At 43.1% G+C, this 125,518-nt stretch overlaps 1 protein-coding gene and 1 long non-coding RNA gene across 3 annotated transcripts; both read left to right on the top strand.

Annotated features, from left to right (window-relative positions):
* Positions 1–18,641: 18,641 nt before the first annotated feature.
* On the top strand, positions 18,642–24,512 carry LOC133136309 (uncharacterized). 2 transcript variants are annotated; one of them, XR_009709510.1, is made up of 3 exons: positions 18,642–18,699; positions 20,675–20,772; positions 21,048–24,512. It is a non-coding gene; the product is annotated as an uncharacterized LOC133136309 (long non-coding RNA). The 2 variants fall into 2 exon arrangements; XR_009709509.1 differs by lacking the exon at positions 18,642–18,699 and adding an exon at positions 18,721–19,322.
* An 18,472-nt stretch (positions 24,513–42,984) lies between these two features.
* On the top strand, positions 42,985–58,606 carry LOC133139868 (nuclear GTPase SLIP-GC-like). Its single transcript, XM_061259318.1, has 17 exons — positions 42,985–43,099; positions 43,883–43,982; positions 47,241–47,466; positions 50,610–50,819; positions 50,934–51,185; positions 51,302–51,480; positions 51,574–51,613; positions 51,688–51,789; positions 52,249–52,369; positions 53,881–54,014; positions 55,187–55,366; positions 56,366–56,517; positions 56,762–56,900; positions 57,075–57,183; positions 57,272–57,405; positions 57,721–57,811; positions 58,291–58,606. The coding sequence occupies exons 1-17, from the start codon at positions 43,042–43,044 to the stop codon at positions 58,353–58,355; spliced, it is 2,292 nt and encodes a 763-aa protein (XP_061115302.1). The 5' UTR covers positions 42,985–43,041; the 3' UTR covers positions 58,356–58,606.
* Positions 58,607–125,518: the final 66,912 nt, after the last annotated feature.

Below are 125,518 nucleotides of genomic sequence, written 5' to 3'. Positions count from 1 at the left end.
GACTCTAAAAAGTGAATATGAATTGGAGAAATATCTCTTAACTGTCAGAGATAAAAAGCAGAGACAGATCCTGACCAAGTGCAGGCTCAGTGAGCACAGTCTAGCTATAGAGAGGGGCAGACACAGAAAAACCTGGCTCCCAAAAGAAGAGAGACTCTGTGCTCACTGCAGGACAGGTGAGGTAGAGAGACTCTGTGGTCACTGCAGGACAGGTGAGGTAGAGAGACTCTGTGGTCACTGCAGGACAGGTGAGGTAGAGAGACTCTGTGCTCACTGAAGGACAGGTGAGACTCTGTGCTCACGCAGGACAGGTGAGGTAGAGAGACTCTGTGCTCACTGCAGGACAGGTGAGGTAGAGAGACTCTGTGCTCACTGCAGGACAGGTGAGGTAGAGAGACTCTGTGCTCACTGAAGGACAGGTGAGGTAGAGAGACTCTGTGCTCACTGAAGGACAGGTGAGGTAGAGAGACTCTGTGCTCACTGCAGGACAGGTGAGGTAGAGAGACTCTGTGCTCACTGAAGGACAGGTGAGGTAGAGAGACTCTGTGCTCACTGAAGGACAGGTGAGGTAGAGAGACTCTGTGCTCACTGCAGGACAGGTGAGGTAGAGAGACTCACTGCAGGACAGGTGAGGTAGAGAGACTCTGGTCACTGCAGGACAGGTGAGGTAGAGAGACTCTGGTCACTGCAGGACAGGTGAGGTAGAGAGACTCTGGTCACTGCAGGACAGGTGAGGTAGAGAGACTCTGTGCTCAATGCAGGACAGGTGAGGTAGAGAGACTCACTGCAGGACAGGTGAGGTTGAGAGACTCTGTGGTGGAGACAGAGGTGCACTTCCTTCTTCACGGTAAAACATTTGAAAATATAAAGGAAAAATATTTTGACCTATTTAGAAATGCTGTTCCTCAATTCGTGGCACGGATGGTGCAGTGGGTAGCACTGCTGCCTCACAGCAAGGAGGTCCTGGGTTTCGAATCCCCGTCGGCCGGGGCCTCTCTGTGCGGAGTTTGCATGTTCTCCCCGTGTCTGCATGGGTTTCCTGCGGGTACTCCGATTTCCTCCCACAGTCCAAAGACATGCAGGTTAGGCTGATTGGAGAGTCTAAATTGCCTGTAGGTATGAGTGTATGAGTGTATGAGTGTGTGAGTGAATGGTGTGTGTGCCCTGTGATGGACTGGCGACCTGTCCAGGGTGTATTCCTGCCTTTCGCCCAATGTATGCTGGGATAGGCTCCAGCCCCCCTGCAACCCTGTTCAGGATAAGCAGGTTAAGATAATGGATGGATGAATGAATGAATGTTCCTCAATTCGATCAACTGCCTGAAATTAACCAATTGCAATTAGTCCTAGGGGATGGGAAGACTGCAGAAATAGCAGCAAAATATTGGGTTCAGTCACAGCCTGAACACACACACACACACACACACACACAGACAAACACACACACATACACACACACTCACACACACACACACACACACACACACACACACACACACACACACACACATACACACATACACACACAAACACACACACAAACATGTTAAAACTGTTCACAACAATGTTACAGGTTGTTTTTACTGTTTTTGTTGTTGTTTGTACTTTGTACACTGCGAAAAAGCTTTGGCAATACTAAAATTTAAAATGTTTTTGTCATGCCAATAAAGCACCATTGAATTGAATTGAATTGAGAGAGAGAGGGCGAGAGAGGGTGAGAGAGGGGGAGAGAGAGAGGATGAGAGAGAGAGGGACAGAGAAAAATTGCCGAGCTCAGCTTGGCTTGAGTGGTTTAACGGCTACAAGCTGCTGAGGGGTGAAGTCACACCCCTCCCCAGCCTCCGCTTGACCACAAGGGCAGCCAAACTGTGGGAGGTGAAGGGCACTTCATAAAGGAGAGAACAGGAGGTACACCACGCCATAGGGTGGAGACACAATCTGCCTTTCTGTTCAACTCAAGATCGACCTGATTCCACCACACCAGCACACACGCACGTACATCCGTACTCAAACACACACACACACACACACACACATACAGACACACGCACACACACACACAAACATATATATATACACACACACACACACACACACACACACACAAATATATACACACACACAATAGAACATGCAAATACACATACACACACAAACATATATATATATACACACACACACACACACACAAATATATACACACACACAATAGAACATGCAAATACACATACACACACAAACATGCAAACATATATACACACACAAACATACACACACGTTAATATATACACACACACAAACATATATACACACAAGAAGACATGCAAATACACACACAAACATACAAACATATATACACATACACAAAAATATACACACACAAACATACAAACATATATACACACACAAACATAAAACATATACAGACACAAACATACACACGCAAAAACATACAAACATATATACACATAAACATACACATACAAACATCTACACACAAACATATACACACACATACACACACAAACATATACACACAAACATACAAACATATATATACACACACAGACATATATACACAAACATACACTCACAAACATATATCCACATACACACAAACATATACACACATTCACAAACATATATATACAAACACAAACATATACACACACAAACATTCAAACATATATACACACAAACATACAAATATATACACACATACACACATACATATAGACACAAACATACAAACACATACACACAAACATACAAACATATATACACATACACACATACAAACATACAAACATATACAGTATACATACACACAAACATATACACACATACACAAACATATACACACAAAAACATATACACACAAAAATACAACTATATATACACACACAAACATACACACACGAACATATATACACACAAACATATATAAACATACAAACACATACACACAAACATACAAACATATATACACATACACACATACAAACATACAAACATATACAGTATACATACACACAAACATATACACACATACACAAACATATACACACAAAAACATATACACACAAAAATACAACTATATATACACACAAACATACACACACGAAGATATAAACACACAAACATACAAACATATATACACATATACACAAACATATACACACACAAACATACAAACATATATACACACAAAAACATACACACACAAACATACAAACATACACACAAAAATATATACACACAAACATATGAACATATATACACACATACACAAACATATACACACACAAACATACAAACATATACACACACACACGTTGTTTTGCATGGTTCTCACTCTTTCAGTTGATCAGTATGACTCGTTGGGTTATCAGAAGTTATGTAGATGTGTGGTCTGTCAGTATGTATGTCTGTATACATGTGTATGTCTGTGTGTGGATGCATATGTGTCTATGTGAGTGTGTATGTATTTGTATATATATATATATATATATATATATATATATGTATGTATGTATATATGTATGTATGTGATTCTAGATCTGGTGATATGTAATGATTCAGACAGAATTTGCAGTATAGAGGTAATGGAATAACTTGGGACAAGTGATCATTCCACAATCAGTTTTGAGGCAGTTTGCCAAATTAAGAGAGGCTCCTCTGTTAATTCATCCCAAAGGTGATGAAAGTAAGTTGGGAAAACAGTCTCCACGCTGGCCCCCACAGTGTAGGGCAGCCTGTAGCGCAGTGGTTAAGGTACATGACTGGGGTAGCCTGTAGCCTAGTGGTTAAGGTACATGACTGGGGCAGCCTGTAGCCTAGTGGTTAAGGTACATGACAGGGGCAGCCTGTAGCCTAGTGGCTAAGGTACATGACTGGGGCAGCCTGTAGCCTAGTGGCTAAGGTACATGACAGGGGCAGCCTGTAATGTAGTGGCTAAGGTACATGACAGGGACCAGCAAGGTCGGTGGTTCGATCCCTGGCGTAGCAACAATACTATCCGCACAGCCGCTGGGCCCTTGAGCAAGGCCCATAACCCTGCACTGCTCCAGGGCAGGATTGTCTCCTGCTTAATCAAATCAACTGTTCATCGCTCTGGATTTTACAGGTTTGCGAAAAATAATAAAAAATTAGAAAAAACTGTATAAAGGCAGCCTGTAGCTTAGTGGGTAAGGTAAATGACTGGGACCCTCAAGGTCGGTGGTTCTAATCCCGGTGTAGCCACAATAAGATCCTCACAGCCGTTGAGCCGTTGAGCCCTTGAGCAAGGCCCTTAACCCTGCATTGCTCCAGGGGAGGATTGTGTCCTGCTTAGTCTAATCAACTGTAAGTCGCTTTGGATAAAAGCGTCAGCCAAATGACATGTAATGCAATGTAATGTAATGTATAAGATATATATATAAAGGACAGCACTGAGAGTAATAAGGCTGAATGTTGTAATATGCGTGATAAGGTTAGAAATAAGGTTAGCCAACAGGCTATTTGAAGGGCAAATTTCACAAGCTGCAAAATGTAACCCCAAACGCCTCCTTCAGTACTGCAGTGGGAAAAGAAAAGTTAAAGAAGTCAAGGAAAGTTCCCCCTCTCTCTCTCTCTTGCACTGGCACTGGGTTAGGACACACCCCGAAAGGCAGAAAAGCCACGTGACAGAGGTGAGGTAGATAAAACAGGTGAGTCATGTGACACAGGTGAGTTAGGTGACACAGGTGAAGGCAGTGCTCTCTGTGCCTCACTGAACTGCATAGCTCACTACCCCTCCCCTATTTCACACCCCGCCCCCCCTCTCTAAATTTTCCGTCCCCTCCCACGCTGACACTCTGATCTGATGAGACCTGGCCTTCACCCTGCCTGTGTGAAAGAGCACAGCCGCTATTTCTGTCTGCAGCTGACCGCAGTGCAGACACACTCACAACCTCACTCCTCTCTCCCACACACACACACACACACCCTCACTCCTCTCTCCCACACACACACACACACACCCTCACTCCTCTCTCCCACACACACACACACACACCCTCACTCCTCTCTCCCACACACACACACACACACCCTCACTCCTCTCTCCCACACACACACACACACACCCTCACTCCTCTCTCCCACACACACACACACACATACTGAGCCGAGCTGAACCAGGTCCGGTACACACACACTGAGCCAAGCTGAACCAGGCCCAATACACAGACACCAGGCCGAGCTGAACCAGGCCCAATACACACACACACTGAGCCAAGCTGAACCAGGCCCAATACACACACACACACACTGAGCCGAGCTGAACCAGGTCCGGTACACAGACACAGAGCCAAGCTGAACCAGGCCCAATACACAGACACCAGGCCGAGCTGAACCAGGCCCAATACACACACACACTGAGCCAAGCTGAACCAGGCCCAATACACACACACACACACTGAGCCGAGCTGAACCAGGTCCGGTACACAGACACAGAGCCAAGCTGAACCAGGCCCAATACACAGACACCAGGCCGAGCTGAACCAGGCCCAGTACACAGACACCGGGCCGAGCAGAACCAGGCCCAATACACATACTGAGCCGAGCAGAACCAGGCCCAATACACATACTGAGCCGAGCTGAACCAGGCCCAATACACATACTGAGCCGAGCTGAACCAGGCCCAATACACAGACACCGGGCCGAGCTGAACCAGGCCCAATACACATACTGAGCCGAGCTGAACCAGGTCCAGTAAACACACACACCAGGCGAGCTGAACCAGGCGGCAGGCAGTTTTCCGTCTGGTAATGGAAAGCCGCCACAGTGAATCGCGGTCCCCTGCTGGGCCCGACCCCCCGTGACGTTTCCACACGCAGACCGGACGCTCAAACGCAGGCTGCCTGCCACCACCACAGCTGAGCGACTGAGCGTGTGTGGTCACCCGGCAACAGCCCCTTACAATCCGCCACCGGATACTCCGAGAAGCCTTTTGACTACTCGGAAAAAACGCAGTTCTTTTTGCACATTTCTTTTTTTTAATTCGACTCATAAGCAACCACAAGCACCCCGGCTGCTGTGTGTGAAATTGGGGTGATAGTGAGCAGATGTGTGAGAGAGTGTGTGTGTGTGCCTGAGTGTGTGTATGAGTGTGTGTGTGTGTGTGTGTGTGTGCGCGCATGATAGTGTCTATGAGTGTATGGGTGTGTGTGTCTATGTGAAATTGGGGTGATTGTGTGTGTGTGTATGAATGTGCATGAGTGTGTATATAGGTATATGTGTATGTGTGTGTGTGTGTATTAGTGTTTTTGTGTACAGGCCATTCAGCCCAACAATGCTTGTAATTTCCTACCACGAAAGTGTACCTCGTGCTTACTCCTGGCTATCGGAAACAGCTTCCGAAACCCTGTTTCTTCGAAATATGTACTGTCTACGAAACACGCTGCTTACTCACAGTGTGGATTCCTGAATGCAGACTGTGTGAGTACACCGTATGGCACAGGTGTCAAAGTCCAGTCCTGGAGGGCCGTAGTGTCTGCTGGTTTTTGGGGTGTTCTGGGTTCATTCAAGTCTCTGATTGGTTAAAGTATTCACACGCCTTGTTCTCAAGGCCTTGATTGGCCTTAATTGGCAGCTGATTGAAAGGAAACCACAAAAACCTGCAGACACTGCGGCCCCCTGGGGATTCAGTTTGACACCCCTGCCGTATGGGAAGGTTGTTCTTTAGGTAGGTGTTTACTCCATACTGTACTCGTTAGGAGGGCCCAGAGAGAGGAAGAGATGGAGCCATCTCTGGGTCCAATCACACGGCGGGGGGGCTTTCTATTACAAGGGCAACTTCCATTCCACCACTGGAAAATAGGCGAGGGATGTATCACGCAGACTGCAGTATGTTTAGCAGACACAACAGACTTAGAGGACACTGTAGTTTTGCGGCGTGCCCACACTCAGCCAACCCCTTGAAATGTGAATATAATCACTTCATTTAGAGAAACCTTTCTCGTCCAGTTTCAATTCAATTCAATTCACGTATGCAATAGTAAGCAAGTATGCTGTTTCTGACATGGCCTAAGCTTCAAAAAGGGAGAGCCCTAATATACCACTTTAACACTGTGTACCACTATACCCCACACATGCTTAACTATACTATTACTGTAAGTACCTTACCACTATACCACTGTGTACCACTATACCCCACACATGCTTAACTATACTATGACTGTAAGTACTATAACACACATGCTTAACTATACTATGACTGTAAGTACTATACCACTATACCACTGTGTACCACTATACCCCACATGCTTGACTATACTATGACTGTAAGTACTATACCACTATACCACTGTGTACCACTATACCCCACACATGCTTAACTATACTATGACTGTAAGTACTATAACACACATGCTTAACTATACTATGACTGTAAGTACTATACCACTATACCACTGTGTACCACTATACCCCACATGCTTAACTATACTATGACTGTAAGTACTATAACACACATGCTCAACTATACTATGACTGTAAGTACTATACCACTATACCACTGTGTACCACTATACCCCACATGCTTAACTATACTATGACTGTAAGTACTATACCACACATGCTTAACTATACTATGACTGTAAGTACTATACCACTATACCACTGTGTACCACTATACCCCACATGCTTGACTGTAAGGTGCTCAACAGCCAGGAACCAAAATATTATCCCAAAATAAGGAACACTGGAGCCCAAGCTCGGAGGTCAACTCCGTCCATTTTAGCAGGTGCTACCTGAAAGTAACCGTCTCATATCAGTAGACATAATAATAACATGTTACTTCGCTGACACTTTCATCCAACATGACTTACAGTTGAGTAGCCCAAGCCGGGGGCCAATCTCCCCTGGAGCAATATGGAGTTAAGGCCCTTAAGCTTAAGGGCCCAACACAGGGGCATGCACCACCAGCCTTTCCGGGTCCCAGTCATGTACCTTAGCCACCAGGCTACAGGCTGCACTGATCTGGGCCGAATTCTGGACAGTTCCAGCTGGCAGCAATGAAATCAGGTGTAATTACCCTTCAAGTGTTTTTTTACTGCACAACGTTAAATTCAATTCAAACTGAGGCTCATTTGAGAAAATTGAGGTTAAAGTGCTGAATGAACACAGAAAAGCCCCACGGATCCACCTGGCTTTCTCCTTGGGTCTGAGGTCGAATTCTGGGCTCATGCAACTATTTTACTTGTACACATACACACTCACAGAAAAATGTACGCTAAAACACACCTGCACACACACACACACACACACCTGCACACACACACTCATGCACACACACACTCACACACTCATACACACACACACACACACACCTGCACACACACACACACACACTCACACACACACCTGCACACACACACACACACACACACACACACTCATGCACACACACACACAAGCACCTGCACACACGCACACACTCATGCACACACACACACACACACTCATGCACACTCACCTGCACACACACACACACACACTCATGCACACACTCACGCACACACACACACCTGCACACACACACACTCATGCACACACACACACACACCTGCACACACACACACACACACACACTCATGCACACACACTCACACACTCATGCACACACACCTGCACACACACACACTCACACACACACACACACTCATGCACACACACATGCACACACACACACTCATGCACACACACATGCACATGCACACACACACACACATGCACATGCACACACTCATGCACACACACACACACACATGCACACACACATGCATGCACACATGTGCACATAATTGCACACACATCTGCACACACACATACACACACAACACACACACAAGCACATGCACACACACGCACATGCACACACACAGACACACACAAACACACACACACACTTGCACACGCACACACTAACAAACATGCACGAACATGTACACACACACGGACATAAACACGCACACACACACTAACAAACGCGCACACGCTTGTGTGTGCACACAATTGCACACACATCTGCACACACACATACACACACAACACACACACAAGCACATGCACACACATACACGTGCATGCACATGCACACACACAGACACACATGCAGACACACACAAACACACACACTTGCACACGCACTCGCACACACACGTGCACACAGATACACATGGAAACGCACACACTAACAAACATGCACATACATGCACACACACACACACGCACACGCACACTCACAAACGCGCACGCACATGCACACACGCAGACACACACACGGACATAAACACGCACACACACACATAAACACACGTGCACATACACTCACAAACACACATGCACACGCACACACACACACAGGAATATAATGGGCTCCTGTCTCTGCTTCAGACAGGTGAAGAGAAGGGGGGAGAGACAGAGGAGTAGAAAAAGAGGGGAGAAGAAGAGAGGAGGAGAGAGAGGGGAGTCTGGCAGTCTGACAGGACTATTGTCTGCAGATGGGGCTTTGATTACAGCTGGGATAACACAGACACACACACACACACACACATACACACACAACCGCATACAAACACACACACACACACACTCACACAAACACACACACACACACACTCACTCACTCACACACACACACGAACACAAACGCACACACACATTCACTCACTCACACACACACACGAACACAAACGCACACACACATTCACTCGTACGCATTGCACTGCTGCCACACAATTGGCTGATTAGATAATCACATGAATAAGTAGGTGTAATAAAGTAAAAATGTTCCTAATAAAGTGCTCAGTGAGTGTATGTACATGCACACACACACACACACACATTCTCTATCTCATTTACAAAACAAGCATACACTCAAACTCACATCGCAGACATACAGTAGACCAGAGGTCACCAACCCTGGTCCTGGAGAGCTACTGGGTCTGCTGGTTTTTGTTTTCACCTTAAAATCAGCACCTGTTGAGACCCAGGTAACCAGGTGAGGTGAGTTAGCTGTGTAATCATCTGCTCTAATTGATAAAATAAGTGCAGAGCAACAGCGAAAAACCAGCAGACCCAGTAGCTCTCCAGGACCAGGGTTGGTGACCTCTGCAGTAGACCCTAAGTGAAACAAACTTGGACGACTTTATATGCCGTGATGATCAAAATTCTAACTTTCACACAGTCTGACCACAACGTCCTATGAATAACCGTTCATGAATGAAAGGTTGACTCACACACAAAAGCGCATTGGGTAAGCAGAGCCTGCCCTGATTGGCACGCCATGTGACCATAAGCCACCGCTCTCGGTTGATGGGGAGATCCCGGGTGGGAAGTTTAAAATAACACAGCCCGTTAAAAAACAGGTCGCAGACTAATGAATGAATGAATGATAGATACACACATTAAGCATGAGATTAACTTTTCACTCCTTAATGCATTTGTTAACTAATGTACTTATACATGAGCAAACCGCTAGGGCAAACATAGAATTGGGTAACCATTAACAAACATTACCTGCCCTTTTAATTCCAATATGAATAGGCAATAACTAATGTAGTTGTTAACATGAATGAATGCTGTACAAATATATTACCTGTACAGCCGTACAGATTCACTTCTAGTAGTAGTTGGGTTACAACTATATTAGTTCATGCCAATTCATGGGACCTTATTGTAAAGTGTTACCATAAAACATATAGGCTGGTGGCCCTTAACATAACAATTTGACCAAATTTTTTTTCTATATTAGTATCAATGGAGCCAAAGCTCCTCTTTTTAGGGGTGCATGGGCCTCCATGTGTTTTGGGGTCAAAGCAACTGATACTGGTAGATCAAGACTATTTTTTTAATAATTAAAATATATACATTTTGTTACTAAAATATATATTATAATAAGATTCCTGATGCCCTTTGACAGCAGGTGTATAGTGTATGCACTGTATGCATGAGTGTGTAAGTGTATGTGATAGTGTTCGTATGCGTGTACGAGTGGGTTAGTGTGTGTTACATGTTACAACCCCGGCTCAGGGAACATAACAGTGGAAACAGACACAGTTAAAGTGTTTGAAAATAACAAAATTTATTGTAACACACAAACTATGAACTGCTCAAAACAAAATGGTGGCCGTTGAAGCCCCTGCTGCAGCAGAGCCGGCTGCCAAGACAAAGAGAGAGAGCATGTGGAGGAAGGGGAGGAGTTTATATACTCCAGCCTATGGCAGGTGTGGCAGGTTAGTAATCAGTGCAGGGTACACCTCCTGGCTCCACCTGCAGGATGAGACTGGAACCACATACCCCCATACATAACAGTGCGTATGACTGTGAAACTATGAACATGAGTGCGTTTGTGTGTGTTTGATTGTGTTAGTGTGTATGAGTGTGTGTGCACACATATGACTGTGTTAATGTATGGAAAAGAGTGGGTCAGTGTATGAGTGTGTGCGTGTGCATATGAGTGCGTTAGTTTGTGTATGAGTGTGTACGTGTGCATATGAGTGCGTTAGTTTGTATATGAGTGTGTCAGTGTGTACATATACACATACTTACATGCATATACACATACTTACAAGAATGTGAAACTGCGTGGGGGGCAGCCCCCCCCCCTTGTGCACTGTCAGGGGTCATGACCTCTCTGGGACAGAGCACACTGAGATCTCTCGGTCTCTGTGAATTAAGGGCCACCATTGTCATGACGACAGCAGCAGCATTGGGTTCAACCAGATAATAATAATAATAATAATAATAATAATAATAATAATAATAGCTTTATTTATATGGATCGTTAATCACGTCACAATTTCCTTGACGACAGTGTGTTGGAGGACAGGTGACCATGGTGACCCGTTCATTTCGGTCAAACGCAGGAATTTAAAAATTATTATGATGGCGCCCAGTCAATATCAGTTTTCATATAAAGGTTGGACGGTTGACCTGTAACAGAAGAAAATAAAGAAGTAGCAATCCTCTGCCTGCCCTCTGTAGGACTGGGCTGCATCTTCAGTACAAACGTAGCCCAGTTAGCTACCGCTTACACAGCCTACACCTACGCTCAGCAGGTGAAAACACACAGTCACTCACAAACGGCAAAACATATCTTCTGCCCACGGCACAATCTTTCAGTAACAACATGGCATTTTTCACCTTGGTAATGAAGTCGAGGTTTCATTCATGGATGTGATATTTTAGTCAGGATCCAGCTGGCAATCTAGCTACGATACCACCACATCGTAACCACATCATCATTGATTATCCACTCATCTCAGTAAAGACTTTATGTGCAAAAGAGTTAGCTAGGATATAACCAGTTAGGATATACTATAAGTAATCATGGGGCCATATTTATTAGTTGATTTTGTTGTAAAGTACCTCATAGCTCCCTAGTTTGGGCTTTACACTTGGTAAAACTGGTCCTTTGGATTTTTGAGCTCATTGGCTCATGCTAGCTTGAATGTTACATTACATTACATTATTGGCATTTTGCAGACGCTCTTATCCAGAGCGACGTATAGTTGATGAGACTAAGCAGGAGACAATCCTCCCTTGGAGCAATGCGGGGTTAAGGGCCTTGCTCAAGGGCCCAACGGCTGTGCAGATCTTATTGTGGCTACACTGGGATTCAAACCACCGACCTTGCGGGTCCCAGTCATGTACCTTAACCACTACACTACAGGCCACCCAAATGTGAGGAAGTTATAAGATAGAACACATTAAAAGTAAACTTAAACTTTCCAGTGACAAAGTGATCCGAACAAACCTTTTTCTGATGCAAGACCTTGCCTACATATATTGCAAATAAACCGTGCTCTTCTTTCTGTTGAAAACCGGGGAGAGAGGAAGAAAGAGAGATACAGAGAGAGGGGGGAGAGGGGAAGAGACAGAGGAGAGAGAGAGGAGGGGAGAGATGAGGGGGAGGGAGAGAGAGATACAGAGAGAGAGAGAGAGAGAGAGAGAGAGGAGGGCGTGGAACTCAGGTCTCTGGCTGCTGCACACACACTGCCTTCACTCTGACACCCACCACCCCTCCGCCCCTCCGCCCCTCCACCCCTCCGCCCCTCCGCCCCTCCGCCCCTCCGCCCCTTCCTGTCTCGCCCTGAGAGGAAGTATCCGCCCCCCCCCAGAACATCCTCCGAATCCGGCCGCGGCAGACAGAGGGGACCTCAGCACGGCTTTAACATGTTTCCAAGAGCTCGGAGGCAGCCTGTGTGGATTCAGGACGTCCCTTTTGCTCCTTGGTTAGGAGAGTCAACTTGGATTTAGTGTCCTGGAGACCTGGGTTTAAATAGTCTTATCTGTGTTCTGCTGATCTTGCCCGGTGCATTTGAGTCTGTAATGAGGAGCATATGGGCAGGGTTTACACTTTCGGGATTATTTCATTGATTACCATACACCAGGCAAGATTAGTCAAATGAAAAGCATTTGAATCCAAAGTTATTTGCACGAATTGCATCCAGGTTTGTTTCGTGAAGCCGCTCCTCACGTCGCTGGCCTGTGTCAATGCTGCTAGCCCAGTGGGCACCGGCAGTCATATACCTGCGGCTGACACACGCATGTTCTCCTATACCGTGACCGGATCGGTAAGTATTTGCTGAATGAACGTAATGTAATGTCGTGCTATTTAACTCTCCTGCCCTCTCCACACAAAAGGTTCCCTTCAAAACAATTAATTTAGAGTCTAGTTGTTCGACGCTTGGCGCCAAAGTAAAAACAGAAGGAGCTTTTATTGTGGCTGTAATGCCCTCCACTCTAGTTGGAGACCGTCAAGGGACAACGCAATCGGTTACCAAAAAAACATATAGGCTGGCCCTTAACATAACAATGTACATCACGCCCAGGAGCAGGAAAAATTCAACTTTTTCTGGTGTAAGACCTTGCCTACATATATTGCAAATAAACTGTGCTCTTCTTTCTGTTGAGAGGAAGGGAGAAGGAGAGAGATACAGAGAAAGAGAGAGAGATACAGAGAGAGAGAGAGAGAGAGAGAGAGAGGAGGGCGTGGAGCTCAGGTCTCTGGCTGCTGCACACACATTGCCTTCACTCTCCCACCGCCCACCGCCCCTCCTCCCACCGCCCCTCCGCCCCTCCACCCCTCCACCCCTTCCTGCCCTCCACTCTCGTTGGAGACCGTCAAGCGACGACACAATCAGTGCCATCCTGCAGATGAGCGTCACAAGGCCTGGAAACGAGAGACGAGAATAGGGGTTAGCGGTTCTTAAAGACAGGGGTCTTGCATTCAACTGGGATTCTAACCCTGTGGCGCAAATGTAGGCGTTCAAAGCAAAGGGCGAAATCGAGAATGAACCGAACATTTAACGAGCATGTAACAAGGAAATGTTCATTTGAGACATACGACAGGATGTTAGGATGTGAAGCTTGTTTTCAGGGTTGGGTGTTCTTTTGAGACGCCTGTTCGGATAAACAGGCTCGCTGACTGATGGAGGTGTGAAAGTCCTGAACTCTTCTACAGTCTCACAAGCAAATGCTTCTCTGCACACGTCTATGCGCTTCACTTAGAAGAATTATTTTTTAACCACAAACAGAACATGCAAAAATATCTGTAAAAATAACCTCGGGAGTGTGTGCACCTGCAGTGCAGTCCGCACCTACACACAGGTGGCAGGAAATGACACACACTCATAGAGAGAGAGAAAGAAAAACTAGAGCAAGTGAAATCAGACTGCTGTGGTTACAAAAGCTTTTTCTTGATTCCGTGTCTGTGTGTGTGAGCGTGTGTTTGTGTGTGTATGTGTGTGTCTGTGTGTGTGTGTCTGCGTGTAAGTGTGTGTCTATGTGTGTGTGTGAGCGCGTGTGTGTGTGTGAGTGTATGTGTGTGTCTCTGTGTGTGTGTCTGCATGTAAGTGTGTGTGTATGTGTCTGTGTGTGTGTCTCTGTGTGTGTGAGTGTGAGCGTGTGTGAGTGTGTGTGTCTGTGAGCATGTGTTTGTGAGTGCGTATCTGGGTGTGTCTGTGTGAGCATGTGTTTGTATGTGTGTGTGAGCATGTGTTTGTGAGTGTGTGTGTGTGTGCGTCTGTGTGTGTGTCTGTGTGAGCGCGTGTGTCTGTGTGAGCGTGTGTTTGCGAGTGTGTGTCAGTGTGCGAGTGTGTGTGAGTGTGTGTGTCTGTGAACATGTGTTTGTGTGTGTGTGTGTCTGTGTGAGCGTGTGTTTGTGTGTGCGTGTGTGTGAGAATGTGTTTGTGAGTGTGTGTGTGTGTGTTTGTGTGAGCATGTGTTTGTGTCTGTGTGAGTGTGTGTGTCTGTGTGAGCATGTGTTTGTGTGTGTGTGTGTGAGCGTGTGTTTGTGAGTGTGTGTGTGTCTGTGTGTGAACATGTGTTTGTGTGTGTGTGAGCGTGTGTGTGTGAGCGCGTGTGTCTGTGTGTGTTGTGGCACCCCGAAATGCCCTCGGGGTACCACTGGGCCAACCTGGCCCTCATCAAGGGCCTGCCACTGGAGAATACCTGGGATCTCACAGTGTGTCTGTGTGTGAGTGTCTGTGTGCGAGCGCGTGTATCTGTGTGAGTGTGTCTGTGTGTGAGTGTCTGTGTGCGAGCACGTGTATCTGTGTGAGTGTCTGTGTGTGAGTGTCTGTGTGCGAGCACGTGTATCTGTGTGAGTGTGTCTGTGTGTGAGGATGAGTGAGAATGGGTTTCTATGTGTCAGGCACGCGTACATGCGTAATTCAGTGCATGAGACTACTTGTGTGTGTGTGTGTGTATAGTCTGTATGCATGTATGCTTGTGTGCATGTAAGTGTATGTGTGTGAGTTACTGTATGTATGTGTGTGTGTGTGAGTTTGTGTGTGTACGTGTGAGCTTGTGTGTGTGTGAGTGACTGTATGTCTGTGTGAGTGTGTTAGTATACTGTATGTATGTGTGTGAATGTGTGTGAGTGTGTCTGTGAGTGAGTTAGTGAGTGTGAGAGAGTTAATGTATGTGTGTGTGTGTAGTTGTCAAAGATCTGTGCTGATACCCCTGATGAACTAAAATGTAAGTCGCTTTGGATAAAAGTGTCAGCTAAATTATGGGAATGTAATGTAATGTCAACCAGGGGTAGGCAATTCTGGTCCTGGGATGCCAGAGATGTTCCAGGGTTTTGCTCCTTCCAAACCCATAATCAATGAATGTACGTGTCATCACCAAGGGCACTGGAAAGGCAAGTGTCCTAATAAGTCCGGCAAGCCTAAAAACAGTAATCCCTCACTGCATACTAGTCAGCCTATTAAGCCAGTGGGTTTGGCAGCAGCAACATACTGCCCTAACCTGGCTGAAACAAATACCTTCAATTGTAGAGACTAAACAACAAGAGAAAGTTGTACACTATTCACCGTATACCTCTGATGGTTTGGTATCTTTTGCAGGCGCAAGAGTGAAACGACCTATTTGTCACAGCGGGGAGGACAGAGGAACCAGAAGCAGACACAAAATGACAGGTTTACTAGCAAGCAGATGGAGGGGCAGACAGCGTAGTAGCAAACAGGCAAAAAGGTCAAACCAGGGTGTCAGTCCACAGGCAAAAGTACAAAGATAAATCCAATCAGAATAGTCGAAAAAGCAGGCAGGGGTCAAACACAGGAAATCCAAAAAAAAAAACAAGGGCAAGGACTCAGGAACAAGGGCTCAGGAACAAGGGGGCTAGAACTAGGGGAAGGAATAAAGGGCTCAGGACTCAAGAAACAGGACAAGACGAACTAGCAGCGTGCAACTGAAAAGGACAGGTATAAATATACAGGGGAATGAGACAAATTAGGCGGGGCATGGGAGTGAGGGCGGTCTAAAAAATAAACATCAGGTGAGACACATGAAAGGGTAATAGGACAATAACGAGGGGGAAACGAAAACGCGGACTGGATTCACAATGACACACATGTAATACAATACGGCTCCGGACTAGGGAGTAGGCAATTTGCAGAGAATCAGGAGATGCAGAGAAACGGAGAGACAGGTGCAAATACTTCACTGAAACTAAGCAAGTAATCAGTGATAGAATAGGGAGGCGGAGTTACAGAACAGAATTGAAACTGGAGATGCTTTAGTTAGTTAAGTGATTTAAATTATAAATACCCAAAACTAGTGAATGTTAGTTTGACAAACATATTAGTGTGTTAGTATAATTACTACTGTACAATTTCTAAGTTAGTTGAGATTAGTATATTGGTGCTATGTACAAACATGAAATGGAGAGAAAGCAGGAAGTAAGGGGATGCAAGATTGGAAGGAAGGTTGAACCCCGGAACTGCCGTAAACACCCGAATAGTGGGGCACGCAGACAGGGGAGTGACTGGGCTAGTAAACATTCAGACTCAGACATCACAGGGGAAGACGAGTGCAAAGACTAATGAATATAAACAGAACACCAGACATGAATATGAAAAATAATAAATTACAAGAATAATGATAATAACCAATGATAAACTAACAGACAGAAGACACACTATTAACTATATTATTAACATAACACTATTAAAATATTGCATGACACGGGAGCTTCACAGTCCCTAATATCCACAGAGGTTTTACCCTTCTCTGTTTATCCTGAGTGTTATATAACTGTGCCTTTGCATATAGTCAGCCTGGAGTCTGAGTGGGTGTGAGGTAATGTGATGCTTGGTGTCTGCCCTGAGTTACCTGTTGATGGTGTTGTGTTACTACTTGGAAATTATTTGGCTGGATCTCAAAAGTTTGGTGGGTCACAACCTCCGGTGGTTACTTCAGAACCCCTCACATTAGGAACGCCCGATGAAATGGGGGTAAAGTTCCCTGAGGTGTTTGTTTCATCAACATTGCTGATTGAAAGTCGAAATGGTTAGACATATTGTTGTCCACTTCACAGGATATCCTGTCTCTCCTGTGCATCTGTCCACAGATTCACATTCATGTAGCATCAGCTATTCTCTCAAGCAATGCAACGTGCAAAGCATCTTCATGCATGCCTCATCCACGCCTACAGGTTCAGGGTTTGAAGCTCAATTACAGGTTAAACCGGAGATAATAGTGAGGACTGCCTTATTAAATCTTTGATTCAGTGAAGAGAGACATCTCTCTCTGTCACAAACACACTTCTGGGCACTGCCTGACATGCTGATTTGGTGAACAAAATGTGTGGAACTGATCAGGGGAGGAGTGATGGAGGTGATGCACACACACACACACACAAACACACAAACACACACAAACACACACACACAAGCACACACAAGTACACAGACACAGAAACACACACACACATAGACACACACACACACACACACACACACACACACACACACAAGCACACAGACACAGAAACACACACACACATAGACACACACACACACACACAAACACAAACACACAAACACAGTCACTTGCACACACAAACACACACACAAACAAAGAAGAACATAGACACAAACAAACACACAAGCACACAGACACACATGCACAAACACGCAGAAATACACAAGCACACAGACACACACACGCACACATGCAGGTACCCACATAAACAGACACACAGGCACAAACAAGCACACAGACACAGACACAGACACACACGCAGACACACATACACGCACAGCTGGGCGGGGTGTATTGAGAAAAGGAAACTTACTGGACTGAAGTAGACTATTAAAGAGAGAAACCCGGAAGGCTTGAAAAACAAGTGAAGATCAGATGAGCCTGGCTCTTCATTGAAAGACTGGTGAGTCCCTCAATGGTCAAAGATTTACCGCCTATATAATTATCACACTTTATATATCTATTGTTGTTGTAGTGGCTACATGTCGTATGAGGAAATCCTTGTGGTCTCAGTAACTGGTGGTCAGTAACTGGTCATGTGTATAACCTGGAATGTGTATCCCTCACTGCTCTGAGGCTGTTCCTACAGTACCTGGTTCTTTATTAGCATTTTTTTTGGAGAAATTAAATGGCAAAGATGATGAGAATATTTACCTGGAGTGCTGACCACAGAGTATGCTGAACGACACTGAACGTAACACGCCCACCAAAAGGCAGGCTGCAGCTAATACCGAAGAACTAATACTAATACTAATACCAATACCGAAGAACAATTTATTTTTATACTTTTTTTTTTTAACATAGGCCTACCCTATGTAGGAGATAAGGCATCTGCCAAAACATTGTCCTTACCTTTTTTATGTTTTATTTCTAGGTTGTAACTTTGTTTTACTAGTGACCAATGCATTAATCTCTGGTTTTGATTATACATTCTAGACAGAAAAACTAAGGGATTACGGTCGGTGTATATGACAACCGGGACAGAGCTGGATCCAACATACACTTCGAAATGTTGTAACGCCAAAAGTAAGGCCAGTGCTTCCTTCTCTATTGTAGAGTAGTTTAGCTGGGGCTTAGTGAACAGAAACAGATGGGGTGATCAATTCCGCCTGCGTCTTCCTGCAGTAGCACAGCTCCAGCTCCCAAGGCACTCGCGTCTACCTCTAACTTAAACGGTAGCGTGAACTCCGGAGCGGCGAGCACGGGAGTATCCTCCACTGCCAGAACCTGCAGGTTCTTTCTGTATAATATACGCCGTATCCGTCATCTCCTGACGGAGAAAGCCACCCAGCTCCTCGTTCAGGCGCTCGTCATTTCCCGCCTGGATTACTGCAACTCCCTCCTAGCCGGTCTCCCGGCGTGTGCCATCAAGCCCCTCCAGCTGGTCCAGAATGCTGCAGCCCGCCTGATCACCAGTCAGCCCAGGTCGGCTCATGTCACCCCGCTTCTCATTGGCCTCCACTGGCTTCCTATTGCCGCACGCATCCGTTTCAAGGCCCTAGTGTTGGCATTTCAGGCTGCTAAGGGGACTGCCCCACCTTACATACAATGCTTCATCACTCCCTACTCCCCAGCGAGACCACTCCGGTCTGCCAGCTCCTGTCGCCTTATGGTTCCCTCTCTACGTGCACCTGGCGGTCGAGCTGCACGTTCACACCTGTTTTCTGTTCTGGTTCCTCAGTGGCGGAATGACTTGCCTAGCACTGTCAGGACAGCAGAATCCCTCCCCCTATTTCGACGCAGTCTCAAAACACACCTTTTCAAACTCTACCTTAGCCCTCCCTCCTGATTTCCCCCGCCCCTCCTTTCTGATATCCCTATCCTTGTCTAACCCCCCCCCCCCCCCCCAAAAAAAAAATTAAAAAAAATTTGCACTTATGACGACGACTATGTTTAGAACAGCATTCCATGTGTATTTTCCTAGTTCAGGATGTGATGCTTTGACTTGTGGTCGAGCCTATGCACTTGTAAGGCGCTTTGGATTAAAAGCGTCTGCCGAATGACAAAAATGTAAATGTAAATGTAAATGCACAACAAGGCTTTGACGCTTTCAAAGGCATGTTGACAATCTTGTGTCCAAACAAACTGTCTTGCCAAACTGAGCAAACATGTCAGGGGAGCTAAGACTGAAGAAAGATTACGGCAAAAGCTACGGTAGTAGCCAGCCATTCCAATAAACCTACGCAACTCGCGTTTGGTCGCAGGTGCGGGAAAATTGGTAACGGCCATAATCTTTGCGTTTACAGGCCGTACTTTACCCTGACCAACCTGCTTGAGTGATGCGTCCGTTTTCTGAGCGTCAATAAGCTGCTCGCGTGTGACTGGCAGCTTCATCGAAAGCATATCCCTTGACAAGTGTTTCTCCTTCACCTTTTTAGGCGATCTCTCGGGTACCGGGACATCGCTAGCGAACGGAGTGGCTAAGATGGAGTCTGACAAATTCACCTGCTCGCCCCATTTTCGTGCTTGTGCTCGGGTAAGCACACATGCAGGGTAAATGTCAGGGGGACTTTTCGAAACCTCTGGCGTAGCGTGTGTCTCAGGGTTTTTCACAACCTCTAGTACAGGGTACACTTTTCCACCTGCAATATCGTTCCCCATACTGAGGTCTATCCCTGGAACTGGTAGAGAAGAACGCACGGCTACTTTAAAACAGCCAGACATTAAATCCGTGTTAACTTGCACCTTATGCAACACGGAACACTAATAAAACCCATCTCGATTCCTTGAACTATGATGTCCGCCCCACAGGAGGACGTATCTGACAAAGGCAAGATCCTCGCCAGTAAGAAGGACTGGGATGCTCCAGTGTCCCTTAAAATTCGAACTGCCTTTTGGACATTCGGTTCCGCAACCAGAGACACAAATCCTTCAAATACGAATGGCCCGTAGCTAACGCTACCTTCTTCTCTGGCACTGGATACTGGATACTGCTCTATCCAACCTGGTAGGTTTTGGGGTACTGGTATTTTTATTTTTTAATAAATAGAAATCTGCTATTACATGACCCTTCTTGTGGCAGTAAAAACACTCCTGCTCTTCCTTAGAGCGTGCAGGGGGAGATTTAGGGGGTTTAACTGATGGCGCAACCTCAGCCTCAGCAGTTTTCCCACGAGACGTCGCAAACACACCTTTATGTGTGAGGGTAAACTCATCGCCAAAGATTGCCGCCTCATTTAAGGACGTAACCTTTTGCTCATTCAAATATACTACACACCTCTCTGGCGTGCACTTCTTAAATTCGTCCAATAAAATTAATTCTCGGAGTGAATTATAGTCTGTTGATTTGCTAGCAGCACACCATTTATCGAACAGAGTTCCCTTCTCCCTAGCGAACTCAACAAAAGACTGAGTCGAGGTCTTTCGGTAGTCTCTGAATTTCTGCCTATAAGCCTCCGGCACCAACTCATAAGAACCGAGCACCGCAGCCTTAACGACTTCATAATTTAAACTATCGGCAAGCGACAAGGTAGCCACTGCATCCTGCGCTTTACCTGTCAGTTTACACTGGAGCAAGGTGGTCCAAATGTCTTTTGGCCAATTAAGTGCAGTAGCAAGGCGCTCAAAAGTGCTAAAATAGGTATCCACCTCCGTCTCCCGAAAAGGGGGGATAGCTATGTGCCTTCGCACGTCATAGTGCGTAGAAAGTGGCGCGGGCATAACTGAGGCTGGTAACGTAGCAGCTTGCACAGCGGCGTTCTCCAACTCCAATTTACGCATCTTTAACTTAGTCTCCGCCTCAATCTCCAGTGTCCGCATAGCTAATATATGCTCAAACTCAATTCTCTGACCTCTTTCTAGGGCCTCTCTGGCTTCCCGTTTCTCCCTGGCTTCTCGTCCTAGTTGCAGGCGGGATAAACAAATTCTCAACCTCGCCCCAGCCATCGACTCAGACGACGCCGAGACCAGCGAGAGCCCTTCGAACCTCGGCAGAGTTACCGGCTGCGGCGGGGTAATCGGCAACGGCCTCTCCTCCTTCTCCTCCGATCGAAGTCGCAGCACCCTGCTCCAGCTCAGGTTGGACCGCAGGCAGGACAAAGATACCCAGCTCTACTAACTTATCCCGTACCACAGACCGAATATTTTTTTTCAAAGACTGTTTTGTTACCGGGATGCTATAATGCTGTGCAATAAGAATTAATTCTGCCTTACCACACTTGTCAAAACCAGAAACAGAAAGGTTTCTATGAAATGTTTCCACTTCAAACTCCGCGTGCTTGGTTTCAGTGTTCTCCATTCTGAATACACCAGTTTTTGTACAGCCTAAGAAGCCTACTCAATGGCTGGCGATATTTCCATCAAAACGCTCAATGTCCCGGACGAGCCCCCATTTTTGTTACGTTCTCAGGCGTCCAGGGGTAGGAGGGAGTACGCAACAAAATTATAATTAAATAAAATGACCGGGAGGATATATTTGAGAGTTATGGGAGTGAAAATGATCGAACAAACCAGAATTGAGGTGCAATAAAGTGTATTTACAAAAGTACAGTGGAGGTGATATTTACAGATTTAAACAAATATTCACAAGACAAAGACACATTACATTACATTACATTATTGGCATTTGGCAGACGCTCTTATCCAGAGCGACGTACAACAAAGTACATACCCATAACCAGGGATAAATGCGCTGAAAGACCCTAGAGGGAAGTACAATTTCAACTGCTACCTGTACAAGAAAGATAAGGACGAGGGCCAATATTTTTTTATTTTTTTTATTTTTTGAGAACAAACAAACAAACAGAGCAAAAGTGACTAAACTTAACTATCCAAATACTGCTTACCTAGCCAACTAAAAATAGCGATACATAAAGTAAATCACAAAGACAACAATTAAGGTTCACAGGGAGGTAGGGAGGGATGGGGAGAGGTGCTGCTTGAAGAGGTGCGTCTTCAGTTTGTGCTTGAAGGTGGGGAGAGATTCTACAGTTCTGACCTCAACGGGGAGTTCGTTCCACCACCGTGGAGCCAGAACAGACAGTAGTCGTGAGCGTGAGGTGGAGGTTCGGAGAGGGGGAGGTGCCAAGCGGCCTGTGGAGGCTGAACGAAGAGGTCTGGCAGGGGTATGAGGCCAAGGGACCTCGGTGTTGCCAAATGAATGAAATTAACAAAACCAAATAGAGCTAAAAACTGAATACATACTAATTGTTCCCTGAACAAAATAATATCTCTGTACTCTATAATCAAAATTACATAGGTGGCAATCACCCCTTTCCTAAGGTGTCTAAACAATTGTTCACCCTACGTGCAGCAACAGTGTATAGAGGCCTCTGTCTTACCTGCCCCCGGGCCTATACGCGGACAACCACATTCACACGAGTAGGAGAACAGATAAACAACATACATCGACAGGGTTCTCAATCGAATGAGCCGCCAAGCCTAGCATAGCCCACGTGGGGCAGCCAACACACAGCTTATGGAAACAGAGGAGGGACGTGATTGGTGGAGGCGGGACCAGGACAATGATTGACAGCAGGGACAGCGAATGGTAATGGTTGATGGCTTCATCTGCAGAGTTTAAGGGCGGGAAACAGACAGACACACATACGTGGAATGTAACAGACACGCTGCTGAAATGCACTCTTGCTTTCAGTCAAACTCTATGTTCTGAAAGTTATTTTGTTTGCTTGATACATAATTTCAAGAATATTCTGCTGTTGACATATGATTGTTTTATTTCAACTGTTTGCAAATTAAAGTTCGAGTAAAGTTAAAATTAGGAGTACAGAGCAAAAACAATAAAAATGTGTCACTGTCCAAATACTTATGGACTGCACTGAATATAATACTGCGTACATTACAGTTACAGTTGGCAGCGTAAAGCTTTGTGGGAGGGATCGTAGTCCTTGTTATACGGTTGTCTTAGTGATCCTAACTGACTTAAAATCACCTATGCCATACACCGTTGGACAGCGTATACTGTCCTCTGCTGGATGAAATCAAAACAGAGTGAATTGAAAGGTGCTGAAGTGGCTTTTAATACAAGTTGAGTTTTTCTTTTTTCTCGAATGGATAATAAATGTCTTCAATAAGATATTGTCAGTAGAATGGCATTTAATTTTGCTCTTCAGTATATTGAAATATGTCTGTGCATGTTTGCATGAATCCTAGAGTTCATGCTCCCAGATACACTCTTGTCCAATGTGTCACTAGTTGCAGATGAGACTGGGGAGGGGGTGCTTGTAAACTGGCCAAACTATAGTACCAGTCAAAAGTTTGGACACACCTTGCCCTTTTCTGGATTTTTTTATTCATGTTTTATTTCCACTGTTTGTAATCAAGCAATTCATATGTGGTCACAGTGCATATTTTATGAAACCATGTTTTTATATGTTTTGGTTGCACCCACCATGTAGTAATTACAGAATTTCAATGTTTGAGACACTTTCACATAATGTCAAATAAAATAGTATTTAGTTGCATATCCATTGCATAGCATGACTTCCTGATGTCTGTGACCTATCAACATCACCAGAGTCTGGATATCTTGTTCTCAGGTTGTCCTACAAACGATACTATAACTCTTTGCATTTTAATGGATCTCTATGGGAATTGGGAGGTAGGACTAGATTTGGCTGTAAATTATGCTGATACAGTATAGAACACATTTGTTGGCTAAATGGCTTTACGTCATCAAGGGTCTGAGGTATCAAACCAGCCTCAAACAACCCTGCTGCTACTAGATACACAGTAGATACGTCAAGGGTTGTCTCTCCTGAACAACAGGAAAATGAGTCAGGAGAAATGTCCCTTGTAGTATCTACAGCATATCTGGCAGCAGCAGGATGGTTTGAGGCTCATCTGATGTTGAAATATGAGAATCTGCACTTTGACACATATGAATTGCTTGATTACAAACAGTGGAAATAAAACATTGATCAAAAAATCCAGAAAAAGGCAAGGTGTGTCCAAACTTTTGACTGGTACTGTATGTGACAGTGGCACTAAGGACAACTAAGTCAAAAACACAGACACACAGACACACATGCACGCACACACACACACACACACACACACACACACACTCACACACACACTCACACACACACACACACACACACACACACACACGCACAGCTGGGCGGGGTGTATTGAGAAAACGAGACTTACTGAACTGAAGTAGACAATTACAGTTTTTTTTATTTTTACAATCGTTTTCACACTTGTCTCAATACCATGTCCTTTTTTTCCAAAACTCTTCACACAGTGTGCTTTTGAAACACACACCTGAGCACATCAGTTAACCTTTGGTGCAAAATGCTCAATATTCTCTGCATACCAGTATCAGAAGTCTACTGTTGGCCTGGCCCATGCAAAGGCTTCACATGCCCAAACAAACACACACGCAAGCACACACACGCAAGCACACACACGCACACGCGCGCGCGCACACACACACACGCACACGCACACACACGTACACGCACGTACACGCACACGCACAGCTGGGCGTGATGTATTGAGAAACTTACTGAACTGAAGTAGACTATTAAAGAGAGAAACCCGGAAGGCTTGAAAAACAAGTGAAGATCAAATGAGCCTGGCTCTTCATTGAAAGACTGGTGAGTCCCTCAATGGTCAAATATTTGATATTTTAGTTTACAAAAATGTTTTTAAAGCAATTATTTTCGTTCAGTGGGGATGTACCCGACTTAGTCCACCTCTTAGTACAACCACTATCACGTCGCAGTTATATAAAAAAAAACATCAATACTATTAAAAAATGCGTAGCATCAGAGAGAGGGGAATTTCGCGTATTGAGGATAATTACCATTATTAATACAGCATGAAACACAGTTAGGACAACTCCAAACCTCTACACTACAACCTGAGACAAGCTAGCTAGCTTCGGGGTTGGCCGACCTCTCCTCACGATGTCTCGCTTTTCCATCCAGTCCGTCTTGAAAATTGATTGATGTCCGAGACCAAGTCAATTTCTCCTCCTCCTTCGGCCATTGTAGGCGTAAAATATTCAAATTTAAATGTGTGTCGATCGCTACAGACTTGTTTTGCTAGTCGAACTGCTAGTCGCACTTGGCTGTGTGTTTTGCTCTGACCAACCAATCAGAGGACGGAAAAATGCTGAAATCTGATTGGTTAAAGAAACAGTCAATCGCTAATATAGTCTAGATTCCATCGGCCAGCACGACTGATTCTGAAGGCCCTGGGCAGATTAGATTGACATGGCAGCACATAGAGTCTAAAATCTGTTTAGACAAAAATCTAACATCCACATACACGTACTGGGAGCAATGCAGCCAAGAGAAACGCTACAAAATGAAGAGAATAGACTGTTGGGAATAAATTAATACAATTTCATGGAACAAAAATTTGATTTTAGGTTGTAAATGTAGGTCAGTGCTTCTGATAGTGTTCAGAAGCCCTGAACGGCCCACCACTGCATTACATTATCGGCATTTGGCAGACGCTCAAAGCGCAACAAAGTGCACACCCATAACTGAAAGACCCTAGAGGGAAGTACAATTTCAACTGCTAACAGCACAACAAGGATAAGGACTAGGGCCTATTTGATCATCTGAATTATTATAATTTTTTTTTATACCGCGCCACGCAAATATATGAATAAACAGCTTACCTGTTTAGCCAAACAAAACAAGCAAAGGTATCATCCTAGAGGAATAACACAAGTAAAAACAACAGTTAAGGTTTACAGGGAGGTAGGGAGGGGCGGGGAGAGGTACATCTTGAAGAGGTGCATCTTCAGTCTGCGCTCAAAGGTGGTAAGAGATTCTGCTGTTCTGACCTGCACAAGGAATTTGTTCCACCACAGTGGAGTCTTAATTTATGATCATAACCCTGGCATGGGCGGCACGGATGGTGCAGTGGGTAGCACTGCCGCCTCACAGCAAGGAGGTCCTGGGTTCGAATCCCCGTCGGCCGGGGCCTCTCTGTGCGGAGTTTGCATGTTCTCCCCGTGTCTGCGTGGGTTTCCTCCGGGTACTCCGGTTTCCTCCCACAGTCCAAAGACATGCATGTTAGGCTGATTGGAGAGTCTAAAATTGCCCGTAGGTATGAGTGTGTGAGTGAATGGTGTGTGTGCCCTGTGATGGACTGGCGACCCGTCCAGGGTGTATTCCTGCCTTTCGCCCATTGTATGCTGGGATAGGCTCCAGCCCCCCTGCGACCCTGTCCAGGATAAGCGGGTTCAGATAATGGATGGATGGATGGAACCCTGGCATGTACAAACACGCACACACACAAACAAACACATACCCATACACCCATAAACGCAAAGCTGAGCGGGGTGTATTGAGAAAAGGAAACTTACTGAACTGAAATAGACTATTAAAGAGAGAAACATGTTTGGAAGCTTGCAAAACAAGTGAAGATCAGATGAATCTGGCTCTTCATTGAAAGACTGGTGAGTCCCTCAATAGTCAAAGATTTACTGCCTATATAACTATCATTACATTACATTACATGGCATTTAGCAGACGCTCTTATCCAGAGCGACGTACAACAAAGTGCACACAAGAACAAGTGCAAAAGTAGACCTGAGAGGACAGTACAGTTCCGAGTCCTAGTGTAAACATACAGCAAATCAGAACCGTCGAAGAGTACAATCACCTTTCAAACTAGCATACCACAGTTGGCAGCTAGAATACAACAATACAACAGGCAATAAAAACAACAATACCTATACAAGTAACAATATCTATACATAAGTGCCATTACGGTCTAAGGCTAATCATGGTGGTGAGTTAGGGAGGGAAAGGTGTAGCCTGAAGAGATGGGTCTTCAGTCTGCGCTTGAAGGAGGTCAGAGACTCTGCCGTTCTGACATCCACTGGGAGGTCATTCCACCACCGTGGGACCAGGACAGACAGCAGTCGTGAGCGTGAAGTGCAGGTGTGGCGAGGGGGAGGCGCCGGACGGCACGAAGTGGGGTCTTGTTGGTGTATAGGTCTTGATAAGGGATTGAATATATACAGGGGCTGATCCTTTAACTGCCTGGTATGCGAGCGCCAAAGTTTTAACAGGCAGCCAGTGGAGGTTGCTGAGCAGGGGGGTGACATGTGAATGTCTGGGAACATTGAATACCAGATGGGCTGCAGCATTCTGGATCAGTTGTAGGGGTCTGATGGCAGATGCTGGAAGGCCAGCCAGCAGAGAATTGCAATAGTCCAGGCGGGACAGGACCATTTACATACTTTGAATCCAGACTTCAGCGCTATGTAGTTGTGTTATTTAATACGGAGCAATATACTGGAAGTATCGGTCCCCGACACATCCACTTTACCTCCCTATAAGTCTCACTGAGTGTATAATCATATCAATCATCATCCATAAAGTAGAATGTGCCCAGAATAAAAGGGGAATTATTCTGTACTCTGTGTGTGTGTGTGATTTGTTATTTGAACAGTTGTTGAATAGTTAAAAAGTTACTTAAACTTCAGCCTGATTCATTTCTAATGTGGGAAAGCTAGGGCAGACTGAATGTCCCAAGAAAACGCGCTGTCCTGCGACTGACAGTAGGGGGAGACACTCTCCTGGGACTGACAGTAGGGGGAGACACTCTCCTGGGACTGACAGTAGGGGAGACACTCTCCTGGGACTGACAGTAGGGGGAGACACTCACCTGGGACTGACAGTAGGGGAGACACTCTCCTGGGACTGACAGTAGGGGAGACACTCTCCTGGGACTGACAGTAGGGGAGACACTCTCCTGGGACTGACAGTAGGGGGAGACACTCTCCTGGGACTGACAGTAGGGGGAGACACTCTCCTGGGACTGACAGTAGGGGGGAGACACTTTCCTGGGACTGACAGTAGGGGAGACACTCTCCTGGGACTGACAGTAGGAGGGGGCAGGGCATTTTTACAGAAAAAATTAAGCTCATTATTTCCTCCCATCTGGCCCAATACACCACATCCAGCCTCTGCCTTTGGTACCTGTTCCCCCCTGCACAATGCAGGGGCCAGTGCAAAGTCCTCCGGCACAAAGCCTGAGACATGGAGACCTGACCTCTCCTAATAGGGAATATAATTAATCTGTGATCCTGAGCCAACACAAGTCACATCTGGGTACACCCCACAGCACCAAGCACTCATTCACTGAGAAAACATTTTATGTTTTTATGTAAATCCAGACGAGTCAGGTGAATTTCCAAGCGGATAAGTCTGCAAAAATATCATGATAATACTAAATATTAATGAATCTGCTCACTGTGCTTTACATATGTTCACCCCAAAATATAAATGACCCTTTGAGCCTCGTGGAACTTCATCAGACTCCTCCATTTTATGTAGGCCACCTGTCTGGGTTTTTGGATGTCTATTCATTGTTATCGTTCAATAGTCCATTCCAGGTTATAACACATAGGTAGTTTGGGGTAAAACGCCCCCAGCTGCATTTCTCCACAAGACCACCAGATGTCGCCAAATGTTATTTCAACACATTTCCTGGCTACCACTACTCTTGCTCAACGCAACATCTCTTCAAGGTGAAGTTACTGCACCAAAACGATTTTGAAGTAAGTTGATGTTATTTTTAGTCATCCCGAAAAAGTTGTAAACACGATGTAATGAAATTAGAGTTCTTCATTTATTTTTGGTATGTCATTAGGAGAAATAATCCTGCATGTGTGCCCGCATGTGCATGTAGCCCATTTGTGCATGTGTGTGTTTGTGTGTGTATATGCATGTTTGTGGCCATATGCATGTGACTGTGTCACATGAATATCAAATCAGTATCTGACTCCCACTCCTTCCGATAAAACCTTTTGTATTTTCCCCACTTCGACGTAGCTATCCAACCTGAAAAACTGATGGTGCGGGCAACGCTTGATTTTCAAATATATCATTATCAGAGATCGATGCTTCAGTGCAGAAAAGTGAAAACAAACCACTTTATAATATATTTTATATCTGCATTTATTGTTTGATAACAACTTGTTTGTTTGTAATGTGTAATTTCTCAGTAAACAAAACCCGCCTAATGTAAAAAAATATACCCGCCAAAAGCCTTTTCCCCTGTCAGATGGAGACAAAAGACGCCCAGTTCGGCCAATTAACTGGTGCGGATGAATCACAGATTGACAATCAGAATGACTGCTGAGGAATTGGGATTAAATAATGAGTCTATGAGGATCATCTTTGAGGAAAATTTGGACATGCGGAATGTGGGTGCAAAGATGGTGCCCAAGTTGTTCTCCAAGGACCACAAGACCCTCCCTCTCTGAACCGCTGGTGCCACTCAAAGACACCTGCACGGTAAGAGACATTGTCTGCTCCCCGGACACTTCTTTCAGCATGGCAGGGGGTCTCTGTTGTATTTCCCCCAGGTTAGCCAGGAACTTGACCTGACAACATGCTGCAGCTATGTACAATGTCTACTCTTCGTCAAACAATATGTGCCACAACTGGGCAGATTGTTGAAGATTCAGACCTCACAAAGAATTCATAATCTTAGAGAAGTGCACTGTAAAGGGTATTGGCAATTTTGCGAATGAAAGGTAGAGGCGATACACTTATTTAGCACTCTTGTAAAGCATGATTTATTTCCAACATGTCGAATGTGTCCTCTTTGGAACCACATACCCTGTATCACTCTTTCAACATAGCTTGCGTCCAAAATAGCATACAACTGTTAAACTGGTGTGATTCATTAAAATAAAGCAAGGTAAGTCATCTTTTGGCAAGTCATCTTTCACACTATGAAAATAGCTATGGACATAATGCTCTCAAATATGTTTCTTATCTATTAAGTCATGTCTATCAAGACAAGGGTACTGTGATCAGGTATAATGGACCACCTATTCAGCTAAAACATCATTCTGATCAATGAATGTTCTTTCTTTCATTTTTAGTTGAACAAGGCATCATAGAGGTGGATCTGTGGGTGTTTAACAATGGGAAATATTGAAAGACAACAGCAATTACATGAAAACGCATGAATTACATTCAAAAACTAAACTCATTGTCTGAACATGTGTGTGTGCCTGTGTGTGTGAGGAGAGTGAATTTGTGTGTACATCTACACATGTGTGCCTGCATGTGCATGTAGCCTATTTGTGCATGTGTGTGTTTGTGTGTGTATATGCATGTTTGTGGCCATATGCATGTGACTGTGTGTGTGTGTGCATGCTGTGTGTGAGTGTGTGTGTATATGCATGTTTGTGGCCATATGCATGTGACTGTGTGTATGTGTGTGTGCATGCTGGGTGTGAATGTGTGTGAGTGTGTACATTTATTTATAAAGGTGTTGTGTCTATACAATAGGACTATGACATATCCAAGCTTGAATATTTTGAATAATATTTGAATAGGTTTCAATAAGAGGAACCATCAAAATATCTGTTGAAAGTCAATGCAGATGGCTCATTTTATCTAACACATTAAGCTACTGTGTATGTGTGTGCATGCTGTGTGTGAGTTTGTGTGTGTGTGTGTGTGTGGACATTTATTTATAAAGGTGCTATGTCTCCTATTGGACTATGACATATCCAGGCTTGAATCTTTTGAATAATATTTGAATAGGCTTCAATAAGAGGAACCAAAAAGAAAAAACGGCCCTGGTACTTTTCTTTGTTGTGCAGGTAGCAGTTGAAATTGTACTTCCCTCTAGGGGTAAGGCGGAAATGATTAACATCTGGCATTGTCACTCAGTGTGCTGGTCAGCTTGCTGGCTTCCTCTGGCAATATGTGGCTGTAAAGTAATTTAACCCTGGAGCATGCATTGTTAGCCCCCACCTTTTGGCACCCAGGCCTGTGGGAGTGGGGTTCCTGGAGGAGTCTTCCTGGGCCCCCTGGGGAGCCCCCCTTCTCTCACAATCCTTACAGGTTTTGAGCACAGGAATACTGGAGATGGCATAAAGATGTTTCATGATAGGCCATCTTTGTTGTGCAGGTAGCAGTTGAAATTGTACTTCCCTCTAGGGTGTTTTTTTTTCTGCCAAATGCCATTAATGTAACCATCAACATTTCTGCTCAAAGTCAATGCAGAAGGTTTCCCATTTTAAATTAAATGACTCATGCTCAGTTTATCTGACACATTAAGGTAAAATGGGCCAGTAACTAAAAGTGCATTTAATAAAATAAATATTGCTATTTTTCTGAAAGAGGCCATCAAGAAACGGATCATAAAACTGTACTTGTCAATGTGCATTCCTTGCTTATACATTTATCAACCTTATCATTGACAGGGCACTCATCATGTTTTTTTCTCCAAAAGTCTCTGTATCAAACGTTGCCCCGCCATCTTTAGCAATGTTAGACCAAACAAAACAGTTTCTACATGTCAAATACTATTGTGGCAACAGTTAGAGATTATTGACTATTAAATCTTAAAGACACCCCAACCTTATCTGGCCCATTTTAACTGATGGCCAAATGACCTGACTTCACCCTATGTGATGCATTTCTAATTTTGTTTCACTTCGTTTTTCCACTTCTAGTGTTAATGTTGTTTTAGTTTTTCCATGTATTTTGCGTTTATTCTTTTATTTTATTTAACAAAAATGTTTTTAAAGAAATAGTTTTGGTCTTAGTTTCTGTCTTCATTTATGATAATAACCCTGGCATGTACAAACACACACACTCACAAACTACAAATAAGTCTTTCAATCCACATGAGTTATATGGATGATAGGATATATGATACCTTGGGAGTTGGTAACATAATTTGGATAAAAGTGAGATGAACAAAAGACCTACTGCTTAAATGGGTTTTGGGTTTTTATTGGTTTTCAATTTGTGAAGAGGGAGACCCTCTCGGCCACACTGGTGGGGCCGTACACGTTGACAACCCTTAGTGGGGAACCCCCGCGCTCGAAATCAGTGACGAGGATTCGCCCACTCTCCACAATGTTATGTGCTGCGAGAGCGATGTACAACAAAGTGCATACCCATAACCAGGGATAAGTGCGCTGAAGGACCCTAGAGGGAAGTGAAATTTCAATTGCTACCCGTACAACGAAGATAAGGACCAGGGCCTATTTCTTTATTTTTTATTTTTTTTTATTTATTATTATTTTTATTTTTTTTAACAAACAAAGAAGGAAGGAAGGAAGGAAGGAATAAGCTGGTGTACTCACCGCCCTTTGTGGTACCCTGTTGAGGTCTCTGGCGTCTCTCCATGCTTGAGCGAACTTCGGCTCGTTTAGTTGGCTGGTGCCAAAGTGAGTGGGTGCTTTGGCCTCCTCGCTCATCTCACAGGGGCCATCCGAGAAGGCCAGGCGGACTTCTCTCTCTGGGGGTAGGGCGTCCCCAAGCTCTCTCTCAGACGTGGTGATGGATCCACTGGTGGGCGAGGTTCTTGGTCAGGGTTCCCTCTCTGGTGGCGGGGCCTCTACTTCACTGTCCCTGGTCGTCACTGCCCAGACTGGTTGAGGGTTATGACGGGCAGCCCGTCAGACCTATTCGGAGACCGGGGCCCCTCCCAATAGGTCTGAAATAACGGACAGTCTCTTCCCATTAACACTGGCACGGGTAGGTTGGGTACCACCCCTGCTCTCCCCGAGTACGTCCCCCATTGGGTGATTAGGTCCACCCACACCGTGGGGTATTTCCTGGTTTTCCACCATGGTCTCCTCGCCTTAGGTCTGCCCCGGCAATTTGGGTCTGGGCAGGGCGGTGGGTGCGTCACGGATTGTCCCTCCGTGGGTTTCGGCGCGGCCCGGTCGGAGCATTTTCTGTGTGACCTGATGTTTTTCGAGGAGGGCCACTAGGAGTTCTACGGAGGTGGGTCCCACCTGGGCTACGTACCGTTTGGCCTCCGTTGGTAGGGCATGGGTGCATCGGCCCAGCACCACCCTCTCCAACAGGGGTGGCCTCTCTCCCTGAGTGAGCTCTTGGTCAGATGGGTCAGGATGGCGATTTGGGACCGGGCGGGCTGGGAGGCGTCATAGGACCAATTGTGGTATCGCTGGGCTCTTGTGGGTAAGCTGAACCCGTACCGGGCCAGGATGGCTTTCCTCAACTTGAGGTAGTCAGTGGCGTCAGCCATGGCTATGTCCCGGTAGGCCTGTTGGGCCTCCCCCATCAGGAAGGGGGCTAGTATGGCCACCCAGTCCGCCAGTAGTCATTCTTCGCATTGAGCCGTGCGCTCAAACACATGTAGGTACGCCTCAACGTCATCGTCGCCCATGATCTTCGTCAAGACGTCAGCTGCCCGCATTCTCCACCATATGTGGGGTGGGTTCTGAGGTGCAGCGAGCGAGCGAGTCAGCAAATAGCAGAAAGAATTTCTGCTTTTTTATTTTATTTTTATTTTTCATGGGGTATTCATGATAGCACCCCCAGGGCAAGGAGGCCTCCTTCCTCCTTCCCTCTTGGGCCGTTTCAGGGCTGGGGGAAGCACAGAGGTACAGGGTTAGTGCAAAAGGGGCGTTACGAGGCCAAGAGAGCTATCTTCAACAAAAGAAATACTACAAGGGCTAACTACAATATATATATCTATATAAATATATATATATACACACAAACAAAAACCTATTCTAAAATCTATTCAAGCATAAATACAGTGGGTGGCAATCCTATTCTACTAAACCTAGTGTGTTTAAGCAGATGGTATCCTAAGTGCAGGAGTAAAGAGGCCTCCATCTTACCTAAACCCTGGCGTCAGCGTGGTAACAAACTCAAAAACATAATACGTAGACAGACTCGAAGTGACAAACAAAAGACAGGGCAAAACAAACAGGAACGGTAAACAATCAGGAGTCGAAAAACAAACCGGGGCAATAAGCAATTGGAGGGGAAAACACAAGATCCGGTTAACAGATGCCAGGGACAGATACAGTTTAAAGAGCAGGAAGTGAAAAATGATTGGTGGATAGAGGGGAAGTGGAGTCTTCAGACAGGTGGAGGCGGAACCAAAGTAACTATGATGGACAGGCGGTGTAGCAAAGGTGTGATGAATGGTGAACCTGGTGATACACAGGGGAAAGGAAGCACACATACACGAAGGTCGTAACATGCCAATTTAACAAATATGTTATTTAAGTGTTTTGTTGCCAGGTTTAAGCCCTCGTTGTTGCTTGGATACTGTGTTTGCTGAAAGGTATTCAGCATGCCCTCTATTTCAGCACTGCTCAGTGCTGCCTGGTATTCTGCACTGCTGCTCTGGCCCCATCTGCATGTGGGCTCTAAGTTGAACAGTTTTGCTGCATGATGATGATCTTTCAAGGCCCATTCTGTTTTTTTCAGGTATAGAGTTACCCGGCTATGGTCAGAGAGGGGTGTTTGTGGCATGTCGGTAAATGCATTAATATATTCTGGGTCCATGTCTGTAATGGCATAATCAACCACACTGCTACCCAGCACTGAGCTGTATGTGTATCTCCCCAGAGAGTCCCCCCTGGTCCTCCCATTAACAATGTGCAGGCAGTGTGCCAGGCAGTGGGGTACTTGTAGAACAGTACATTGCACCTGACCCTGTTCTCTTCTGGCCCACAATAATCTGACACCAGTATCTCTGGGAAACTCCTCAGGACTTTGTCCTTGTGTTGTTTTTTTGCCTTAGCCGACTGAATATGCTCAGGGTATTGAATTTCAAACACCTCCTGGCTGGGCTGAGAGTTCTGATTGGCTGGCTGGAGCCGAGATTGATACATTTGTTGCAGTCGCTGCTGCTGCTGTTGCTGCAGTTCCAATTTTTCCAACTGTCATTTCAACTGCCACTTTGCTGTCCTCCTTCATGCCTGATTTTAAGCAGCCTTTTAAAGTGTTTTTTTTCTTGAATGAAAAACTTCCTATTTTTTATATTAAAAGATAAATGAGTCAATAAAATTAAAAAGTAAAAATGTTTTCCAGAAGCTTACCTTCACTACCTGTTTCCACTTTTAATCCTCCTGCTGTTTCTTTTTTGACTCTTTTAAAATTGTAACTCTTTTTTATTTTATTTTAGTATTCAGAATGTCTTCATTTTCTTCTCTGATTATTTATAAACATTTATGTACATTTTTTGATCGCAAATCAAACATTTCTCTGTGAAAAACGTTTTTAATTGAAGATTCTTTTTTGGAGCTCCTCTCTCTCTCTCTCTCTCTCTCGCTGGGTTAGGCAGCTCTAGCTGTTCAATGAATAGTAAATGGCATTTATATAATGCCTCTATCCAAACTGCTGTACAATTGATGCTTCTCATTCACCCATTCACACTTACACACCAATGGTGATTGGCTGCCATGCAATGCACCAACAGGCTCGTCAGGAACATTTAGGGGTTAGGTGTCTTGCTCAGGGACACTTCGACACACCCAGGGCGGGATCAATGACTGCTCTTACTGCCTGAGCCAATGTCGACCACACACGGTGTGCTTTGTTAGGGTTGGAGTGAAAAAAAACCTTAGACATTAGACTGGGAGAGTAAGAAAGCACACTCCTACAGGATGTTTGCTGGGTTTGGGAGGTGTACTCCACTCCTGGGAGAAATAGAATATATAAACATACTGTGTCTGGGTGTGTGTGTGTGTGAGAATATGTGTGTGTATGTGTATGTCTGTGTCCGTGTGCATGTGTGTGTGTGTGTGTGTGTGTCTGGGTGTTTGTGTGTGGCCGCTGTTGTAGGAGAGGGAAGAGTTCCCAAGATGCACCACTCCCCCCATCCTCATCCCAGACTCTTTGAAAGCACGTCCTGACTCTTGTTCTGCCACTGCTAAGCTTGCACGAGGCTTTCAATAATGCCACGCCTCCCCCACTAAGAAGCTCAGACTGCCTGCAGGCTGGACGTGTGTGGGTGTGAACTTTCAGTTGGTCTCCGTTGGCATGATAGTAGGTTAGCACGAGCGTGCATACGTGCAGGATGTCTGTCTCATCCGTGAGGCTCTTTATGCACTCAGTGCAATCCTAGTGCCTGGAGTCTGAATCCACAAACGACAACTATTTTCCATTCCTGTTGTAAGATCCAGCTATGACCAGCTTGAAATAACCAGCTGTAAGCGGTTTCAAAACATAGCTTGATCTTGCCAAACCATGTCGAGTATGGAGCTGGTCTGAACTGGTCAACCAGCTACCAGCTGTTTCAAGACCTAGCTTGAGCTGTTTTCTTCAGCAGGGATAATATCCAATTTAAAAATGTATTTACTAAATTAATCTGGGTTAAGCACCTTCCTTAAGGGCACAGCAGCATGGAATCAACCTGGCAACCTCTGCACTACAGGTTCAGCTACACACAGAACGTCCCCACACAAGAACCCAGTTTTCCACTGATCTACCCGGTTAGATAGAGGTGAAATAAACACAATCGCCACCTATGGATGAATGATATGGCTCACTGAAGAGCACTCCCAAATAGCTAAAGGATCTGTGATTTACTGAAAGTGTAGACGACTTTGGGACAGGAAAATTAAGCGCATACATATATTTTGTTAATACAAAGACCCAAACACAATAGACCAGGGATGGAATTGGTCCTGATCAACCAGGTATATATAGATTTTCCGACCGTAAACATGGTTTTACAGGTGAAGGTGTCTCCTGGTTGTAGCTGTCACACGGCAGAAGCTGCTGATGTGTGTTTGCATTGTGTTTGATGTGTGTTTGATCAGTACTTTCACACTAATGAGAGGAAGAAAAGCAAAGCTGAACCAGCATGTACATGAACATTAGAAAGTTAGAGGACAAGGCTGTGAGGTAGAGGATGAGAAATGAAGGAGGGAAGAGGAGTGATGGAGTTTATTGTAATTTCCGATTGTTAGGATCTTGTTAAGTGTTGGGTGTGTGTTATCCTTCTTTTTTACATTGAAAAACTATCCATCCATCCATCCATTATCTTATCCCGCTTATCCTGAACAGGGTCACAGGGGGGCTGGAGCCTATCCCAGCATACATTGGGCGAAAGGCAGGAATACACCCTGGACAGGTCTCACACACTTTCTCTCTCTCTGTGTCTCTCTCACTCTCTCTCTGTCACGTCCGTGCCCCTTTTTATATTTTTCTTTTCTCTGTATTTTCACTCCAGTCCTCCTTTTCCTCCTCTCTTTCCTTATTCCATGTCTCTGCCCTTCACTCCATATTTGGACTTCCTTCCTGTCGTTTGTCAATTGCTCTCACCTGTTCCTCATTTTCTGTTCCCCAGCTCCCACACCTGTTTATTGTTTAGTTCATTTGTTAGTCCATTTAAGCCTGTTTTGTTCTCTTGGGGCTAGTTCGTCAAGTCTGTTCCCCCCTGTTTATGGTTGTGTTGTGTTGTGTTGTGTTGTGTTGTGTTGTGTTGTGTTGTGTTGTGTTGTGTTGTGTTGTGTTGTGTTGTGTATTTATATTCTGTTCTGTTTTGGTTCTGGTTCTGGTTTTGTTTTGTTTTATGACTCCTGCCTGGTATTTTGGACTTTGTTTCTCCGGATTGCGATCTGTCCTGTTTTGGACTGACCACCCGGTGTTTTGACCCCTGCCTGTTATTTGGATTACGCTCTGTCTGCCCCTTTATCTACCGTTGCAATTAAACCTGCTCTTCTTGTTATCCTTCTTGTGGTAAGAGATTCTACTGTTCTGACCTCCGCAGGGAGTTTGTTCCCTGGCATGTAAACACGCACACACACACACACATACACGCACAGCTGGGCGTGATGTATTGAGAAAAGGAAACTTACTGAACTGAAGTAGACTATTAAAGAGAGAAACCCAGAAGGCTTGAAAAACAAGTGAAGATCAGATGAGCCTGGCTCTTCATTGAAAGACTGGTGAGTCCCTCAATGGTCAAAGATTTACCGCCTATATAATTATCACACTTTATATATCTATTGTTGTTGTAGTGGCTACATATGAGGAAATCATTGTGGTCTCACTAACTGGTGGTCAGTAACTGGTCATGTGTATAACCTGGGATGTGTATCCCTCACTGCTCTGAGGCTGTTCATACAGTACCTGGTTCTTTATCTGCACTTCTGGTGGCTCAAGAATTTTTTTTTTTTTGAGAAATGAAATGGCAGAGATGATGAGAAAATTTGCCTGGAATGCTGACCACAGAGTATGCTGAACGACACACTGCTGAAATGCACTCTTTCTTTCAGCCAAACTCTATGTTCTGAATGTTATTTTGTTTGCTTGCTACATAATTTTAAGAATATTTTGCGGTAGACATATGATTGTTTTATTTCAACTGTTTGCAAATTAAAGTTGAAATTAGGAGTACAGAGCAAAAACAACAAAAATGTGTCACTGTCCAAATACTTATGGACTGCGCTGAATATAAAACTGCGTACCTTACAGTTGGCAGCGTAAAGCTTTGTGGGAGGGATCTCAGTCCTTGTTATACGATTGTCTTGGTGATCCTGACTGACTTAAAATCACCTATGCCATACACCGTTGGACAGCGTATACTGTCCTCTGCTGGATGAAATCAAAACAGAGTGGATTGAAAGGTGTTGAAGTGGCTTTAAATACAAGTTGGTTATTACACGTGGCTGATACCTACCCCCCACTTCCTAGCTGAGTTTTTTTTTCTCGAACGGATAATAAATGTCTTCAATAAGATATTGTCAGTAGAATGGCATGGTATGATTACACAAGAATACCTTTTTTTATTTTGCTCTTCAGTGAGCACCGCTGTATTGAAATACCTTTGTGCATGTTTGCATGAATCCTAGATTTCATGCTCCCAGATACACTATTGTCCAATGTGTCACACTAGTTGCAGATGACTGGGCAGGTGCCACTATGTGACAATGGGATGGCCATACCGTTTAACATTTCTTACATTTCAGACCAATATGAGTATGGTTTCACTGAATCTCATTTATTACATGAACTACATTACATGAGACTGACAGACACACTAAATTAATTTTCATAATTCTCAGTTAAGACTGGAAAGACAAATAAAGGTGAGTCACATAATTACTAGCTAGATGTGGAATTAGGATATGCACTTCCATTCATTTGTCAGGCCACTGAAACCTAATTACATCCATTTTAATTACATCCATTTCCCCCCTCAGAGAAACACAGAAGAGACTGCTCCCGGGAAAGCAGACACCAACATGGGCGTTCATGAGTGTAAATCCCAGGGATGCATCTGCTGCAAGCATATATTAAAGGGATCTGATCAATTTCAGAGAGCAGCTACAGGAAAACCATATGAAATCACACAAGACCTGGACTGTAAGACACCAAGTGTCATCTATATCATTCAGTGTAAAGAATGCAAGGTGCAATATGTTGGGAAGACCTCAACCACACTGCAAAGAAGATTCAAAGACCACAGAAGTTCCATCAGAAAACGTGAACATCGGCCAATCCCTGATCATTTCACCAAGAATGGTCATTGTCTTGATGATCTGATTATCTATCCAATTGAGCAGGTCACTGGTTCCAAAAAATTAAGTGAGAGGGAACTGCACTGGATCAGAGAGCTTGACACAGTTGAAAATGGACTAAATCTGGGGCCATATGAATGTGGTAAGTTTCACTCTGCATAATGTTTGATTTTATTATGTGTTATGCTTTTAGTTTAATGTTTTAATGTCCTTTATTGCACTTTATTCAATGTTGTACTCAATTCACTTTTATTTAAATTTCATTGTAAATATTTGATGCGTCTGATGATAAATGCAAATTCAAACATTTCTAAGATGCATTTCTATTGTGTAAGGCCATGGGGGCAATATGGTGGCACCAAAACAGATGCATGTGTCATGATCTGATTTAATTAAATAAATGGCTAGCTTTTATATAGCACCTTTATCCAAAGCGCTGTACACCAACTCACACACCAACGGCGATTGGCTGCCATGCAAGGTACCAACCAGCTCATCAGGAGCACTTGGGGGTTCGGTGTCTTGCTCAGGTACACTTCGACACACCCAGGGTGGGATCGAATCGGCAACCCTCCAACTCCCAGACGACTGCTCTTACTGCCTGAGCCAATGTCGCCCCTATATTAGAATCGGCATTGAGAATTGAGAATTGTTCAAGCTGGCATAACCAGGCCATTTGAGGAACCTTGTGCCCAGGGTGATTTCTTTTAAGGCCTGTTAAGGCACTTTGATTTGTGGTTATGCACTTAATGTATTCTCCAAAGTGTATGAATATAAAATGTTGCACATTATTTCTGCTTCCAATGCAATTCTTAATGTAAAATAGCTTAATGTGCAATGCCACAGCAAAATGTTGTGCCACTAAAGTTTTTGATTGTGCCACCAGAACGTTAGTGGCACCAGCACCACCAGTTGTCTGGAGCCCTGCTATGTGAGAAAAATATACTGTATTCATATGCTTAAAGGAGCACTGTCACCCTTTTTGTCACTAAATGTTTTTAATCACCATTAGTGTAGCCATTTCCTAAATATGGGGCAGAACTTCTCAAAACAAATACGTCCATGTCACGTTTGGCTTGAATCTCCAGCCTGTGTTACCCAGAAGGTAACAGGTGCTCAAACTCCACCCTCGAACACAGAGACTGGTTTATGGACGGCCACCCATCCAGGCGATCACATGACACTCCAATGAAAATACGGTAATGTTAGCATAAAAACATCACGGACCGACCTTGGCTAGCCTGAGTGATATGACGGACAGACGGAGTGCTCCTTTAAGTGGAGGAGGGCTAAAATTATTTGGTTGTCCAGCAAATTGAATGTAGTTACGCATTTCATTGTTGACAAAAATTGTGCTTTACTCTGTAAAACATTCAAGAAGCAGGTACAATCAAAAGTTATTTGTCATATATAAACATGACAATAGTCATGTATAGACTATTCTGCGATTCCAGTGTGAACCAGTGAGTGAGAATATAATTATTCCATTAAGGTTTTATTCTAACAACTGGTATATTCAATAAAGAGGGGTACCTTCACAAATATATGTGTTGTTAAAGGGCCATTCCAGTGTAAGATTTACTTTGAAATCGAAATCAACGCTGATTTAGTTCCCCAATCCCTTTATTATTCATAATTTGCTCACAGTGCATGTGTTGGTAAATTAAATGCTGGCATTCATGCAGTATTTAAAAAAAGAACAAAAATCGGGCAAGACAAATGATGAATTATTACATTTTCATAATACCACCATGCAGACATACTAGAGTAAACTAGCAAGGCACCACACCAGAAAAATGGGGGACTGTTTACACTGAGCAGAACTAACATTATCTAATTTCCTGTAACATAAATAATATATATTTGAAATGTGTTTTTAAATATTTAACCAGTTAGTAGCTCAGCATGAGCATAAAAAAAGCGTGTTGCACTCCTTCGGGGGTATGAGCGGTGTATCTAACACTAACTCTAACTGAATCAGACGGGGTACAATTGCCTACCAAATTGGGAGAAAAATAAAATAAAAAAAATAAAATATATATATATTGTGTGTGAACATACACACACTGAGCTCTTTCTTAGGAAACGGTAACTTAGATAACCACTCTGTACAATTATGGTGAGCAGAAAAGCACCACAGAATACACAACATGTAAAACCTTGCAATGGATGGGCTACAACAGCAAAAGACCACGTTGGGTTCCACTTCTGTCAGCCAAGAATCATCGCTTGAATGCCACAGCCTATTTGAGTATTGTTGCTGACCATGTGCAGTCCTTCATGGCCACAATGTACCCATCTTCTAATGGCTACTTCCAGCATGATAATGCACCATGTCACAAAGTCATCTCAAACTGGTTTCATGAACATGACAATGGGTTCATTGCTCTTCAGTGGCCTTCCCAGTCACTGTCTGGAACATGATACACAGGAGTCATTTTAATACCTCAAGGCCTCACCCACACTTTTCCAGCTCCTCAGAAAGGTAAAAGAAAGCTCCATGGGAATGAAGATGTGAAATCAAAGAAGAGGAAGATGAAAAATAACAGACAGTCTGTGTTTTCATATGAGACAGAAGAACTTCTCTCAACCCGTAAGTGTCTTACCTTCTTCCTTATAATCTACAGCACCTCAGAGTGAACTCAATCATTGGCAGCCTTTACATGTGATATTAGTACAGTACTAATTCTATAAGATTGAAGGGAATAATGCTTTAAAAATAAATGACCATGAACTTAAACTGGATTCAAAAAGCATTTTCATGTCTAAATAGTTTCATTTTCATTAGCTTGTGCTATATTTAAGATTCTTACCTACATGTTAGAAAAGAAATAAAAAAATGTTCCTTTCTTTTGAGCAACAATGTAATGAAATCCTGTTGCAAATGGCATCATTGGCCCATGATATATAACTTTATATTTAACTTCACGATACTGTTGTCAGTATTTCTTTGCATTTTTAACATGATCAGCTACAGGTTTAATAGGGAACTAAAACTTTCCCATAATAAACCTTTAGGTTATAATTTATTTAAATTCTGACAGAAGGAAATTCATACATTAGAGGTCTTGCTTAGGCACACTTCGACACACATTTTGGCAACTCTCCAACTGCTCTTATCTCCTGAGCTAATGTTGCCCTCCTGAAGGGAATCAGCTTCAACACACACTGATATTTTATTCAGCATAATCCAGCCCATTGGCCACCTGTGACGGTAATTTTGAGCTATGTGCTTCTCGCCGCTTGTCTGGAAAATACCAACAGTCAATATCCACACCCATTGCGAACTCATGCGATATGGATTTCTGGAAAATAGGGCCCATTACATGTAAAAGCCAACTGTTTAATGCATTTTGTCACAACTGTATTTTAACAGGTGAAGATGCATTCCAGGTTGGAAAAGATGCCATATCTCAGGTTTACGACAAACTCAAAGGGGTTTCCTGCAGAGAAAACTCATTTCTGGAAGATTTAAAGTACAAAGTTTTTCTTTTATAATTTATAATGTGGAACTCAATGTGATGTCAATGTAAACGCAGGATCAATGAACAGCACTTGTGCACTTGTGCACAACTACTTGTAAAAGCCAGCTGTGCAGTTCTCTGTTTTTTGAAACAAGAATAATAATTTACCTTTTACATTAGAATGTTAAAGAATCTGTGACAAGTGAAAGTTGTTCAGCTGCCAATCCTTCCCAGTGAAGTTGGTCAAATTTCATCTAGGCCTTCAGGTTAAAACCTTTGCCTTTGGTTCAAAAGTTCAAGTTGTCTAGCTGACTAGGATGTACACTCAGTGACCACTTAAGGTAGACCTACACCAGCTTGTTAATGCAAATATATAATTGGCCAATCATGTGGCAGCAACTCAATGCATAAAAGCACGCAGGCATGATCTAGAGTTTACAGAGAATGGTGCAAATTTTTAAAAATAAAAAACCTTATACCTTTTCAATCAATCAAAATGACAGTACTATACTATTGTATTGAGCCCATATTAAAACCATACTAAATGTTCGTAACTTTCTCAATTTTCCAAGATTTGGGTGGAGCTGTCACATCCAATTTGATCCGGGCTGCAAAAATGATCCAAGTGACGTGTCTAACAGTCTAAACAGTTGTACTGGCCTCTGTGAAGTAGTTACTGTTCTACAACGGTGACCATTGCTATAACGATGCTGCCTGCTAGCTAGAATATGTGAAGATGAAGATTCTAAAATGACCTCATCCTTACTTCGGTCAACAAACAGTGGTAGGCAAGTCATTCCACCACTGAGGAACCAGAACAGAAAACGTGAACGTGCAGCTCGACCGCCAGGTGCTCGTAGTGAGGGAACCACAAGGTGACCAGAGCTGGCAGACCGGAGTGGTCTTGCTGGGGAGTAGGGAGTGATTAAGGATTGTATATAGTGTGGGGCAGTCCCCTTAGCAGCCTGAAATGCCCACACTAGGGCCAGAGCTGGAGGGGCTTGATGGCACAAGCTGGGAGACCGGCTAGGAGGGAGTTGCAGTAATCCAGGCGGGAAATGATGAGCGTCTGGACTAGGGGCTGGGTGGCTTTCTCCGTCAGGAGATGACGGATACGCCATCTTCGCATATTCTAGCTACAGTGGGAGCAATAATTATTTGATCCCTTGCTGATTCTGTAGGTTTGACACCTGTGTCAACTCGTTACATCGTTATGTAGCTGTATAAAAGACACCTGTCCACACAATCAATCAGATTCCAACGTTTCCACCATGGCCAAGACAAAGGAGCTGTCTAAGGACATCAGGGACAAATCTCGCCTCGTGGGATATCAATGATCATGAGAAAGGTCAGGGATCAGCCCAGTACTACACAGGAGGAGCTTGTTAATGACCTGAAGGCAGTTGGGCCCACAGTCACGAAGAGAACCATCAGTAACACACTACACTGTGAAGGATTAAAATCCTGCAGCGCGCGCAAGGTTCCTCTGCTGAAGAAGGCACATGTACAGGCCCGTCTGAAGTTTGCCAAAGAACACCTGGATGATCCAGAGGAGGCTTGGGAGAAGGTGATGTGGTCAGATGAGACCAAAATAGAGCTATTTGGCATCAACTCGACTCACCGTGTTTGGAGGAAGAGAAATGCTGAGTACAACCCCAAGAACACCATCCCTGTGAAGCATGGAGGTGGAAACCTTATGCTTTGGGGGTGTTTCTCAGCTAAGGGGACAGGACAACTTCACCGTATCGAGGGGAGGATGAATGGGGCCATGTACCAGGAAATTTTGGGCGACAACTTCCTTCCCTCAGTGAGAGCACTGAAAATGGGTCATGGATGGGTCTTCCAACATGACAATGACCCAAAACATATAGCCAAGGCAACAAAGGAGTGGCTCAAAAAGAAGCATATTAAGGTCCTGGAGTGCCCTAGCCAGTCTCCAGACCTAAAACCCATCGAAAATCTGTGGAGGAGGGAGCTGAAGCTTCGAGTTTCCAAGCGACAGCCTCAGAACCTTAAGGATTTGGAGAGGATCTGCAAAGAGGAGTGGACCAAAATCCCTCCCAAGATCTGTGCAAACCTGGTGAAAAACTACAACAAACTTCTGACCTCTGTGCTTGCCAACAAAGGTTTCTCCACCAAGTATTAAGTCCTATTGTTCTATGGATCAAATACTTATTTCATGTGAAAATATGATATTAAATTCATAAAATGTATATGATGTTGTTGTTGATTATTTTGTGATATTCTGTCTCTCAATGTTAAAATGTACCTATGATTAAAATTCTACACAGTTCCATTCTTTGTAAACCTTTTGCAAACCTACAAAATCAGCAAGGGATCAAATAATTATTGCTCCCACTGTAGCAGGCAGCGTCTGTATAGCAACAGTCGCTGTTGAAGAACAGTAACCAAAAAATCCTTAATTGTTGTCTTTGTGATTTACGTAGTGTTTCGGTATTTTTAGTTGGCTAGGTAAGCAGTATTTGGATAGTTAAGTTTGGTCACTTTTGCTCCGTTTGTTAATTTGTTGTTTTAAAAAAAAAAAATCTTTGTTGTACGGGTAGCAATTGAAATTGTACTTCCCTCTAGGGTTTTTCAGCGCACTTAGCCCTGGTTATGGGTATGCACTTTGTTGTACGTCGCTCTGGATAAGAGCGTCTGCCAAATGCCAATAATGTAATGTAATGTAATGTCACAGAGGCCAGTACAACTGTTTAGAATGTTAGATGCGTTGCCCGGATCAAATTTATTGTGACAGGGCCACTTTATTTGATAGAAGTCAGCTGGGGATTGAAAGGATAAATGACAGATGTCAGAGGACAACAGGCAGACTGTTCTCAGCGGACAAGAAGGTGGCAGTAACTAAAATGACCATGTGTTGCAACAGTGGTATCTAGAAGAGCATGTCTGAACACACAAAATGTCAAACCTTGAAATGAATGGGCTACAGCAGCAGAAGATCCAGTCAAAAAAATGTTTTCTAATAAACACCTAATGAAGTAGTCAGGCTACACTGGGTAAAAACCGGAGCTATATTGGGGTTAACCTGTCTGTAAGTCAGTTTTTGTCAAAATGTCTCTAAACCTGTCTCTCAACCTAGATTAAATTCTGGCTTTTGCTCACTGGGTTAATTTTTAGACATTTTTATTAGGCAGGTGAAGTTACATGTAGTTGTGAAAATGATGCAACTGTTTCTAAAATTCTTCAATACTTTTAGTGAACATAAGTAACTTTCATTGAGCCCAAAGTTATTGTATCTATCCAATGCAGAGAGAAGATCTCAAGTCTAAAAGATTATAACCACAAAGAGAAAATTTACATTGGATTCTTTGGGAAGACGGGAGCAGGAAAGAGCTCATTGATCAACGCAATTGTCGAAGAAAGCCAACTTCTACCTTCAGGAAGCATGCGTGCCTGCACTTCCGTTTTTGTGCATGTACAAGCTAATACTGAATCCAGCAAATACAAAGCTGATATTGAATTCATCAGTGCAGAGGTAAGCAGGTTAACACAAAACAGAAAATTTGCTATAACACAGCAATCCAAATTCGGTTCTGACAGTTACAAGATATAAAGAATTATAACTTCATGTTAATATTGTTAATTCTATTTCATTCCTTCTTAACGTCAGACGACGGCGCTTTAGAGCACGTTCAAATTATCTCTGTCTTTCGCATGCGCAGGTCGAGACCTTACAATACCAGTCACCTGTGATGTGGATGACGTAAGGCAGCCCCCATCAGTACCTGTTGTTATGACTAAGAATCACACACACGGACATTCCTTGTTTTCTTAGTTTTTCCTTTTATTTCGTTTGATTTGGCATATGCTGCTGTGACGTCAGGCAGTGGGACACGCCTCCATTCCACAGGTGATTTAAGTTGGCCTCCTAATTGATGTGGGAGAGGGAAGAAATGCAAAAGAGATTGAGTTTGGATGGTTAAGCCTGCTTAGGGGAAATAGTTTTATGTTGTCGCATGTCAGGAGAGACTCTGTGCGTAGGATGCCACGTTCTCATCCGAGGATTTTTTCTCCGTCTTTTGCATGCACATAACATTGTCAACATAATCCACCTGTCTGTTCTTAAAAATCTTCTCACAAATTGCAGAGAGTGATAAGCAGGTCAACTTTCCTCACTGATGATAGCTAATCTGTTGGTAACCTGGGTTGGAGCAACAGATATTTCTTCCTTCAGAGGCTGCAGAGAAGCTCTAGAATCCACAGCATTCTAACCATAGACTGTCATAGTCCACTTTATTAGCAATAGACCACAGCACCAGATTCTAGTCTAGAGCAGTGTGCTTGTGACTCCCTTCCTGAGCCACAAGATGTGGAGCCCAGTCTCTTCCTCCGACTGCTCCATATGCTGACTGCAGTATCCTGCAGATGTGCTGGCAGTTTACATGGTGCTAAGACACCTCTAGTCAGTCCAAGAGGGCAAGCATGTTCTTGTGTGGACAGACAGCACCGCCACTGTCTATCAGGTCAACCACTATAGGGGAACCAGGTCAGCAGCTTCCAGGTGGTGTAGCAGCTGTACGTCTGGGCCTTTCACCATCTCTTCAGCCCCAGAGCCATGCTCTCACCCGCATGCTCAATTGTGACCACCATTTTCAGTCAATGCAACTGTTATGTAACGTAAATTTCCTGCAATATACATAAAATGTGAAGCACTTGTAAGTTTGAAACTCGATGAGAGTAGCAACCATCTCAACTTTGAGCAATTTGCAGAGAAGTTTCACAAGTGCGAGATTAATGCTAACATTAACATGCTACGTTCAGTGTTAAGAATGAAAACATGTAAAGTAGTTACCTTTCTTCTTGAATGTAATCGCTATCCATAGCAATCGCGACGAGCAGCACAAATGGTTTGTATCAGTCCTATTTGGATGTCGAAGTAGGCTCGCAAACAAGCAACATTTGTAAGGTGATGATGTAAAGTCATGTCATGTCCTGATAGTCGGCGACTGTTGTTGTTGTGCTTGAAGTGGGCGTTGCTCAGAAACAGGAGACATACACAGTGACCTAATGACTTGGCCCTCTAGCCCATGGAAAAGCAAGCCAGTTCTTAGAAGGTGTGAACCCTCACCAGCACCAGCCCAGAACCAGAACTAGGTTTGAATTGGTGGAAATAGCATACCAGAGGCAGTCGAACAAATCTGGCGCTGACATGGCGAGGCCAATGTGGATTTGTTCACCTCAGAGAGGACAACGCATTCCCCCCTGTGGTTCTCCTTCAGGGAAACATCCAGCCCGGTCATGTGTGGCCAGATGGCCTTCTGTATGCATTTCCTCCCATTCCCTCACTTCTTCAGACACTAGACAGGGTTCATCAAAGCAACTACAAGCTTCTGCTGGTGTCTCCCAGCTGGCCAGGAATACGACGGCTTCCTGTGCTGCTCATACTCCTCATTGGGAGCTGTGGCAGGTTCCGAGGAGGGAGGAGAACTACATAGTCGCAAATGGCATCCGGACCCAGATCGCCCGTGACTCTGTGTTTGGCCTCTGAGGGCAGTGGTACACCCATTCATTATATGTGAACAGGTGGAAACTGTTGCAGCATGGTGTGAATCGCATGGTGAAGTCCAGAGTTCTGCTCAGTGCCAGTGATATTGCAGTTTCTGCAGGATGCTTCCAAATCAACCTCTAGAGTAAGGTGTATCGTCCCAAGTGGCTCACACACACACATACTACACACACACATACTAGTCTCTTGCTTCCTGAAGGGGCCAATGGCTGAATCCACCCAGTCTGCTAAGATGCATGCGTTGGAATGCTGATGACTCAGGGATCACGCTGTGGCCGAACCCATCCTTTATTTCCAAATGTTCATCTCCTTTTCACATTAATCAGAGCACTGAGTTGGGGCCTTTCACCCGCCAAGCTCAGGATGGAGAAGGGGTTGGAATGCAAGGGCAACTGTGCCCAGTGCATACGTCAACAGCCAGCCTTCATAGGTCTGAATACCTTTTGTCTGGCATGATGGTCACAGCAAGAGCAGAGCCCTGTCAAAGCAGAGGCTTCCCAAGAGGATTATTGAGGTCCTTGCACATGCCAACATTTTAAAAGGCCTTCCTATATCTGAGAGAATTAGACACCATTCCATCAGGAGTATCTACCTCCTTGAATGGCAGGCCACTGAATGACATATGCGCTGCAGCTACCTGGCCTTCACCATGTTCTTTTCCTGTTTCTATAGGGTCAACATAGCTGCTCACCATGCAGTCATGAGCGTTTCTATAGGGTCCACATAGCTGTTCACCATGCAGTCATGAGCGTTTCTATAGGGTCAACATAGCTACTCACCATGCAGTCATGAGATGGATACGTTTCCTTGTGACTATGTTGGTATGAGTCATCCAAATGTGCTTTAAAGCACATTCCTCTGACGTTAAGGAAGATTGAAATAGAACAGAAGCTATGCATGTAACTAAGGTTCTATGAATTCAGGCTGCCTTACATCATCCATCATCATCAGATGGAGCGAATCCAAATGTGCAACTGGGGGTACATGTGTATCTTTCGGTTAATATAGAAACACACTATGACTGGTTCCTGTAAACAAATCAACCCCACCATGTTCTATGTATATAGACAAAATGATAATACATGTTGATGATTAAGGAATTTCTACTGCAGGACTGGAAATCAGAACTACATTTCCTGCAAGAGTCACTCAAAAAAAAAAACATGCCAGCAAAAGATTGTGAAATTGCAAACATGGCAAGAGAAAAGATTACAGCCATTTATGGAGAAGAGGGACTGAAGAAAGATTGCACTGAATTGGTGGGAGCCAGCGAGGTTCTTGAGATTCTAAGCACAGGCAGGAAGACTCTGACTTTTGACACTGTGAGTGCTAAAATAATATTTTTTAAGAGGACGTCTTTATGACAGGTTGACATAAATGTTTGATTTTGGTTTCTCTTAAGACATGAACAATTTACTCCTAAACCTTCTCTACAGGCCAAAGAACTGTCTAAAAGCATTGGATGCTACATTCGGAGTGACAAAAAATCAGTCAAAAAATCAGTCAGAGAATCAGACAAAAAATCAGACAAAAAATCTGATACAAATGAAGGGAAGCAGTTCTGGCCACTAGTGAAGCAAGTCATCATCTCCTTGCCGAAGTCTCCAGCTCTGCTGGAGGGGATTGTGCTGGTGGACCTGCCTGGAGCTGGAGACGTCAGTAAATACAGAAGTGACATGTGGAAAGAGGTGATGTCAGTGCTTCAAGCTGTAATCGTTTACTGAATTCTGTTTATTACGATGGTGGACTCCATGGATAATGTTGAAACTGACAATGGTGAAAGATTTTCATTAAACTCCCACAGTGTCTCAGCCAGTGCTCCTCTGTCTGGATTGTCAGTGAGATGAAACGTGCCCTGTCTGAGAAAGTAGCCGATGAGATCTTTGATACATCATTGAGAACCATTGCTGGAGGGGGAGAGTGTCACAATATCACCTTCATCTGCACCCATACAGATGTCATCGACCCAGAGAACTTCAGAGAGTTAGCTGTTACAGTATTAATATCTTCAGAAATATTTTATACACCTGTGTACGGACCGTTTCTAATTCTGAATAACTTTTCTGATTTTACCAGAAATCATGATATCACAGATGAGGACCTTAACATTAACAAGGTGAGGACAGATTAAATTAATATAAAATATTGAACAGGACATATTTCACAATTCTTATTAATACATTTTTTCAGGATACCCTGGAATATAAGAAGAAAGAAAAACAAGCGTGTATACTGTACCGTAATGACCAATTTAAAGAAGAAATCAGAGAACTCTTCAAAGATAAAACAAAGGTGAGGTTTAGCGTGGTAGCATTACCTGAAACTTGCTCTTACACATAGACAAATACAGGAATATGAACGAATAGGATAAATGCATACAAAAAGTTCATTCTCTATATATACTAGTTTACTTTCTCCATCGACTTGATGAAATTGACTTGAAGAAGCATGAAGCTAAATTAATTGTGAACTGAAGGAATATTTATGTTATTTGAAAGGAGCCTATGCATAAATAGAGTAGCATTAGCCGACATGTGGCAAGGCCCATAGGTGACCTAATTCATGTTTTTCATTAGGCAGCTTCAAGTTAACTTTTTACTTGAAAAGTACTTTTAGTTTAATCAACTCATTTTATCTTATTGGTGGCTGTGCTGTAGCTTAAATACTTCCTATAACATTTTCACAATAACTTCCCCACTATTGCAGACCAAAACCTTCTTTAACAATCATATTTTCTATATTTAATTTAAGAAATTTCTGCTTGGTGATGAAGACCATTCAAATGAGGTCTTTGATGTGTACACTGTGAGTTCTGAAGAATTCAAGAAAATTGCACAAGGGAACTCACCTGTTCTGGATCGCAATGAAACTGGTAAAACGTTTTTATATTATATATCACTATGAAAAACCTATGTATTTGATTTCATTAAAGTAAAAGAGGGGGTTAAAATTCCTCCACAGTGATGTGAAAGACTGATATCATATTAAAGGAAGTGTTTGGTCACAATTATTGCTGCTAATGGTAATGGTTATTAAATATTATTGATAACTCTTGTAATTAAATCAATGAAACACTGATTTTCAAAAATGTGTTTTGTGTTTACTCAGGTTCCCTTTTTCTAATATCTAACATTTTATTAAAATGTATGAAACCATTCCGTGTGAATAATACAAAATTATAGAGAATCAGAAAGGGGGCAAATACTTTTTTGCAGCACGATACACTCACTGAGCACTTTATTCGGTATTTATTAGCCTTTTTTGACTTATTGGTTCTTCTGCTGCTGTAGCCTCCACTTACAGGTTTCACCAGTCTAGCAATTCTCCTTTGCTCTTCTGCATACCACTGTTGTAATGTGTGGTTATTTGCGTTACGGTCACCTTCCTGTCCAGCTTTGACCAGTTTGGCCCTTCTCCTCTGAACTCTCTCATTAACAAGGCGTTTTTGCCTTTTTGCCTACAATAAAATTCCCAGGAGATCAGCAGTTTCTGAGATACTCAAACCACCCTGCCCTGTCTGGCACCAACAATCAATCCATGGCCAAAGTCACTTAGATCAAATTTTTTCCCCATTCTGACATTTGATCTGAAACACAGCTGAACCTCTTGACCATGTCTGTGTGCTTTTACACATTTAGCTGCTGCCACATGATTGGCTGATTATATATTTCCATTAACAAGCTGGTCTACAAGTCTATCGAATAAAATGCTCACCTCCTGAATACACTTACCGAGCAAGTTTTTAGGAACATTTTTACTTTATTAAGTACTTATTTATGCAATTATCAGCCAATTTTATAGCAGCAGTGCAATGCATACAATAATGTAGATACAGGTCAGGAGCTTCAGTAAATGTTAATATCAACCATCAGAATGGAGAAAAAAGTGAGTTTGACCGTGGAATGACTGTTTTCTTTTTTTTTTAAAGATATTTTTTAGGCCTTTTTCAGCTTTATTGGACAGTATATAGTGTAGAGAGACAGGAAGAATGGGAGCGAGAGAGAGGGGAAGACATGCAACAAATGTCGGATGGTCGGATACGAACCGCCGACGTCGCGGCTCGCAATGAGCATCCAGTGAGCAGCAGTTCTGCCGACAGAAATGCCGTGTTAATGAGAGAAGTAGGAGGAGAATGGCCAAACTGGTCAAAGCTGACAGGAAGGTGACAGTAACGTAAATAACCACACATTACAACAGTGGTATGCAGAAGAGCATCTCTGAACACACAATGCATAAGAACTCTCAAGTGGATAGCCAACAGCAGTAGAAATATAAATACCTAATAAAGTGCTCTCTGAGTGTATATACTGTACATAAGCACAAGGTGAAGGCTAGACATATGGTTTAAGTCTTAACTACCTGTTTTTTCTACTATTTACAAAGAATTGCCAGCGCTGATGGAGCACATTAAGAAACTGTACGTCTCCCATTTTGAGAAGAAAGTGAAAGATTATGTATCTGATGTTTCTGGAGTCATTTCATATCTTCACTTTTCAAAGGATGCTCTCAGTTCAAAGGTATGTTTTGACTCCATCAATATGTAAATGTTAATGTGTTTTTAAAAAGTATAATCCTATGACAAAGAAAACACAATTTTATTGCTGACTTATTGCAAACTTCAGGTGCTCTGTCTGAAATGTAGGGTAATTGCACTCTACAGGAGATCACATTTTTGTCCATGTTTTTGTTAACTGTAAATGTGTTTGTACGCCTACTTTATAATTTATTTTTTTCGGACATTTCCGAAATAATATAATTTGGCGGAAAACTGATTCAGAAAAATTATTTCTGCATTTTATTCTGGCCACGCCCCATTCGTGATGTCAAAGTGCCATTTTGCAGGCACATCTATGTCATATAGATGTCAATCAAGATATATAGTGGGAAAATTGTTGATTTTAACATTTTTAACCACATATTCTTATAAGTCTATATGACCCACCACAAAAAAAAGGTACTTTTTTTTAGAGAAAAACTTGTAGTGAGTGCAATTAACTCTTAATTAACTGAATTAGTATTATATGAATTAGTAACTGAATTAGTGAGTGCAGTAGGTGGAGCCAGGCTGAATTAGTGAGTGCAGTAGGTGGAACCAGGCTGAATTAGTGAGTGCAGTAGGTGGAGCCAGGCTGAATTAGTGAGTGCAGTAGGTGGAGCCAGGCTGAAGTAGTGAGTGCAGTAGGTGGAGCCAGGCTGAATTAGTGAGTGCAGTAGGTGGAGCCAGGCTGAATTAGTGAGTGCAGTAGGTGGAGCCAGGCTGAATTAGTGAGTGCAGTAGGTGGAGCCAGGCTGAATTAGTGAGTGCAGTAGGTGGAGCCAGGCTGAAGTGGTGAGTGCAGTAGGTGGAGCCAGGCTGAATTAGTGAGTGCAGTAGGTGGAGCCAGGCTGAATTAGTGAGTGCAGTAGGTGGAGCCAGGCTGAATTAGTGAGTGCAGTAGGTGGAGCCAGGCTGAATTAGTGAGTGCAGTAGGTGGAGCCAGGCTGAAGTGGTGAGTGCAATTACTCTTTCGAAACAATTTGCTGCAATTCTGGCAGTTCAGCTACCTAGCTTCCAGATAACTAGCTAGCTTGGAAGAAACATTCGTTTGTGATTTACTGACTTGTTTCATTGTCTCACAATGGAACTGATGTCAACAGCAAATGTTTAATCTAGCTATTGACAGAAATTCAAGGATTGTCTTTTTTTCAGAACCAGTCTTCAAATTCCCAGGAGTTCAGCCGACTTAAAAAGGATCTGGATAATATGTGCAGAAGATTGAATTCAACTCTGAGCAAAGTTCACACAACGCTCCAGGAAAAACTGAAGATGGGAGCAAAGGGAGCAGAGATAACATGCCTGGAAAATGCCACAGCCAGTGTGCTGGAACCAGTGAGTTTGTGTTAGCCTGTTGCTAGTGTTTGGCTGGTAAAAATAATCTGGGAGTCAGGGAAATTGTAATGCCTTCCTGACATTGTTGCTGGCAATCAATCAGTCAATCAATCAATCAATCAATCAATAAATAAATACTGGCATCTCAAGATGCAATAATGAACTGAATTTGGAATTTCAGGTCAGCAGTTGCCTATTCTATGACATTAAATATTGCCACATGTTGCCTTGTTCTAAAAAGATTTTCATAACGATGAGCTTAATATGATCATTTTATTGTATTTTGTCAAATGCATTCTGACCTGCAGGTTAAAGCCAATTACTGCACTTTCTATTACTCAAATAGGCCTATTCGCTGAGGTGAATAGTGGAAATTGCTTTTACTTTTTCCCAAACTTATTCATCATCTTTAGCCGATTCAGTTAGTGACGATGTCTCTTTAATCAATCATCAAATAATTTCACAATTTTGTCTAAATGCTGAAAGGAAATCATTTTGACATTGTCAGAATCTGCATATTAGTAATTTAACCTCCTGAGACCCTGTGTCCCTCAAACGAGGACATTAAATGTTGGCTTCCCTGAGCTCCATACAATATCTCTCTTCACAAAAGGGACATTCAATTAAAATAAAATGAAATATATATTTTATAATATATAATAGATATGATCAATATATTATAATAATGTTCACTGCAAGATGTTTTTGTCATCCAAGACACAATTTATATTTATATTATATTACAAATATCAGATAATAACCTGGGAATTAATTTCACATCGCTGGTACACGTTCACTGACAATGTCAGTGTTTTAGCCTGGAGCTTTCCTTCATGAATGTGCTGGCGAGTAGGCCGACTCTTTTACTCAAATAAAGTCTCATGTAAACCTCATGTCACTTCAGAGCAGCTTGTACAGTGAAAAGGGGATGCCTGGTGCACATTTTGCTCTTCATAGGCTACATTGTGATTTTTCATTTGTATTTCTGTTTTTGTACAGAAATGGTGTGATAACAGAGGCCACCACATGACACTCAAAGCCATGTGTAGAAATGATGGATATTACCAATCTCGAGTGTTAGTTGATCTGAACTACACTCTGTCAGAACCCATGTACAAAAAGATGAATGAAATGTTTCTGACAACATTTGGGTGAGTGACTTCTACATTGATGTATTTTCCTTTGTGCAACCAATATTATACCAATATCTGATGATTCAGAGTCACCAATCATATTTCAGTAATATTTCTTCTAATAACTGAGCACAGACCACAATGCACTCTGAAGTACAAGTTACTAGGACGTCAAATCAACATCATATTCATGAGGTTGAACTGTTTTCAAGTATAACAAGAGACTCCAATACCAACATATCATTCTAAAATGTCTCTCAAGCCCTGGACCTACAAGAGCCTCAATCAAAGGGACATTTGAAAGTTTCGAGAAGAACTTCATCACAAATGACCTTCTGACGGAACAAAAGAAAAAAAAAAAAGAAGAGAAATACCTGCGTCTGGTGTACATTAGAACAGAGGTGAGAACCCATTTCAATGCCTCTTCTACAGTCGATATCTCCTTTCTTGCAGTCTTACACATTTAATGCTGATGCAAATATTAGAAACTGACCCCAATGCTCCAGTACAATGACCTCAATAGTGTTTCAACAAATTTTACTCAACTGAAACATCTTCCCTTTCATATCATCTAGCAAAGAAAAGTGCACAGGAATCTGGAGAAGGAAATCCTACAGAGAAAGAAGCTGATCTACAATTCCCTCAGTGATTCAATCCGTGACACCATGAAGCAAACATATCAAGGTCGGCACTTGGGCAAGTCATGTCAATTGTGTCGATATTAACATGTTAAATTCTATTGTCAATAGAAATGTGTGAAATGTATTTTCAGAATGCTCTGACATCAAAGGAAAAAAATGTTTAAGAAAGATTCAAGGGAAACTTAAAAGTGCAATTGAGGATTTCAAAAAGACCATGTTCCACAATTCCAAGACGAAGATGCTGAAAGAGTTCAGTGATCTGCAGGTTCGTTTTCAGCTTGCTTTCATGGAACACCTAATTATCCAGGGGGTGGTTTATGCAATGTTCATGGTATAATAATGCATGCAAGGCAGTAACACTTTTCATTACTTAGTTTGTATAAGCTGCCTGAGCCGAATACATTTTATTACTTTGATTAAATCACCCCGTAATACAGTAAAGGTTGCATCATCTTCAGTTTCAAATAAATGTAATGTAGATTGTTGTTACACACAACAGAAAAAAACAGTTCAGATATAACACCTCAATAAAGATCACTTTACAGGAAACAATCAAATTTGTTTTTCAAACCTCTCACAGAAATTCCTTGTGGATCAAATTAAGACACAGATGACAAACGCCTTGACGCTGGGTTTAAACCAGATCCCTGAGGACCTGACTGGCTTCCCAGGTAACCAATGAAAGCCACTCTAGGACCGTGTGAGGATGTGACAGGGCACTCTGTACTGATCCAAATCATCAAACTGAGTGTTTCCGACCTGGGCCCTGTTTTTTTTAAATGATCTACACACTGAGATCATCAAAGGCTTTCCTCATGAGAATATTCCTTTATATTCAAAGCGTTTCCCAAAACAAATCTTGACTGAAGGAATAACCTGAAACCACTTGAATAGTGGCTGTTGTTAGCTGAATTTAAATCCAAAGCTGGGAAAAGTACCACAAAACAGAAACAGACATTTTCACAGGTATATTGCTGTGTCTACATGGTCAAGAACTCCCCCTCCACTTCAGCATTTTACGTGCATGTAAATCTCTGGTCATGTCATGATCTACGGTACAGCAGCTGCTGTTTGTGTCCTGGTTTGTTCAGTACAGCATACCTGCCTGCATGTGTCTCTCTCAAACAATGTGATTCATTCTTCATTCCAGACGTTTCAGAAGAGACTGCGATGATGGAGCGATGCTGTGAGTCTTTGGACCTCCAGGTGTTTTAAGAACCGAAAGAGGATGATGGATCCAGAAGCACCAGAATTATCGAACTGATTTGAGATCACCGTGGCAACCTGTCTGTGGGTGCTGTCAAATATGCATTCTATTGATAACCATTTTTCTTATTATTTCACTGACTATGTAATTCTTAATACTTACTGCTTAACTGCACAACAAGGCCACAGATTAACATCTATGAGTTTTGGTGGAAAGGTGGTCTCAAATACACTTGCAGCATCAATGTTGGCTTTGAATAACTAGTCAACTTATCAGTTCAGTAAAGGGATAATGTATGTTAAACTGTGTGATACTATACTTCTGCTGTCACTCTTTTTAGAATCTTTAAACAGAAAACTATTGTTTCATACTTTTTTTGTTATTGGCTTGATGAAAAAATTGAAAAATTAATAATTTGTTTAGTTTGGTGGATTACAATATAGGCTAATCATCATATGTCAGGGTGTGATGACTTGTGTGGGATTTATAGTGGGAACTCAGGGTGATAGGAATACAGCACTCATATCATGTTTGTTCACTTCTTCAATTCAGTTATTTTATGCAACATATAATCATATCAATTATCATCCTTAAAGTAGAATGTGCCCAGTATAAGAAATGACTTTTCCTGTACTGTGGGATTTGTTCTTTGCCAGTTGAATATTTTGAATTGTTAAAACAGCTAAATTGTTGAACTTAGTGTCTGAATCACTTCTAATTTGGAAAAGCGAGGACATATTGAATGTTTATTCTCCTGGGACTGAGAGTAGGCGGGGCGGGGGGACATGTGTGCCTTTCCTCAGTTTGGTCTGGACTTCAATTTATTTGGAGAATTGTAGTTTTCTTTTCCGTTTGTTTGAATCAGGGCCTTCATGTTATACAGCTGCAATGAAGTTTAGGGAATAGAACTGCATATCACTGGTTCACATCTGCTTGTAGACATATTTTAAAAAATTGCTTTTTAAAAATAACATTTACAAACTTAGTATTTTTAGAACCACCTCCATATCAGAACTGCTCTTTTCCGCCTTTACTCACATCAATCTTATTTCTTTGTGTGGGATTTATAGTGGGAAATCAGGTTTGTAGGGATATAGCCATGTGTGTTTACTTCTTCAATTCAGTTACTTGCAATATACACTCAGTGGTCACTTTATTAGGTAGACCTGTACACCAGCTTGTTCATTCAAATATTTAATCAGCCAATCAAAATGCATTGTTCATGAAAGTGGTCAGAGGAGAAGGGCCAGACTGGTCAAATTTGACAGGAAGGTGACAGTAACACAAATAAGCAGACATTACAACAGCCTCTAAGTGGATCGGCTATAGCAGCAGAAGAACAAAATGGAGGAAAAGTGAATGTCCCACTGAACTGCATTGCTAAATGCTATGCTACTGCATTTCATCATAGATGGCAGCAGCAACAACTTAATTTAAGCAAACAAAGCATTAAATCGCTCTGCAACCACAAAATCACACGGCTCCGTATCGTCAGCAAATGATTGACATGCAGCTCTTCATTACTTTTTAAAAATATCTTGGTTACAAGCACACGGTCAGATTTGTGTACCAAACACAACAACAAAGATTAAGTTTATCCCTGGCTGGCCACTTTCATGAGAGGCACTAAAACATTCGGGCCCCTGGGGTTTTTTTCTCCAACTGTGCTTGACATTGGTTGCAGGCTGCCATCGATAGCCTACTGATTACACAAATGTATTCTATGATTTTTAAATCACACGAGTCGGGACGATAAATGAATACAGACACCACTGCCGGTGGCATTAGGAAGTATCGGCCTCCCAAACATCCATTTTACCTCCCTATAAGTCTAAAAAATAAGTTTAATAAATACCTAATAAAGATCTCACTGAGTGTATAATCATATCAATAATCATCCATGAAGTAGAATGTGCCCAGAATAAAAGGGGAATTATTCTGTACTGTGTGTGTGTGTGCGTGTGCGTGCGATTTGTTATTTGAACAGTTGTTGAATAGTTAAAAAGCCAAGTTACTTGAACTTCAGTCCAGATTCATTTCTAATGTGGGAAAGCTAGGGCAGAGTGAATGTCCCAGGAAAACGTGCTCTCCTTGGAGTAGGGGAGACACTCTCCTGGGACTGACAGTAGAGGGAGACACTCTCCTGGGACTGACAGTAGGGGAGACACTCTCCCGGGACTGACAGTAGGGGGGGAGACACTCTCCTGGGACTGACAGTAAGGGAGACACTCTCCTGGGACTGACAGTAGGGGAGACACTCTCCTGGGACTGACAGTAGGGGAGACACTCTCCTGGGACTGACAGTAGGGGGAGACACTCTCCTGGGACTGAAAGTAGGGGGAGACACTCTCCTGGGACTGACAGTAGGGGAGACTCTCCTGGGACTGACAGTAGGGGGAGACACTCTCCTGGGACTGACAGTAGGGGGAGACACTCTCCTGGGACTGACAGTAGGGGAGACACTCTCCTGGGACTGACAGTAGGGGGAGACACTCTCCTGGGACTGACAGTAGGGGGAGACACTCTCCTGGGACTGACAGTAGGGGAGACACTCTCCTGGGACTGACAGTAGGGGGGAGACACTCTCCTGGGACTGACAGTAGGGGAGACACTCTCCTGGGACTGACAGTAGAGGAGACACTCTCCTGGGACTGACAGTAGGGGAGACACTCTCCTGGGACTGACAGTAGGGGAGACACTCTCCTGGGACTGACAGTAGGGGAGACACTCTCCTGGGACTGACAGTAGGGGAGACACTCTCCTGGGACTGACAGTAGGGGGAAACACTCTCCTGGGACTGACAGTAGGGGAGACACTCTCCTGGGACTGACAGTAAGGGAGACACTCTCCTGGGACTGACAGTAGGGGAGACACTCTCCTGGGACTGACAGTAGGGGGGAGACACTCTCCTGGGACTGACAGTAGGGGAGACACTCTCCTGGGACTGACAGTAGGGGAGACACTCTCCTGGGACTGACAGTAGGGGAGACACTCTCCTGGGACTGACAGTAGGGGGGAGACACTCTCCTGGGACTGACAGTAGGGGAGACACTCTCCTGGGACTGACAGTAGGGGGGAGACACTCTCCTGGGACTGACAGTAGGGGAGACACTCTCCTGGGACTGACAGTAGAGGAGACACTCTCCTGGGACTGACAGTAGGGGAGACACTCTCCTGGGACTGACAGTAGGGGAGACACTCTCCTGGGACTGACAGTAGGGGAGACACTCTCCTGGGACTGACAGTAGGGGGAGACACTCTCCTGGGACTGACAGTAAGGGAGACACTCTCCTGGGACTGACAGTAGGGGAGACACTCTCCTGGGACTGACAGTAGGGGGGAGACACTCTCCTGGGACTGACAGTAGGGGAGACACTCTCCTGGGACTGACAGTAGGGGAGACACTCTCCTGGGACTGACAGTAGGGGGGAGACACTCTCCTGGGACTGACAGTAGGGGGAGACACTCTCCTGGGACTGACAGTAGGGGGAGACACTCTCCTGGGACTGACAGGAGGGGAGACACTCTCCTGGGACTGACAGTAGGGGAGACACTCTCCTGGGACTGACAGTAGGGGGGAGACACTCTCCTGGGACTGACAGTAGGGGAGACACTCTCCTGGGACTGACAGTAGGGGAGACACTCTCCTGGGACTGACAGTAGGGGGGAGACACTCTCCTGGGACTGACAGTAGGGGGAGACACTCTCCTGGGACTGACAGTAGGGGGAGACACTCTCCTGGGACTGACAGGAGGGGAGACACTCTCCTGGGACTGACAGTAGGGGAGACACTCTCCTGGGACTGACAGTAGGAGGGAGACACTCTCCTGGGACTGACAGTAGGGGGAGACACTCTCCTGGGACTGACAGTAGGGGGAGACACTCTCCTGGGACTGACAGTAGGGGGAGACACTCTCCTGGGACTGACAGTAGGGGAGACACTCTCCTGGGACTGACAGTAAGGGAGACACTCTCCTGGGACTGACAGTAGGGGAGACACTCTCCTGGGACTGACAGTAGGGGGGAGACACTCTTCTGGGACTGACAGTAGGGGAGACACTCTCCTGGGACTGACAGTAGGGGGAGACACTCTCCTGGGACTGACAGTAGGAGGGAGGGGGGACATTTTTACTGAAAAAATAAAGCTCAATATTTCCTCCCATCTGGCCCAATACACCACATCCAACCTCTGCCTTTGGTACCTGCTCCTGCCTGCACAAAGCAGGGGTCAGTGCAAAGTCCTCCAGCACAAAGCCTGAGACATGGAGACCTGACCTCTCCTAATGGGGAATATAATTCATCTGTGATCCTGAGCCAACACAAGTCACATCTGGATACACCCCACAAGCACCAAGCACTCATTCACTGAGAAAACATTTTATGTTTTTATGTAAATCCAGACGAGTCAGGTGAATTTCCAAGCGGATAAGTCTGCAAAAATATCATGATAATACTAAATAATAATGAATCTGCACACTGTGCTTTACATTTGTTCACCCCAAAATATAAATGACCCTTTGAGCCTCGTGGAACTTCATCAGACTCCTCCATTTTATGTAGGCCACCTGTCTGGGTTTTTGGATGTCTATTCATTGTTATCGTTCAAAAATACTTATCATGTCATGGATATATACAGCTAAGTCCATCCCAGGTTATAACGCATAGGTAGTTTGGGGTAAAATGCCCTGTTAGGGCAAAACGCCCCCGGCTGCATTTCTCCACAAGACCACCAGATGTCGCCAAATGTTATTTCAACACATTTCCTGGCTACCACTACTCTTGCTCAACGCAACGTCTCTTCAAGGTCAAGTTACTGCACCAAAACGATTTTGAGGTAAGTTGATGTTATTTTTTGTCATCCTGAAAAAGTCGTAGACACGATGTAATGAAATTAGAGTTCTTCATTTATTTTTGGTATGTCATTAGGAAAGGCTTAGGAGAAATAATCCACTTGTTCAGAGAAAAAATCATAATTGTTTTTTAAAAGATAATTTTTTTTTATGTGACTGTGTTGCCCTCCGTTGGGGCAAAACATCTCTGGGGCATTTTGCCCCTTTAGTTCTAGTTTTTTAAAATGGTTAGTTAGCCATTAGCGGCGTCTCTGATTCTGGGTGGATTGATAGCAGCCTTTTTGTGCACCTCCTTTGATATATTTGTATGAATCATTAATATATTCTGGCTTAATATGTATATTCTGTCCCCTGGCATTTGTTCATCATTGCAATAGAAAACGATTGATGAATGTCACTTGTATATGTTATGTATTCAATAAAAATAGAAAAGAAAATGCAGAAGCAAAAAAAAAAAACAAGCTGATCAGCGTTGCCAGATTTGACTGGCAGGTTTCCGCCCAATAACGTTTGAAAACCCGCCCATTTCAACAAAAAAAAACACCCAATAATGATTTGGCTAATAGGAAACCACTTAATTTATGAAGATTGGAGTTCCAACATTGTTTTAAACTTATAATGTCTCTGAGAACACACAAAATACATTATTATGTATTGGAATAATACATTATTGTGTCTTGGAATAATACATTACATTACATTACGTGGCATTTAGCAGACGCTCTTATCCAGAGCGACGTACAACAAAGTGCAAAGAGGACCTGAGAGGACAGTACAGTTCCGAGTCCTAGTGTAAACATACAGAAATTCAGAACCCTTGGACCCCTTTACAATAATAATAGGCTTTGCATTTAAAAAACATTGGTGGTTTCATCCAGGTAAACAGAGTAGGCTAAGGAGATTCACCGATATCTTACCTTAACTCCTCTCTGAAGAGCAGTGGCAGGACATACTTAATGATAGCAGTACATTTAGTTCTGTGCATTTTTAATTCACCAAATTCATCTTGGAAGCTCGTCCACAACGTTGATGGAAGTAGCTATGGCAAGCAACATAGCCTAATAGCGTGGATCTCGCTTTTACTGTACTTGCAACCGGCCTTTGAGGGATCTTGTGGAATGTATTGTCAATCAGTATCTGACTCCCACTCCTTCCTATAAAACCTTTTGTATTTACCCCACTTCAACAGAGCTATCCATCCTGAAAAACTGATGGTGCGGGCAACGCTTGATTTTCAAATATATCATTATCAGAGATCGATGCTTCAGTGCAGAAACAATAGCAAGTGAAAACAAACCACTTTATAATATATTTTATATCTGCATTTATTGTTTGATAACAACTTGTTTAAAATGGTAAATGGCAAGCATTTATATAGCCCCTTTATCCAAAGCGCAGTACAATTGATGCTTCTCCATTCACCCATTCATACACGCATATCCAGGCTTGAATCTTTTGAATAATATTTGAATAGGCTTCAATAAGAGGAACCAAAAAGAAAAAAAGGCCCTGGTCCTTTTCTTTGTTGTGCAGGTAGCAGTTGAAATTGTACTTCCCTCTAGGGGTAAGGCGGAAATGATCAAAATCTGGCATTGTCACTCAGTGTGCTGGTCAGCTTGCTGGCTTGCTCTGGCAATATGTGGCTGTAAAGTAATTTAACCCCGGAGCATACATCGTTAGCCCCCACCTTTTGGCACCCAGGCCTGTGGGAGTGGGGTTCCTGGAGGAGTCTTCCTGGGCCCTCTGGGGAGCCCCCCTTCTCTCACAATCCTTACAGGGTTAGAGCACAGGAATACTGGAGATGGCATAAAGATGTTTCCTGATAATCCCAGGTCAGAATGTAGTAATGTTTGGTGTTATTCTGATTGGTTCAGTGTGACTGGTGTAATGGTCTAGTTTTTGTAACAGTCTAACAGCTCGCTCACGCCCGACTTCACCGCACAGCAGCAGGCCCTGCCCCCCGCGCCCCTCCTCCAGCCCACCCGGGTAGCGTTCGGCCAGGGTGCGTCCTCATTGGCCAGCAGTGGGTGACGTTCGATGATGATTCCGCCCTGCCCCCAGAGCGTTCCCCGGCTCTGCACTCGACTCTGACCACACCTGGGCTCCTGCACCCACCTCCGTGTTCCCAGGACCTCCACCTCCTATCCCAGCCAGGGCCAACTCTGGAAACCCCTGGGACCACTGAGCTTCCACTTCTCCTCAAAGGAGTTGACAGAAAGGTAGATTTTTATTTTCTATGTGAAGTTATAGGATGTATCTCTACGTATAACTATAACCATGAAATTTGCACACAATCTCGCATCCATTCAGAAAGCGGAATGCAGTTTTCTTGGTGAATTATAAATGGTTCATAACTACTGCAGCATATCGGTCATAAACAGCCCAGGAAAGCATTGATGTCGACATGGCTCAGGCAGTAAGAGCAGTCGTCTGGCAGTCGGAGGGTTGCCGGTTCGATCCCCCGCCCGGGCTGTGTCGAAGTGTCCCTGAGGAAGACACCTAACCCCCAAATGCTCCTGACGGTGCCTTGCATGGCAGCCAATCTGTGAGTGTGTGTATGAATGGGTGAATGAGAAGCATCAATTGTACAGCGCATTGATAAAGGCGCTATATAAATGCCAACCATTTACCATTTACTCCCCCAGACAAAGCGAAAAGCCAACCGGGTAATTTGCTTACTGGTGGCTTTGTCTGGGGGAAACACCCTCCCCACATAGAGCAGAATGGGTAGGACAAGGGCCACACCACTCCAGCTCCAGATTTTGTTTTGGTCGTGGTGAAGGGCTCCCTCCCAGCTGGTACTCCCTCCTCCCTTGCCTTCCTCCGCCCAACTGCTCGAAAGTAGCCTCGCACTTGCTCCTTCACCATCTCCCACCACTCCACCGGGGAGTCAAAGAGATGTTTCAGACTCACCCACTCCAGGTATCTTCTCGAGAAGGAGAGTTGCACCTGGGGGTCTTGGAGATGGCTCGTGTTCATTCGCCAGAGCCCCTTACCCACGGTTATAGATCTTTCCCCGACCAGGGACACAGTGAAATAAAAGAATATCGTGTCCAAAATAGCATACAATTGTTAATTAAACTAGTGTGATTCATTAAAATAAAGTGTCGGGTGAAGTCAGGTAAGTCATCTGTTGGTTAGTCATCTTTCACACTATGAAAATAGCTATGGACACAATGCTCTCAAATACGTTTCTTATCTATTAAGTCAGGTGTCCGCTATCATTCTGTGTTGGAATTATGTAATAAAAAACAAATGCTTCAGTCCTAGAGTTAGATTTAAGTATCAGATGTCCCCCCCCAAGACAAGGGTACTGTGATCAGGTATAATGGGCCACCTATTCAGCTAAAACATCGTTCTAAACAATGAATGTTCTTTCTTTCATTTTTAGTTGAACAAGGCATCATAGAGGTGGATCTGTGGGTGTTTAACAATGGAAAATATTGAAAGACAACAGCAATTACATGAAAATGCATGAATTACATTCAAAAACTAAACTCATTGTCTGAACATGTGTGTGTGCCTGTGTGTGTGAGGAGAGTGAATTTGTGTGTACATTTACACATGTGTGCCTGCATGTGCATGTAGCCTATTTGTGCATGTGTGTGTTTGTATGTGTATATGCATGTTTGTGGCCATATGCATGTGACTGTGTGTATGTGTGTGTGCATGCTGCGTGTGAGTGTGTGTGTGTGTGTACATTTATTTATAAAGGTGTTACGTCTATACAATAGGACTATGACATTTCCAAGCTTGAATATTTTGAATAATATTTGAATAGGTTTCAATAAGAGGAACCATCAAAATATCTGCTGAAAGTCAATGCAGAAGGTAACCCATTTTAACTGAAATTACTGGCTAATTTTATCTAACACATTAAGCTACTCTGTATGTGTGTGCATGCTGTGTGTGAGTTTGTGTGTGTGTGTGTGTGTGTGTGTGTGTGTGGACAATTATTTATAAAGGTGCTTTGTCTACTATTGGACTATGACATATCCAGGCTTGAATCTTTTGAATAATATTTGAATAGGCTTCAATAAGAGGAACCAAACCTGGTTCTTTGTTGTGCAGGTAGCAGTTGAAATTGTACTTCCCTCTAGGGTCTTTCACCACACTTATCCCTGGTTATGGGTATGCACTTTGTTGTATGTCGCTCTGGATAAGAGCGTCTGCCAAATACCATTAATGTAACCATCAACATTTCTGCTAAACGTCAATGCAGAAGATTGCCCATTTTAAATTAAATGACTCATTTTATCTGACACATTAAGGTAAAATGGGCCAGTAACTAAAAGTGCATTTAATAAAATAAATATTGCTATTTTTCTGAAAGAGGCCATCAAGAAACGGATCATAAAACTGTACTTGTCAATGTGCATTTGTTGCTTATACATTTATCAACCTTATCATTGACAGGGCACTCATCATGTTTTTTTCTCCAACAGTCTCTGTATCAAACGTTGCCCCGCCATCTTTAGCAATGTTAGACCAAACAAAACAGCTTCTACATGTCAAATACTATTGTGGCAACCATCAGAGATTATTTGCAGAGATTGACTATTAAATCTTAAAGACACTCCAACCTTATCTGGCCCATTTTAACTGATGGCCAAATGGCCTGACTTCACCCTATGTGATGTATTTCTTATTTTGTTTCACTTCGTTTTTCCATTTCTAGTGTTAGTTTCGTGTTGTTTTAGTTTTTCCATGTATTTTGCATTTATTCTTTTATACACAGAACACAGGGTACACAGAAAACTGAAAATAAATCCTTCTCCCGAAACGGGGAGGAACAGAAACTAACCTGAAGGCGATTTTGAATGAAAACAGAAATAAAGCCAAAACGGCAGTTGAACAAAAAACAACTCTTATAAAACAGGGCGAAACACCAAACCAAACTTAGTGCTTAAAAGGCGAGCACTGACGGTTGCAGACAGAGAAACAAAAGAAAATACAACCTAGCGAAAAATACAAGGCACGAAAAATAAAACTCTAGAGACGCAGCTCAGGAAGAAAAAACAAACCAAAATACATTACCCAGGACAATGTCCCTCTACCACCGGCTCACACGAGCCCAAAATAAAAAGAAAGATACCAAGACCCTTAAGGTAGGCTTCAGTTTACAACCCTTAATACTGGACGCCTTCCTTACCTGTTTTGTTTTGTTTTGTTTCGTAAAGGCACACACCAGCACAGTACCTGACTGACAGAGTCTACCTTGTGCTTATACCGGCTTTGCGCAAGAGCGAACAGTTGGACACAAAAGCGTTGAAAGACTGTCAGTACCGGCCTTAAATACTCTTCCGTAGGAGAATTCCCCTGGCGCTAATGAAGCCCAGGTGAAGAAAATGAGCCCCAGCCCTCTGGTGGTCACACTGGGTCATTACTTCCCACCATGACAGGACCCCCCTACTAAGGAGCGGCCTCAGACGCTCCTTCCGCCCCCCGCCTGCGAAGCTCACAAATCAGCTCTGGGTCCAGAATATCCCTCGAGGGGTCCCAACAGCGCTCTTCAGGGCCAAACCCCTCCCAGTCTATGAGAAATTGTTTACCCCTGCCCACGCGACGCTCCGCCAGAATGCGACGCACCGTATAGAATGGACCCACGTCAATCGGCCGTGGAGGTGGTGGAGAAACCTCAGCAGGGGCCAACACACTTGTCAACACCGGTTTAAGGCGGGAGACGTGGAATGTGGGATGGATTATCATAGAACGGGGTAGTTGGAGGCGCACTGTAACGGGGTTGATCTTTTTGATAATTTTGAATGGCCCTAAGTATCGAGGCGCGAGCTTACGTGACTCGACCCGTAAAGGTAAATCACGCGTGGACAACCACACCCGTTGTCCCACCCTATAGCAGGGCGCCGACCGGCGATGCCTGTCGGCCAACCTCGATTGGTTGGCAGTAGCCCTTAAGAGCGCAGCCCGCACCTTACTCCAAGTGTCCCGGCACCGCCGAACAAAGACCTCCGCAGAGGGCACTTCGCCCCCTCTCTCCAATTCCGGGAACAGTGGTGGAGGATACCCGAACTGCACCTCGAAAGGTGAGAGACCTGTGGAAGCATTCTGTAGTGAATTATGGGCGTACTCCGCCCACGTGAGTTGGGGGCTCCACGAAGTGGGATTGTCGATTGCCAGGCACCGGAGCGTGTTTTCGAGTGTTTGATTGGTGCGTTCCGTTCCAGCAGTTTCGCCCATTAGTTTCAGGGTGGAAGCCAGATGAAAGGCTCACCGAAGCTCCCAACAGAGAACAGAACGCCCGCCAGAACCGAGAAGCGAACTTGGGTCTGCGATCGGACACTACGTCCTGAGGCAGACCGTGCAATCTAAATATGTGGTCAACCACCAACCGTGCGGTCTCCACTGCCGATGGTAGTTTCAGCAGTGCCACAAAATGAGGCGCCTTAGAAAAACGATCCACCACCACAAGAATGACCATTTTACCCTCCGATGGTGGCAATCCTGTAATGAAATCCAATGCTATGTGGCTCCAGGGATGCCTAGGGATAGGTAACGGCCGTAGGCGCCCTGATGGTGGACGGTGGGAGCCCTTACTGCGCGTGCATACCGGACACGCGGCCACAAACTCACTGACATCCTTTTCCATCCCCGGCCACCAGAACCGTCGGGACAACAAATCTTTTGTACGGTGAACCCTGGGATGCCCTGCCAGCCGTGAGGCATGTCCCCACTGTAAGACTTGGGATGCACCTTTTGATCTTGGGGAGACCGTTGAGGTAGACTGGCCCCTACCACCAGCTCGGATGCCTCAACCTCGACAATAAATGGCAGGAATGGGTTCGGAGTTATCAGGATGGGTTCTGAACAGAACCTACTCTTTAACTCGACGAATGCCGCCTCTGCACGAGGTGTCCACACAAAGCACGCCAGGGCATTCTTTCTCGTGAGTGCCGTGATAGGTGCGACTACCGTGCTAAAATTACGAATAAAACGTCGATAAAAATTGGCGAACCCTCGGAATCTCTGCACCTGCTTGATAGATAAAAAATACATATTTACAGCATAATGCAGTTATCATGAAAACTCCCAACTACAGCATTCATAGATATGATGGGGCAGCCTATAGCGTAGTGTTTAAGGTCAGGAAGGACTGCCATTTGTGAGGGGCCTGAGAGCTGGGGTTTCAATGTTGTTTAAACTAGCTTTGGGGAGTGTCAAGCCAAGGAGATAAGGGGAAGATGTTTTAGTTGAGGGGTCAATAAGTCATGGGAACCATGACCGACTACCAGGGCACCTCCAAGGGGGAAGACTCCGGACAATGCCACAGTGCCCTCATTTGGGCACTGCTGCCATTACACCGGTGACTGCTCTCCGAGATTAAATATTCAAAACTGCTATTAAGATAGTAAATAGACCCGGTAAAACCTTGAAAACATTGTCCATGTGATCCTTGTGTTATTGCATTAAGTCTTATGTAATGGTAACAGGGAGTGCATGTAAAATGGATAATCAGGAGGGAAGTTTCATGATCACTGCAACATAATAAAACATAAGGGTAATCTGTTTGGTATGGATGTGATCCGGTAAAATCAAGGAATCAGATGAAATACATTTCATACCAAATGGAGTTTAATAAACCATAGTTTCAGTAACTCAAGGGAAAACCTACACGTCCTCTCTGGGAATCATCTCATTTTCCCTACTTAACAACCCCCAAGGGTGGGGGTTTAAATTCTAGATTTGACCACCCCTCCCAGGTTGATTTATGGCACTGCCGCCTGGTTCCAAACGTAGGATTTGGCATAAAAGCAAGAGAGACAGACCAATCTGGGAAGATCGTATTCGACTTCCCACACAGCATATTGTACGTGTATGTAAATATCAGGAAGATCGTATTCGACTTCCCACGCAACATGTCTTGGGTATGTATGTATTTATGTATGTATGTATGTGTAGCAGGGGAAGACCGTAACCGGCTTCTCGCACGGCACGTTCCATGTATGTGTAGCAAGGGAAGATCGTAATCGGCTTCCCATACACGGCATATTCTATACTCTTTGTTTGTGTGTAGCCAACGCAGGCTAGGTATGATGATTTACTCTACCTCTATTCTTAATTTGTGTATCTGTGAGTGACTATTGGCATTCTAAAGCTAATAACCTACCTGTCTGTGAATAAACTATTTTGTTTGTAACTTGTGTGATCTCCATAACTCTAATTCATCTTGTACCTTTTCAGCCTAAATTACAACTGAATACTCTGGGGGAAAGGCTGGCTAAAGATCGACCGATCGTCGGCTTGGTACATCTGTGGTAGTTCTTAGCTGTGAGGCCAGCAAGTTTCTGCCCATTAAAGGATCGGTGACGCACGGCTCTTGTAATCTGGTGCGAAGGGAACCCATGGGCGTTTCGGCGCTGGTTCCTACCAAATTAACTCTAAGGAGCCCAGACAATGCTACGCCGACCTGGGCCAGAAGGACAAGCACGCAAAACCCCCTTTGGCCCCCGTTAAATTCCGTCATTGGGTTAATGTGGGGTTTTACAGGCTCTAAGTTGAACAGTTTTGCTGCAGGATGGTGATCTTTCAAGGCCCGTTCTGTTTTTTTCAGGTATAGAGTTACCCAGCCATGGTCTGAGAGGGATGTTTGTGGCATGTCGCTAAATGCATTAATACATTCTGGGTCCATGTCTGTAATGGCATAATCAACCACACTGCTACCCAGCACTGAGCTGTATGTGTATCTCCCCAGAGAGTCCCCCCTGGTCCTAACAATGTGCAGGCAGTGTGCCAGGCAGTGGGGTACTTGTGGAACAGTACATTGCACCTGATCCTGTTCTCTTCCGGCCCAGAATAATCTGACACCAGTATCTCTGGGAAACTCCTCAGGACTTTGTCCTTGTGTTGCTTTTTTGCCTTAGCCGACTGAATATGCTCAGGGTATTGAATTTCACACATCTCCTGGCTGGGCTGAGGATTCTGATTGGCTGGCTGGAGCCTTTACAGAGGTGCAGTATCTGCTTGCCATTTTTATTCACCACACTTTCGTAGCTCTGCCTTTGTGTGGTGACCTGCATGTGGTATAAAGGGGTTTCATTACAGAAATGGATATCCCCTTCTGCACTGACATAGTCAATCTCTCTACCTGTTCTGGCAATGAGATCTCCCATTATCAGTACAGAGCCTAATGCTTGGAAATGGAGGATTTTAGACTGGAGATTTTGGAAACCATCTTCAATATAGTATGGTGATTCAGATGGGGGCATGTAAATTGCACATATATAAATGTCCAAATTTGTGTTATTTCTTTTTTTATTTGAATCCAAATGTGTGTCTGACCTCTCTTTGTGGGGAAATGTAATTAGCGAGTTCCCATTTGTACCAAATGATAATGCCCCTGAATCCTTGCCACCTTTGGCACAGGGGTGTTTTACAGAGGGCACTATCAGCTCTCTATAGTCACGTGGTCAGGGTGTTGGTACATCTCCACGGCACCATGTTTCCTGGAGAATTATAATATCAGAACTATTTACAGAATGTGCAAAGTCTGGGTCTGTGCTCTTCAGCCCAAAGGTGGAACATCGCAGACCCTAGATATTCCAACTACTAATTGTGAAAGATGACATTGTTGATATCAATTATATTTCACGGAACATATGTTTCACTTGTGGTCAATTGTATCACTGAATATGATATATACTGTATTTTAATTAAAGATTGTATCAGTATCAAATGTAAGCTGAAGACAACATATCTGCAATCATTTAACTGATGAGTTTTGTGCAGGTACAATTTAGCATGTCCCTTATCTGACTCAGGTCCCCAGGTGCTGTGCTTGTGGCTCCTGCTGTCACTGCGCTTAGCTGTGTGGCTGGGCTGGGCGTGGCTGCAGGTCAAGCTGCCCATGATGCGCTGCATGGGCGGGCAGGGTCTGGGGGTCGCGTGCGGGGGGTTACCGTGCCGGGGGTGGATGCCTGGTTTCCTCTTCTCGCTGTGGTTGTTGGTAGAGGTCCTGCTCAGCGCAGTGTCCTTTAGGACCTTTGCAAACATCTTCACCCCCTCATTGCACCTGGTCGTAGAGGTGTTGAGGGCGAATGTCACGGTGGTGAGCCAGGTGGACGTTTGGCAGCAGGGCACAGCCTCGGGACACCTCTGCGTTGATGCTGTGGATCACTCGCTGTGGCACGTCTGTTCTGGGCAGCAGAGTGGAGATGGTAACTTTGGCTGCCGGGTACTGGTGTGTGGCCTTAACTGCCACCTGTTCAGCGAAGCTTCATAACTTTTCTCCCAGGGAATAGCCACCTTTCATTAAGGTATTTGCCATTGGAGTCACACAGAATTATAACTTCAGCCTCAGGGTGCTGTCCTGTGGGTCTGCTGGTTCTGGGAGTGTTAGGAGTGCGGGTGCTGGTATGTGTGTCTACATGAGGAGGTAGACTGTGTGTCAGTAGTAGTGTGTGTCTCAGTGCAGGGGTGGGTGGGGCAGTGTGTGTGTGGGGGGGGGGGGGGGTAGCATGTGTGTGTGTGTGAGTGTGTGTGTGTGGGTGGGAGTTGTATATTGTGCAGAGTGTGTTTTTGTCTTTAAGGTCTGGTTGTCCTCCTCCAGGTGTCTCATGGCAGCTTGCAGCTCCTGTATCTCACACCTGTGCTGTGTGAGGCTGGCTACCTGGCTGTTAGCCTGCTGTGTGTGGCTGCTACAGTTAGACCTCACTGTTAGCCTGCTGTGTGTGGCTGCTACAGTTAGACCTCGCTGTTAGCCTGCTGTGTGTGGCTGCTACAGTTAGACCTCACTGTTAGCCTGCTGCGTGTGGCTGCTACAGTTAGACCTCGCTGTTAGCATGCTGTGTGTGGCTGCTACAGTTAGACCTCACTGTTAGCCTGCTGTGTGTGGCTGCTACAGTTAGACCTCGCTGTTAGCCTGCTGTGTGTGGCTGCTACAGTTAGACCTCGCTGTTAGCATGCTGTGTGTGGCTGCAACAGTTAGACCTTGCTGTTACCCTGCTGTGTGTGGCTGCTACAGTTAGACCTCGCTGTTAGCCTGCTGTGTGTGGCTGCTACAGTTAGACCTCGCTGTTAGCCTGCTGTGTGTGGCTGCTACAGTTAGACCTCGCTGTTAGCCTGCTGTGTGTGGCTGCTACAGTTAGACCTCGCTGTTAGCCTGCTGTGTGTGGCTGCTACAGTTAGCCAGAGTTTCCTCCCTGAACTGAGTGACCTCCTGCTCCAGCACTGCCAGGCTGTCTCAGGGTTCTGATGCTGCTGTACACTTTGGGGGAACTCGGGGTACAGTGGGCAGGGGGAGGCACTGTTGGGTTCAGGCTCAGGCTCCAGGGTCTTGCACTCTGGCTCTTTTTGAAGTTTCTCTGCCTGTCTTTTGAGGGGCTGGAAGCTCAGCTCAAACTGTTCTAGAGTGGCCTCTGATCCCTGTACCATGACTGTGCCAGTGTGGTATATGTTCACTGCTAGCCTGGTATTGCTGCTGTCTGAGTCCTCCAGTACAGAGATCTGTCCGCCTTTGCAGATGCCGTTCTTTTTAATGTAGGGATAGATCTGGCAGAGGGATGTGTGCCAGGCAGTGGGGCACTGTGTAGAACAATACATCCCACCTGACCCTGTTCTCTTCTGGCCCAGAATAATCTGACACCAGTATCTCTGGGAAACTCCTCAGGACTTTGTCCTTGTGTTGTTTTTTTGCCTTAGCCGACTGAATATGCTCGGGGTATTGAATTTCAAACATCTCCTGGCTGGGCTGAGGGTTCTGATTGGCTGGCTGGAGCTGAGATTGAAACATTTGTTGCAGTTGCTGCTGCTGGCTCAGTTCCAATTTTTCCAACTGTCATTTCAACTGCCACTTTGCTGTCCTCCTTCATGCCTGATTTTAAGCAGCCTTTTTAAAGGATTTTTTTCTTGAATTAAACTTTCTATTTTCTATTTTAAAAGATAAATGAGTCCATCCATCCATCCATCCATTATCTTAACCCGCTTATCCTGAACAGGGTCGTAAGGCAGGAATACACCCTGGACAGGTCGCCAGTCCATCGCAGGGCACACACACCATTCACTCACACACTCATACCCACGGGCAATTTAGACTCTCCAATCAGCCTAACCTGCATGTCTTTGGACTGTGGGAGGAAACCGGAGTACCTGGAGGAAACCCACGCGAACACAAGGAGAACATGCAAACTCCACACAGAGAGGCCCCAGCCAATGGGCATTCGAACCCAGGACCTCCTGGCTGTGAGGCGGCAGTGCTATAAATGAGTCAATAAAAGTAAAAAGTAAAAATTATTTTCCGGAGGCTTACCTTCACTGCCTCTGTTTCCACTATTTAATCCTCCTGCCTCAAGTCCTTGGTTTCCTCGGTTTCTTTTTTAACTTTTAAAATTTTAACTCTTTTTGTTGGTGTTTTAGTATTCAGAATGTCTTCATTTTCTTCTCTGATTATTTATAAACATTTATGTAAATTTTTTGATCGCAAGTCAAACATTTCTCCATGAAAAACTTTTAAAATTGAAGATTTTTAGGAGCTCATCTCTCTCGCTCTCGCTCTCCAGGGTGCTGATCTCCCCAACACATCTCTGGGAAAATATCTACCTTCGCATACCTCTCCCAATGCGTAACGCTTATATGGCTGCGTACAGGAGCAGGGGCGCCACAATATATAACCCTACCGGCCAGACCAAATTCCTCTACCTGCCATCCAGGACCCGGACAGCACACATGAGTGAACCACTGTGGAAAAGTACTAACACAGCTGCAACCTTAACGCGCAGGGGAAGATATTTAAGGGGCGGTATATATATATAACCTTTATTTGACTTGGAAGTCACATTGAGAACATCTTTTACAAATGAGACCTAGCCAAGACAGGGTCAAATAGCAGCAAAACAGAATCACAATCACAAGACCATTACAGTACTATCCATAAGTATGTAGGTATATACAATTCCAAGTGCATTACAATACACACAGTATGGCAGAACATAACACGTGGTGGTGAAACGAACACATCAGTGTTATTTAAAACAATTGCAGCTAACTGTGAGAACATCCATTATTCTTATTTTAAAATCATTTCAGTTTTTCAATCAATCAATTTTTATTTATGTAGTGCTTTTAACAAAGGGCCTTTGTCATAAAGCAGCTTTACAGAGAAACTGGTCCCCAAGAGTATGCCAAGGGCAACAGTGGCAAGGAAAAACTCCCTGGCTAACTGGCAGAAGCCTTGAGCAGAATCTGACTCAGTAGGGGAACCCATCTGCTGCTGGTTGACACCGGTTTGTTGAAAGAATGGTTTTAAACAGAAAACCAGATGAATAAAATTACATAAATGTCCAATTAAAAAGTTGAAGCAGAGATGAGGTAGAGGGACGGTGATTGGCTGCCATGCAATGCACCAACAAACTCGTCAGGAACATTTGGGGCTTAGGTGTCTTGCTCTGGGACACTTCGACACCCAGGGCGGGATCAACGACTGCTCTTACTGCCTGAGCCAATGTCACCCACACACGGTGTGCTTTGTTAGGGTTGGAGTGAAAACCTACAGGACAGGTAGATCTCCAGGAACCGCCCTGCTCTTGCTGTTGAATGAAGTGTGCAGTTGGAGTGAAAACCCACAGGATGGTAAATCCCCAGGGTTGTGAACCTCTGATGTGGAGGAACAGTCTTTTTTGTCAGTGTTACAGTAATTTGTCATTTTTATGCTGCTATGACTTGAGCTCCAGGTGTGCACTAATCTTGCTCATATATTAAGCTCTGCCTGTCAGACATTAGACTGGGGGAGTAAGAAAGCACACTCCTACAGGATGTCCTACAGGATGTTTGCTGGGTTTGGGAGGTGTACTCCACTCCTAGGAGAAATAGAATATAAACATATGATAGTTTAGGACTGCAGCCAGCAACTGAAAGGTTATTGCCTCTCTTTTGCTAAGTAACTATGAAAAGTAATTATATGTGTATGTGTGTGTGTGTGTATGTGTGTGTCTGTGTGCCTGTGCGTGTGTGTGTATGTGTGTGTGTGTGTGTGTGTGTGTGTGTGTGTGTGTCTGGGTGTTTGTGTGTGTGTCTATGTGTGTGTCTGGGTGTTTGTGTGTGTGTCTGGGTGTGTGTGTGTGTATGTGTGTGTGTCTGGGTGTTTGTGTGTGGCCGCTGTTGTAGGAGAGGGAAGAGTTCCCAAGATGCACCACTCCCCCCCATTCTTATCCCAGACTCTTTGAAAGCACGTCCTGACTCTTGTTCTGCCACTGCTAAGCTTGCACGAGGCTTTCAATAATGCCACGCCTCCCCCACTAAGAAGCTCAGACTGCCTGCAGGCTGGACGTGTCTGGGTGTGAACTTTCAGTTGGTCTCCGTTGGCATGTTGGCAGGTTAGCACAAGCGTGCATACGTTCAGGATGTCTGTCTCATCCGTGAGGCACTTTATGTACTCAGTGCAATCCTAGTGCCCGGAGTCTGAATCCACAACCGACAACCATTTTCCTTTCCTGCTGTAACATCCAGCTATGACCAGCTTGAAATAACCAGCTGTAAGCGGTTTCAAAACATAGCTTGATCTTGCCAAACCATGTTGAGTATGGAGCTGGTCTGAACTGGTCAACCAGCTACCAGCTGTTTTAAAACCGAGCTTGAGCTGTTTTCTTCAGCAGGGATAATATCCAATTTAAAAATGTATTTACTAAATTAATCTGGGTTAAGCACCTTCCTCAAGGGCACAGCAGCATGGAATCAACCTGGCAACCTCTGCATTACAGGTTCAGCCACACACAGGACGTCCCCACACGAGAACCCAGTTTTCCACTGACCTACCCGGTTAGACAGAGGTGAAATAAACACAATCGCCACCTATGGATGAATGATATGGCTCACTGAAGAGCACTCCCAAATAGCTAAAGGATCTGTGATTTACTGAAAGTGTAGACGACTTTGGGACAGGAAAATTAAGCGCATACATATATTTTGTTAATACAAAGACCCAAACACAATAAGCCAGGGATGGAATTGGTCCTGATCGACCAGGTATATATAGATTTTCCGACCGTAAACATGGTTTTACAGGTGAAGGTGTCTCCTGGTTGTAGCTGTCACAGGGCAGAAGCTGCTGATGTGTGTTTGCATTCGGCCAGCCCAAGTGCCCCTGGCTGACACGCTTACGGTCTGAAGATCAGTACTTTCACACTAATGAGAGGCCCCTGGCTGACACGCTTACGGTCTGAAGATCAGTACTTTCACACTAATGAGAGGAAGAAAAGCAAAGCTGAACCAGCATGTACATGGACATTAGAAAGCTAGAGGACAAGGCTATGAGGTAGAGGAAGAAAAGAGGGAAGGATGTAGAGAAGAGGTAAAGAGAGAGAGGGAAAGAAGGGATGAATGCTACAGTTGAGAAATAACTGTCTCTCATCCCCTCCTGTCCTTTTTCAAATATATGACTCACACACACAAACACACACACACACGCTCACACACTAACACACGCACACACACACTCCCATACACTAACGCAGACACACACACACACACACTAACACACGCACACACACACTCCCATACACTAACGCACACACACGCTCACACACACTAACGCACACACACACACTCCCATACACTAACGCAGACACACATGCACACACACTAACACACGCACACACACACTCCCATACACTAACGCAGACACACACGCTCACACACACTTATGCACAGACACATGCTCACACACACACAATAACACACACACACACACTCCCATACACTAATGCAGACACACCAGCTCACACACACTAACGCGCAGACACACATGCTCACACACACTCTCCCATACCCTAACGCACATACACACGCTCACACACACACACTAACGCACATACACACGCATACACACACAGGGTATAGCAGGGCTTACTGACTGTGTGTAGCAGGCAGCCGCAGGTCTGCCCATAATCCCCCGTCTGCACTCCCCTCTGATTCCCTTCCTCCCGGAGAGAGTCCTCGTTTACGTTCCCTCCCTCCCTCTCGTTCTCTGTCTCTCGTTCTCCATCTCCCTTGATCTGTCTCACTCTATCTATCTCTGTCTCTATTTCGTTCTCCTCTCCTCAGACGGATGTGCTGTCGGTCTTAAACTCAGCAGTGAGACAGTATTATACTGGCCTCCCTCTCCCTTGCGCTCTCTCTCTCTCACACACACACTCTCTCTCTCGCACACACACACACACACACACACACACACACACTTTGGTCTCCTGTCTGAGATGCTTCTTTCGCTGAATAAAGTGATGTGTGGAACGGGGGGGGGGGGGGTGATGGAGTTTAATGTAATTTCCGATTGTTAGGATCTTGTTAAGTGTCGGGTGTATGTCATCCTTCTTTTTTTAGATTTAAAAACAAATCAAATCAAAAATATTCAAAATCATAGCAAGCACTGGAATACATTTTCGATTCAGCGGAGAGAGACAGTATTATACTCTTTCTCTCTCTCCCTCTCCCCCCTCTCTCCCTCTCTCACACTCTCTCTCTCTTTCTCACTTTCTCTCTCTCCGTCACATGCGTGCCCCTTTTTATATTTTTTCTTTTCTCTGTATTTTCACTCCAATCCTCCTTTTCCTCCTCTCTTTCCTTATTACGTCTCCACCCTTCACTCCATATTTGGACTTCCTTCCTGTCGTTTGTCAATTGCTTTCACCTGTTCCTCATTTTCTGTTCCCCAGCTCCCACACCTGTTTATTGTTTAGTTCATTTGTTAGTCCATTTCAGCCAGCCTGTTTTGTTCTCTTGGGGCTAGTTCGTCAAGTCTGTTGTGTTGTGTCGTCCATCCGTTTATATTCTGTTATGGTTCTGGTTTTGATTTCTGTTTTATGACTCCTGCCTGGTCTTTTGGATTTTGTTTCTCTGGATTGTGATTTTGGTACCTCTGTCCTGTTTTGGACTGACCACCCGGTGTTTTGAACGCTGCCTGTTATTTGGATTACGCTCTGTCTGCCCCTTTATCTACCGTTGCAATTAAACCTGCTATTCTCGTTATCCTTGAGTCTGTGCATGGTTCCTCTGGCCCCGCAAGTACCAGGGTTACAGTTTTGTGTTTTCAAATTAGTTTTTGTTTTGATACTTTTTTCACATTCATCTCATATTTCAGTTTAGTTTTACTTAGTTACTGCAATGGCTTCGCCAGTTTGCTTTCATTTCACTGACACATCTCTATTTAATTTTTATATCCAGGTGCATCTCAAAAAAATATTGTGGAAAAGTTCTTTGCTTTCCGTAATTTAATTCAAAAAGTGAAACTCATATATTCTAGATTCATTACACATAGTGAAATATTTCAAGGCTTTTTTAAAATCCAGTATCTCAAAATATTGGAATATTACATGAGTGCATAAATTAACATACTTTTCAGAAGGTCAACATTTCTGTATTATAAATCCTTTTTTTGATCAGTCTTATGTAATATTATAATATTTTGAGGAACAGTTTTTTTTTTTTTTCATGGGCTCTAAGTTTTTCTTGTTTTAATCATCAAGATCAAAACAAGGCTTGATTTCACTTTATGTGTAATGAATCTAGAATATGTTAAAGTTTCACTTTTTGAATTAAATTACAGAAAAAAATGAACTTAGAACACGATATTCAAATTTTTTGAGCTGCACCTGGATATATATTTTCTATATGTTAGTTTCAGATGACCACAAAAACACCTATTTTTGTGATCTATTTATTACTTTGTTTCACTTTGTTTTTCCACCCCTACCATGAGTTTTATTTAGTTTTTCCATTTATTTTTTGCATTAATTATTTTATTTTAGTTTACACAAATGTTTTTTAAGCAATTGTTTTCGTCTTAGTTTCTGTCTTCATTACATTACGTTACATTACATTATTGGCATTTGGCAGACGCTCTTATCCAGAGCAACAAAGTGCAGACCCATAACTGAAAGACCCTAGAGGGAAGTACAATTTCAACTGCTAATAGCACAACAAGGATAAGGACTAGAGCCTAATACCGTACCACGCAAATATATGAATAAACAGCTTACCTAGCCAAACAAAACTAGCAAAGGTATCATCCTAGAGGAATAACACAAGTAAAAACAACAGTTAAGGTTTACAGGGAGGTAGGGAGGGGCGGGGAGAGATGCATCTTGAAGAGGTGCGTCTTCAGTCTGCAATTGAAGGTGGTAAGAGATTCTACTGTTCTGACCTCCACAGGGAGTTTGTTCCCTGGCATGTAAACACGCACACACACACACACACACACACACACACACACGTACACAAACAGCTGGGCGTGGTGTATTGAGAAAAGGAAACTTCCTGAACTGAAGTCGACTATTAAAGAGAGAAACCCGGAAGGCTTGAAAAACAAGTGAAGATCAGATGAGCCTGGCTCTTCATTGAAAGACTGGTGAGTCCCTCAATGGTCAAAGATTTACCACCTACATAACTATCACATTTTATATATCTATTGCATGTTGTTGTAGTGGCTACATATCATATGAGGAAATCATTGTGGTCTCAGTAACTGGTGGTCAGTAACTGGTCATGTGTATAACCTGGGATGTGTATCCCTCACTGCTCTGAGGCTGTTCATACAGTACCTGGTTCTTTATTTGCACTTCTGGTGGCTCAAGAAATATTTTTTTTTGAGAAATGAAATGGCAGAGACGATGACAAAATGTGCCTGGAATGCTGACCACAGAGTATGCTGAACGACACACTGCTGAAATGCACTCTTTCTTTCAGTCAAACTCTATGTTCTGAAAGTTATTTTTGATACATAATTTCAAGAATATTTTGCTGTTGATATATGATTGTTTTATTTCAATTTTTTGTGTAAAGTAAAAATTAAGAGTACAGAGCAAAAACAATAAAAATGTGTCACTGTCCAAATAATTATGGACTGCACTGAATATAATACTGCGTACAGTTGGCAGCGTAAAGCTTTGTGGGAGGGCTCTCAGTCCTTATACGGATATACGGTTGTCTTAGTGATCCTGACTGACTTAAAATCACCTATGCCATACACCGTTGGACAGCTTATACTGTCCTCTGCTGGATGAAATCAAAACAGAGTGGATTGAAAGGTGTTGAAGTGGCTTTTAGTAAAAGTTGGTTATTACACATGGCTGATATAATACCTACCACCACTTCCTAGTTGAGTTTTTCTTTCTGGAATGGATAATAAATGTCTTCAATGAGATATTGTCAGTAGAATGGCGTGGTATGATAACACAAGAATACCTTTTTATAATTTTGCTCTTCAGTGTATTGAAATACCTTTGTCCATGTTTGCATGAATCCTAGAGTTCATGCTCCCAGATACACTCTTGTCCAATGTGTCACACTAGTTGCAGATGAGACTGGGGAGGGGGTGCTTGTAAACTGGCCAAACTATAGTACCAGTCAAAAGTTTGGACACACCTTGCCTTTTCTGGATTTGTTAATTAATGTTTTATTTCCACTGTTTGTAATCAAGCAAAACATATGTGGTCAAAGTGCAGATTCTCACATTTTATTAAACCATGTTTTTATACATTTTGGTTGCACCATGTAGTAATTACAGAACGTTTTATACATAGCCCCCCCCCCCCCCCCCCCCCCTTTCAATGTTTGAGACACTTTCACATAATGTCAAATAAAATAGTATTTAGCTGCATATCCATTGCATAGCATGACTTCCTGATGTCTGTGACCTATCAACATCACCAGAGTCTGGATATCTTGTTCTCAGGTTGTCCTACAAGCGATACTATAACTCTTTGCATTTGAATGGATCTCTATGGGAATTGGGAGGTGGGACTACATTTGGCTGTATATTATGCTGATACAGTATAGAACACATTTGTTGGCTAAATGGCTTTAAGTCATCAAGGGTCTGAGGTATCAAACCAGTCTCAAACAACCCTGCTGCTACTAGATACACAGTAGATACGTCAAGGGTTGTTTCTCCTGAACAATTCTTCCACTGAGCTCAACAGGAAAATGAGTCAGCAGAAATGTCCCTTGTAGTATCTACAGCATATTTGGCAGCAGCAAGATGGTTTGAGGCTCATCTGATGTTGAAATATGAGAATCTGCACTTTCACCACATATGAATTGCTTGATTACAAACAGTGGAAATAAAACATTGATCAAAAAATCCAGAAAAAGGCAAGGTGTGTCCAAACTTTTGACTGGTACTGTATGTGACAGTGGCAGTAAGGACAACTAAGTCAAATATAGAGTTTCTGTCTCACTTACCAATGAATCCGGAATATAGTTTGTTAGTTGTGAGGGGGCTAGTTAGAAGGGGTGAAAGTGTGAGACAAGTAGACAGATTATCTTGACTGAAGCCCACTTGCCGTTACAGTTTTCTACAATCATTTTCACACTTGTCTCAATACCATGTCCACTTCTTCAAAACTCTTCAAACAGTGTGCTTTTGAAACACGCATCTGAGCACATCAGTTAATCTTTGGTGCAAAATGCACTTCAACCACAAAAACACTTCATATTTCACCCAAAAGTGACTCATACTGCCGTAACTATAGCATATGCTTTCTCCCATAGACTACTTTGTCACTCAATGTTCAATGAACTACAAAACACAAACAACTTGGAATATTGCTAAATACATATATTATGTGTGTCCCTTTCCTCTATTTTTGCATATGCAAATACTTCAAGCCAAGCAGCTAAAGAAACTTTTGATCTGTTGGTTTGCCTCTCACAATAGATGACATGACTGAGTGTGGTTAATGTATGAATGTTTTACTGTATCAGAAACCCAGAATAACATTATATACAATAACTACGATATACTGTAGTTCAGAAAAGAAAAATACAATACAATCAATTACTCAAAATACATTACAATCAATAACAAATACATACCAAATAGCAATATTTTCACTACATACAGTAATTTGCACATATATTGTCTGCCTATCAGTATCATAAGTCTACTGTTGGCCTGGCCCATCCATCCTGTCCTCTGAATTTGGCCATAGATTTTCATACCGAGGAAAAAGTACATATACGGCAGTAATATTAATAGTAATCACTGTCTGTGATTTACTTTCTGTGTATCAGTATTTTTAGTTTGGCTAGCTAAGCAGTGTTTGGCTAGTGAAGGGGTTGTTCATACATTTGCGTGTGGCGGTTTGAAGAAAAAAAAACGTATCTTTGTTGTGCAGGTAGCAATTGAAATTGTACTTCCCTCTAGGGTCTTTCAGCGCACTTATCCCTGGTTATGGGTATGCACTATGTTGTATGTCGCTCTGGATAAGAGTGTCTGCCAAATGCTATTAATGTAATGTAATGTAATGTAATAGTGGAAAAATCTCTTCAGTGACAGCTACATCTATATTTTCCATCTATACATACACATGTCAATGCAAGTATGATGTATGGATGGTAACAAGTCTGCAAACAAAATTTTTTTTTAACTTTCTGCAAAAATCAGAATGATCTGTCTTACGTATTTCAAGCATATAGTTTCATTTGTCTGTCAAAATGCATATTTCCATCCACAGAGATCAGAATTTTGTGGGGTTTTGAACTGAATGTTAACTGTTTTGAACAGAGTATCTAAATGTCTGCAAAATTTGCACAGACTCTTGCAGGTAATGAACAGACTGAGAGAGGTATTCATGAATTTTGGAAGAAGTGGTGATTGAATGCCTTTTGTATCAAAGCAATGCAAAAGTATACACCGTTTAGTTCACATAGTCTATTGATATGGTGAAAGTGTGAAGTGTTTGAAAAAGTGGACATGGTATTGAGACAAGTGTGAAAACAATTGTAAAAAACTAAAACATTGACCCCATCCCCTTTTGTATTCACCACAATATTCAGCCCGTACCTTTTAACATTTCTTACATTTCAGACCATATGAGCATTTGCCAGAAATGTATAAACTTACAATTAGGGTGGTTTCACTGAATCTCATGTATTACATCAAGGAGACTGACTGACACTATAAACTCCTTCAACAAAAAAGTTCAATTCATATCTCTCAGTTAAGACTGCAAAGACAAATAAAGGTGAGTCATGTAATATTAGCTACATGTGGAATTATAATATCCACGTCCATTCATTCCTCAGGCCACTGGAACCTAATTACACCCCATTTTCCCCTCAGAGAGGACTGTTACAGAGACGGCCCCCATGGCTCAGGAAGGTCCTTGTTCCAGCACAGCAGACACTCGCAGGGGCATTCACGAGTGTAACTCCCCGGGATGCATCTGCTGCAAGCATATATTAAAGGGATCTGATCAATTTCAGAGTGCAGCTACAGGAAATCAATATGAAATCACACAATACCTGACCTGTAAGACACAAAGTGTCATCTACGTCATCCAGTGTAAAGTATGCAAGGTGCAATATGTTGGGAAGACCTCAACCACACTGAAAAAAAGATTCAAAGACCACAGAAGTTCCATCAGCCATCATCAACATCGGCCAATCCCTGATCATTTCAGCAACAATGGCCATTGTCTTGATGATCTGATTATCTATCCAATTGAGCAGGTCACTGGTTCCAAAGAATTAAGTGAGAGGGAACTGCACTGGATCAGAGAGCTTGACACAGTTGAAAATGGACTAAATCTGGGGCCATATGAATGTGGTAAGTTTCACTATGCATATTTGCATATGTTTGATTTTATAATATGCTTTCATTTTAATGTTTTATAATGTCCTTTATTGCACTTTATTCATTTTTATATTACATTACATTAATGGCATTTGGCAGACACTCTTATTCAAAGCACAACAAACAACAAAGTGCAAAGTGCATACCCATAACCAGGGATAAGTGAGCTGAAATTTCAACAGCTACCTGCACAACAAAGATAACTATTTGATCGCCAGATTTTTATATTTATTCATTTTTAAATTGTAATACCGCAACACGCAAATGTATGAACAAACCGCTTACCTAGCCAAACACTGCTTACCTAGCCAAACTAAAAATACTGATACACAAAAAAGTAAATCACATAAAGACAACAATTAAGGTTCACAGGGAGGTAGGGAGGGATGGGGAGAGGTGCTGCTTGAAGAGGTGCATCTTCAGTTTGCGCTTGAAGATGGAAAGAGATTCTACTGTTCTGACCTCCACGGGGAGATTGTTCCACCGCCGTGGAGCCAGAACAGACAGTAGTCGTGAGCAGGAGGTGGAAGTTTGGAGAGGGGGAGGCGCCAGGCGGCCTGTGGAGGCCGAACGAAGAGGTCTGGCAGGGGTGTAGGGTCTGATGATTTTTTGGAGGTAAGCTGGGGAAGACCCCTTAACTGCTTGGAAGGCTAGCACCAATGTTTTGAATTTGATGCGAGCCATAATAGGCAGCCAGTGGAGGGAAGTAAGCAGGGGGGTGACATGCAAGTGTTTGGGAAGGTTGAAGACCAGACGAGCTGCTGCATTCTGGATAAGTTAGAGGGGTCTGATGGCGGACGCTGGGAGGCCAGCCAAGAGGGAGTTGCAGTAGACCAAGCGGGACAAATCCATCGCTTGCACCAGGAGCTGAGTCGAGGAGGGGGTGAGAAAGGGGCGGATTCTCCGTATGTTGTATAGGAAGAACCTGCATGACCGGGTCACCACCGCAATGTTGTCTGCTGTCCATCACCACGCCGAGGTTCCTTGCACTGGGTGATGGCGTAAGTGTGGTATCCCCTAGGGAAATGGAGAGATCCAAATGGGGAGAGGTACTAGCAGGAATGGATATCATGATTGGCTTACCTGGGTTGAGCTTTAAATGGTGGTTGGCCATTCAGCTCTGGATGTCACTCAGGAAAGCAGAGATACGGGCTGAAACCTGTGTATCAGATGGTGGGAATGAGATGAAGAGTTGGGTATCAACATAGCAGTGGTAGGATAGACAGGATGTACTCAATTCACTTTTATTTTAATTTCATTGTAAATATTTGTGTGATGCGTCTGATGATAAATGCAAATTCAATTCATTTAAGATGATATGCATTTCTATTGTGTAAGGCCATGGGGAAAAAATGGTGGCACCAAAACAGATGCATGTCATCATCTGATTAAATAAAATAAATAAACAAATGGTAAATGGCTGGCATTTATATAGCGACTTTTCCAGCTCCCCAGGAAGGTAAAAGAAAGCTCCATGGGAATGAAGATGTGAAATCAAAGAAGATGAAGATGAAAAATAACAGACTGTCTGTGTTTTCATATGAGACAAAAGAACTTCTCTCAACCTGTAAGTGTCTTACCTTCTTCCTTATAATCTACAGTACTTTAGAGTGAACTCAATCATTGGCAGCCTTTACATATGATATTAGTACAGTACTAATTCTATAAGATTGAAGGGAATAATGCTTTAAAAATAAATGACCATGAACTTAAACTGGATTCAAAAAGCATTTTCATGTCTAAATAGTTTCATTTTCATTAGCTTGTGCTAAATTTTCAAAGATTCTTACCTACATTTTAGAAAAAAAAATTAAACATTTTCCTTTCTTTTGAGCAACAACGTAATGAAATCCTGTTGCAAATGGCACCATTGGCCCATGATATTCCCTTTTTATTTAACTTCACGATACTGTTGTCAGTATTTCTTTGCATTTAACATGATCAGCTACAGGTTTAATGGGGAACTAAAACTTTCCCATAATAAACCTTTAGGTAAAGATTTATTTAAATTCTGACAGAAGGAAATTCATACCTCTAATACATTCATACATTAGAGGTCTTGCTTAGGGACACTTCGACACACATTTTGGCAACTCTCCAACTGCTCTTATCTCCTGAGCTGATGTTGCCCTCCTGAAGGGAATTAGCTTCAACACACACTGATATTTTATTCAGCATAATCCAGCCCATTGGCCACCTGTGACGGTAATTTTGAGCTATGTGCTTCTCGCCGCTTGTCAGGAAAATATCAACAGTCAGCATCCACACCCATTGCGAACTCATGCGATATGGATTTATGTAAAATAGGGCCCATTACATGTAAAAGCCAACTGTTTAATGCATTTTGTCACAACTGTATTTTAACAGGCGAAGATGCATTCCAGGTTGGAAAAGATGCCATATCTCAGGTTTACGACAAACTCAAAGGGGTTTCCTGCAGAGAAAACTCATTTCTGGAAGATTTAAAGTACAAAGTTTTTCTTTTAAAATGTATAATGTGGAACTCAATGTGATGTCAATGTAAACCCATGATCAATGAACACTTGTTTTAATAGTGATAGGTTGTTACTACTACTTGTAAAAGCCAGCTGTGCAGTACTCTGTTTTTTGAAACAAGAATAATTTACCTTTAGCATTAGAATGTTAAAGAATCTGTGACAAGTGAAAGTTGTTCAGCTGCCAATCCTTCCCAGTGAAGGTGGTAAAATTTCATCTCGACCTTCAGGTTAAAAACTGTGGCAGCAACTCAATGCATAAAAGCATGCAGACATGATCTTGAGTTTACAGAGAATGGTGCAAATTTTTTAAAATAAAAAACCTTATACCTTTTCAATCAAACAAAAATGACAGTACTATACTATTGTATTGAGCCCATATTAAAACCATACCAAATGTTCTTAACTTTCTCCATTTTCTCAACCACATCCAAAATCCCTTGGGATTTGGGTCGAGCTGTCACATCCAATTTGATCCGGGCTGCAAAAATGATCCAAGTGACGTGTCTAACATTCTAAACAGTTGTACTGGCCTCTGTGACGTAGTTACTGTTCTACAACGGCGACCGTTGCTATAACGATGCTGCCTGCCAGCTAGAATGTGTGAAGATGAAGGTCTAAAATGGCCTCATCCTTACTTCAGTCAACAAACAGTGGTAGGCAAGTCATTCCACCACTGAGGAACCAGAATGGAAAACAGGCGTGAACGTGCAGCTCGACCGCCAGGTGCTCGTAGTGAGGGAACCACAAGCCGACAGAGCTGGCAGACTGGAGTGGTCTTGCTGGGGAGTAGGGAGTGATTAAGGATTGTATATAGTGTGGGGCAGTCCCCTTAGCAGCCTGAAATGCCCACACTAGGGCCAGAGCTGGAGGGGCTTGATGGCACAAGCTGGGAGACCGGCTAGGAGGGAGTTCTCTGTCAGGAGATGACGGATACGCCATCTTCGTATATTCTAGCTAGCAGGCAGTGCCGGTATAGCAACAATAACCATATCACAGAGGCCAGTAAAACTGTTCAGAATGTTAGATGCGTCGCCCGGATCAAATTTATTGTGACAGGGCCACTTCGATAGAAGCCAGCTAGGGACTGAAAGGGGTAAATGAGAGATGTCAGAGGACAACTGGCAGACTGGTCTAAATGGACAAGAAGGTGGCAGTAACTAAAATGACCATGTGTTGCAACAGTGGTATCAAGAAGAGCATCTCTGAACACACAAAATGTCAAACCTTGAAATGAATGGGCTACAGCAGCAGAAGATCCAGTCAAAAAAAATGTTTTCTAATAAACACCAAATGAAGTAGTCAGGCTACACTGGGTAAAACCGGAGCTATATTGGGGTTAACCTGTCTGTTACGCCCCCCCTCTGATGGTCGGAGGCCGCCGGCGCAACATAGACAGTGAGGGTGTGGAAATGGAGGAGGCAGTGACACCAAATAGTTGTAACAAAAATTTATTTACAAAAAGAAACAACCGGAACACAGGGCCGAGACACAACATGTACCCAACCCCCTGAGCTATGCAGCGACTACTAAAAGAAAAAGCCCAAAACAAACTAACCCTACCTAAACACACAAAAACAACCCCAGGACTAATCCCCCTAGCCTAACCCCCTTGACAGGCGCGCTAACACCCCAAAGACATGGGTTAGTGTCGCCGCTCTAACTGTTGCACTAATACAGAGAGAAGTCTACATGTGGTGCAGGACAAGATGTAGACCTGCAGGCGGATACCTAAGTTCCCTACCTCTCGAACCCTGCGTCCGGCTGAATGTAGAAAAAAGACAAAAAGAGAACAAAATTACCAAACAGCTGGTAAACTGAAAAAGGTAAAAAAAAGTGAATCAAAAACTACATAATCAAAACAGAATCAAAAGTAACAAACAGAATCAAAAGTAACAAACAAACAGAGAAATCTGAGACCTGCCACATCTCTTGACTGGGAGCAAACAAAGAACTTAAATAGGGTGTGTGTGATGATGGGTTAATTGGGTGACTCCAGCTGCAGGCAATCCAGATGATTAGCTGACAGAGGAATCTACTAAGGGATGACAAAAGTGAATTACTGAAATGAAACCAGAGGGGAAACGCACACAACGAAACAGAACAGAACTACATGTACACAGATCTAACTATGAACATGTACAAAACCCCACCACCCGTAACACTGTCTGTAAGTCAGTTTTCGTCAAAATGTCTCTAAACCTGTCTCTCAACCTAGATTAAATTCTGGCTTTGCTCACTGGGTTCATTTTTAGACATTTTTATTAGGCAGGTGAAGTTAGATTACATGTAGTTGTGAAAATGATGCAACTGTTTCAAATTCTTCTGTACTTTTAGTGAACATAAGTAACATTCATTGAGCCCAAAGTTATTGTATCTATCCAATGCAGAGAGAAGATCTCAAGTCTAAAAGATTATAACCACAAAGATAAAATTTACATTGGATTCCTTGGGAAGACGGGAGCAGGAAAGAGCTCATTGATCAACGCAATTGTCGAAGAAAGCCAACTTCTACCTACAGGAAGCTTGCATGCCTGCACTTCCGTTTTTGTGCATGTACAAGCTAATACTGAATCCAGAAAATACAAAGCTGACATTGAATTCATCAGTGGAGAGGTAAGCAGGTTACCACAAAACAGAAAATTTGCTATAACACAGCAATCCAAATACGGTTCTGACAGTTCCAAGACATAAAGAAATATAACTTCATGCTAATGTTGTTAATTCTATTTAATTCCTTCTTAACGTCAGACGACTGTGCTTTAGAGAACGTTCAAATTCTCTCCGTCTTTCAAATGTGCAGGTCGAGACCTTACAATAAGTGACATGGATGACGTAAGGCAGCCCCCATCAGAACCTGTTCTTACGACTAGGAATCACACACACAGACATTCCTTGTTTTCTTAGTTTTTCCCTTTATTTCGTTTAATTTGGCATATGCTGCTGTGACATCAGGCAGTGGGACACGCCTCCATTCCACTGGTGATTTAAGTTGGCCTCCTAATGTGATGTCGGGGACTGGCAGAGAGCCAGGAGGGACGAAGGGTAATCCCACTATGACACCTAATTGATGTGGGAGAGGGAAGAAATGCGGTTAAGCCTGCTTAGGGGAAATAGTTTTATGTTGCCACATGTCGGGAGAGACTTAGAGGCAGGTTTTCCGCGCATAGGTTCTCATCTCATTTTGTCTCCCTCTTTTGCATGCGCAGAACATTGTCAACATAATCCACCCGTCTGTTCCTAAAAATCTTCTCACAAATTGCAGACAGTGATAAGCAGGTCAACTTTCCTCACTGATGGTAGCTAATCTGTTGGTAACCTGGGTTGGAGCGACAGATATGTCCTCCTCCAGAGGCTGCAGAGAAGCTCTAGAATCCTCAGCATTCTATCCATAGATTGTCATAGTCCACCTAATTAGCAATAGACCACAGCACCAGATTCTAGTCTAGAGCAGTGTGCTTGTGACTCAGACCAGAAGGATGCCATAGAGCGAATAGAGCCTGTCTTACAGATGTGGGAGACAATACTCCACCTAATCTCTTCCTGAGCCACAAGATGTGGAGCCCGGTCTCTTCCTCCGACTGCTCCATATGCTGCAGCATCCTGCAGATGTGCTGGCAGTTTACATGGTGCTAAGACACCTCTAGTCAGTCCAGGAGGGCAAGAATGTTCTTGTGTGGACAGACAGTACCGCCGCTGTCTATCAGGTCAACCACTATAGGGGAACCAGGTCAGCAGCAGCCTTTCAGGTGGTGTAGCAGCTGTACGTCTGGGCCTTTCACCATCTCTTCAGCCCCAGAGCCATGCTCTCACCCGCATGCTAAATCAGGTGGCACTTTCTGTCCCTGGAGGAAAGGAGACTCCACCCATAATCCTTTTCCACCAAGGCAGTTTGTGGGCCGGTTTGGAGCCGGTGCCGAATCTCAAACAAGTTCTGCACGTTTCGACCGGCTTTCCGCCAGGAAAACCCTTAGCTGGTCCAGAACCGCAAACTGCTTACGTCAGGGGCTGGGGGAAGACCAACCAAAATGTTGTGACCACAATTTTCAGTCAATGCAACTGTTTACATAACGTAAATTGCCTGCAATATACATGAAATATGAAGCACTTGTAAGTTTGAAACTCGATGAGTAGCAACCATCTTAACTTTGAGCAATTTGCATAGAAGTTTCACAGTGCAAGATTAAGGCTAACATTAACATGTTACGTTCAGTGTTAATAAGAATGAAAACATGTGAAGTAGTTGCCTTTCTTCTTGAATGTAATCCCTATCCATAGCAATCGCGTCGAGCAGCACAAATGGTTTGTATCAGTCCTATTTGGATGCCGAAGTAGGCTCGCAAAGCCAGGAGCAACATTTGTAAGGTGATGATGTAAAGTCATGTCATGTCCTGATAGTCAGCTACTGTTGTTGTTGTGCTTGAAGTGGGCGTTCTAGGAAATCGGAGAAAAGCAAGCCAGTTCTTAGAAGGTGTGAACCGTCACCAGCACCAACCCAGAACCAGGTTTGAGTTGGTGAAAATAGCATACCAGAGGTTGTGGAACAGATCTGGCGCAGATATAGTGAGGCCAATGTGGATTTGTTCACCTCAGAGAGGACAACGCCATTGCCCCCTGTGGCTCTCCTTCAGGGAAACATCCAGCCCGCTCATGTGTGGCCAGATGGCCTTCTGTATGCATTTCCTCCCATTCCCTCACTTCTTCAGACACTAGACAGGGTTCATCAAAGCAACTACAAGCTTCTGCTGGTGTCTCCCAGCTGGCCAGGAATACAACGGCTTCCTGTGCTGCTCATACTCCTCGTTGGGAGCTGTGGCAGGTTCCGAGGAGGGAGGAGAACTGCATAGTCGCAAATGGCATCCGGACCCAGATCACCTGTGACTCTGTGTTTGCCCTCTGAGGGCAGTTGTAGAAACAATCCTGTACTCTTGGGCACCCTCCACTCATTCACTGTATGCAAACAGGTGGAAACTGTAGCAGCATGGTGTGAATCGCATGGTGAAGTCCAGAGTTCTGCTCAGTGCCAGTGATATTGCAGTTTCTGCAGGATGCTTCCAAATCAACCTCTAGAGTAAGGTGTATCATGCCAAGTGGGAAACCAGACAGTGTGAACTCACACACACATACTAGTCTCTTGCTTCCTGAAGGGGCCAATGGCTGAATCCACCGTGTCTGCTAAGATGCATGCATTGGAACGCTGATGACTCAGGGATCACGCTGTGGCCGAACCCATCCTTTATTCCCAAATGTTCATCTCCTTTTCACATTAATCGGAGCACTGAGTTGGGGCCTTTCACCCCCCAAGCTCAGGATGGAGAATGGGTAGGAATGTAAGGGCAACTGTGCCCAGTGCATGCACTAAAGGCATACATCAGGGCAACTGCCAGCCTTTGTAGGTCTGAATACCTTTTGTCTGGCATGATGGTCACTGCAAGAGCAGAGCCCTGTCAAAGCAGAGGCTTCCCAAGAGGATTATCGAGGTCCTTGCCAGCATGTCAAAAGGCCTTCCTATATCTGAGGGAATTCGATGCCATTCCACCAGTATATCTACCTCCTTGAATGGCAGGCCACTGAATGACATATGCGCTGCAGCTACCTGGCCTTCACCATGTTCTTTTCCTGTTTCTATAGGGTCAACATAGCTGCTCAACATGCAGTCATGAGCGTTTCTATAGGGTCAACATAGCTGCTCACCGTGCAGTCAAGGATACGTTTCCTTGTGACTATGTTGGTATGAGTCATCCAAATGTGCTTTAAAGCACCGTCTGATGTTAAGAAAGATTGAAATAGAACAGAAGCTGAGAACTAAGGTTCTATGAATTCAGGCTGCCTTACATCATCCATGTCAGATGGAGCGAATCCAAATGTGCAACCGGGGGTACATGTGAATCTTTCGTTTAATATAGAAACACACCATGACTGGTTCCTGTAAACAAATCAACCCCACCATGTTCAATGTATTCTTAAATATAAACAGAATGTAAATACACGTTGATGATTAAGGAATTTCTACTACAGGACTGGAAATCAGAACTACGTTTCCTGCAAGACTCACTCAAAAATGAAAATGACCAACAAAACACCATGGCAGAAAACGATGATGAAATTGCAGAAATGGCAAGAGAAAAGATTACAGCCATTTATGGAGAAGAGGGACTGAAGAAAGATTACAGTGAATTGGTGGGAGCCAGAGAGTTTCCTGTGATTCTAGGCACAGGCACGAAGACTCTGAATTTTGACACTGTGAGTGCTAAAATTATATTTTTTAAGAGGATGTCTTTACAACAGGTTGAGATGAATGTTTGATTTTGGTTTCTCTTAAAATATAAACAATTTACTCCTAAAACTTCTCTACAGGCCGAAGAACTGTCTGAAGGTATTGGATGCTACATTCGGGCTGATAAATCAGAGCAGCAGTTCTGGCCTCTGGTGAAGCAAGTCACCATCTCCTTGCCGAAGTCTCCAGCTCTGCTGGAGGGGATTGTGCTGGTGGACCTGCCTGGAGCTGGAAACGTCAGTAAATACAGAAGCGACATGTGGAAAGAGGTGATGTCAGTGCTTCAAGCTGTATTCGTTTACTGAATTCTGTTTAATACGATGGTGGACTCCAAGGACAATGTTGAAACTGACAATGCTGAAAGATTTTCATTAAACTCCCACAGTGTCTCAGCCAGTGCTCCTCTGTCTGGATGGTCAATGAGATGAAACGTGCCCTGTCTGAGATAGTAGCCAATGAGATCTTTGATACATTGAGAACCATTGCTGGAGGAGGAGAGTGTCACAATATCACCTTCATCTGCACCCATACAGATGTCATCGACCCAGAGAACTTCAGAAAGTTAGCTGTTACATTATTAATATCTTCAGAAATATTTAATACACCTGTGTACGGACCTTTCATGTTTCTAATTCTGAATAACTGGCTTTAAATTTTACCAGAAATTATCATATCACAGATGAGGACCTTAACATTAACAAGGTAAGGACAGGTTAAATAAATATTAAATATTTAATAGCATATATTTCACAATGGCGGCACGGATGGTGGAGTGGGTAGCACTGCCGCCTCACAGCAAGGAGGTCCTGGGTTCGAATCCCCGTCGGCCCGGGCCTCTCTGTGAGGAGTTTGCATGTTCTCCCCGTGTCTGCGTGGGTTTCCTCCGGGTACTCCGGTTTCCTCCCACAGTCCAAAGACATGCAGGTTAGGCTGATTGGAGAGTCTAAATTGCCCATGGGTGTGAATGGTGTGTGTGCCCTGCGATGGACTGGCGACCTGTCCAGGGTGTATTCCTGCCTTTCGCCCAATGTATGCTGGGATAGGCTCCAGCCCCCCTGCAACCCTGTTCAGGATAAGCGGGTTAAGATAATGGATGGATGGATGGATATTTCACAATTCTTATTAATACATATTTTTTCAGGATACCCTGGAATATGAGAAGAAAGAAGAACAGGCGTGTATACTGTCCCGTAATGAGAAATTTAAAGACGAAATCAGTAAAGTCTTCAAAGCTAAAACAAAGGTGAGGTTTAGCGTGGTAGCATTACCTGAAACTTAGACACATAGACAAATACAGGAATATGAACGAATAGGATAAACGCAAACAAAAAGTTCATTCTCTATATACCAGCTTACTTTCTCCATCGACTTGATGAAATTGACTTGAAGAAGCATGAAGCTAAATTAACTGTGAACTGAAGGAATATTTATGTTATTTTAAAGGAGCCTAAGCATAAATAGAGTAGCATTAGCCGACATGTGGCAAGGCCCATAGGTGACCTAATTCATGTTTTTCATTAAGCAGCTTCAAGTTAACTTTTTTACTTGAAAAATACCTTGAGTTTAATCAACTAATTTTATCTTATTGGTGGCTGTGCTGTAGCTTAAATACTTCCTATAACATTTTCACAGTAACTTCCCCATTATTACAGACCAACACCTTCTTTAACAATCATATTTTCTATCTTTCATTTCAGAAATTTCTTCTTGATGAAGACCATTCAAATGAGTTCTTTGATGTGTACACTGTGAGTTCCCAACAATTCAAGAGAATTGCACAAGGGAAGTCAACTGTTCTGGATTGCAATGAAACTGGTAAAACGTTTTCATAATATATATCACTATGAAAAACCTACGCATTTGATTTCATTAAAGCAAAAGAGGGGGTTCAAATTCATCCACAGTGATGTGAAAGACTGATATCATATTAAAGGAAGTGTTTGGTCACAATTATTGCTGCTAATGGTAATCGTTATTAAATGTTATTGACAACTCTTGTTATTAAATCAATGAAACACTGATTTTCAAAAATGTGTTTTGTGTTTACTCAGGTTCCCTTTCTCTAATATTACATTTTATTTAAATGTAAGAAACCATTCTGTGTGAATAGTACAAAATTATAGAGAATCAGAAAGGGGGCAAATACTTTTTTGCAGCACGATACAATCACTGAGCACTTTATTAGGTATTTATTAGGGTTTTTTTGACTTATTGGTTCTTCTGCTGCTGTAGCCTATCCACGTACAGGTTTGACCAGTCTAGCAAGAGACATGAAAATCCCAGTAGATCAGCAGTTTCTGAGATACTCAAACCACCTTGTCTGGCACCAACAATCAATCCAAGGTCACAGTCACTTAGATTGCATTTCTTCCCCATTCTGACATTTAGTCTGAAAAACAGCTGAACTTCTTGAACATGTCTGCATGCTTTTATGCATTTAGTAGCTGCCACATAATTGACTGATTAAATATTTCCATTAACAGCTGGTGTACAGGTCTACCTAATAAAATGCTCACTGACTATATACACTTACCGAGTACTTTATTAGGAACAATTTTACTTTCTTACAACTACTTATTCATGCAATTATCTAATTAGCCAATTGTGCGCAGCAGTGCAATGCATACAATCATGTAGATACGGGTCAGGAGCTTCAGTTAATGTTCATATCAACCATCAGAAAGGAGAAAAAACGTGATTCAAGTGACTTTGACCGTGGAATAATTGTTGGTGGCAGACAGGGAGGTTTCAGTATCTCAGAAACTGCTGATCTCCTGGGATTTTCACGCACACTTGTCTGTAGAGTTTGCAAAGAATGGTGCAAAAAACTAAACGGAAATCCAGTGAGCAGCAGTTCTGCAGACAGACACGCTGTGTTAATGAGAGAAGTCAGAGGAGAATGGCCAAACTGGTCAAAGCTGACAGGAAGGTGACAGTAACACAAATAACCACACATTACAACAGTGGTATGCAGAACAGCATCTCTGAACACACAATGCATAATAACTCTTCAGTGGATAGCCTACAGCAGTAGAAGTATAATACCTAATAAAGTGCTCACTGAGTGTATATACTGTACATAAGCACAAAATGAAGACTAGACGCATGGTTTAAGTGTTAACTAGCTGTTTTTTCCACTATTTACAAAGAATTGCCAGCGCTGATGGAGCACATTAAGAAACTGTACGTCTCCCATTTCAAGAAGAAAGTGAAAGATTATGTATCTGAGGTTTCTGCAATCATTTCATATCTTCACTTTTCAAAGGATGCTCTCAGTTCAAAGGTAGGTTTTGACTCCATCAGTATGTAAATGTGAATGTGTTTTTAAAAAGTATAATCCTATGACAAAGAATTTTATTGCTGACTTATTGCAAACTACAGGTGCTCTGTCTGAAATGTAATATTAAAGGGTAATTGCGCTCTCCAGGAGATCACATTTTTGTCCATGTGTTTGTACGCCTACTTTATAATGAAACATTTTTTTCGGACATTTCCAAAATATAATTTGGAAAGAAAACTGATGCAGAAAAATTATTTCTGCATTTTATTCTGGCCACGTTCCAATCGTGATGTCAAAGTACCTCTTTGCAAGCACCTCAAGATGTCAACCAAGATATATAGTGGAAAAATTGTTGATTTGAACATTTTTAACCACATTCTTATAAGTCGTATAGAGTGTTAAAGTCCCGCCCACCACAAAAAAAGTAACTGGACCTAGGAAGTGATTTCCCAAAGAGAAAAACTTGTAGTGAGTGCAGTAGGTGGAGCCAGGCTGAATTAGTGAGTGCAGTAGGTGGAGCCAGGCTGAATTAGTGAGTGCAGTAGGTGGAGCCAGGCTGAAGTAGTGAGTGCAGTAGGTGGAGCCAGGCTGAATTAGTGAGTGCAGTAGGTGGAGCCAGGCTGAATTAGTGAGTGCAGTAGGTGGAGCCAGGCTGAATTAGTGAGTGCAGTAGGTGGAGCCAGGCTGAATTAGTGAGTGCAGTAGGTGGAGCCAGGCTGAATTAGTGAGTGCAGTAGGTGGAGCCAGGCTGAAGTGGTGAGTGCAGTAGGTGGAGCCAGGCTGAATTAGTGAGTGCAGTAGGTGGAGCCAGGCTGAAGTACTGAGTGTAGTAGGTGGAGCCAGGCTGAATTAGTGAGTGCAGTAGGTGGAGCCAGGCTGAAGTAGTGAGTGTAGTAAGGCGACATGGCTCAGGCAGTAAGAGCAGTCGTCTGGCAGTCGGAGGGTTGCCGGTTCGATTCCCCGCCCGGGCTGTGTCGATGTGTCCCTGTAGGAGTGTGCTTTCTTACTCTCCCAGTCTAATGTCTAAGGTTTTTTTTCACTCCAACTCTAACAAAGCACACCGTGTGTGGTCGACATTGGCTCAGGCAGTAAGAGCAGTCATTGATCCTGCCCTGGGTGTGTCGAAGTGTCCCTGAGCAAGACACCTAACCCCCAAATGCTCCTGACGAGCTGGTCAGGGCTTTGCATGGCAGCCAATCGCCGTTGGTGTGTGAGTGTGTGTATGAATGGGTGAATGGAGAACCATCAATTGTACAGCGCTTTGGATAAAGGCGCAATATAAATGCCTGCCATTTACCATTTAGTAGGTGGAGCCAGGCTGAAGTAGTGAGTGCAGTAGGCAATTACACTTTCAAAACAATCTGCCGGAATTCTGGTGTTCAGCTACCTAGCTTCCAGATAACTAGGTAGCTTGTAAGAAACATTAGTTTGTTATTTACTGACTTGTTTCATTGTCTCACAAAATTTGAAATGGAACTGATGTCAACAGCAAATGTTTAATCTAGCTATCGACAGAAATGCAAGTAAGCATTGTCTTTTTTTCAGAAACAGCCTTCAAATTACGAGGAGTTGAACCGACTTGAAAAGGTTCTGGGTAAAACATGCGAAACATTGAATGAAAATCTGAGCCAAGTTCACCAAAAACTCCAGAAAGAACTGGAGATGGGAGTAAAGACAGCAGAGAGAACATGCCTGAAAAATGCCACAGACAGAGTGCTGGAATCAGTGAGTTTGTGCAAGAAAGTGAAAGAACATGTATCGGAGGTTTCTGGAATCATTTCAGATCTTGCTCTCAGTTCAAAGGTATGTTTTGACTCCATCAGTATGTAAATGTTAATGTGTTTTTAAAAAGTATAATCCTATGACAAAGAAAACACAATTTTATTGCTGACATATTAAATATTAAAGGGTAATTGCGCTCTCCAGGAGATCACATTTTTGTCCATGTTTTTGTTAACTGTAAATGTGTTTGTCAACTTTATGAAACATTTTTTTCTGACATTTCCGAAATATAATTTGGAAAGAACACTGATGCAGAAATTTTTTTTCTGCATTTTATTCTGGCCGCGCCCCAATCGTGATGTCAAAGTACCTCTTTGCAGGCACCTCAAGATGTCAATCAAGATATACAGTAAGAGCAATAATTATTTGATCCCTTGCTGATTTTGTAGGTTTGCCCACTTACAAAGAATGGAACTGTGTAGAATTTTAATCATAGGTACATTAACATTGAGAGACAGAATATCACAAAATAATCCACAATAACAACATCATATACATTTTATAAATTTAATATCATATTTTCACACTAAATAAGTATTTGATCCATAGAACAATAGGACTTAATACTTGGTGGAGAAACCTTTGTTGGCAAGCACAGAGGTCAGGCGTTTGTTGTAGTTTTTCACCAGGTTCGCACAGATCTTGGAAGGGATTTTGGTCCACTCCTCTTTGCAGATCCTCTCCAAATCCTTAAGTTTCCGAGGCTGTCGCTTGGCAACTCGAAGCTTCAGCTCCCTCCACAGATTTGATGGGATTTAGATCTGGAGACTGGCTAGGCCACTCCAGGACCTTAATATGCTTCTTTTTGAGCCACTCCTTTGTTGCCTTGGCCGTATGTTTTGGGTCATTGTCATGTTGGAAGACCCATCCACGACCCATTTTCAGTGCTCTCACTGAGGGAAGGAGGTTGTCCCCCAAAATTTCCTGGTATATGGCCCCATTCATCCTCCCCTCAATGTCCTGTCCCCTTAGCTGAGAAACACCCCCAAAGCAGAAGGTTTCCACCTCCATGCTTCACAGTGGGGATGGTGTTCTTGGGGTTGTACTCAGCATTTCTCTTCCTTCAAACACGGCGAGTCAAGTTGATGCCAAATAGCTCTATTTTGGTCTCATCTGACCACATCACTTTCTCCCAAGCCTCCTCTGGATCATTCAGGTGTTCTTTGGCAAACTTCAGACGGGCCTGTACATGTGCCTTCTTCAGCAGAGGAACCTTGCGCGCGCAGCAGGATTTTAATCCTTCACAGTGTAGTGTGTTACTGATGGTTCTCTTCATGACTGTGGTCCCAACTGCCTTCAGGTCATTAACAAGCTCCTCCTGTGTAGTACTGGGCTGATCCCTGACCTTTCTCATGATCATTGATATCCCACGAGGCGAGATCTTGCGTGGAGCCCCAGACCGAATAATTGCTCCAACAGTTGTTAACTTCTCACCAAGCTGCTTGCTTATTTTCTTGTAGCCCATCCCAGCCTTGTGCAGGTCTACAATTTTGTCCCTGATGTCCTTAGACAGCTCCTTTGTCTTGGCCATGGTGGAAACGTTGGAATCTGATTGATTGTGTGGACAGGTGTCTTTTATACAGCTACATAACGATGTAACAAGTTGACACAGGTGTTTTGGGTAATGAGTTGAGATTAGGAGTGCTTCTTAATGGAAAAATAACTGGTCTGTGGGAGCCAGAATTATTGCTGATTGGTAGGGGATCAAATACTTATTTCATGCAAAAATATGATAATACATTTATAAAATGTATATGATGTTGTTATTGTGGATTATTTTGTGATATTCTGTCTCTCAATGTTAAAATGTACCTAAGATTAAAATTCTACACAGTTCCATTCTTTGTAAGTGGGCAAACCTACAAAATCAGCAAGGGATCAAATAATTATTGCTCTCACTGTATAGTGGGAAAATTGTTGATTTTAACATTTTTAACCACATATTCTTCTAAGTCATATAGAGTGTTAAAGTCCCACCCACTACAGAAAAAGTAACTGGACCTAGGAAGTGATTTCCCAAAGAGAAAAACCTGAAGTGAGTGCAGTAGGTGGAGCCAGGCTGAATTAGTGAGTGCAGTAGGTGGAGCCAGGCTGAAGTACTGAGTGCAGTAGGTGGAGCCAGGCTGAATTGGTGAGTGCAGTAGGTGGAGCCAGGCTGAATTAGTGAGTGCAGTAGGTGGAGCCAGGCTGAATTAGTGAGTGCAGTAGGTGGAGCCAGGCTGAAGTACTGAGTGCAGTAGGTGGAGCCAGGCTGAATTAGTGAGTGCAGTAGGTGGAGCCAGGCTGAATTAGTGAGTGCAGTAGGTGGAGCCAGGCTGAATTAGTGAGTGCAGTAGGTGGAGCCAGGCTGAATTAGTGAGTGCAGTAGGTGGAGCCAGGCTGAATTAGTGAGTGCAGTAGGTGGAGCCAGGCTGAATTAGTGAGTGCAGTAGGTGGAGCCAGGCTGAATTAGTGAGTGCAGTAGGTGGAGCCAGGCTGAATTAGTGAGTGCAGTAGGTGGAGCCAGGCTGAAGTAGTGAGTGCAGTAGGTGGAGCTAGGCTGAATTAGTGAGTGCAGTAGGTGGAGCCAGGCTGAATTAGTGAGTGCAGTAGGTGGAGCCAGGCTGAATTAGTGAGTGCAGTAGGTGGAGCCAGGCTGAAGTAGTGAGTGCAGTAGGTGGAGCCAGGCTGAATTAGTGAGTGCAGTAGGTGGAGCCAGGCTGAATTAGTGAGTGCAGTAGGTGGAGCCAGGCTGAATTAGTGAGTGCAGTAGGTGGAGCCAGGCTGAAGTAGTGAGTGCAGTAGGTGGAGCCAGGCTGAATTAGTGAGTGCAGTAGGTGGAGCCAGGCTGAATTAGTGAGTGCAGTAGGTGGAGCCAGGCTGAATTAGTGAGTGCAGTAGGTGGAGCCAGGCTGAATTAGTGAGTGCAGTAGGTGGAGCCAGGCTGAAGTACTGAGTGCAGTGGGCAATTACACTTTCAAAACAATCTGCTGCAATTCTGGTGTTCAGCTACCTAGCTTCCAGATAACTAGCTAGCTTGGAAGAAACATTTTTTTGTGATTTACTGACTTGTTTCATTGTCTCACAATGGAACTGATGTCAACAGCAAATGTTTAATCTAGCTATTGACAGAAATTCAAGTAAGTATTGTCTTTTTTTCAGAACCAGTCTTCAAATTCCCAGGAGTTCAGCCGACTTGAAAAGGATCTGGTTAATACGTGCAAAACATTGAATACAGCTCTGAGCAAAGTTCACACAGTACTCCAGGAAAAACTGAAGATGGGAGCAAAGAGAGCAGAGAGAACATGCCTGGAAAATGCCACAGCCAGTGTGCTGGAACCAGTGAGTTTGTGCGGGCGGCCTGTAGCGTAGTGGTTAAGGTAAATGACTGGGACCCGCAAGGTCGGTGGTTCAATCCCCGGTGTAGTCACAGTAAGATCCGCACAGCCGATTGGCCCTTGAGCAAGGCCCTTAACCCTGCATTGCTCCAGGGGAGGATTGTCTCCTGCTTAGTCTAATCAACTGTACGTCGCTCTGGATAAGAGCGTCTGCCAAATGCCATTAATGTAATGTAATGTAATGTGTTAGCCAGTTGCTAGTTTTTGGCTGGTAAAAATAATCTGGGATTCAGGGAAATTGCAATGCCTTCCTGACATTGTTGCTGGCAATCAATCAATCAATCAATCAATCAATAAATACTGGCATCTCAAGATGCAATAATCAACTGAATTTGGAATTTCAGGTCAGCAGTTGCCTATTCCACGATATTAAATATTGCCGCATGTTGCCTTGTTATAAACAGGTTTAAATATTGCTGAATGTTGCCTTGTTATAAACAGGTTTAAATATTGCCACATGTTGCCTTGTTATAAACAGGTTTAAATATTGCCGCATGTTGCCTTGTTATGAACAGATTTTCACTTAATTAACTTTAATAAGCATAACGATGAGCTTGATACGATTATTTTATTGTATTTTGTCAAATGCATTCTGACCTGCAGGCTAAAGTGAATTACTGCACTCACTGTTACTCAAATAGGCCTATTCGCTGAGGTGAATAGTGGAAATTGCTTTTACTTTTTCCCAAACTTTTATATTCATCTTCATCTTTAGCCGATTCAGTTAGTGACGATGTCTCTTTAATCAATCATCAAATCATTCTAGAATTTTATCTAAACATGTAAAGGAAAATTCTAGTGGAAATCATTTTTACATTTTCAGAATTTGCATATTAGTCATTTAACCTCCTGAGACCCTGTGTCCCTCAAACGAGGACATTAAATGTTGACTTCCCTGAGCTCCATACTATATCTCTCTTCACATTCATTCATTCATTCATTAAAATGAAATAAAACATATTTTATAATATATAATATATATTATAAATATATTATAATAATGTTCACTGCAAGATGTTTTTGTCATCCAGGATTACTATGATCTATATTACAAATATCAGATAATAACCGGGGAATTAATTAATTAATCACATCGCTGGTACACGTTCACTGACAATGTCAGCTTTAGCCTGGAGTTTTCCTTCATGAATGTGCTGGCGAGTAGGCCTACTCTTTTACTCAAATAAAGTCTCATGTAAACTCATGTCACTTCAGAGCAGCTTGTACAGTGAAAAGGGGATGCCTGGTGCACATTTTGCTCTCCAGAGGCTACATTGAGATTTTTCATTTGTATTTCTGTTTTTGTACAGAGGGGGTGTGATAACCACGAGACACTCAAAGCCTTGTGTAGAAATAATGGATATTACCAATATCGCAAAGGAGTGTTCTTTGATCTGAACTACGCTCTGTCAGAACCCATGTACAAAAAGATGAATGAAAACAACCTCTTTCTGACAACATTTGGGTGAGTGACTTTTGCATTGATGTATTTTCCTTTGTGCAACCAATATTATACCAATATCTGAAGATTCAGAGAGACCAATCATATTTCAGTTATATTTCATCTTCTAATAACTGGGCACAGACCACAATGCACTCTGAAGTACAAGTTGGTAGGACGTTAAATCAACATCATATTCACGAGGTTGAACTGTTTTCTTTAACGTTTTAAAACAGGTTTGTCTCCCTTTTGCAAGAATTTTGCAAAACAAGAATACAACACCTATTTTACAAAGATTTGTCACTGCATCTGCAAAGCTACAAATCATGGGATTTACATGTATTATGGACAAATTCAGGGCCAATATTATTTGTGTGTGTTTTGTGAACTTCAAAACACAATTCACATTTGTTTTGTGATCCGCAAAACACAGTTTGCAAGTGTTTTACGCATTGCAAAACTGGCAACTCACAAAATACATTTTCGGTGTCATTTCCCCATCACAACTGTATGACCAATGAAAATGAAGATATATTTTCATTTGAATTTTGCCTGGAATGTGCTTCCATACACAACAGCCCCATATTTCTGCGTTTTGCTCTAAATATAAAGAAAGAGACTCTAATTCCAACAAATCATTCTAAAATGTCTCTCAAGCACTTCAAGAACCTCAATCAAAGGGCAATTTGAAAATTTCCAAGAGAACTTCATCACAAATGACCTTCTGAAATACAACAAGACAAAGAATGAAGAGAAATACCTGCAGCTGGTGTACATTAGAACAGAGGTAAGATCCCATTTCAATGCCTCTTCTACAGTTGATATCTCCTTTCTTGCAGTCTTACACATTTCATGCTGATGCAAATATTAGAAACTGACCCCAATGCTCCAGTAAAACAATGACATCAATAGTTTTTCAACAAATTTTACTCAACTGAAACATCTTCCCTTTCATATCATCTAGCAAAGAAAAGTGCACAGGAAACTGGAGAAGGAAATCCTAAAGAGAAAGAAGCTGATCTACAATTCCCTCAGTGATTCAATTCGTGACACCATGAAGCAAACATATCAAGGTCGGCACTTGGGCAAGTCATGTCAATTGTGTCGATATTAACATGTAAAATCCTATTGTCAATAGAAATGTGTGAAATGTATTTTCAGAATGCTCTGACATCACAGGAAACGAATCTTTCAGAAAGATTCAGGAGAAACTTAAAAGTGCAATTGAGGATTTCAAAAAGACCATGTTCCAACATGCCATGACGAGGATGCTGGAAGAGTTCAGTGAACTGCAGGTTCGTTTTCAGCTTGATTTCATGGAACACCTAATTATCTAATTATTAGGGTGGTTTATGCAATGTTCATGGTATAATAATGCATGCAAGGCAGTAACACTTTTCATTAGTTAGTAAAAAAAAAACCTCAGCTCAGATATAACACCTCAATAAAGATCACTTTACAGAAAACAATCACATTTTTTTTTTACAAACCTCTCACAGAAATACCTTGAGGATCAAATCAAGACACAGATGACAACCGCCTTGAGGGTGGGTCTACGCCAGATCCCTGAGGACCTGACTGGCCTCCCAGGTAACCAGTGGAAGCCACTGTAGGACTGTGTGAGGATGTGACAGGGCACTCTGTGCTGATCCAAATCTGATCCAAACTGAGTTTTTCACTTTTTCAAACTCTACCTTAGTCCTCCCTCCTGATTTCCCCTGCCCCCCCTTTCTGATATCCCTATCCTCGTTGTCTAACCCCTCCTCCCCCCCCCCCACCAAAAATATATATGATATATGATGACTATATGTTTAGAACAGAATTTCATGTGTATTTTCCTAGTAATGGATGTGATGCTTTGACTTGTGGAAGAACCTATGCACTTGTAAGTCACATTGGATTAAAAGCATCTGCCAAATGACAAAAATGTAAATGTCTGACCAGGGCCATGTTTTCCTGAAATGATCTACACACTGAGATCATCAAAGGTTTTCCTCATGAGAATATATCTTTATATTCAAGGCGTTTCCCAAAATCGTCTTGACTGAAGGAATAACCTGAAACCACTTGAACAGTGGCTGTTGTTAGCTGAATTTAAATCCAAAGCTGGGAAAATGACAAAACAGAAACAGGTTCACAGGTATATTGCTGTGTCTACATGGTCAATGACCCCCCTTCTCTTCAGCCTTTTACGTGCATGTAAATCTCTGGTCATGTCATGATCTACGGTACAGCAGCTGCTGTTTGTGTCCTGGTTTGTTCAGTACAGCATACCTGCCTGCATGTGTCCATCTCAGACAATGTGATTCATTCCTCATTCCAGACGTTTCAGAAGAGACTGAGATGATGGAGCGATGCTGTGAGTCTTTGGGCCTCCAGGTGTTTTAAGAACCGAAAGAGGATGATGGATCCAGAAGCACCAGAATTATCAAACTGATTTGAGATCACCGTGGCAACCTGTCTGTGGGTGCTGTCAAATATGCATTCTATTGATAACCATTTTTCTTATTATTTCACTGACTATGTAATACTTAATACTTACTGCTTAACTGCACAAGGCCACAGATTAACATCTATGAGTGTTGGTGGAAAGGTGGTCTCAAATACACTTGCAGCATCAATGTTGGCTTTGAATAACTAGTCAACTTATCAGTTCAGTAAAGGGATAATGTATGTTAAACTGTGTGATACTATACTTCTGCTGTCACTCTTTTTAGAATCTTTTAACAGAAAACTATTGTTTCATACTTTTTTTGTTATTGGCTTGATGAAAAAATTGAAAAATTAATAATTTGTTTAGTTTGGTGGATTACAATATAGGCTAATCATCATATGTCAGGGTGTGATGACTTGTGTGGGATTTATAGTGGGAACTCAGGGTGGTAGGAATACAGCACTCATATCATGTTTGTTCACTTCTTCAATTCAGTTACTTTATGCAACATATAATCTTATCAATTATCATCCTTAAAGTAGAATGTGCCCAGTATAAGAAATGACTTTTCCTGTACTGTGGGATTTGTTCTTTGCCAGTTGAATATTTTGAATTGTTAAAACAGCTAAATTGTTGAACTTAGTGTCTGAATCACTTCTAATTTGGAAAAGCGAGGACATATTGAATGTTTATTCTCCTGGGCCTGACAGTAGGCGGGGGGGGGGGGGGGGGAGACATGTGTGCCTTTCCTCAGTTTGGTCTGGACTCTGGACTTCAATTTATTCGGAAAATTGTAGTTTTCATTCCCATTTGCTTGAATCAGGGCTTTCGTGTAATACAGCTGCAAGGAAGTTTAGGGAATAGAACTGCATATCACTGGTTTACATCTACTTTTAGTCATATTTCAAAAAATTGCTTTTTAAAAATAACATTTATACTTAGTATTTCTAGAACCACCTCCATATCAGAACTGCTCTTATCCGCCTATATTGATCTTATTTCTTTGTGTGGGATTTATAGTGGGAAATCAGGTTTGTAGGGATATAGCCATGTGTGTTTACTTCTTCAATTCAGTTACTTACATGCAATATACACTCAGTGGCCACTTTATTAGGTAGACCTGTACACCAGCTTGTTAATGCAAATATTTAATCAGCCAATCAAAATGCATTGTTCATGAGAGTGGTCAGAGGAGAAGGGCCAGACTGGTCAAATTTGACAGGAAGGTGACAGTAACACAAATAAGCAGACATTACAGCAGCCTCTAAGTGGATCAGCTATAGCAGCAGAAGAACAAAAGGGAGGAAAAGTGAATGTCCCACTGAACTGCATTGCTAAATGCTATGCTACTGCATTTCATCATAGATGGCAGCAGCAACAGCTTAATTCAAGCAAACAAAGCATTAAATCACACGGCTCCGTATCATCAGCAAATGATTGACATGCAGCTCTTCATTACTTTATAAAAATATCTGGGTTACAAGCACACGGTCAGATTTGTGTACCAAACACAACAACAAAGATTAAGTTTATCCCTGGCTGGCCACTCTCATGAGAGGCACTAAAACATTCGGGCCCTGGGGTTTTTTTCTCCAACTGTGCTTGACATTGGTTGCAGGCTGCCATCGATAGCCTACTGATTATACAAATGTACTCTATGATTTTTAAATCACACGAGTCGGGAAGATAAATTAATACAGACTCCACTGCCAGTGGCATTAGGATGGTCCAATCGTGGAAATGTCGTCACTATGAAAGGGAAAGCATCATGGGAGTTTTAGCCTCGTTGATCTAAAAATGCAAAACAGGACTTTTTACTCATTGAAATCCCATCGTATTCATATAGCTATGAATTTAAACAATAAAAAACACATACTTTGAGTTCAGACTACAACGCTATGTAGTTGATTATATTTAGCTTCCACCGTGCTATTTAATACGGAGTAATATACTGGTATCGGTCCCCGAAACATCCACTTTACCTCCCTATAAGTCTGAAAAATAAGTTTAATAAATACCTAATAAAGATCTCACTGAGTGTATAATCATATCAATGATCATCCGTACAATGTACCCAGAATAAAAGTGGAATTATTCTGTACTGTGTGTGTGTGTGCGATTTGTTATTTGAACAGTTGTTGAATAGTTAAAAAGCCAAGTTACTTGAACTTCAGTCCAGATTCATTTCTAATGTGGGAAAGCTAGGGCAGAGTGAATGTCCCAAGAAAACGCGCTGTCCTGGGACTGACAGTAGGGGAGACACTCTCCTGGGACTGACAGTAGGGGGAGACACTCTCCTGGGACTGCCAGTAGGGGAGACACTCTCCTGGGACTGACAGTAGGGGGGGAGACACTCTCCTGGGACTGACAGTAGGGGGAGACACTCTCCTGGGACTGACAGTAGGGGGAGACACTCTCCTGAGACTGACAGTAGGGGGAGACACTCTCCTGGGACTGACAGTAGGGGAGACTCTCCTGGGACTGACAGTAGGTGGAGACACTCTCCTGGGACTGACAGTAGGGGGAGACACTCTCCTGGGACTGACAGTAGGGGGAGACACTCTCCTGGGACTGACAGTAGGGGAGACACTCTCCTGGGACTGACAGTAGGGGGGGAGACACTCTCCTGGGACTGACAGTAGGAGGAGACACTCTCCTGGGACTGACAGTAGGGGCAGAGACAGGGGGCGGTTCTAGGATTTTTTTTACTGGGGTGGCCAAGGGGGGTCCAATGGTTGTCTGGGGGTGGCCACCATATCTCCTGGCTTCACGCACAAGAAACCTTTTTGGTGGTTATTTTATTTTATTTTATTGTTTCACGTGTGAAAAAACGACAAAACAATATGTATTACTAGTCCACTAGTCTACTACTGTGTTTGAAAGAGGTCAGAGACTCTGCCGTTCTGACATTCACAAGGAGGTCCTTCCACCACCGTGGGGCCAGGACAGACAGCAGTCGTGAGCGAGAAGTGCATGTGTGGCGAGGGGGAGGTGCCAGACGGCACGAAGTGGCAGAACAGAGGGGTCTTGCTGGTGTGTATGTCTTGATAAGTGATTGAATATATACAGGGACTGATCCCTTAACTGCCTGGTACACAAGCACCAAAGTTTTACATTTGATGTGAACCATAACAGGCAGCCAGTGGAGGTTGCTGAGCAGGGGGGTGACATGTGAATGTCTGGGAACACTGAATACCAGACGGGCTGCAGCATTCTGGATCAGTTTTAGGGGTCTGATGGCAGATGCTGGAAGGCCAGCCCGCAGAGAATTGCAATAGTCCAGGCAGGACCTGACTATTGCTTGGACAAGGAGCTGAGTAGGTGATGAGGAAGGGTCGGATTCTCTGGATGCTGTACAGGAAGAACCTTCATACCCAGGTCACCATAGCGATGTTCTCGGAGAAGGACACCACTGCAAGGTTTCTTGCACTAGGGGATGAGGTCACTGTGGTATCCCCTAGTGAGATGGAGAAATCGGAGAAGGGAGAGGTCAGAGCAGGGATGAAGATTACCTCTGTCTTACCTGGGTTGAGCTTTAGATGGTGGTTGCCCATCCAGCTCTGGATGTCTCTCAGGCAGGCGGAGATACGGGTAGAGACCTGTGTGTCCGATGGGGGGAAGGAGAAAAAGAGTTGGGTGTCATCGGCATAACAATGATATGAGATGCCATGAGCAGAGGTAACAGGGCCAAGGGATCTTGTGTAAAGACCCTTCTCTGAGCTCACTAACAAATGTTACGGCTATTCAGTAGACAAATGCTCTAAGCAAGCAAACAAAAATGCATAATGCAAACCCTGGGTATCTTTCTCTGTATTAACACAAAGGGCACAATTTTGAGGCTCTTTCTTTGGTGCACTGTGTGCAAAAACAGGCAGTGTGGCAAAAATGTGGCATGGAATAAGGAATAGAATGCTCTGGGACTCACTCCATTCCTTATTCAAAGCCACACTGCCTGAGGTCAGTGCACTGAAGGGCCTCAGAATTGCACCAGTTATGACTAAACTGAATTACATATCATATGATAACAATATATTATGTAATGTAATACAATTAGATGTTCAAGAATAAAAACAAATATCTTGACCATATTTCCCGCCATTAAAGTCATGGACTGTGTTCTGCAGAACAAACTACAAGGTGGAGAGAGCAGGGGTGCCCACACTTTTAAAATGACCCAGTCAAAATGATCTACCTACATTAGAAATGCTAAACATATATTTATTTATATATATATATATATATATATATATATATATACTGAGTACACTTCAAATATACAATATATGTCGGTGTACCTTGCATAACTGCATGAACCCGTATGGCACAATACAACTCTGTACATTTTTGGTCATTTCAGTGTGTAGCAACAACTCAGTGTGGTCGCAGTCAGCCTTCTCCAGATGCGCACGGAACAGCCGTCTTTGAAGAGATCTAGCTCGAATAGAACAGGCAAACCTCATCGCCACATCCATTATCTCTTTCATGTTTAGCATTTTTGCGCATAATGCTTGTTGGTGTATTATGCAGTGGTAATTGAGGAAGTCGGGGAAAGCATCGTCCTCCCTGCACTTGGCAATAAATCAATTCGAGCGGCCAACCATAGCAGCGCACCGTCTGTGGTGATTGACACCAATTTGCACACTGGGAGCTGGGTTTTCTCAATAAAGTTTTTGAAAAACTGAAAAATGTCCTCTCCCCGTGTGTGTTCTTTCATGGGCAGTATTGTTAACAGCTCCTCTTTTGCAGTCATATCTGCAAACACCATCCGAATAAAAATGCACAATTGGGCTGTATCACTTACGTCTGTAGACTCGTCCAACTGCAGTGAGAAACACTCGCAGTCCGCGATGTCCTTCCAAAGCTGCTGTGTGAAGTCCTCGGCCATGACTTCACAGCGCCGTGTCACTGTACTTCTTGATAGCTGGAGAGCTTTGATTGAAGATAATATTTCCGGTTTGTTTTTAAAGTCCCGAAACAACGAGTCAGCCGCTTCAATGAATGCCTCTTTTATCATCTCTCCATCTTGGAAAGCCTTCTTGTGCTTAACGATGGAGTGACTCACCCAGAACGATGCTTCGGTGGCTGCCTTAGCTTTTGAGCCCAGCTGTGAGAGAAATGACTGCCGTCCGGACAACTGTGATTTTAGTTCCTTCGCCTTTCTCTTTCTCAGCTCGCTTTTCGGAGGGAAATCAGTGTCGTAGTTTTTATGAACAGTCCGAAAGTGCCGCTCCACATTTTTATTGCAGATCAGACAAACGTACTTTGAATATGACATTGTGGAAAAAAAAGTCCTCCTCCCATTCCGGATGGAAGTGGTAAGTTTTTGGTTTCTTACTTGGTCCACCTCCCCCACTCATTTTAATACCCTTTCTTTAGTTGAGATAAATTGGAGCTAACTAGGTTATTACACAAGCTACTGCAAAAACCGCGTTGGACGAGTCTACAGACGTAAGTGATACAGCCCAATTGTGCATTTTTATTCGGATGGTGTTTGCAGACACTCTCTCTCTCTCTCTCTCTCTCTCTCTCTCTCAGACACAAAGCAAGCACTGTGAAGTCCTCCTTTTCCTCCTCTCTTTCCTTATTACATGTCTCCGCCCTTCACTCCAAACACCTGTTCCTCATTTTCTGTTCCCCAGCTCCCACACCTGTTTATGTTTAGTTCATTTGTTAGTCCATTTAAGCCTGTTTTGTTCTCTTGGGGCTAGTTCGTCAAGTCTGATGGTTATGGTTATGGTTATGGTTATGGTTAAGGTTCATTCTAGCCTTTTTGCCATCCGTTTATATTCTGTTATGTTTTGGTTCTGGTTTTGATTTCTGTTTTATGACTCCTGCCTGGTCTTTTGGACTTTGTTTCTCTGGATTGTGATTTTGGTACCTCTGTCCTGTTTTGGACTGACCACCCGGTGTTTTGAACCCTGCCTGTTATTTGGATTACGCTCTGTCTGCCCCTTTATCTACCGTTGCAATTAAACCTGCTATTCTCGTTATCCTTGAGTCTGTGCATGGTTCCTCTGGCCCTGCAAGTACCAGATTTGTTCAAATTTGTTTTTGTTTTGATACTTTTTTCACATTTATCTCATATTTCAGTTTAGTTTTACTTAGTTACTGCAATGGCTTTGCCAGTTTGCTTTCATTTCACTGACACATCTCTATTTAATCTAAAAAAAAATCCAATATTGTGGAAAAGTTCTTTGTTTTTCGTAATTTAATTCAAAAAGTGAAACTTTCATATATTCTAGATTCATTACACATAGTGAAATATTTCAAGCCTTTTTTTGTTTTAATCTTGATTACAGCTTACATCTCATGAAAAATATTAGAATATTACATAAGACCAATCAAAAAAAGGATTTCTAATACAGAAATGTCGACCTTCTGAAAAGTATGTTCATTTATTCACTCAATACTTGGTCGGGAAATCATGGGGAAGACTGCTGACTTGACAGTCCAGAAGACACTCATTGACCCTCCACAATGAGGCCAAGCCACAGAAGGTCATTGCTGAAAGGGCCGACTGTTCACAGAGTGCTGTATCAAAGCATATTCATGGAAAGTTGACTTAAGCATCTTACCTGGGCGAAGGAGAAAAAGAACTGGACCGTTGCTCAGTGGTCCAAAGTCCTCTTTACAGATGGAAGTAAATTTTGCATTTCATTTGGCAATCAAGGTCCCAGAGTCTGGAGGAAGAGTGGAGAGGCACAGAATCCAAGTTGCTTGAAGTCCAGTGTGAAGTATAAGAGCAAGACATGTTCTCGGGATCTCTCTCTTCTTTTTCCCCTCTGCTTCCACCCTTCCTCGACGCACCCCTTTTGGCCATTCGCTTCAGCTCATCTGCTCCGAGACTCGGACAGAGGCTGAATGCTGCACAGCGCACTACCAGGCCTACGGACACACTTAGTTACCTCGCGGTAACTCCGTGGCCTATAGCGAGTGGAAACTGGTGTACGCGGAACGCTACATCAGTTTACCCCTGCAAAGCTCACCAAAGAACAACAGCAACAAACTTTTCCACCCGGAAAAGGGACCAGCGAACATCCTTCCAGCAACCGAGCGGACCAGACAGCAACGCGCGGCTAAGACGGGAACACCCAAGCGCACCTCTCCAGGACACGCATTCACAGCACCATCGCAGCCCCTATAAGGACAGCACGTCTTTTGGATCCAATGCGTATGGACTCAATCCGCAATCAAAGCAACCTGGGCTTCCATAACACCTCAGCAGTGCCACAGGCTGATTGCCTCCATGCCACGCCGCATTGAAGCAGTAATTTCTGCAAAAGGAGCCCCGACCTGGCCCATTGAGTGCATAAATGAACATACTTTAGAGAAGGTTGACATTTCTGTATTATAAATCCTTTTTTTGATTGGTCTTATGTAATATTCTAATATTTTGAGGAACTGTTTTATTTTATTTTGTAAGCCATAATCATCAAGATTAAAACAAGGCTTGAAATATTTCACTTTATGTGTAATGAATCTAGAATATATTAAAGTTTCACTTTTTGAATTAAATTACAGAAAAACACGATATTGTGGTGCAGGTGAGGTGTATATATATTTTCCATTTGTTAGTTTCAGATGACCACAAAAACGGCTATTTCTGTGATCTATTTATTACTGTTTCACTTTGTTTTTCCACCTCTACTGTACTTTAGTTCACAAAAATGTTTTTAAAGCAATTGTTTTCGTCTTAGTTTCTGTCTTCATTACAGTACATTACATTACATTATTGTCATTTGGCAGACGCTCTTATCCAGAGCAACAAAGTGCAGACCCATAACTGAAAGACCCTAGAGGGAAGTACAATTTCAACTGCTAATAGCACAACAAGGATAAGGACTAGGGCCTATTTGATCATCAGAATTTTAATTTTAATTTTATTTTTTTATTCCACAGTGGAGTCTTAATTTATGATCATAACCCTGGCATTTACAAACACACACACACACACACGCACAAACACACGCACATACCCATACCGTCATGGTGGAGGTAATGACCCATGGTGACCACCAGAGGGCGGGGGCTCATTGGTTTCCAGAGGATTTCTCCTCCTAAAGAGTATTTAAGGCCAGTGCTGGCAGTCCTTCAACACTTTTGTGTTCAACTGTTCGCTCTTGCACAAAGCCGGTAAAGCACAAGGTAGACGCTGCGAATTTACGAGTCAGGTACTGTGCTGGTTTGTGGTTCCCCAATTCGTTTGAAAGATTAAAAGGTAAGGAAGGCGTTCAGCTGGTTAGTGTTGCGTTCACTGACGCCTTCCACAAGGGTCTTGGTTTTCTTTTTCTTTCGGGCTCGTCGTATTTTGGTTGGCTGGTTCGCCCTGTTTTCAAAGGGTTGTTTTATTTTCTAATAGCCGTTTTTGGGCTTCATTTCTGTTTTGATTCAAAAGTTCGTTCCTGTTATTTTCTTTTCCTCCCCCTGTTCAGGAAGTATTTCCTATTTCGTGGCTGTGTATCCCTATTCCCCTTCCTCCCGGGATTTAGTGGGTTTTACCCTTGGTCGCTTCTGCCTCTCCGCCCAGCCCCGACATTACACGTACACGCACAGCTGGGCGGGTTGTGTTGGGAAAAGGAAACTTACTGAACTGAAGTAGACTATTAAAGAGAGAAACTCGTTTGGAAGCTTGCAAAACAAGTGAAGATCACATGAGCCTGGCTCTTCATTGAAAGACTGGTGAGTCCCTCAATGGTCAAAGATTTCCCGCCTATATAACTATTACACTTTATATATTTATTACATGTCGTATGAGGAAATCATTGTGGTCTCAGTAACTGTTGGTCAGTGACTGGTCATGTGTATAACCTGGGATGTGTATCCCTCACTGCTCTGAGGCTGTTCATACAGTACTTGGTTCTTTATTTGCACTTCTGGTGGCTCAAGTTTTCATTTCTTTGAGAAATGAAATGGCAGAGATGATGAGAAACTCTGCTGGAGTGCTAAGCACACAGTATGCCGAGCAACAGTGCTCTCTTACTTTCAGTCAAACTGAGCTGTGAGAACTTTCTTCTGGCAGTTTTTTGTTTGTTCGATACGTAATTTAAACTCTATTGGCGAGGCACGACGCGAAGCGGAGTTCAAGTTCCCCCCACCTTTATCTTTCAAAATTTCACAAACGAAAGAAAAGACAAACTTTAAATGAATGTATTTTAATGGAACTAAACTCGCAAGAGATTGGACTAACCAACTAACGTTAGCTTTGTTGTAGACGTTTATCTGGACACTACCAGATAACGTGCAGTTATTTAAATAACTCATAGCCTAGTAATGTTTGGCGGTCTTGCTGGTATTTCGATACGAGGATGTTGCTTTAGGCATATATTTTTCGTTCCTACTCCTTTCCAAATCCCTGAGAAACTCAAAGGACACTTTAAAACGGCTCATTTTATTTTACTTTGGTAGGCTACTAGCGGCGAGATGATGACAACGTTACGTATTTTCGGTTACAAAGTAGATAACGGTGATCAACAAACCTGGAGTAATATTAAAAGATGTGTGAACATTCCATTTGGCTGTGCGTATATCGTGGATTCAATTTCAATTTAAAAATGCTTTATTTGGATGACTTATTTCTCAATACATATTGCCAAAGCAATCATAATATTAACAAAAACAATAAACGTAATAACAATACAAAAATTTGAATAAACCAGACAGAATATTATATTAATAATGCAACTAATAATTATCTAGTTATAACAAATTATAATGCTGTATTGATAATTACAAATATTCATATATATACACAAATATAGATATCATTAAAACTCATATGTGCCTTTATTGGTGGGGGTTAGGGGGTCACTGCTGCCACAGGTATGTAGCTGCCTGCCACAGGTGGGGTGGCCTGTAGTGTAGTGGTCAAGGTAAATGACTGGGACATGTAAGGTCGGTGGTTCTAATCCTGGTGTAGCCACAATAATATTGTGTATATAACCCTGCAGTTGATCCAGGGGAGGATTGTCTCCTGCTTAGTCTAATCAACTGTACGTTGCTCTGGATAAGAGCATCTGCCAAATGCCAATAATGGAATGTACATACTGTGCTGCTAAAGTTGCACGGCTCCTTTTCTCTCCATTTTGCAGTAGTTGGGTATATTTTTTTACATTTTGGAAAAAGGAGTTCTCAAATTTATTTGTATTTTCCACACTGGGTTAGGGAGTGCAGATCTGTCCATTTCCTGTTTGTCACAGTGGGAGCACAGCCTCTCTTCTCTGGGCAGCCAGGTCTGCCGGTGGCACCCGGTCTCTATAGCCAGACTGCTTGTTGAATCTGGGGGTGACATGGCTCAGGCAGTCGGAGGGCTACCGGTTCGATCCCCCACCTGAGCTGTGTCAAAGTGTCCATGACACCTAACCCCCAAATGCTCCTGATGAGCCTTGCGTAGCAGCCAATCACCGTCGGTGTGTGAGTGTGTGTATGAAAGGGTGAATGGAGAAGCATCAATTGTACAGCGCTTCGGATAAAGGCGCTATATATTTATGTGGACATGGTGCATTGTGGGATATGACAGAGCAGCAGTTCCTAACCCTGTTCCTGGAGATCGAGGAGTGGGTCTAGGTTGCACAGCCTTGTTCTGGCTGTTGAATGAGGTGTGCTTTGTTAGGTTTGGAGTGAAAACCTACAGGATGGTAGCTCTCCAGGAACACACACACACACTCACACAAACACACACAAACACACAAACAGACACACACACAAACACAAACAAACACACACACAAACACACAAACAAACACACACACAGACACTTGCACACACAAACACACAAGCACACAGACACAGACTCACAAACACACACACACACACAAACACATAGACACACACACAAACAAACAAACAAACACACACACAGACACTTGCACATACAAACACACACACAAGCACACAGACACACACGCAAGTGTCGTGTCTAGGAAACGACAGAGTCCAAATCTTCAATTTGTCGACAAACATCTTTGCGAGGGAAAAGACGACACCACGGCAGCAAGATCTTCAGGAAAATCAGACTTTATTAGCAGCAGCGCATAAAGCCGGAACAGTTCTCCAGAACTGAACCCCGACTGTCATTTGTACACCCATTTTATACACAGTTACTCCACCTACAACTCCTCCTCAAACATCATTCTGGCAAATCACCCACACTGTTCTTATCGTAACTCCTCCCAACGCTCCTCCCACAACGTCATTGTGTCAAATTGCCAACAGTCCTTATGCTCTGCCAACTCTGTACAAAGTTCAGGGCGTTCTGCCAACTAGAACAAAGTTTGTGTCCTCACAAGGCCAGTCACCCCTCACCTGCTCTTGGCAAACTACCAGACCTCATACAGTTCTGGATGCCCTCCCTCTAACACGTCATCTATACACGTCACTCTGTATCTTTCACTTTTATAAGACAAACTAAGCAGCAGTAATCATTGAAAATATACAGACAAACTCAACATTTCATTAATATTCACTTCTAATATACTCTTCTAATATACAGACATATTAAACATTTGATTAATTATTCTCTTCTAAGGGAGTAAATGTACGTAGCATTCTTTGCTCTCATTTCAACAGTTTTCACTGTGGTTTCTTGCGTTTTCATAAGCTCAGCTATAATTAATGTTCTAGGTCAAATAGATACACTTCTGGCATAAAACATCGAGAGTCCCGGAGAAATCAGCTGTACAGTCATATCTTGCTCTGCCCGTGTCCTTGACAGTTTGGTCTACACAGTTCAAGACGGGCCCCCCTCCTGCCAGCTGGCTGGGCTCACTGTGTAATCCTAGCACAATTTAGCAGTTAATCAGTTTGAAACTATACAGGGTACATATCATACTTTAATACAGATATATTGATAAACTTTTAGCACACATCGTCGAGAGTTTTGGAGGAACCAGCCTGCTCACTAAGGTGGAGTCTGATTTTGATTTGTGATTGTTTATCATGCTTTTAGGAGGGAGATCTTTTGTTCTGTGAATTTTCCCCTACACAAGCACACAGACACAAACCCGCACACAGACACACATACACGCACAGCTGGGCGGGGTGTATTGAGAAAAGGAAACTTACTGAACTGAAGTAGACTATTAAAGAGAAAAACTTGTTGGGAGGCTTGAAAAACAAGTGAAGATCAGATGAGCCTGGCTCTTCATTGAAAGACTGGTGAGTCCCTCAATGGTCAAAGATTTACCGCCTATATAATTATCACACTTTATATATCTAATGCATGTTGTTGTAGTGGCTTTATGCTGTATGAGGTAATCACTGTGGTCTCAGTAACTGGTGGTCAGTAACTGGTCATGTGTATAACCTGGGATATGTATCCCTCACTGCTCTGAGGCTGTTCATACAGTACCTGGTTCTTTATTTGCATTTTCTTTTGAGAAATTAAATGGCAAAGATGATGATGAGACTCTGCTGGAGTGCTGACCACAGAGTATGCTCAACGACACACTGCTGAAATGCTCTCTTGCTTTCAGTCAAACTCTGTGTTCTGAAAGTTATTTTGTTTGCTTGATACATAATTTCAAGAATATTCTGCTGTTGACATGTGATTGTTTTATTTCAACTGTTTGCAAATTAAAGTTAGACTAAAGTTAAAATTAGGAGTACAGAGCAAAAACAATAAAAATGTGTCACTGTCCAAATACTTATGGACTGCACTGAATATAATACTGCATACGTTACAGTTGGCAGCGTAAAGCTTTGTGGGAGGGATCTCAGTCCAGTTATACGGTTGTCTTAGTGATCCTAACTGACTTAACATCACCTATGCCATACACCGTTGGACAGCTTATACTGTCCTCTGCTGGATGAAATCAAAACAGAGTGGATTGAAAGGTATTGAAGTGGCTTTTAGTACAAGTTGGTTATGACACGTGGCTGATATAATACCTACCACCACTTCCTGGTTGAGCTTTTTTCTTCTTGAACGGATAATAAATGTCTTCAATGAGATATTGTCAGTAGAATGGTGTGGTATGATAGCACAAGAATACCTTTTTTAAATTTTGCTCTTCAGTGTATTGAAATATGTTTGTGCATGTTTGCATGAATCCTAGAGTTCATGCTCCCAGATACACTCTTGTCCAATGTGTCACACTAGTTGCAGATGAGACTGGGGAGGGGGTGCTTGTAAACTGGCCAAACTATAGTACCAGTCAAAAGTTTGGACACACCTTGCCTTTTCTGGATTTGTTAATTAATGTTTTATTTCCACTGTTTGTAATCAAGCAAAACATATGTGGTCAAAGTGCAGATTCTCACATTTTATTAAACCATGTTTTTATACATTTTGGTTGCACCATGTAGTAATTACAGAACGTTTTATACATAGCCCCCCCCATTTCAATGTTTGAGACACTTTAACATAATGTCAAATAAAATAGTATTTAGTTGCATATATCCATTGCATAGCATGACTTCCTGATGTCTGTGACCTATCAACATCACCAGAGTCTGGATATCTTGTTCTCAGGTTGTCCTACAAGCGATACTATAACTCTTTGCGTTTTAATGGATCTCTATGGGAATTGGGAGGTGGGACTAGATTTGGCTGTAAATTATGCTGATACAGTATAGAACACATTTGTTGGCTAAATGGCTTTAAGTCATCAAGGGTCTGAGGTATCAAACCAGTCTCAAACAACCCTGCTGCTACTAGATACACAGTAGATACGTCAAGGGTTGTCTCTCCTGATCAACAGGAAAATGAGTCAGGAGAAATGTCCCTTGTAGTATCTACAGCATATCTGGCAGCAGCAGGATGGTTTGAGGCTCATCTGATGTTGAAATATGAGAATCTGCACTTTGACACATATGAATTGCTTGAATTAATGTTTTACTGTATCAGAAACCCAGAATAACATTATATACAATAAATACAATATACTGTAGTTCAGAAAAAAAAAAGTAATTTGCACATATATTGTATGCCTATCAGTATCAGAAGTCTACTGTCGGCCTGGCCCATTCATCCTGTCCTCTGCATTTGGCCATAGATTTTCAAACCGAGGAAAAAGTACATATATACAGCAGTAATCGTGGAAAAATCTCTTCAGTGACAACTACATCTATATTTTCCATATATACATGCAGATTTCAATGCAAGTATGATGTATGGATGTGTAAAACCCCACGCTAACCCAACAACGGAATTTAGCGAGGGCTGAAGGTATCAGCGTGCTTGTCCTTCTGGTGTTGTTGAAAGAATACGAATAGGTTTAAAAATTAGTGGCCCCTATGCGGAGATTCTAGATCAGCCAATAAATAAACCACGATACAAAGACAGGAGTACCACTCTGCCTTCCGCTCTTTACTGGTCCGGGCTGACCAAGAATCTCCACAATAGGGCCAATATATTCACCTTCGTTTATCTGACTCCATTTTAGAATAATAATTTAGAAATTTGGGTTTGAAATTTACGCGAACCTCGGGAGTGATTACACTCGACTCGTACCTGCGCCACTATTACTCAATATATGCTCTCGCGATTAACATTATTGCTGAAATCTCAGTTCGGTGTAGAACTCAGAGGCTGAGGGTCCAGTCAACACAATACATGCAAAACTGCCATGATAGTTGCGAACCCAGGTCGGCGTAGCATTAACTGGGCTCCTTAGAGCTAATTTGGCAGGAACCAGCGCCGTAACGCCCAAGGGTTCCCTTCGCACCAAATTACAAGAACCGTGCATCACCGACCCTTTAATTGGCAGAAACTTGCTGGCCTCACAGCCTAGAACTATCACATCTGTGCCAAACTGCCGGCCGGTCAGTCTTTGGCCTCCCTTTTCCCCCTCAATATTCAGTTGTAATTTAGGCTGAAAAGGTACAAGATGAATTAGAGTCATGGAGATCACGCAAGTTACAAACAAAATAATTTATTTTACCAGGCAGGTTACATACATAATTACACACTAGTTCCAAATACAATATAGAAACATTAGAAGGAAACCAAATTCCGGAGTCTTAAAAGTCATACCTGGTAATAAAAGCTACATACGGGAGTCTGGCTACAGACACCCTGTACATAGAAATTATGTGCACTGTGTGCACGGGAGGCTGATTGCATTCTCCCAGATTGCTTAGTTTACTGTCCTTAAATCCAAAATCTGGCCTTTGATGTTAACCCTAAAAATGGGTCACCTATCTGGAATTTGGAGCCACGTCTCCCCAGGAAACGCAGGGGGGTTGAGGCACATGGCTTTCACTGGGGCAGAGCTCCACGGAGTTTCTCCCAGGTTCCTGGTTGGTTATGATGTCCAGGGTTTGCTGTTGCAGAAATAAAACCATTGCACCAGTCGCACTGAAACAATCAGAATAATACCAAACATGAATATTATCTAAACTGACTTTGTCATGAAACATTCAGTGCTGTACACATCATTTATTGACTGAGTAAAGAGGGAGAGAGCAATAAAGGGGGGTTCGAAGGGAATAATGGGCCCAACAGGCCGTGCCCTCTGAAACCTTCCCGTGCCGTAAAGGATGTTGCCCCGTCGTAACGAGTCTTCCCCCACAGGCTCCTGCCCGTATGGGTGCGGAGATAGGGGGAGATAATGGTGTATGCTCCTGGGGTTAAATTACTTTACAGCCACATTTTGCCACAGTACCAGAGGAAGCCAGCAAGCTGACCAGCCCTGAGTGATAATGCCAGATGTTAATCATTTCCACCTTACAGATGGTAACAAGTCTGCAAAAAAACAAAAACTGAATAAACTTTCTGCTAAAATCAGAATGATCTGTCTTACGTATTTCAAGCATATAGTTTCATTTGTCTGTCAAAATGCAGCATATTTCCATCCACAGTGATCAGAATTTTGTGGGGTTTTGAACTGAAAGTTAACCGTTTTGAACAGGGTATCTAAATGTCTGCAAAATTTGCTGTATTTGTACAGACTCTTGCTGACTGAGATAAGTATTGATGAATTTTGGAAGAAGTGGTGATTGAATGCCTTTTGTATCAAAGCAATGCAAAAGTATTCACAGTTTAGTTCACTATTGATACGGTGAAAGTGTTAAGTGTTTGAAAAAGTGGACATGGTATTGAGACAAGTGTGAAAACGATTGTAAAAAACTGTAAAACAATGACCCCATCCCCTATTGTATTCACCACAATATTCAGGCCGTACCTTTTAACATTTCTTACATTTCAGACCATATGAGCATTTGCCAGAAATGTATAAACTTACAATTAGGGTGGTTTCACTGAATCTCATGTATTACATCAAGGAGACTGACTGACACTATAAACTCCTTCAACAAAAAAGTTTAATTCATATCTCTCAGTTAAGACTGGAAAGACAAATAAAGGTGAGTCATGTAATATTAGCTACATGTGGAATTATAATATGCACTTCCATTCATTCCTCAGGCCACTGGAACCTAATTACACCCGCATTTTCCCCTCAGAGAAGACTGTTACAGAGACGGCCCCCATGGCTCAGGAAGGTTCCAGGACAGCAGACACTCGCAGGGGCATTTACGAGTGTAACTCCCAGGGATGCATCTGCTGCAAGCATATATTAAAGGGATCTGATCTATTTCAGAGTGCAGCTACAGGAAACATATATGAAATCCCACAATCCCTGACCTGTAAGACACCAAGTGTCATCTACATCATCCAGTGTAAAGTATGCAAGGTGCAATATGTTGGGAAGACCTCAACCACACTGCAAAAAAGATTCAAAGACCACAGAAGTTCCATCAGAAAAAGTCAACATCGGCCAATCCCTGATCATTTCACCAAGAATGGTCATTGTCTTGATGATCTGATTGTCTATCCAATTGAGGAGGTCACTGGTTCCAAAAAATTAAGTGAGAGGGAACTGCACTGGATCAGAGAGCTTGAAACAGTTGAAAATGGACTAAATCTGGGGCCATATAAATGTGGTAAGTTTCACAATTCAGATTTTAATGTCTGACTTTATAATATGCTTTTATTTTAAATATCCTATAATGTCCTTTATTGCACTTTATTCATTTTTTTACATTACATTACATTAATGGCATTTGGCAGATGCTCTTATCAAGAGCGATGTACAACAAAGTGCAAAGTGCATACCCATAACCAGGGATAAGTGTGCTGAAAGACCCTAGAGGGAAATACAATTTCAACTGCTATCTGCACAACAAAGATAAGGACCAGTGCCCTGTTGCATAAAACACCTTAAGTGTAATTTCCCCTTAAGTTTCCCTTAAATTTAAGAGAGTTGCACAACAAACCCCTCAGTGTCTCTTAAGGCTTTCCTAAAATGAAATGTCAGAAACCCTCAAAAACACCCTTAAGTATTGCATTTTCCCTCAAGTAATCCGTTAAAATCCGTTAAGTGTTGCATAAAACACCTTTACGACAATTTCCCTCAGTAAAATGGAAGGTTAGCGACAGATTACCTTAAGTCTCGGAAAACAAGTTTTTGTCCCTCTGCGAATATTTCATGATTGAGAAAATGCTCTAGACTACATGACAGACAACATTAATTCTTGATCATAGATTTGCACGTCAATCTAACAACCTGGAAGACAAACTCGATCACACAATATACCGTCTATATCACAACTTTTAATTGCACTGCGTTTTTTTGCTAAAATTTCCAAAGCAGTGCTAGGTCTACAAAGAAGAGAGTGATTATACAAGGCAAATTCATTTATTTCATATTTCATAGTTAGCTTCTTAAATGACTCTCACTCTGCTACTCCATCGGGTCAGGTGGTCTGAGTCTACTTTCTAAACCGCCTGGTATACCAGCCAGAACCGATGAGTCCTTCCCAAAAATGTATTTAACCATTTTCGTGGACTCTGATAAATCGGCTGGGGGCGGTCCACTTCCTATCAAACAATGTTACTTTGGCTTCAACAGTACCGTAGAATTGTAGCCGAACATTTGGGCTTCAAACATTACAAAAATGTATTTTAACGTTACCTGATCGAATATGGCTTGCTATAGTTATCTATGGGTAGCTAACTAGCTAGCTATTAGGCTACTTTAGTTCTCACTGGTTTTGCTGGATTCCCTCCTATAGCTAATTATTATTTTATAAAATAATTAATTATTTTTTCTCATATTTTTTTAACGACCTCCTGGATTGTCTTCACGGCTATATTTCTAGCATTAATCTGTTATTTCCTCACACATCTTCTGATTTTGGCGGCACGGATGGTGCAGTGGGTAGCACTGCCGCCTCACAGCAAGGAGGTCCTGGGTTCGAATCCCCGTCGGCCGGGGCCTCTCTGTGCGGAGTTTGCATGTTCTCCCCGTGTCTGCGTGGGTTTCCTCCGGGTACTCCGGTTTCCTCCCACAGTCCAAAGACATGCAGGTTAGGCTGATTGGAGAGTCTAAAATTGCCTGTAGGTATGAGTGTGTGAGTGAATGGTGTGTGTGCCCTGCGATGGCCTGGCGACCTGTCCAGGGTGTATTCCTGCCTTTTGCCCAGTGTATGCTGGGATGGGCTCCAGCCCCCCTGCGACCCTGATCAGGATAAGTGGGTTCAGATAATGGATGATGGATGGATCTTCTGATTTTGGTCGCTGTCACAGTCGGATTGAGTTCGCTTTTTAAAATGTTTTTTATTTTCACATATTCCTCCAATAGAATACACTTCCCCTCATCTGTCCAATTTGGTTTTCCTTTTTTGTTTTCCGTATTTAAATACAGCTAGGTTACCGT

This window comes from Conger conger, chromosome 1 (assembly GCF_963514075.1).
Source record: "Conger conger chromosome 1, fConCon1.1, whole genome shotgun sequence".
NCBI classification, from domain to species: domain Eukaryota; kingdom Metazoa; phylum Chordata; class Actinopteri; order Anguilliformes; family Congridae; genus Conger; species Conger conger.
This window is presented reverse-complemented; position numbering and strand designations above follow the sequence as displayed.

Bases quoted from the DNA above. Each gene is read 5' to 3' on its own strand.
- LOC133139868 (XM_061259318.1), top strand. From the start codon at position 43,042: ATGAAAAATAACAGACAGTCTGTGTTTTCATATGAGACAGAAGAACTT. The intron at 51,790-52,248 runs GTGAGGTTTAGC...ATTTAATTTAAG, and splicing joins TCTTCAAAGATAAAACAAAG to AAATTTCTGCTTGGTGATGA. The intron at 56,518-56,761 runs GTGAGTGACTTC...ATGTCTCTCAAG, and splicing joins ATGTTTCTGACAACATTTGG to CCCTGGACCTACAAGAGCCT.